We start from the raw sequence: 127,368 nt of genomic DNA on the forward strand, positions 1-127,368 counted from the left end.
GGCCCTGCCGCTCTTCCCTTCTTTCCCCGGGAAGCACCTCCTGCCCCCTTTGTCCATTTTGCCGATATGCTGATGCTGCAGGCCAGCTCAGCCCGTCCCACAGCCGCACCCACTGCAACTTGGCAGGGGGTCCTTGGGAAGCCCCCTTTCCTCGGCAGCTAAGGCTCTCTGGTCTGCACAGCCTCGGTTCAGAAGTCCAGAGACCTTTCTGGGTTTATTTTTGGGGAAGTCCTTGCTCTGTTTTCTGCCAGGACCTCCCTCAGCCTTGGTTGCCCCTGAAAATTGTACCCGTTCACGGTTTCCCTTTCTCATTTTCAGAGCAGTAAAAGGGCTTTGAACTTTTGGGGAGAGTGGTATGAAAGAAGGCCAGAGCCGTAGCCACATGGGATCCGCGACAGGGTCAGGGCCTGTCTCCTGATCCCCAGTGGCCCAGGGCGGCTGGGATCTGGACGTCACTGCGGCTCGCTCCTGTCCCTGGACGGCCCCCTCTGCCGCCGCCACCGAAGGGGGCGCAGGGGTGAGCCCGTGGCTGCAGCCCTGGCCGGTGCCCCCCTGCGGCTCTGTTCTTCCCAGAGCTCGGAGCTGGCCTCCCCCTTCCCTCGGAGCTTTGCATTTGTGGACCTGGGCCCCCACAGAAAGTGGCACTCGCTGTCTAGGAGCTGAACAGGGAGCCCTTCCAGAGACAGACGCTGATGTGAATTCAAACCAGAGCTCTCCCAGGAGGACCACCGACGTGGCCGAGAGGCCCTGGGAGCCGCCGGTAGGTCTTATGGCCTCTCTGTGCTGTGGGCTTGCTCTTCAGAGCTTGGTGGACTCTGTCTTCTGCTCTTTCATCCCTGCAAAGTCTGGTCCCGCGTGGAGAAGCAGTGGCTCGGGTGGGAATGAGGGAGCTTGGATGACCTTTCGCAGTCAGGAACCAGGTCGGGTACAGAAAACGGAATTTTCCCATAAAGGGAAGCCTGACTTCTGGGCAAGGACAAGAAGTGCCATTGGGCAGTTGGCTGGGGCTTTTTCACCGTGGGCTGTTGAAATCAGGTTTTTACTTGTTTAATGTAGCAAGCACTAATTGAGTGGCCTCACCCTGGCTGCTGGTGTGAGTTAAATCTGGTCTTTCCCAGCAGGAAGACCCATAGTGCCGGAACAGGAGGTGTGGGAAGTGGGGTGTGTGCGGGGTGGGGGGGGCTGCCTCTGCGTTCAGAGCCCGGGAGCGCCCCCGACAAGCCCCGGCAGCTCCCCTCAGGTGGGGTGGGCCTGTTCGCAGCAGGTGGAGGTGAACCGGCAGCGGAGGACCTCGAGAGCAGAGGACCCCGAGAGCGGGGACTGTTGGGGCCCGGCTGGGCTGGTCTGCAGGGAAATCGCAGGGTGACCTAAACCCCTTAGCGGTCTGCGGTCTGCAGCGGCGGAGATGAGGAGGTAGGGAGTACAAGGCTGGTGGGGGGCCTCCAGGAGGGTCTCAGGGTCCAGGCAGGAAGAAGGCGGGGGCGGAGGCAAGGGCCTCTGTCCTGGCGAAAGATGCTCTCAGGAGCGGGGGCCGCTGTGCTGCTGGGGGAGCTGCGACTCGTGGTCTTAAATGCAAGGAGACTGGAAGAAGGAGCTTTACAAATAGGCGCCCGGTTGCCGATCGTGGGGCCTGTTGGCCAGGCCGGGGAGAGTGCGCGGGCCGGCGCCGAGGGGCCGCTGGGAAGCCCCACGGGACGACTGTCAGCCGGGGCTCCCGGCGACTTCCAAACTGTTTTCCTCCCTTTCTCTTTAAATTCTGGTGCTCCCTCCCGGCCCGTCTGGCCGTAGCTGCTGCCTCTCCGTGTGCCGCCTCTTTCCCTGACGCCCTCCACTTCGGCCTCCCTGTGGCTCTCGCCCGTGGCCGCTCACATTCAGTGTTCCTGTGGATGGCCCGCCCTTGCCTTGTAGACCACTGTCCCCTTCACCACGCTGCCTTCCCCGGGGCCAGCCTCCCGTCCCCCGGCTGTGTCTCAGCCCCCGTCGCTGGCGGGGATGCCCCCCACCCTCACCCCCACCCCGCGCTCGGCAGTCCTCTCCCTCTCAGACTGGAACAGCGTCAGAAGAGCTGGTCAGGAGCTTGTTAGCTTGGGTGCTGTCGTTGTAACCGCCTTAGTTCAAACGCCCTTAACTCCTTTATCTCACTAGGGCCTGTCTTGCAAAAGCCAGGCCTCTGCCTCGTCCGAAGCTGCCCTCTGAGCTCCTGAAGACATTCACACGGCCTTGCCACGTGGTCTTGGCCTGTGCCTGGCCATGGCTTGCCCGCTCGTCCACACTGAACTGGCTTGGGCTTCTAGGCTCTCAGGGGAGGATCTCGGGGTGCTTACCAAGGTCTCCGCACTCTGGCTGGGTTGGAACTGCATTGTGTCCCCAGCACAACAGCGGCCCTCCCCTGCAGGACCTCTCAGGACGTGCCCTGGACAGGGACCGTTCGGGGTTCGGCCAAGGACCTGAGGTGAGCCCCTAGACTTCTGGGACTTTCTGTGGCTCCTTCCTGTCTGGTACCGTCCCACAGATTCCTGGCATCCAAGCCCTTATGTCTGTCTCTTCTGCCCAGAGAGACGGCCACTAGCTGCTCACTCTGCTTCCCTTTTCTGTGGTTTGGAAAAGTGCCCCCAGGCAACAGGCCAGCCTGAATGAGGTGCTCCCCTAGCGCATTTCCCTTTCCTCGACACGTTGCCCTCTCTGCGCGCTGTGGTCAGCCTGTGCCAGAGATGGATACTTCCTACATCGTGTCCAGGTTTGGAGTGGGAGAGTAGGTTCTAACATGCTGGAGTCGGGCACCAGGCACCAGGGTCGTGGGGCTGGCCTGGCTCCCGTGGGGGACGGACGTGATTTCCCAGGACCACTCCAGATGCCTTGACGTGAGAAGTTAAGTAATCGCAAGATGAACACAAATCACCATACATTTGGAAAAACACATCCCTAAGTCAACAACACATGGGTCAAAGAAGAAATCACGACAGAAATGTAAAACTGAGAACTGAGCAACAAGGAGAATCCTTGCCTTCTGGGGTTGTGGGTCAGGGTCTGAGCAGGACTGCCAGGGACGTGCCCGGCACTGAATGCTTGGGTGCGCAGAGACAGGCTGAAAGTTCAGAAGCTAAGAGTGGACTAAAGAAGTAGTTAAAAAGCAAAAATAAACCCAGGGCGCCTGAGTGGCTCAGTTGTTAAGCATCTGCCTTTGGCTCAGGTCATGGTCCCGGGGTCCTGGGATCGAGCCCCGCATCGGGCTCCCTGCTCAGCGGGGAGCATGCTTCTCCCTCTCCCACTCCCCCTGCTTGTGTTCCCTCTCGCTGTCGCTCTCACTGTCAAATAAATACATAAAGTCTTAAAAAAAAAAAGTAAAAATAAACTCAAGTAGAGAACAGGCTCAAATCTTAAAAGCAAAGTTTTTCTAAAATTTAAAAATTTCTACATAGAACTGTAGTCATATGCTATTTATACCTCCACAAAGTCGGGGGAGTGGGGGGAAGCATGAGAAACAAAGCTACAATACAAGAGATCAATAAAGCCACAGCTTCATTCTTTAAAGAGATGAATGAAATAGAAAAAACTGTGTGACTAATCAAGAAAAAAAGGACAAAAAAAGAGATCCTAACTGTAGATCCAGCAGGTAAAATGTAATACAACATAGTAAGTTTGAAAACTCAGAAGAAATATACATATTTCTTACAGTGTATTATTTTCAAAACCAATATGAGGGGCACCTGGGTGGCTCAGTCAGTTAAGCCTCTGCCTTCTTGGCTCAGGTCATGATCTCAGGGTCCTGGGATCGAACCTGGCATTGGGGCTCCCTGCTTAGCAGGGCGTCTGCTTCTCCCTCTGCCCCTCACCCTGCTCGTGCTCTCTTGCTCTCTCACTCTCAAATCTTAAAAAAAAAAAAAAAAAAAGGACACTTCTTCCTGAAAAGGAAGATGGGAGGCCTTGCCCTACAAGAAGACGTGGTATTAGCCTAGAATAGACAATTGGACCAATAAAATACAGTAGAGAGCCCAGAAGGGGCTCATACAAATGCAAACTACTTTTTACTCTTGAGGAGTTGTAAGTCTCCGGTGAATGGGGGAATACGTCAGTTATTGAACTGGGACAATTGCATATTCAAGTAGAAAAATAAGAAATTATATCCTACTTTACTTTTGGCACAAACATAAGCTAGATTGACTAGAGACTTAATATGAAAGACAAAACTCTAAAACTTTTAGAAAATGATGTAGAAGAAATCTGTGGCCTCATAGTAGGATGAGATTTGTTAAGGCATAAAGAGTTCATTGAAAAAGAAAAGATGCATGAATTAAAATTAAGAGCTTATCATTTGAAAGATAATATGAAGACAGATAAATTCAAGCCCAAAGCTGGGAGCACACATTCACAATGATATAACCAACAGAAGATGGGGAAGGAGGTCTGCGAACGCTGGCTGGTGGTTCAAGTCGAGCCCACTGCCTGTTCTCATATGGCCAGCAAGCTAAGAAGGCTTTTTTTTCTTTTGGGTAAACTTTTTTTGGGGGGGGCGGGAGATAATTGTAGATTGACATACAGTTATAAGAAACAGTACAGAGAGATCCAGTGTACTCTTTCCCAAGAGTTTCTTCCAGCGGTAACATCTTTTTTTTTTTTTTTTTGAGAGAGAGAGAGAGTGAAAGAGAGAGCACAAGAGGGGGTAGGGTCAGAGGGAGAAGCAGACTCCCCACCGAGCAGGGAGCCTGATGCGGGACTCGATTCCGGGACTCCGGGATCATGACCCGAGCCGAAGGCAGCCGCCCAACAAACTGAGCCACCCAGGCGCCCCTCAGTGGTAACATCTTGAGAAACAGTATCACCACCGGATGCAGTGAAGATGAAGCCTCCTGCTGAGGTTACTCTCTATACACACACCCTCTTCCCTCCGGTCCCCTTCCCCACCCTGACCCCTGGCAACAACTAATCCGTTCTCCATTTGTATAATATTGTGACATCAAGAATGTTATGTCAGTGACATAATACGGTATGTAACCTTTCGGGATTGGCTCTTTTCACTCAGCAGCATTTTTTGGAGAGTCATCCCAGTTGTTGCAAAAGCAACGATTATTCCTGCTGAATGCCGAGTCGCAGTCCCCGGTAGGGGCGGACCGCAGTTTGTGGCCATGCCCCTGCCGAGGGATGTCTGGAGGGTTTCCAGTTTTGGGCTATTAAAAATACAGTTGCTATGAACATTCACGGAGCGTCTGTTTCCGTGCTATCAGTGCCTGGAACTGTAGTTGCTGAGTGGATGGTCGTTGCAGGTGTACTTTTTTAAGAAACAGCCGAACTGTTTTCGGGGTTTTCCATCCCTGCTGGGAACATCTGAGGGCTGCGTCTTCCAGCATTGGTGTTGTCACTGTGTTTTACTGGTGTGTAGTGATATCGTGTTGTGCTTTCATCCGCATTTCCCTGACGCTAATGCTGCTGCACGTCTTTTCCTGTGCTTATTTGCCATCTGTACTGGCTGTCCTCTTCAACAAAGTAGCTCTTTGTTTCTTTCGCCCACCTTCTAATTGGATTGTTTTCTGTTGTTGTTGAGTTTTGAGAGCTCTTTATATATTCTGGATACTAGTTCTTTGTTGGATATGTGGTTTGCAGATATTTTTCTCCCACTCTGTAGCTCATTTTTCGTCCTCTTAACAGGGTTTGTTTCTTTTACAGACAGAAGTTTTTAATTTTAATAAAGTCCAGTTTATCAGTTTTTCCTATTATGAATGGTGCTTTCATTGTCAAGACTAAGATTTTTTTGGCCAGCCCTCGATCCCTAAGATTCTGTTATTTTTTTCTTTTCTTTTTTTTTTTAAAGATTTTATTTATTTATTTGACAGAGAGAGACACAGCGAGAGAGGGAACACAAGCAGGGGGAGTGGGAGAGGGAGAAGCAGGCTCCCCGCAGAGCAGGGAGCCCGATGCGGGGCTCGATCCCAGGACCCTGGGATCATGACCTGAGCTGAAGGCAGTCGCTTAACCAACTGAGCCACCCAGGCGCCCATCTGTTATTTTTTTCTAAAAGCTATATTGTTTTACATTTTTTAAGCCCACAATCCATTTTGAGTTAATTTTTGTATAAGCTGTGAAACCTAGGGTGAGTTCCTTCCTTCCTTCCTTCCTTCCTTCCTTCCTTCCTTCCTTCCTTCCTTCCCCTCTTTCTTTCTTTGGCCTATAGATGTCCAATTGCTCTAGCACCATTTGTTGAAAAGATTGTATTTCCTCCATTAAATTGCTTTCACGGCTTTATCAAGAATCCATTGGGCATATTTGTGTAGATTTGTTTCTGGATTCTCAGTTCGTTGCACTGGTCTATGGATCTGTACCTTCAGCAAAATCACAGAGTCTTGGTTGCTGTGGTTGTTTGATAAATATTGGAATTGGGAAGACTAATTCCTCACACTTTATTTTTCTTTTTCAAAATTGTTTTAGCTGTTCTAGTTCCTTTGCCTATGCTTATAAATTTTTGGAATAACCTGTCCTATGCCTACAAAAATGTGGCTGGGATTTTGAAATGAATTGTTTTAAACCTGTATGTCAGTTTTTCTTTCCTTTTCTTCTTTTTTTTTTTAAGATTTATTTATTTGGGGGGGGCATGAGGGGCAGAGGGAGAAGGAGAGAAGCAGACTCCCCACTGAGCACAGAGCCCAGCATGAGGCTTGACCTCATGACCCTGTGATCACAACTTGAGCGGAAATCAAGAGTTGGACGCTCAACCGACCGTGCCACCCAGGTGCCCCTGTGTGTCAGTTTTTCTATGTTGACAATCACATCATTTGTAAATAGGGCCAGTTTTATGTTTTCCTTTCTGATCTATCTGCCTTCTCTTATTTTTCTTGCCTTACTCCTGGCTCACACATGCAGCTCTATGTTGAATTAGAGCAGTGAGCGTGGGCGTTCTTGCTTTATTCTCTCAGGATGGCGGACACTCTCACAATGAAATATAGCGTCATCCGTAGTTTTTGTTGATGTTCTTTATCAAGTTGCAGAAGTTCTTTTCTGTTTTTGTTTTTCGGAGAGTTTTTTTTCTTTTTTTAAAATCATAAATGGGTGTTTTATTAGTTTCTCAGGACTGCTATTAAGACAAAACAAAATAAAACGAAACACCACAAGGGGCGCCTGGGTGGCTCAGTCGGTTAAGCGTCTGCCTTCACCTCAGGTCATGATCCCGGGGTCCTGGGATGGAGCCCCACGTTGGGCTCCCTGCTCAGTGGGAAGCCTGCTTCTCCCTCTGCCCCCCCCACCCCGCTCATGCTCTCTCTTGCGTGCACTTTCTATCTCTCTCTCACTCAAATAAATAAATATTAAAAAAACAAACAAACCACAAACTGGATGGCTTAGAACAACAGAAATTTATCTCATGGTTCTGGAGGCTATAAGTCCAAAATCAAGGTGTCGGCAAGTCCAAGTTCCCTCTGAAGCCTGTGGGGGAGTCATTCCTCACCTCTCCTTGACTCCCAGCCACCTGTTAGCAGCCTCCAGTGTTCTTTGCTTATGGGGCATCATTCCAGTCGTGTCTTCACATGGAATCCTCTTTGTCTTCAGGTCATCTTCCCTCTGTCTCTCCGTCCAAATTTCCTTTTTTCATAAGGACATAGTTATATTGGATTAGGACCCACCCTAGTGGCTTCATTTTAACTTGATCACCTCTGTCAAGACCCTGTTTCCAAGTAAGGTCACATTTTGATGTGCCTGGGGGTTAAGACTGCAACATAAGACTGCAACTTTTGGGGGGACATAATTCAACCTATAACACATGTTGAATTTTGTCAAATGCTTTTTCTGTATTGGGTGATATGATCATGTGGTTTTTCTTCTTTAGCTGGTTAATATGGTGGATTATAGTGATTGCTTTTTCAAATATTGAACCTGCTTTGTATTCCTGAAATAAACCTCACTTGGTCATGGTGTATAATTATTTTTATATATTGCTAAATTCTATTGGTTAAGGATTTCTAATTTCTAAGACTTTGTTAAGGATTTCTGCATTTTTTTCATGAAGGATATTGGTCTGTAGTTTTTTTGTTCTGTACTGTCTTTGGTTTTAGTATTAACGGTGATAACTACTTACCTAAAATGAATTGGGAAATGTTTCCTCCACTGAGAAGAGACTGTGTAGAACTGGTGTTAATTTTTCTTTGATTGTTTAGTAGAATTCTCTAGTAAAATTATCTGGGCTTGGGTATTTCTTTTTTGGAAGGCTTTTAATTATGAGTTCAATTTCTTTAATAGTTAAGGGGCTGTTCTAATGATCGATTTCAGACTGGGTGAGCTGTGGCCATTGTGAGTCCTTGCAGAGGGGGTATATCTTGCTAAATTGTCTAACTTCACGTCTAACATTGGTGCTTGTAGCTGTGTATAGAGTTGTTCTTAGTAGTCCCTCATTATTCTTCGGGCATCTGCAGTGTCTGCAGTGACATCCATCCTGTGTTGTTCCTGATATTGATAATTTGTGTCCTCTCTTTTTCTTTTCATCCAGTCTTGCTGGATGTTTATTTTGTTTATCCTTACAAAGAGCCATTTCTTTGTTTCATTGATTTTTCTCTATTGTTTTTCTGTTTTCAATTTCATTGATCTCTGCTTTTCTTTTCTTTTTTTTAAAGATTTTATTTATTTATTTGAGAGAGAATGAGAGACAGAGAGCACGAGAGGGAAGAGGGCAGAGGGAGAAGCAGACCCCCTGCTGAGCAGGGAGCCCGATGTGGGACTCGATCCCGGGACTCCAGGATCATGACCTGAGCCGAAGGCAGTCGCTTAACCAACTGAGCCACCCAGGCCCCCGATCTCTGCTTTTCTTAATTACTTACTTTGTTCTGTTTTCTTTGGGTTTCATTTGCTTTTCTTCTTTTGTTTCTCCTTTAGGGTCAAAGCTGAGGTAATTAATTTCTAAGCTTCCTTATTTCCTAATATAGGCTTTTAATGCTATAAATTTCTCTTTAGGTGATGCTTTACCTGTATCCCATACATGTTGATATTATTTTTCATTTTGTGTTGTGTTTTCATTTTCATTCAGTTCAAAATATTTTCTAGTTTTCCTTATGACTTCTTCATTCTGTGGGTTATTTTGAAGTGTGTTACTTAGTTTCCAAATATTTGGAGATTTCCATATAGTTTCTGCTATTGATTTCTGATTTAATTCTATTGTGGCAGACAGCATACTGTATGTGACTGAAATACTTTTACATTTATTGAGACTTATTTCATGGCCCAGGGTTTAGCCTTCTTGGTTTATGTTCTGTGGGCACTTGAAAAGATATGTATTGGGGTGCCTGGGTGGCTCAGTCATTAAGCGTCTGCCTTCGGCTCAGGTCATGGTCCCAGGGTCCTGGGATCGAGCCCCACATCGGGCTCCCTGCTCCGCGGGAAGCCTGCTTCTCCCTCTCCCGCTCCCCCTGCTTGTGTTCCCTCTCTCACTGTGTCTCTGTCAAATAAATAAAATCTTTAAAAATAAATAAATAAGAAAGAAAAGATATGTATTCTGCTGTTGGTCAGTGTCCTATACATGTTGATCGGGTCATGTTGGTTAATAGTATTGTTGAGTTCTGTATCCTTACTGATTTTTTGTCTAGTTGTTCTGTCGGTTGTTGAGAGAGGGCTGTTGAAATCTGCAGTTATAAATCTGGATTTGTGTATTTCTCCTTTCAATTCGATTAGTTTTTGCATCATATGTTTTGAAGCTCTCTTGTTTGGTGTGTACACATTTAGGATTGCTGTGTGTTCTTGGTGGAGTGATCTTTTATAATTATATAGTATCCCTCTCTGTGATTTTTTTAGTGATTTTACTTTGAGGTCTGTTTTATCTGATATTAATATAGCTGTGTTTTCTTTCCTTTGTTTAATGTTTGCATGACATATCTTTTCCTATCATTTTATTTTATTTTCCTATCTTTTTACTTTTTACTTTAAAATATATCATTATATTTGAAGTGAGCTTTTTGTAGACATCATATAGATGGGTCATTTTTTTTTTTTTTTTCCTAGGCAAAGAACTTTATTAACCTTGTTTCAAACTTTATTCCCAGGCTTCTTCAGCTTAATTAGCTGCAAAGAATGAATTGTGTATAAGCAAAAACTGAAGAGAGCTGCAGTGTCCAAGGGGTTTGGGCTTAAAAATATTAGAGATCTAGATTTTATCAGATTCATGAACAAAATTTTAAAAAGCAGTCATAATATAAAATAGCAGCTTCCAGTAACTTCTTCAAGTTTTATCTTCTTCAGAAGTTGACTCAATTCAGTTTGCTTCATTCTTGGAAGCTTCATCAAAATTCTCCACAAGATCTGGAACTTCATCATCATCATCCTCTCCGGTAGCAAGTGGTGCTTTTCCATCCACAGATTGTTTGGGCAGAGCTTCAGCCAGTCTTCTTAAATTAGTCTGGGTCATGTTTTTTATTATTTTTTTTTAATTTTTTAAAAGATTTTATTTATTTCTTTGAGAGAGAAAGAATGAGAGACAGAGAGCATGAGAGGGAGGAGGGTCAGAGGGAGAAGCAGACTCCCCGCCGAGCAGGGAGCCCAATGCCGGACTCGATCCCGGGACTCCAGGATCATGACCTGAGCCGAAGGCAGTCGCTTAACCAACTGAGCCATGCAGGCGCCCTGGGTCATGTTTTTTAATCCACACAGACAATGTGTGTCTTTGAATTGGTATTTTTTTTAGACCATTTACATTTAACGTAATTATTGATATGTTAGAGTTCAAGTCCGCATTTTATTTTCTGTTTCCTGTTTTTTTATTTCTCTATTTTCCTATAGATCATGTGGACATTTTTTTTATAATTCAGTTTTGATTTATCTGTAGTGTTTTTAAATCTTAAAACTGAAAATGTTACATTATTTATACTTATCATAGTCTATATCTGTTGACTTTATTCACTTGAGTGAAGTATAGAAACCATACTTCCCTTTACTCTCCCTGCTTATAATGTAATTGTCTTAAAAATCTCCTCTGTCTTCATTCTGAACCATAACAGAAAGTGTTATAGTTTTTGTTTCAACTGTCAAATATAATTTAGAAAACTCAAGGGAAGGAAAGCTTATTGTATTTACCCATATTTTTTCTTACCATGTTCTTTCTTATTTCCTGATGTTTTAAGGTTCCTTCTTTTATCATTTCCTCTTTGTTTAGAGAACTTCCTTTGGCCTTTTTTTTTAGGGTAGGTCTGCTGGTGACAAATTCTTATTTTTCCTTCATTTGAGAATGTCTTAATTTCCCCTTCATTCCTGAAGGATATTTTTACTATGTATACAGATCTTTTCTTTTAGCACTTGAGAAATAGTATGTCACTTTCTTCCGGCCTCCATGGTTTCTGATGAGAAATCCACTGTCATTCAAATCGTTTTTCTTATATATGGTGTCATTTCACTTTCAAGACTTTTTCTTGGTCCTTGGTTTTCAGAAGTTTAATGATGATGTGTTTTGGCATGGATTTCTTTGAATTTATGCCGCTCTGGGTTCACACAGTTTTCTGAAGGTGTAGTTTTAGAAATCTTTCGGCTCTTCAGATTATATAATTTCAGTGTTCTCTCTTCTAGTCACTGGTTATTTCCTGTCCCCTCAATTCTGTTGTTGAGTTTATCTATTTTAAAAAAATTTCAGTTACTGTATTTTTCAATTCCAATTTTCCCATTTTTTATACCTTTTTTTCCCTGAGACTTTGTTTCTTCCCTGAGGGTTTTGTATTTTCATTTGTTTTAAGAGTATTTGTAATTGTTTGTTGAAGTATTTTATCATGCCTGCTTTAAAATGTTTGTCAGGGGGCACCTGGGTGGCTCAAGTCGGTAAAGCATCCGACTCTTGATTTCAGCTCAGGTCATGATCTCAGGGTCGTGGGATCGAGCCCCACATTGGGCTCCATCCTCAGTACGGAGTCTGCTTAGATTCTCTCCTTCTCCCTCTGGCCCTTCCCCCTCTAATAAATAAATAAATCTTTTTTAAAAAAAGTTTTCTGCCATGTGAGGCTGCCCCTATTTCCAGTCCTTTGGCTGGAGAGAGCAGGCTTTTGTTGGGGCTTTTTTTTTTTTTTTTCGTCTGTGCCTGTTGGTGCTTGTGGGTTCTTCAATTCTAAGTCGGGGATAGAGGAGGCGAGAAGAAAACCCAGGGAATTCATCACCATGGTGTCTCTTGGTCCACCCCAAGGTCATAGTTGTTTTATGTTTGGTTTATATTTAATATCCAGGTTTTTAGCAGAAGGAATAGGAAAAGGTCCATTTACACCATCTTCCCGGAGTAGAAAGTTCTAAGAATGGTTTTTACATTTTTTAATGGTTAGGGGGTAATTTTTCAAAAGAATATTATTTTATGACACGTGAAAATTATATGAAATTCAAATTTCAATGTCTACAAATAAAGTTTTATTGGAAAACAGTCTCACCCATTCACACACTGTCTCCGCTGCTGAGCAGTAGAAGCGCAGAGACTGTAAGCTTGCAAAGCCTCAAGCATTTATTCTCGCCCTTTACCAAAATGTTCTTCGGCTGCTGGATTGAGATCTAGAATGATTTTTAAAAACAAGCAAAAAGAAAAGCAAAATAAAAACTGAAAATCAACGAGAAAAGGAAACAACCTGCCAGAAGGTTGGGTAGGAGCTGGGAATAGGCATTTCCCTGTAGAGCAGGAGGTGTGAGAGCTGCATCGTGTCCTCAGGCGGCTGAGCCCCCCTCCCCTCCGCTGGTCTCCTAGGCACAGGCTGGTTCTGACCACATGGGCTCGTGAGGCTCCTCCACCATCTGCCCCAAAGCTGCTGGTTTTCAGGGCTTTGCCCACCTGCTGCGGCTGTCATCCGAAGGGGCCGGGCGTCGTGCTGTATGCTTCTGGTCAACCTCCAGAACCCTAAGATGGTGGTTTTTGACAATTTTGTCAAGTTTTATTATTGCTTTTTGGGGAGAGGATGTGTCAGTCGAAATATTTTGTAGTAGAATTATTGTAGAGAAGAGAAAAGGTAAAATGAAAGGATCAGCTCCCGTGGGCAGCGTGCGTGTTCAGGAAGAGTGCAGGTTAGCACGGGGGAGGAAATACCGAGCAAGGACACAAGTCTCCTAGAAGGGAAGGATGTGAGTTTTCAGATTGAAAGCAGTCGACAAGTACCTAAGTTAATAAATGGGAAATGAAAACCTATGCCAAGACAAAGTATGGAAATATTTTAGAATATTTGCTACAGCCTCAGAGAGAAAATCCACATTAATGGGTATGGGATTGGGGAGTATCGTTGAATTTTGCATAACATCATGTCCAAACCCACATCTATTCTTAAATTACTCTGGAATAAAGGTAAAATTAGGACTTGTTCAGAAAGGTAGGGTCTCAAAGAATGTGTGACCCACATACTTGTTCTCAAAAAGCGATGGAGGGATGTGCTCCAGTAACACGAACCAGTAAGCCCCCAAATGAGGGCTCGGGCAGCATCAGTCCTGGACGGAGCAGGATGGGTGAGATGCCAGAGGGATGTCTGCATGGAGAAAAGTGAACGGATCAGGGAGGTGCTGCCAGAGACTGCAGGAAACCCAAGTGGGTGGAGGAAGAAAAAAGCAGTCAGTTCCTGGAGAAGGTCACATAAGAATAAAAATAATCATAAGCACAACTTCATAAATACTAAAACTTTTTATTCTCACGACATGTAGTGACTCGGCGGCAGTTGGCTTTTCCATGGTCACGTCGAAATGGGAGCACTGGAAGGTTTGGCAGGGGCACACGACCAGGTCTAACCAATTCGCATAAAAATCAACCCTACCAAAGCACTAAATACATAAGGTACATCAGTACATTAATTGAAGTATTCTTTACGTGGCGTAAACTGAACCCATCGTGACAGGTGGGGACGTGGTCGCCAGCCGCACGTGGAGCGTTTCAGCCGTGCAGAGGCTGTGTGTTCGCGGCCGTCAGGCGGTCCCCCTCCATGGCCCCGGGCGGATTCGGGTTGCCTTCTGCCCTGTGGATGGGCCCCTGTGTACTCGGCACCCATCCACCCGGATGCAAAGCCGCCCTGAAGAACGGAGTCGGGGCCACGCAGAAGCAGGAAGACCGGAGGCCTCTGCACCTGCTGTGTCAGCCCGGAGGCTCTTCCCCCACGTGTGTGGGGTTTGCCTCCTCCCTTCACTCAGGTATGTCTTCTGCTGTCGCCCCTGCCCCCCGGCGCGCCCCCGGCCCCCTCTCCTTGCCTTGTGTTTCTCCATCATCCTGTGGCCCCCCGACATCATAGCTCTTCGTGCTGCGGCGTCTGGGACACACACGTCTGTGGAGCGACTCAGTGTGGGCTCCCTGAGGACAAGCGAGGCCCGTGTCTGTCATCTCGGTCATGCGCGTGCCTTACCTGGCTGACGGAGCGGTTGAGGGTCACTGCTGTAAATACGAAATTTCCACCAGGACGTGCCCTTCGGGTGGCCTCACGTGCAGTCCCCGAGTGCACACGGGCCTCAAGGGGGACCCGCGCCGGGCCTGTGCCTGGCAGTCGGGGGACTCGGGGGCTGCGGGGCGGCCACCGCCGTGCTCGGTGTTGCATGAGGCTGCACCGCTGCCCAGGCCGGCGGGAGGGTTTCTCCCTGGGCTGTGTCGGGACGGGATGGACACCCCTCCGCCCCAGAGCTTTCTGGCCGCTGGCCTCTGTGTCCCGTGTCTTCTCGCGCACGGCTCAGCCTCAGTGGCGTCTCTGGAGCGGGGCGCCTCTCCGCACACCTGACCAGCTGCTGGAGATGCCCCGGACGCAGTAAGGAGCCCGCCGGCGGCGGTCGAGGCCCGGGCGTCAGCAGCCGTGGAGCGGAATCGAAACGGGCCGGGCTGGGGCCGGCGAGGGGCCGTCCGGTCTCGGCCGCCTCGGGTGAGGAGCACAGCCCGAGCCCCGAGTCTTGTCCGGCCTGATGCGCCTGCTATGCTGCTTGGATGATAATCGTGCAGAGTTTCTTCTAAACTTAATTTCACCAACTGTCAAAATGGGATTGTTATATTTATCCCTTAAGTCATTAGGGAATAATAATTAGACCAAAAATGTTTTAAATGTTTCTGTATTGATAATTTTTAGCTTGAAGTCACGGCTGCCTGTTGGCTCCTGGGCTGGTACTTGGAACGGTCTCGGGACGCTTCTGCGCGGGGCTGGAGATGGCGGCTTGGGGCAGGGCAGCGGGCACCGAGGTTGCATCTGGGGCTCGCTGGTGTGCGCGGGGCCTCCTTCTGCGAGCCCTGCTCTGCCTGCCCTGCCTTGTGAATGGGTCTGGTGACCACAGCGGGTGTACTTGGGCGAGTCCCCCGTCCCGCCCGGGTGACGAGCTCAGCCCGAAGGAGCCCGGCAGCTCTGGGCCAGGACTGACTCCAGAACCCGCTTCCACGTGCTAAGCGCCCATGGCACGTCCTGTCCCAAACAGAAGCTAGCGCACTAAACCCGCACATCAACTCAGGTGGGCCTCGCGCTATAGGAGAGGGAACCCGGCTCGGAGGCTGGAGGACTGGCCCCAGGTCACTTCTCATCTCCCTGCTCTCTGTGTCCGAGAGCCCAGCACACATGACAGTGTTCAGGGCCATGGGGCTCCCTCCCTCAGCGATCAAGGTAATTGTCAGAAGACAGACATGACTCGTATTCTCGAGGCGTTTGTGTTCCCGTGGGAAGAGACACACAGTAAACCAGTAAATAAGTAAGAAAACGCCAGACAGCAAGTACCAGACGGAATTAAGATACGGTGATGTGATGGGGGGGGGGGGGGTCGTCACTTCTCCAGACGACTCTTAGGGCAGCGTCTTTGTGGGAAGAGGTTATCTCTGCTGAGGTCTGGATGATAGGTCAGAGTCAACCCTGTGAAGAGCAGGGGAAGAACATTCCAGAACATTGCAGACAGGGAGCACCTACATTTGCCCCTGAGTGGCACAGCCGGGGCAGGGCAGGGCAGGCACAGGGGACGGCTGTGGAGGGAGGGTCAGACCACGGTGGCCTTGGGGAGTCCAAGTGGCGACTTTGGGTTTTATGTGTAAGCACAGTGGGAAGTTGTCGGAAGGTGTTCATCTGGGGAATAACTGGGATCTGAGTTTGGTTTGTACGAGACCGTGTTGTCTGTGGGGTGGCACTGTGGGGCCCGTGGACGTTCTGTGGCAGCAGGGAAGTCTCCAGATGCTGTTGCCGTGGCCCCGGTTGGGGAGGGCACTGTGGGCAGAGAGAAGTACGGGAGTGCCTGGTTTGCAAGGCATTTCTGGCTTGGCTTGCTGGTGGCCTTGCTGGAGGTAGCCGGGTGGGGGGCAGTGTGGCCTGAGCCAGTGGGTAGGTCGTGACGCCGTCTGCTCAGCTGGAGAAAGCTGCTCCGTGGCGGTCACGCTGCGTGTGCGCGTCTTAGCGTCCTGGTGCGGTCCCACAGACGGACGAGGGCTGGACACCTGCGGGCGGGGTCTGAGGGTATTGACTGGGTTCGAGGAGAGAGCAGTGGGTGTGGACTGTCCATCTGGAGAGAAGGAAGGTGTCTACGGGTTTAGGGTGGGATTGCTGTGTCGGCAGCGTCGGTGGGCAGATACGTGGGGATTCTCCGCCCAGGGCAGTGAGGAAGCTGGCAGGGCACCAGGCCTCTCTCTCCACCAGCCTGGCCTCCAGCATAACCGTCGTCCCTCTTCCTCCCTGTGAGAGGGGCCTGCGCACCTGCCAGGCCAAGCAGTCCTGGGCTGATGTGACTGTCAGTCCTGGGGGAGCCCCCCGGCAGCGGCTGCCCTCCTCACCTCCCTGTTTCTGGATGCACTTTCTTGGGTTGGCTCAGGGTCCTGACAAGAAAGGGGCAAGTGGGTGGGAGCCCCGGAGTCTGCTCAGCCCCAGCACCCACGGTGTTGGCCCGCCGTGTAGGGGGGCTCGGTTCCGCTGGGGTGCCTTCTGCATTACAGAGCACCCGCCCGGCAAACCCTCTGCACCAGCCAAGGGTCTGCAGGCTGCGACATGGAAGGAACCGTTCCACCACCCATGTTCTCCTACCTCTGAGGGCAGGCCGCAGCCTGTGGGGGGCAGGGGTGCGGTGGTCCGGTGATGGCCCAGGCACCTCCAGGACTCCGGCATCTGCTTTCCAGCTCGTGCACAGCTCGCTCCTCAAGCTCCCGGCGATCCCCTGAGACCCAGGCATGGAGGGCAGCCTTCTGCATGGTTCCTGTGGAAATGAGGCATGCAGAGCTGTGGTGAGGCCACCGAAGGCCACTGTGGACATGGCTCGGTCCCTGGCAAGCGGGGCACGGATGGTACCGGGGAGGGGGGGACAAAGTGTTCACGAAGTCCTCCATCAGACCCAGGCTGTGAGGCCAATCTGTCCCCCTTTCTGCCCAGTGCCGGCCTGTGACACCCCCACCCACCAGCGGAGCGCCAGGGGAGGTCTGGTCGGTGCTTAAACCCAGAGGGCGGTGACTGGGGCCGAGAGGTGTCCTGGGTCACAGAAGAGTGCACATGTGCATCGTTTAGAGGCCCACAAGTCATGGCGGCCGGCTCAGAGCCCCCAGTAAGGGCTCTGTCCATGCCTCTCCCCCAGGCCCCGCGTGTCTCGTTTCCGCCCACTGAGCCCTGAGCCTCCCCCCGGCCCTGTGCCCCCAGCACCCTGCTTTCTTGCTCCGTGTGGCGATCATCAAGGCACTTGTCGCCGTCTCTGCCAGGGCTGGGGCCTGGCCCTCCTGCCCAGGGTGACTCTTCTGCCACATTCGGTCCCTGCTCGTCCCTGCTCTTCCCCAGAGGCTCCTCCCTCGTGTTGCACCTGAGGGAGTGCTTCCGAGACCTGAGCTGGCCACCATCCTCAGCGTCAGTGGGGAGGCGGGGCTGCTGGTGACCAGCGTCGTCCCTCAGACCCCCTGCTTCTGGGCCACGCACGCCACCAAGCCACGGGCCTCGGGGCCTTCTCACGGGGCCTTCCTGGGGTGAGCCTGGTGACGGGGGCTGGTCGCGGTTGTGGTCTCACCCTCCTGCATGGGCTCGGTCCGTGGGGCAGATCCACAGCGCTAACTCACAGGCCGCATCTTCGGAGACAGAGACGTGGGATGCGGCGCAGACGGTGAGGCCTGTGGCCTGCAGACTCTGCACCGGGTGGGACACGCAGGCGCTGCTCGGCCCTCCCCGCCGGATTCCGCCACAGTGTGCCACCTGGGGGACTACGGGCCGGTCTGGGACGGGTGCACGCCCAGCCATAGACAGAGCCGCTCCTTCTCCCGCCTTCTGACTCTGGATTCTCTGCTGCGTCCCCTCCCAAGATCCCGCTGCTGACATCGCTTCACGCCCCAGGAAGGGACAAGCTGCTGCTCCCAGCCCTGCCCTCCGGCCCTCTTGCTGGGGGCTGCTGTGACCGCCCCGGGGGAACACCGTCCTCTCCTTCCTCCCCCCCCTTGGCCAGGTGCTGGGTGGACAGGATGGATGCCTGTGGTCCTGCTCGTCGACTCTGGCCGGTGGGCTACCCTCCCAGTGCAGTCCCTGTGCAGCCTGGAGTGACCACTTCTGAGCCATCCCCCTCTGACTCAGCCTATCATGCTAGAGAAAGGTGACCGTCCTCCACCCTTCTGAGACTTGATGGACTTCAGTAGGACAGTCGGGGGACGGCGGAGGGGCAGCCTGGGGACAGCAGGGGGCAGCAGAGGGGACAGAAGAGGGCAGCAGGGGGACTGTGGAGGGACACTGAGGGGCAGCAGGGGGACGGCAGAGGGGACACTGGGGCAGCGGGGGGACGGCGAAGGGGAAACTGAGGGGCAGCGGGGGGACGTCGGAGGGGACACTGAGGGCAGCGGGGGGACGGCGGAGGGGACGCTGAGGGCAGCGGGGGGACGGCGGAAGGGACGCTGAGGGGCAGCGGGGGGACGGCAGAGGGGACAGAAGAGGGCAGCGGGGGGACGGCGGAGGGGACGCTGAGGGCAGCGGGGGGACGGCGGAGGGGACAGAAGAGGGCAGCGGGGGGGACGGCGGAGGGGACGCTGAGGGCAGCGGGGGGACGGCGGAAGGGACGCTGAGGGGCAGCGGGGGGGCGGCGGAGGGGACGCTGAGGGGCAGCGGGGGGACGGCAGAGGGGACAGAAGAGGGCAGCGGGGGGGGCGGCGGAGGGGACGCTGAGGGGCAGCGGGGGGGACGGCAGAGGGGACAGAAGAGGGCAGCGGGGGGACGGCGGAAGGGACGCTGAGGGGCAGCGGGGGGGCGGCGGAGGGGACGCTGAGGGGCAGCGGGGGGACGGCAGAGGGGACAGAAGAGGGCAGCGGGGGGGCGGCGGAGGGGACGCTGAGGGGCAGCGGGGGGACGGCAGAGGGGACAGAAGAGGGCAGCGGGGGGGACGGCGGAGGGGACGCTGAGGGCAGCGGGGGGACGGCGGAGGGGACGCTGAGGGCAGCGGGGGGACGGCGGAGGGGACACTGAGGGGCAGCAGGGGGGCGGCGGAGGGACACTGAGGGCAGCAGGGGGACGGCGGAGGGGACACTGAAGGGCAGCGGGGGGACGGCGGAGGGGACAGAAGAGGGCAACGGGGGGACGGCGGAGGGGACGCTGAGGGGCAGCGGGGGGGACGGCAGAGGGGACGCTGAGGGCAGCGGGGGGACGGCGGAGGGGACGCTGAGGGCAGCGGGGGGACGGCGGAGGGGACGCTGAGGGCAGCGGGGGGACGGCGGAGGGGACGCTGAGGGCAGCGGGGGGACGGCGGAGGGGACGCTGAGGGGCAGCGGGGGGACGGCGGAGGGACACTGAGGGGCAGCGGGGGGACGGCGGAGGGGACACTGAGGGGCAGCGGGGGGACGGCAGAGGGGACAGAAGAGGGGCAGCGGGGGGGACGGCGGAGGGGACACTGAGGGCAGCGGGGGAATGGCGGAGGGACACTGAGGGGCAGCGGGGGGACGGCAGAGGACACTGAGGGGCAGCGGGGGGACGGCGGAGGGAACACTGAGGGGCAGCGGGGGGGACGGCGGAGGGGACAGAAGAGGGCAGCGGGGGGACGGCGGAGGGGACACTGAGGGGCAGCAGGGGGACGGCGGAGGGACACTGAGGGCAGCAGGGGGACGGCGGAGGGGACACTGAAGGGCAGCGGGGGGACGGCGGAGGGGACAGAAGAGGGCAACGGGGGGACGGCGGAGGGGACACTGAGGGGCAGCAGGGGGGCGGCGGAGGGGACACTGAGGGCAGCGGGGGGATGGCGGAGGGACACTGAGGGGCAGCCGGGGGGACGGCGGAGGGACACTGAGGGGCAGCGGGGGGACGGCAGAGGACACTGAGGGGCAGCGGGGGGACGGCAGAGGGGACAGAAGAGGCAGCAGGGGGACGGCGGAGGGGACAGAAGAGGCCAGCGGGGGGACGGCGGAGGGGACAGAAGAGGAGCAGGGGGACGGCGGAGGGGACAGAAGAGGGCAGCAGGGGGACGGCGGAGGGGACACTGAGGGGCAGCGGGGGGACGGCGGAGGGGACAGAAGAGGGCAGCGGGGGGAAGGCGGAGGGGACAGAAGAGGCCAGCGGGGGGACGGCGGAGGGGACACTGAAGGGCAGCAGGGGGGCGGCGGAGGGGACACTGAGGGGCAGCGGGGGGGGCGGCGGAGGGGACACTGAGGGGCAGCGGGGGGACGGCGGAGGGGACAGAAGAGGGCAGCGGGGGGAAGGCAGAGGGGACACTGAAGGGCAGCAGGGGGACGGCGGAGGGGACACTGAGGGGCAGCGGGGGGACGGCGGAGGGGACACTGAGGGGCAGCGGGGGGACGGCGGAGGGGACAGAAGAGGGCAGCGGGGGGAAGGCGGAGGGGACACTGAGGGGCAGCGGGGGGGGCGGCGGAAGGACACTGAGGGGCAGCGGGGGGACGGCGGAGGGACACTGAAGGGCAGCGGGGGGACGGCGGAGGGGACGCTGAGGGGCAGCGGGGGGGGCGGCGGAGGGGACGCTGAGGGGCAGCGGGGGGGACGGCGGTGGGGACGCTGAGGGGCAGCGGGGGGACGGCGGTGGGGACGCTGAGGGGCAGCGGGGGGACGGCGGAGGGACACTGAAGGGCAGCGGGGGGACGGCGGAGGGGACGCTGAGGGGCAGCGGGGGGACGGCGGAGGGGACGCTGAGGGGCAGCGGGGGGACGGCGGAGGGACACTGAAGGGCAGCGGGGGGGGCGGCGGAGGGACACTGAGGGGCAGCGGGGGGGGCGGCGGAGGGGACGCTGAGGGGCAGCGGGGGGGGCGGTGGAGGGGACAGAAGAGGGCAGCGGGGGGACGGCGGAGGGGACGCTGAGGGGCAGCGGGGGGGGCGGCGGAGGGGACGCTGAGGGGCAGCGGGGGGGGCGGCGGAGGGGACGCTGAGGGGCAGCGGGGGGGACGGCGGAGGGGACAGAAGAGGGCAGCGGGGGGACGGCGGAGGGACACTGAGGGGCAGTGGGGGGACGGCGGAGGGGACACTGAGGGGCAGCGGGGGGGCGGTGGAGGGGACAGAAGAGGGCAGCGGGGGGACGGAGGAGGGACACTGAGGGGCAGCGGGGGGACGGCGGAGGGACACTGAGGGGCAGTGGGGGGACGGCGGAGGGGACACTGAGGGGCAGCGGGGGGGGCGGTGGAGGGGACAGAAGAGGGCAGCGGGGGGACGGAGGAGGGACACTGAGGGGCAGCGGGGGGACGGCGGAGGGGACGCTGAGGGGCAGCGGGGGGGACGGCAGCGGGGACGCTGAGGGCAGCAGAGGCCTCGGGGCACCTCTCGGTGTCTCTTCCTTGCCCAGTGCTTGGAGCTGCCTCTTGCGTGTTGGTTTCATGCCCGAGAGGGGCCCCCGGTGCTGCCCGAAGGCTGAGTCCTGTGGCACCGAGGGGAGGGCAGACATGTCCCGCTTCCGCCAGAGCTGCTCAGCTTTCATCTGTGTTCTGCACATTGAGTTTTGCTTGATTTCCCCGGGAAAGAGTTCCATGATAGAAGAAAACTAGGATTTGAAAACCCCCGGTGGGGGTTAGCACTGGACGCGGGGCCTTCTGAGGGGCTGTTTTTTAGATCTGGACACCTGTCGGGGCCCGTTTTCACATCGTTGGGAGGGAGAGGCCAAGGTTGGGGTTGGGTGAGATGTGAGTGGGTGAGAAAATGCTCTGTCACCCAAGTGCAGAGGCTAGGGGCATGGGACCCGCGGGCAGGGGCACCCCCAGAGGTCATCTTGGGTCACTGCATGCAGAGGGTCTCTGCTGCCCAGCATGGGGAGTGACCAGCTCCCGGCCAGGGCCCTGGAGCTCCAGGCGGGTGTTGGGGGGGGCGGTGAGCATAGAGGAGCCCCGTGCCCCGAACAGCAGCTCTCAGACAGGCAGAAGGGCCAGAGTGCCCACCCCAGGTCGGGGGTTGCTCAGCGCTTGTGTGGACATTGAGGTGGCCCTGAGAGATCAGGTGGGCTGACATTTTCCCCCTTTATGGAGGGGGACAACAAGGCTCAGAAAGGTGACAGGAACTTCCTCCCATTTCATAAAAACAAAATGGCACAGCTGGGGACGGACCTGAGGTCCGACTCCGTGTGGCCAGTTTCATGCATTCAGGTGGCCCCAGGGTTGGGGACCAGACGGCGGGGCCCAAGTGAGGGAAGGCCTCGGAGAAGGGCGCCGGCCCCCCTCCCAGAATGGAGGAACGGCTTGCTCAGCGGGCAAAGTCCTCTGATTTTCAGCCGCCAGCCCTCCAGCTAATGTGCTCACTGCAGAGTCGAATGAGCAGTTCCGTGTGCCCGGAATTTCCCACTGGACAATGTGCAGTCCCAGATCCCTGCCATAACTTGAGCCACAGGAGTGAGGCCTCCTCTGATCTGCTCTTCCTCTGCCCTCCCACGTCCACAGCACTTCCATCTGGGGTCAGCCTGCCCGGGGAGCCCGCCCCGACCGGTAGAGACTTGTCCGCCCACCGCTGCCCCCCTCTCCTCCTCGGCCTGACCGCGGGCCACCCAGCTTTCCTTGTTGTGCTGTGCTGTGCAGACACTTGGAGTTCATACTGGGTTATCCATCGCATCCTCAAAGGGAAAATCACTGGTGCTTAGACCTTGGAGGCAACTGCCCTGTATCTAACTGTCCTCCCTCCCTCCTGCCCTGGGGGCTCCCGGGCAGGCCGCCTGGGCCCGGATGCTGCACCTTGACCTGGCATTCTGCTGAAGAAACAAGCTGAGGTTATGGGGGGGGGGGCTCCTTCCCACTGAGACTAATTCTCGCTCTTCCAGTCACACATCCTGATGTTTGACGAGTTTAAGTAACGCGGCGACTGTCAGCATGCCCCTTCTCTGTCCCGTTCTGTCCCCCTTGTCCTCAAGCACAGTGCACTCTTGAGGCCTTGGGGGTGAAGAGGCCACCGGCGCCCACGATTGCTTTGACCCTCATTTGGCCTTGCCCCCAGCTCACCTCTCAGAAGAGAGGTCTCCACGTGTCACGGGCTCCCCAACTCTGCCTGTACCACAACCAGGAAGCTTCCACGAGGTCAAAGCCGGAGGCCACCAGTGGGTCCTCCCTGCGTCTCTTCTGTGTACCCCCAGAGTAAGTTGCCCTAAGAGATGCCGGAGAACGGAGGGGCCCACGCTTGGTTTTCCTGGCCTTCCAGAGAAGAATCAGGGAGCACTTAAAAGAGGCATCACCTTGGTGAATAAATAATGGCATGTTTCAGGAGGTGGGGTGTCCATCCTTCTCTGTAGCCCCCCTCCCCAGCCCTGCCTCATCAGACCTGCTGCAGTGGGGTTAGAAGCTGCTGCCCCCCGCGAGCCCCACGTCGAGGTGTAGGGAAGCGACCTGAGGAGCTTTTCATCTCTCCTTGTCTTCCTAGTGGAGAGAAGAGCATCGATTCAGGATGTTAGGGCCTTGAATCTTTTGTTGTGCTTTGTAACGTCCTTTACAACCCTTCATGAAGGTCATTAAGGGGAGTGTTGAGTTGGATGGAAAAGGTGGAGGGTTCTCTTCCACTCGGTGCTCCCAACTCCCAGGAGCTGCGCCTCTCTTCGTGCCGGTGGACACGGACCCCACCGTTCCTTTAGTTGTATTGGGGGGGCACCCGGCTGACTCCGTCAATAGAGGGTGTGACTCTGGATCTCGGGGTCGTGAGTTTGAGCCCCACGTTGGGTGTGGAGATTAGCTAAATATAAATCTTAAAAAAAAATTAATTTTATTAGAGCCAAACTATTTAAATAATTTTATTTGTTTCATCCTTTGGTAGATGAGAAAAATACATTACAAAATACATCATACAGAGGACAGCTCACAGTACACATTACTAAAAACACAATCTACATTCCAGCCAGGGCTGGTGGTAAGTTCAGAAGAAAGCCACAGAGGCCTCGAGACCCAGATTCCAGCTCTGTGGCGTGCCCCCCCGGGGCCCCTCTTTTATCTCAGCCTCCGTGCGTACCAGTACCCGTTATCAGGGGGTTGTGCGCAGAGTCTGAGCCGGCTACCTCTCCCGTGCCAAAGCGACTTAGGATCCCCCAGGGGAGGGGGGGTAGTGTGAACGGCCAGGGTCTCCGACACGGCGTGACAGAGGGCTGGTGTGCTGCAGGTGCGCAGCCCAGGGTCCGAGTCTGGCCGCCCCCACACCAGCCTTGGCCAGCCTCGCCGGGCCCACCACCCAGGCTGCAGGCAGCTGGGGCCCCGGAGCAGGCTCACTGGCCAGGAGGCGGGCAGCACCTGGACCCTGCGGGTCCGCACAGCACCGCACGGCCTTCCCACCCCACTCTCCCCTGACCAGCAGCTCCCAGAGCCGGGGTGAGGCCCTGGTGCCCTGAACAAGCCCCTGGAAGCGAACCTTTCCGGCAGGACCCACCTCAGGCGAGCAGCTTCAAAGAACCCATGATTCTCCAAGCCAGACAACGTGCTTCAGGGCTCTGCCCATCTTCCTGCACAAGCCTGACGAAGCGAGAGGTCCAAGAGGTCACTCGGGGCCAGCAGAGGCCTTTCTGAGCGAGGGGAGCCAGGGAGCACCACATCCCCCACCCCTCCATTCATTTGGAAGCAATTCTCTGAAGTGGCCTCTCCAGCCTCCGTCCTCACTTTCTTTTTCTCAGAAATTTGGAAACATCTGTGACTAGGTAAGAAAAGTCGTCCTAAGCATCAAGGGCATCATTCCAGCCTGCTCCGCTGTGGTTTAGTGGGCCAGGCTCTGCATTCCGAGGGGACAAGTGCCGGTCGCTCCGGGGGGCCTCCGGGAGAAACCTGGGGGGCGAGCCAGGCGAGCTTCAGCAGCAAAGTGCAGCCCCTCCTCTGAGCTGCCGGGCCCTGCCCCTCCCCCACCGCCCAGGCAGCGAGGGGGGGACGAGGGTGGGGCGGGAGGTGGGAAGAAAAAGAAAGATGAGTCAAGACCAGCATCTTCAAATTAACAAACTGTAATTGTTTTCCCAAAGATACATTTTTTTTCATACACATCCATCATACACTGTAACCAAAAAAAGCAGTGTACATGAAATAAGAGAAAATAAATTAAAAATCCATAGCATAGGTAAGGAGGTTCTAGTCTGGAGCACAGCTGAGTTTCCAGCAATATAAGGAGGCTCGAAAGTTCCTTTTGTAAGAATGCCTGCTAGCAGGGGTTCCAGCCAGGTGGTTGGTTGGTCTGTGAGTCAGTCTTGAGTACTTGGAACTGTGTTTTTTCCTTAGCGTTTAGAATAGCCATCATTGTCCTGCAATAGGCAGAGCTATCACGTCCAGGAAAAACGAGGGAGGGAACCACAGAGGCAGCGTGAAATCCGAATACAGCATTCAAAGGTAATTGGTCCAGTGGCGCCGGGGGAGGGGGGGTGGAGGCACGGCTCTCCAGGGTTAGCCATCTTCCTTGGGGGGTGTGTACCAGCCTGCAGAGAAGCCAGGAGACAGTCGCGGGGCGCAGGCCCGAGCCCACCCTCCCAGCCCGGTCCCCAAGGGCACCTCCAGGGTCATGGGTGGGAAGATCCTAGCAAGGCCTTCCCAGTGCGGGGACTGGGGAACTGTCTGCCGTGACAGGACACGGTGACATGAGCTTTCTGGAAGGGCGTTCGGGCAGAGGGCAGCCACCGAGCCCCCCCACCCCCCAAGTATTACGGGCTGGCAGTGCTTTTCTGGGGAGGGAGGGAGTGGACGTCACCACCTCCAGCCCTCCTCTGGAGAACAGGGGCAGGCATGGTGGTAACGGGTAGTAAAGGCTCAGGAACCAAAAGAGCGGCTCTTGCTCTCTGGCAGGAAGTGACGTTCTCGGGCCCTGGCCGTGGCTCACCGTTCTTCTCGTGGATCTGCACCAGGGACTTGTAGGACTGCTGTGCTCTCGTCAGGCTGTACTGGGACTGGGACAGGAGACCACCATCAACACGGCTGGCCGTGCCCCCCCACTCCCCCACCGCTGCCGGCTAGAGACCCCGGCGCCCCGGCGCAGTGCTCTGCTGACCCGCGGGACCCTGTGCCCACAACCCCCCGCTCTCAGGCCCGCTCGGCCAGGCATCAGCCAGAGGCCTCATCCCGGCGGTCCTGAGCGCAAGCAGCCCCGGGACCTGGCTCCTCACTTTGTTGGCTCCAAACTGCACTCGTGCTTTTCCCTTCACCAGCGTGGCGCTGATCTGCATGATCACAGACTCTATGGAGTAGGCGCTGCTCCAGCCCTGGGAACGGGAGCAACGGAGCACACAGGTCAGGAGACTTCCCAGAGGCACCTTGCGCCTGGCCCCAGGGCAGCTGCGTGGGGAGGGGGCCTTGCCCTGCGCTCCTGGAGGAGCCAGCAGCTGTCGGCAGGGGGCAGTGGGTGCAGGCCCTGCCCCACAGAACGAGGGCCACGTGACGCCCTGCCCCCCGCATCAACGCTGACGTCAGCCCCCCCTGCCCAGGCCGGGCCCGGAGCGAGCAGCAGGCTCACCTGCTTGGTGAGAAGTTCCATGCAGATGGCGCCTCCACCCAGAACGTACCTGCAGAAGGAAGGTCAGGGAGGCGGCTGTGCCGGACAAAAGCCGCACGCCCCTTCCCCACCCTCCGCCCTCGCTCAGCCACTCACCCTCCGGAGAGGACTGGAGACACAACCCTGACAAACGGCGGGTCAAAGGGGAAGTTATCCTGCGAGGGAGACAGAGACGACATCAGAGGGGGCCCGCGCCCCCCAGGACTGCCCTCCACAAGGCAAGGAAGGCTCCTGGCTGCAGAGGGAAGTCTTACTTTGAAGGAAAAGTTAAGTAGGATGAAGTCAGCTCCTTCTTTCTCTTTGAGGATCTGGAGATCGTTGTGCAAAGCGCTGTCCTGGTCGACTCTTTGAAATAAGAAGTGTGGGCTCAGACCCCTGGTCCCAGCCCAGGGGCCCCGAGACTGCGCCAGCTCCCCCGGGCCGCTCCCCACCCGCTGCCCCGTCCGCACTCACTTGAGGAGTTTGACGTTCCAATCATACAGACTGTCATTCACGAGTTCGACTGCATAGTTTCCTGCGAAGAGGGAAGATGACACGTGTCGTCAGGAAAGTCGGAGGGGCGAGGAGCCCGATGCACCCCCTCTCCCAGGCTGACAGAACAGAGATCAAAGGCTCCAGGCCCACCCCACACGGACACGCACCCAGTCTAAGCCACTGGCTCGAGGCGCCGGGTTCGTGGCCTGAAAGGTTCACGAACTCTCACATACCCCAGAACTTCTCGAGGGCCCTCCGTGACACACACTCACCGCCTTTGAAACTCTGTGACCGGTATATATCCCTGAGCTCCTTCATCAGCCGGTCAGTGGCCTGCACCGAGCCAGACACTGCGCCCTGCCCGGAAGAGGACACACGCGCTCTGGAGACACACGCCCGGGCAGCGGGCAGGTGCACTGGACCAGGCCGGGCTCAGACACACCACAGCCCACCCGAAGGCAGCGTCTGCCCCCCAGACGGACGTGCCAGGGCCCACCCCCACCTCCCAGGCAGCACCCACCAGCCCCCGCCCACTTCTCCCGGAGAAGACACGTACATTTAAGTAATCTTGCCTCTGGTTCTTCTTAATCTTCTCTAGTATGGCCAAGTTTTCCTTTCCGATGCCGTCATCTTCAGATTTCTTGCCCTCAGCTGGCTCCTCCTCTTTCATTTCATAGTGATCTAGGTCTTCCGTGTCCTAGGTAAGGCGCGGGGCAGGGTGGGAGAGAGGAAAGAACCAGCACGGGTTGTGCAGACGGCCCGCCGCTCTCCCCATCCCGAGCCGCAGGCGAGGGAACCGCCGTGTGTCCGGCAGGCTGGTGAACACAGTGCCCCTCCGTTTCTGGAGCAAGTCCCAGCCCCGCCCTCTCCACGATCTGAAGGTCTCAGGCGGCAGAACCACACAAGGACCCGGGGAAGGCAAGCAGGGACTCAGCCGTCTTGTTCCCTAGAATGACCCTGCTCCAGCCGTCCCTAAAACTCTCCCTGGGCAGCGAGAGTTTTTCAGTAATTCCTGGAAGGACTCTGGCCTGATGAAGTCTCCCCGGGTCACTAGGGTTCCCGGGAGTTCTGAGGACTCCAGGTCTAGAGGGTACCCGGGTCAGAAGAAGTCTCCCGCCCGCCCTGTCGGTGCAGGGCCTGGATCAGGCACGCGGAGGCACCTGCTCCCGACATGGGAACGAGGGAGGTGGGAGAGGGCAAGAACAGAACGAGCCCCTCGCTCCCCCTGCTCCAGGTGGGCAGTTAGCTCACTGTGCGTGGGGCGGTGCGCCGGCTGCCCACCTCCCACAGAAGCAGCGACCCCAAGGCCATGGAGCGGGCTGCTCACTCCGGCAGAACGTGGTGGCTACCAGCCCCGCGGTCACCCTGGCTGCCGACACCCCCAGAATGCCCGTCACGTGCTAGGTGCTGTACCAGGCCCTGCACGCTGCCCTTCTGTCGTCAGCCCTGCTCCCCAGACGGGGAGGCAGAGGTCGGCCAGGTTTACCATCACGCCCACCACCCTCGGCGCAGCACGACCTCACTCCTGTTCCAGTGGCCCTGAAGCTCAAGTTCTTGACCGCTGCGTGACATTCCGCGAGCGCGTCTCCGTTTTCAGAGACCAGATCTAGAGGATTTCGCGCTTATCACCCGCCACGGGGCGCAGTCCACGCACGGCACCTGGCTGCCCGTTCACAGCAACCCCACGTAGTCGTTATGATCCATCTTACGAGTGCGAAAACTGCAGCTTCGGGAGATCAGCTCAAGTTCCCCAGTCAGACACCGGACGCGCATGTGGGTCCGACTGCAAGGCCCCTGACGCTACCCGTGACCGTGTGGCCTAAAGACACCCGTGGGGGGGGGGGCGCCCCGTCTCCTACGACTCTGGCTGCTCCCCAGTCTCGGCCGCAGCGCCGTAAGCAGCGGGTGCTCAATGCTGCTGACTGCAAGACCTGCCCGCAGTGCCGCCCCGGGGGCAGCCCTACCTCAGGCATCTCCTCGTCTTCGTCTTCGGAAGACACGTCCTCCTGCGTGCACTGCGGCGGGAGGGGAAGGCAGAGATCAGAGCCCCAGTGGCCTCCAACCTCTGCCCGAGCCCCGGGTCTGGGGACGGGGCGCCTGCCCTCACGCCCCAGCCTCTCCACCAGCCAGGTCCGAATGGAAGCCACAGCCCAGGGAGCGACTTCACTGGCAGCCTGTCCTCCTCCCGCCACGAGCTAAAGATCAGGAGACGCCCAGTGGCTGTGTGTGTCACCCACGTACACGGCCCGGTGCAATTCTCCCAAGAACCCCTCCCTATCGCCTCTAGACTGACGCCATGCTGGCGGGTCTCAGCGAGGAGCCCGGGCCCCCGATGGCCGCCCACTGCTACCGCTGATAGTAAAAAGGTCCCTACCCCTCACCCCGGGAGACACGCCCGTGGGTGAATGTGATAGGTGAGACCAGTAGCGCCCCGTCTGGAGACGGAAAGCCGAGAGCCACGCACGCATACGTGTCTGCAGTGGCCGGAAGGGGAGAGACACTCCTGCGGGTGTGTCTCAATGGACAGGGGTCACTGAGTGCCACAGGGCCCCCGGAGCCCCCCCGCCGCTCACCTGCTCTGCGGGCAGGGGCTGGTCCAGCATCTCCACGTCTGGGTGCTGAGGGAGGTTGTAGAGTTTACACAGGTCGGAGATGATCCTCTTCAGATGCTGCAACAGCTGGGGTAGGGGACACAGTGCTGGAGTCAAATGCTCCGGCCCCATTCACTCCGGACAGGCGTGTGTGGATGAGCTCCTAAAACCCCACGTGGTACCTAGTTCTCTAAATCTTGGGGACCGTGTGGCTATGGGGGGAGTTTACTGGACCAACGCTGGGTTTGGCTCAAAGCTCTCCCTCCGGCTTCAGAAAACACCTCTTCTGAGGAGTCTGCCCCAAGATGTGCCCTTTCCAAGTATGTCTCCCTTTCACAGGGTGTCTCCGTGACATGGGCCTCACAGCAAGAAAGGGTGCCCCCCACCCCAGCACCCTGGCCCCTCACCAGAGTATTCCCTTTCTTTATGTCCACCAGCCTCTCCAAGACAGCAGCCAAGTTCGGGTCATCGGACTCCACTGACCAGATGGGGGGCACAGCAGGGTAGGACTCCTGAGGGGAAAGAGCAGGAACAGTGGTCAAGACGGGAGACCCTGGGAAGGGCTACATTTTGCCTACCTCCTCTCCCCCCAACATTTCTAGTCCCTTTGCCCCCTCTGCCCCCAACAAAAGCCCAGCTCGGCAGGTTATCTAACCGAACAGCCTCCCAACAAACCCCAGGCCAGGAGAAGAAGTCCCCGAGAGGGCCCTTTCTAAAAAGCCTGAAGGCTTCTTTCTCTTCTCAAGAGCAAGCATCAAAGTGCAGCCACACTGTGCACGGGGGTAGGGGGTGGGGTGGGGGGGGTGGGGTCTCCTCTCCACCACGCTGCTGGTACTGGTTCTCCCACTCCCAGCACAGAGCCCGCCAGCCCTGCTGCTCTTCCAATCCCACGGTCCGTTCAGGAAGGGGTCCCCTCATCACAATCACACTGATGTGAAAAAAAGCAAAGGTTGCAGATCACTTTCACTTTAGCTGAGGAAGGAGAGGCAAAAACTATATTCTGTCTCCAGAACCTAAAAGAAGGAAGCAGGAAGACTCTCCCCACCAGGTCACTCCCAGCAGACGCCCTGGAAGGCCAGTTCTCCCCATCGCTCCCTTGGGAGCCTGCCACCCTCTCTGCCCAGCGTAGGCTGCAGGGCTCCACATGGCAGGCTGGGAGGAAGAAGCCTACGCTGCTAGCATTCCCAGCATTCCTGAGCCACGGTGCCAAATGCAGCCTGACCAGACTCCCCCTCTGCCCAAACCTAGGGGCCCAGTTCAGGCCAAGTCTCCTTTGCAGGGGCCACAGGGAGTGTGACTGAGAACCTCCTAAACTAACTTCCTTCTGGGCACAAAGACAGTGGATGGACTCTGGCCGCTAGAAGGGGGCAAACCTACCCTCCAGGAGCTGGAAGTTCAATACAGGAACAGAATCAGCTCCCGGGGTTTCCACCCACATCAGGGAAACCTACCCACTTCTACTGGGGGTCTTAGCTCTGTCACAGTGCTAGCCCCTCAGTGCTGGAAAAAACGATCGCAAAAAAGATGCTCAAGTCTTCACCTCACTAAACCACACCCAGTCCTTCAATCTCAACTTTTTAGTGCAAAAAAAGTGGAGGAAGGAGGAAATGGGACATGCGTTTTGGTGGGGCACCATCCAACCCAGGCTGAGGCTTGCCATACGCCTTGACCTGGTTTGATGGAGGAAAAGGGATAGAAAACAAGGACCACGTAAACTGCAATCAGGCCCCCAAGTACCCCACACCTGGCAAGTCCGTCTCTCCCCAGACTACTGGCATTTGCAGTCAGCCTGCCTGTCCCCTGGCTCCCTAACGCCCCTGGCAGGGAGAACGCTATCACAGCAGGTAGGATCAGCCAGAATCAGTGCTCTGCCGTGCAGTATTAAGCCTGCTCAGGTTATACGGCGCTGACCCTCTTGCAGAGGTGTCTGAAGATGCACAGACAGGGGACACGTAGGGTGTCTCCTAGTTCAGCATGCCTAGCACGGGATGATGTTCGCTGGGGAGAAAGGGGCCGTTACTCCTCAGAACCAAGGGGATGGCCCTCCCACATCACCAGGAAAGGCAACCACCCAGGGCAACTGGAGATACCCCAGGGCACAGGAGGGGAGTGGCAGATCTGCTACCAGCTGGGGCAAAAGGAGGGGAATTAGAGGTTACACCGGAATGCAAGGGGAACCAAAGGAGGAGAACAAAAAGAAGAGTCCACCACCTGCGAACCCCCACTTGGTAATATTCAGGGAGCAAAGGGGGGCTTCGGGAGAGGTGCCGGCGCAGAGATCCCACAGGTGGCACCGTCCTAAGTCGAAGGTAGGAGCGACCAGGGGCCATCACTGAATGGTGCAGGGCTCCAGGCCAGGGAGGTCCTTGCTACTGTGCTCAGGGCAGAGGCCCGGAGCCCTGCGATGACAGCAGGGGAAGAAAGGGGCCTTCGCAGGCGGGAAGGCAAAGTCGCAGGGGGCCAGATCACGACCCTCGGGATGCGGGTTAGCGGCAGGGGCCGGTCGAGGCGCCATATGTCGGGGCGCCCCTTGCCACCAAGGGTCCGTGGCACGCTCCGGGCGCACGGCACAAGCTCCAGCGGCAGAAGCAAGGGGAACCCGCCGGGAAGGAGCCGAGCCCGAGCCGGGGGGACTGGGCCTCCCAGGTCCTCGGAGAGCAAGCGGCCGTGCGGGGCGGCCCCGAGTGCCTGACAAGGGGCCCCGGAGGGGCGCGCCGAGGGGTCCTCACCGTGATGTTGCAGTGGATGCGGACGGGGTCCCCGGGCAGCGGCCCCCGCGGGGGCAGATGCGGTCCGGGCGCGGCCCCCGCCCCGGCCCCTCCAGCCCCGGCCAGCAGGAACTCGCAGCTCAGCTCGTCCAGACAGGCGCTGGCAATGCGGAAGCGCTCGTGGCCGCGGTGGAAGATGGACTCGAGCAGCTTCAGCTCCCGCCTCAGGCAGGGCCCCGGCCCCGGGCCCCCCCCCGGGCCGCCCCCGGCCCCCGGCGCCGCCCCCTGGCCCCCCAGCTGCTGCCCCGGCCCCGGCTGCTGCTGCCCCTGCGGCTGCGGCTGCTGCATCCTCCGCTCCGCTCCGCTCCGGGGCCGGCGGGCCGGGAGCCTCCGGCCTCCGCTCGGGCTCCGCCGCCGCCGCCGCCGCCGCCGCCGCCGCGGTCCGCACTTCCTGATCCCCCCTTCGCCAAGATGGCGCCGCCGCCGCCTCCGGGACGGGGCCCCCCCGCTCGCCGGCCCCCAGCCGCCGGAAGCCGCGCGCCCCTCCCCCTCCGCTTCGGCGGCCCGCCCCGCCCCTCACGTGACCGCGCGGCGCCGGCCCTCCTCACGTGACCTCTCCCTCTCGCCCGCCCCCTGGTGCGCGCCTGCCGCCCTCCACACGTGACCCAGGGGCTTTGGGCCCGGCGCTGTCGGCGCCTCCGCGCGTGCTTACGCACGTTGTGCGCGCGCGCGTCAGCCCCGCCGGCGTTCCCGGTCACGTGTCCGGGCGCCGCGTGCTCCCAGGGGCCCCCGCGCGGGACCCGCTTTCTCCGCGCGGCGTGTCCGCCCCGGACCGAGCCGCGGCGGGCCTGCGGCGTGCGGAGAGGGGGCCCCGGGCCTCTGCGCCGCGGGGCCTTCACGGCGACCGGCTGGGCGAGAGCGCGCGAGCGGCGACTGGGGCTCGCAGGCTAGTCCCCGCCCCGCCGCCAGCCGGGCGTGTGACCTTGGGGAATCCCCGCCCCCCCGAGCCTCGGTGTCTCCGTCTGTGCGGTGGCTCTGGGCCGGGCAGCGCGCACAGTGCCTGCTCCAAACGGCTGCCGGGCGCGCAGGGAGACAGCCGTGCAGGGTCCGGTCCCGGCCGTCCGGGGCGTGGCCGGCCGCTGACCCCCGCCTCGTCAGCCCCCGCGGGCGGGACGAGGCTGCGGGCTGCGTGGGCCTCGCTCGTCCCGGCGCGACCCGCCGGCCTGAGCGGCCACGGCCCGACCTGGGCGGCGGCTGCTGCCTGTGGCGGTGCCGCTGGCCCTCGCTAGGTGGCACTGCCGCCGGGGACCGAGCGGCGGACCGTCCGGAGGCTTGGAGGCCCGCGGCCGGCCTCCTCCTGCCCCGGGCCCCGGCGCAGCGTGCGGTGGGGCCCGGGGAATTCTGCTGGCCAGGTTGCCCGGGCTAAAACGCCTGGGCTTTGCGGGGAGCGGGCTGCAGACCCTGGTGCGCGGGGCTGGGCCACTCGTGTATCTGGTCAGGGCGGCTGAGCAAGGCCTCCTTCGGCCGACTTGGGCTCTGGGCACTTAGAGGCGGCTGAGGCGTGCTCTGCTCGCTGGGGCCCTTGTCTCCTTGGGGGAGCCCGAACGGTTGGCTCCAGGTCCCCTTCGTGTCCGTGGGTGCAAGACGGTAGCATAGAAGAGGCTGTGGCAGCCGTGCCCACTTCCTGAGTCAGGGTGTCTTGCAAGTATGTCTAGTCCCCAGCAACTGCGCAAGGTAGGCATTTCTTATCCCTGTTTTACGAGTGGGGGGCAAGCGGTGGCCACGCGAGGACACCCAGCTGGCAAGCAGCGTGCTGGGCTTCCCTCCAGTCCCTGCCGCTCTGCCCCACTCTGCCTCCCTCGGATGCTTTCTCAGGAGGGTTTCACATAGCTTGACTCCAGTCAAAAAAACCCCACAGATGCGGCCATTTGGAAAAGCCTGAATTCCACATTTTAATTAATGAATGAACTTATTTATTTGTGGTTTTTAAAAATTTTACTTTTTTTTTAGAGTGAGCAAGGCGAGAGGGGCAGAGGGAGAGGAGAGAAAATCCGAATAAGCAAGCTCGGTGCTCAGCCCGGTGCAGAGCTGGACGCGGGGCTCGATCGCATGACTGAGATTATGACCCGACCCAAAACCAAGAGTCAGATGCTTAACCGACTGGGGGACCCAGGCGCCCCTGAATTCCATATTTTGTAAAGGGTTTTAACAGAAGGAAACAAACTGACGAGACACTCCCACGGCGTTTCACGGACTCCAGAAAGTCAAAAGTCGTGGGCACTGAGGGGAGAGGGGTGTCTTCCTCTCTGCTGATCTGTTTGGTGCCTCAGCTCTCGGGCTGGGAGAGCCCTCTGGTAGAAGCCTAGCGTGGAGTCCTATCTGCTGAAATGTGGAGGGCAGGGGCATTAGACATGAAGGGAAGTGATGGTTACAGTCACTTGACGAATCCTCGGGTGCTAGGGAAGCAGGAGTGAGTAAAACAAAACTCCCCGCTCTTGTGCAGCCTGCGTTCCATTGGGGGAAGCTGATACGGCAAAGCCAGCTGACTCACGAGACCCAGGATGCCACCTGCCGCACGTGAGGTAGCGCTGAGTGCGTCCGACCCTGTCCTCACCCTTCCCTGCGTTCAGCCCGGTGGGAGGTCAGACATACGCAGGCCCTTCACTGCAGCTATGGGACGTGCCTCAGAGGACAAGACTGGAGCTCGGTGAAGGCATCCCGCAAGAGGCGGCACGCTAAATCCTGAAGGATAAGTAGCATTCCTCAGGGGGAAAGGGCTGGGCGCTGTCCCTGGCAGGAAGGATGGCGTGTGGGAAGGTTCTGAGGTAGGACCAGAGCAAGCCGGAGGAAGGGCCGGAAGGCTGTGTCTGGAGAGGGACACAGATGAGGCAGGCAGAGGTCAAGTCTTGGTAGATATTCAAAACCATGTTTAGGAACTTGGGCTTGACTTTAAGATCAAGGAGGACCTTATCCAGGCAAGTTACTCAGCCTTTCTGTGCTTTGGGTTCTGTTCCTGTAACAGGGAGATAGTCCTCGCACCTACCTCATACGGTTGTTGGGAGATTGGGCAACATAACATGAGGAAAGTGCTTAGAGTGGCGCACCTGGTAAAGAACTTTCAAGGTTTTTGGAAAGTGGAGGATCAGCATACCTTGAGTCTCAGGAGAGGAGAGAGGGTAGGAAATGAGGCCAGTGGCGAAAGCGGGGGTTGAGTTGCGGAGACCACGGTAGGTTGTGCGGGTTTTATTCAGAGTGCAGAGGGAAACCAAGGCAGGTTTTAAGCTAGGAATGGCATGATCTGATTTAAAATGTTAAAAGGTCATTCTGGCTGCTCTATTAAAAATGAACTGTAGAGTGAGTTTGTTTTTTTTTTCTCCGAAAGGGCATGTGTTATCAGAGTGAGCAGATGCACCTGTTTGGGACACAGTGAGCGGCTTTCTCCTTTGACAAGCTCCCAGAAGCACAGTATTCTGTCACAGACTCAACACATATGTGCCAGGCACTGGCTCTTTGTGGGGAACCGTAGGGGCACTGGGGAGGCAGCAACTCCTGGCACAGAGAGGAGGCTCCTTCCACGACAGCTGCTACTCACTTGATCCTGAGCACACAGTAGTGGATAAACTGGAGGCGGATGTCATCAACTGTAATACAGAGTGATGAACAGAGGGATCAAGAGCGATAAGGGCCTTGAAGGGTGATATTAGTCAGGAATAACTCCCAAGAAGGAATGTAAAGAAGTTACTTAGATGGAAATGGGGGGACATTCTGAAAGAACTGGGCCTGAAAGTAGAAGGAGATCGGGAAGAAAGGTAAGGGAGAAGAGGGGACAAGGAGAGGGCTCAGCAGAGGCAAGAGGGGTAGAGGTGTTCGCCTTTGGAGCTTGAGCCTGAGGCCCCAGGGCAACTCCGATAGTACCAAGCCAGAGGAGGTCAATTTACCAATACAGCAGTAATTTAAAAATTTAAAAATCTTTGATCCATCAACGTCACTTGGAAATTATTAAAGAAATGTGCAGAAATTTTCCTGCAGTGGAATACACTGCAGCTATTAAAAATAGTTACCAAAGAACACTCACTGACAGAGGTATTTGAGAAACAGTAAGTGGAAGTTACAAGTCTAGATTTACAGAGTGCTCCTTTATTTTTTAATTTTTTAAAAATTTTTTAAATTTTAATTTTTAAAAATTTTTAAAAATTTTTTAAAAAATTAGAGCAGGTGAGAGAGCACAAGCAGGGGGAGCTGCAGAGGGAGAGGGAGAAGCAGACTCCCCGCTGAGCAGGGAGCCCGACGTGGGGCTCGATCCCAGGACCCCGGGATCATGACCTGAGCCCAAGGCAGACGCTTAACCGACTGAGCCACCCAGGCGCCCCAGGGTGCTCCTTTAAACAAAATAAGTAAAAATGTATGTGATTTAGTTATGAACCCAACAAATGCATATTTTTGTACACTAAAAACATGAGGGGTGCCTGGGTGACTCAGTTGGTTAAGCGACTACCTTCAGCTTGGGTCATGATCCCGGAGTCCCGGGATCAAGTCCCGCATCGGGCTCCCTGCTCGGTGGGGAGTTTGCTTCTCCCTCTGCCCCTCCCCTCTCGCATGCTCTCTTTCATTCTCTCTCTCAAATAAATAAAATCTTTAAGATTATTTATTTATCTATTTATTTATTTGACAGAGAGAGACACAGTGAGAGAGGGAACACAAGCAGGGGGAGTCGGAGAGGGAGAAGCAGGCTTCCCGCAGAGCAGGGAGCCCAATGTGGGGCTCGATCCCAGGACCCTGGGATCATGACCTGAGCCGAAGGCAGACGCTTAACAACTGAGCCACCCAGGCGCCCCAATAAATAAAATCTTTAAAAAAAATGAACAAGTACGTTCATGGCAGTATATTATTTTTAATAATTCAAAACAGGAAACACCACAAATCCCACAGTGGTGGCGTGGATGAACGAGGGCGTGTCCGAACAGGGAGTGTGCTCAGCAGTGCCCACAAGTCTCACTAACATAATGTCTAAAAAACCACACAAAGATTATGATTCTCTTTATATAAATTTAGCAAGCAAAGTCAATGTGTGCTGTTAGAAGTCAGAATAGTGGTTACTTTTTTCAGTCATTTTTTTTAAGTTGTGGGAAAATACATGTAATGTAGGATTTACTATTGTAAGCATTTTAAAGTGTCCGACCCCGTGGCATTCAGTACATTCAATGTTGTGTATCCATGGCTTCTGTCGAGCGCTTGAACTTTAAGCAGCATCCCCCCCTCCGCCCTCCATGATGTTCCTTTTGGAGAGGAGGGAATGATGACTGGGAGGGAACATAATGGGGACTTCTGGGTGGTGGTAATGTTCTATTTTTTTATCGGGGTGGGACTATATGGATGTGTTCATGTTGTCAAAATTTAGCTGTTCACTTGTAATTTATATATGTTTTGTATGTGTATCATATCTAAGTACACATTAATTTGGAGATATGTAATATCTACCTATTTGTATAGATAGCTATTATATAGATTTTTTTGTTTAAGAAATAAAATTATTTTATTTAATAAAATATTTTTATTAATGTATAAATATATTAGATATTTATATGTAAAGTGTTAACAGTCTTTTTTTCTAGGAGGTAGGATCATGAATCTTTTCTACTTTGTTTTGCTAATTTGTGTTTTCCAATTGGTTTTCATGAATATGTATTACTCTGGTAATAGTTTTTAACAGTGAAGTAGTTTTAAATTTAAAATAACTTGGGAGGCGTTTGGGTGGCTCAGTCATTAAGCGTCTGCCTTCGGCTCTGGTCGTGATCTCAGGGTCCTGGGATCAAGACCCACATCAGGCTCCTTGCTCAACGGGGAGCCTGCTTCTCCCTCTCCCACTCCCCCTGCTTGTGTTCCCTTTCTCTCTGTCTCTCTGTCAAATAAATAAAATCTTAAAAATAAGTAAATAAAATAACTTGGGATGCCTGGGTGGCTCAGTCGGTTAGACGTCTGCCTTCGGCTCAGGTCATGATCTCAGGATCCTGGGATCGAGCCCCGCATCGGGCTCCCTGCTCAGCATGGAGCCTGCTTCTCCCTCTGCCTGCTCCCCCTGCTTGTGCTCTCTCTCTCTCTCTGTCAAATAAATAAAATCTTGAAAAAATAAAGGAAAATAGCATTAATTGCAGTGCCTCACAAGAGAAAATGTTCCTTACCATCAGAGTCAATGGGAGTGTCCCCGCAGAACTTTGCCTGGTTACCATTTTGCCCCAAGGCTGACCCTTCTAGATGTGTCCATCACTCTGCATGGTTCTGGCTGGGACATTCTCTCTCCCTGACCGCCTTCTGGTGGGTGTGGGAGGAGGGTGTGAGGGAGACATGTGGGAGGGAGGTCCAGCTCTCCTTGGCCACCGGGTGGTTGTACTCAGAGGACTCTGTCGAGCTGGAATTAAACTTGAAGTAGAGCTCACTTCTCAGCACATAGGCTGAAATTGGAATGATACACAGAAGATTAGCATGGCCCCTGTGCAAGGCTGACATGCAAATTCATGAAGCATTTCATATTTTATTTAAAAATAAAAAATAGGGGTGACTGGGTAGCTCAGTTGGTTAAGCGTCTGCCTTCGGCTCAGGTCATGACCCTAGGGGTCCTGGGATAGAGTCCCGCGTCGGGCTCCCTGCTCAGCAGAGAGTCTGCTTCCCCCTCTGCTCGTGCTCGTTCTCTCTTCTCTCTCTCAAATAAATAAGATATTTTAAAAAATTAAAAATTAAAAAATAATAAACTTGAAGCAAAAGCTGGGGAATCTGAGAAGACGGAGGCCAAGGTGAGCAGGCTACATGGACTGGCCCGAAAGGAGCGTCAGGAGCAGCCAAAGGCTTCAAGCAAGCCCATGACCCTCCAGTCCATCATTCCAGAAACAAGCAACCATTCCAGAGAACACTCAGCCTTCCTCAGCCACCTTGCATCCACCAAAAGAGAAAAATCTTAAGTACTAAGTACATCTGCATGTACAGCTCCCTGGCATTCTTGTTCAGGACTTTTTTTTTTTTTTTTTTTTTAAGATTTTATTTATTTATTTGACAGAGAGAGACACAGTGAGAGAGGGAACACAAGCAGGGGGAGTGGGGGAGGGAGAAGCAAGCTTCCTGCTGAGCAGGGAGACCGAGGGAACACAAGCAGGGGGAGTGGGGGAGGGAGAAGCAAGCTTCCCACTGAGCAGGGAGCCCGAGGCGGGGCTCGATCCCGGGACCCTGGGATCATGACCTGAGCGGAAGGCAGGCGCTTAACGACTGAGCCACCCAGGCGCCCCTCTTGTTCAGGACTTTGAAATGCCTCTAAGTCACCCTGTTTTGCTGGCTTCCTCCTCTTTGAAATCTCAGTTTCCTGCAGATGCTCAGGAACTATTACCTTCGCCTCCTCGTACCACCTTGTTCATATCTCTACCCGAGCGGTCACCACACTATGTAGTAAGTCTTTGCCACCAAACTGTGACCTCCTTAATAGCTAGGTGCTTTGATCACTGTATCCTCAACACCTATACAATCATTGAAAACAGTAGATCCCCAACAAATGTTGATCTGAAATGTTGAAGGTGGGTCTTTTTCCCACCTCGGATCCTCTCACCAAATGGAGTGATTGCACAGTTTTCTTCTCTTTTCCTTAAGGCTTTTAGTCTCCACTCCTTTCCTCGCTTCCAAGATTTCTTTCGTTCTTAGGAGATCATTACATGTATGCATCTGTCCTGCAGCTTGTGCAGGTCTGTGCCCACTGCCACGCATCACAGGGCCTGTGGCCACTCACTTCTTTTCCGGTACTTGTCTTGTTTTTGCCCTTCAATTTCAGGAACTGAGGACATGTTAAATAAGTTGCTTTTAGCTGAGCTTTTATTTATTTTTTTAAATATCAGTTTCTTGGATTTATTTATTTTTGATTATGTATTTAATTTTTTTACAATAAACATACAGCATATTTGTAATGAAAAGAAATAAACACATAATCAAAAATTTATAAAAGACACCCACTGTAAAGCCAATGTGTAAGCCATCACTGAGAGTAACAGGCAATAACTGATTAAAGCATGAAGTATTCACTGATAAGAGAAAACTTTAGAAAGGACTTAGGGCCATTATGGACAAAACAGCTAATATCTGGTACAGAGAAAGTAGTCACTGATTGTCTCAAGGCAATGGGCTGGTGGAGGGAGCTTTTTCATGGAAACCATGCCCTCAGTATCATTTTACTTTAAAGTAAAATAAATATCCTGATTTTCTTAAATCCAGCTTTGACCACAGTCTAATTCATGTCCAAATGAGTGTGATGATACTGGGTATAGAGGAAGGTTTAGCTGAGCTTTTTTTTTTTTTTTTTTTAAGATTTTATTTATTTATTTGAGACAGAGAGAATGAGAGAGACAGAGAGCACATGAGAGGGGGGAGGGTCAGAGGGAGAAGCAGGCTCCCTGCCGAGCAGGGAGCCCGATGCGGGGACTCGATCCCAGGACTCCAGGATCATGACCTGAGCTGAAGGCAGTCGCTTAACCAACTGAGCCACCCAGGCGCCCTAGCTGAGCTTTTAAGAAGGAATTTTCCCCTACACACTAGAAGATGTCTGTCCTATACTAGCCTCTTTTCTTATTTGTTGAGTCCTCATGACAAGCCTGGCACTGTGCAGGTTCATGATCTGTCAGCAGAGGCAACCACTGCCTTAGGGTGGTTTTCATCGACTGGACATCCTTTGCGAACATATAGCGGGGCATTTGTCTTAGTCCTTGGTCAGATAGAGCTTCCTTGAGGAAGTGACATTTCTGTCAAACGTTCAAAGTTGACTAGAAGGTGGTTGAGGGGAAACAGGTGATAAAAGAGCCAAGGGAACAACGACAGGTTAAAAGGCCCTGGAGTGTGGAGGATGGGGCAGGGGCCGGGGTGGATAATGTCCATGATTTGAAGACCTCACCAGTAGCTGGAGTGTGGAGCTGGGTGGAGTGGTCCAGATGAGGCTGAAGAAGTAGGCAGAGAGGGACTCAGACAGAGCCTGGATGTATGATAAGGCTGCTTTAGTCAATAATCTTAGTTGTAAGTGACAAAAATCCACCTAAGAGAAAAGGGAAGACTTAATTGCTTTCATGGTCAAAGACGTCATTGAGTTGTGAATCCTCTGGCTCTGTTTGCTCTCCTTTGCATTAGCTTAATCTTGGGCTGGCCTCTGAGAAATGGTCCTCTGATCCCCTTTGTTACACAGAAGCCAAAGACTGGGGTGGAAAGGAATGGGAGTGAGAAAGCCTCTTTTCAGGCCCCCTGGGGGAGGGCAGGAAGGTCGGCCTCTGAGGGAGTTCATGGAGGTAGAGAAGGGGACGGTTGAGGGATGCTGTTTCCAGACTCCAAAGCTGTTTGCTTTTGAAAAATAGCAAACCCACAGCCCCCTATCTCTGGAAAGGCCTAAAATGCATTCTCTCAGCTGCATCCTGAGCCTTCCAAGGAAACAGGATCATTTGGATTGGTAAGAGCAAACAAGGAGGGCGGGGACCCCAGAAACTCCTCCCGACTCCCGCCCCTCATTCTGGCCCCTGTGCTAAGCGGGTCCTGACCTATTGGTCTTGCTCGCGCTGCTTCTTCCCGCCCTTCTCAGAGTCCTTCAGGTCCCTCCCGCCCCAACTTCGGGGCTCCAGAACTCCCCGGTCCGGCGAGCTAGCTGAGCCGCAGAACGTCCCACCCTGGGACCCCCTTTTATTCTGGGCTCCGGCGCTTCCGCCTCCGGGGCGGAGACTCCTCCCCCTCACTGTCCCAGTTGTGTTCCCTGGAAGAGCAGCTGGGAAAGCGTCCGCCTGCTCCGGCCGGGGCGAGCGAGAAGCCGGCCCCCTCCCGCAGCCCCGCCGCCCCGCCGCCCCGCGGCCGCCCGCGCGCAGGGCCCCTCCGGCGGCGCGGGCGCTCCTTCAGCACCGCGGACAGCGCCCCGCCCGCGGCATGGCCCTGCGCTCCGGCCCCGCGGCGCTGCTGCTGGGCTTCGGCCTCCTCGGGCTGCGCGCCGGTAAGGCCGGGCTCCAAGCTGCAAGGGGGACCCCCAGAGATGGAGGAGCCTGCGGGGGGACGCCTGGGCGGCCGAGCTGGGAGGAGGACATCCCCCAAGGAGTAGGCGATGCAAGGAAGCGAGAGAGATCCGGGCAATGGTGGTGGGGAGAGCGTGGGCACGGGAGGGAGTCTCCCCAGGCCTTCTGGGGTGGCAGGAGGTCACACTCTGCGGCTGAGATGCCATCTGACTTCCCGTGAAACATTATCTCCAGAACTCTACCTGGAAGGGCACCCTCCCTTAGCTCTCCATCATTTTCTGTGCCCCACATTGGGCTCCTGATTCCAGCCACTCCACCCGGGCAAGACAGGAAGGGGAGAGAAGTGACTTCTCAACTCTCTTGTATGGTGGGATGGAAGACTTGGAAGGGAAGGCGCTCTGCCAGGCTGAGGGGTGGGGGTACATTGTGCAGGGCTGCAGGAGAGAGAGTCTGTGGAGGGGCGGGTACAAAGGGATTGTGCAGCTAAATGAGCTTCCCACACCTGCATGCCATCTCATGGGAGGTGGGCTCCCGTATGTGTGGAACTGGGGACTGAATACACGTCTGACACACAGCGCAGGCAGCCCAGCTATCCTCGCCAACCCAGTGCCTTTGAAGGTGGGGGTGGGGTGGGGTCAGGGCCCAAGTCACGTGTGGAGGCGCATAATGTTACTTGTATGCACAGATGGTCCCTGACTGAGGAGAAAGGTGGTGTGGTGGGAAATAAAGAGCTGTTCCCTTTCACCACCATCCAAAACCCTCCTGAACTGCAGGGATCTTTTGGGAGAAGCTGTGAAAACAAGAAATCTCAAGTCTTTTGAAACCATAGTCTGAGACCTTGCAGGAAGAGCGGGTCTCCACTAATCCTTGCAGAATGGGTTTTTAGTCTGGAGACATCTGTGTGAGGCTGTCTGGTTTCCTGGTTGGTGATCTCAGAGAAGGGTTTCTCTATGAGGGGCCCCCGTGGGATAACCGAAGCATTTTGCTGTGTCCTTAGGGATGGAGAGGTGGGAGCTCCTGCTTTGGCCTGGTTGCCCCACTGCCTAGGGAGAGTGGGATGCTAGGTGGGCCCTCCTTGCCTACTTCCTTCCTTCCTGCCTCCCGCCCAGGAGTCTCAGGTACTGACACGGAGGAGCGGCTGGTAGAGCATCTCCTGGATCCTTCCCGGTACAACAAGCTCATTCGTCCAGCCACCAATGGCTCAGAGCTGGTGACAGTACAGCTCATGGTGTCCCTGGCCCAGCTCATTAGTGTGGTGAGTGGGGGCCCAAACTCTCTGCCCAGCTACTCAAGTCAAACAGCCAGAATTACTCCCCTGGATCTCCCCAGGCTTGGGGAGGTATGGGAAGGACCATGGGTGGTTGTAGCGAGCCTGCAGGCTGAGGGGCCTTCTCGGCAGCTTCTCTTCTTCCCTGCAGCACGAGCGGGAGCAGATCATGACCACCAATGTCTGGCTGACCCAGGTTAGTGCTGGATCTGAAACTTGGTGCTTCCACTCACCAGCTCTGTGACTTTGAACATGTTAAACTCTACAAAATTCATTTTCTTATTTGTAAAATGTAGATTCTAATAGCTTAGATGTGCAAATTAAATGAGAAACTATCTTATGAGCCACATTTGCTGGGCAGGGAAGTCACTGTGGGGAGGGGATGCCTTTTCAAAGCCTCCTCAAGCCAGATTGCCTCCCCCCTCCTCCCCCACCTCCCATCCTGTCCTTGACCTTGAGCCTCAGCAAGGGCATGGGCTGGTAAGGTTCCCTCTCTCCCTCTCTCCCTTTCCCAGGAATGGGAGGACTATCGGCTCACCTGGAAGCCCGAGGAGTTTGACAACATGAAGAAAGTTCGGCTCCCTTCCAAACACATCTGGCTCCCAGATGTGGTTCTGTACAACAAGTAGGTGGCCTTGGAGCAACGGGAAGGCTGGAGGAGACCACAGGGTGCTCTGAGAGGGAAGGGCTCTTAGGGAAAGTAAATTAGCTCGCACAGCGGGACAGAAGGGACTTCTTGTTGGCACAGACACCAGCACTATGCAGCAGACAGACCCAGACGACCCCAAGGTGATTTGGGCCATGGCCAGTCCCCTCTCCGCCAAATCGGAGTCCCATTGTTGGGAGCCACAGTGGGATAGAGACAAGGATTGACAGCCCCAGCGCCTATATGGATTCAAGAATAGCCTTTCCTGGAGGATTGTTCAGGATCAAAGAACCTGGAGGCCCCAGGGTCTCCTCTGGGTTCCGTCCCCTTTCCTGCAATAATCCCACTTACCTCCAAGATCCTAAATCACTAGTGGGTGCATCTCCTGCTCCCACCTGCCCCTGTCCCCCTCATTGCTTGGGGCTCCTTACTCTGGCCTCCCTGGCTCCCCCAGCCTCTCCAGCGTCTCCTCTGCATGGGGAGCAACCAGCTTGCACGACAAGTAGCAGGCAGCCCCCGTCATCCACCCTCTTCTGCCTCCAAAAGGCCTCACAGGCCTCCTGACCACCAACTCACCCAGGTCCCCTTCTTGCTCCATTCCTGCCCCACCTCTGCCGACTCCTGGGTGGTTACCCTCAGACCTGGCTCTCCCCTCCTCCCGCTCAGGGCCGAGTTGATGGGGGGTGTGTGTGTGTGCAGGAACGCGTGAGCCGGGGCTGACCGCGCTCCTCCCTCGGCAGTGCTGACGGCATGTACGAGGTGTCCTTCTATTCCAACGCCGTGGTCTCCTACGACGGCAGCATCTTCTGGCTGCCGCCCGCCATCTACAAGAGCGCGTGCAAGATCGAAGTGAAGCACTTCCCGTTCGACCAGCAGAACTGCACCATGAAGTTCCGCTCGTGGACCTACGACCGCACGGAGATCGACCTGGTGCTCAAGAGTGACGTGGCCAGCCTGGACGACTTCACCCCCAGCGGCGAGTGGGACATCGTGGCGCTGCCCGGCCGGCGCAACGAGAACCCGGACGACTCCACGTACGTGGACATCACGTACGACTTCATCATCCGCCGCAAGCCGCTCTTCTACACCATCAACCTCATCATCCCCTGCGTGCTCATCACCTCGCTGGCCATCCTCGTCTTCTACCTGCCGTCCGACTGCGGCGAGAAGATGACCCTCTGCATCTCCGTGCTACTGGCGCTCACCGTCTTTCTGCTGCTCATCTCCAAGATCGTGCCGCCCACCTCCCTGGACGTGCCGCTCGTCGGCAAGTACCTCATGTTCACCATGGTGCTCGTCACCTTCTCCATCGTCACCAGCGTGTGCGTGCTCAACGTGCACCACCGCTCGCCCAGCACGCACACCATGGCGCCCTGGGTCAAGGTCGTCTTCCTGGAGTGGCTGCCCGCGCTGCTCTTCATGCAGCAGCCGCGGCCCCGCTGCGCTCGCCAGGGCCTGCGCCTGCGGCGGCGGCAGCGCGAGCGCGAGGCGGGCGCCCTCCTCTTCCGGGAAGCCCGCGGGGAGGCGCGCTCGGGGCCGGCGCGAGGCGGAGCGGGGGCGGGCGGCTGCGGCCTCCGCGCGGCGGTGGACGGCGTGCGCTTCATCGCGGACCACGTGCGCAGCGAGGACGACGACCAGAGCGTGAGTGGCGCGGCCACGCGAGGCCCACGCGAGTGCGGGGCGCGGCCGCCGTGGCCTCCTGGGGCTCTCCTCGGTGGGCTTCCGGGAGGCGGCGCCGCGGAGGCTGGAGTCGGTGCGCGCGGCGGGGACGCGGGGGGCCTTGGTGGCTTTGCGGCCGGCCGGTGGCCGCGACCCGAGGCCCAGCCCCCGCCGGCCCCCCGAGTCCGAGCTGGTGACTGGTGATCGCAGCTCTCGGCACGAGGGGCTCCGGGTCCCTCGCCCGTCCCGCGGGGGGCGGAATTGGGGGCGGTCGAAGATGGGTGGGGGCAGAGGCCCAAGTCACACCCCTTTTCTGCGCCTTTGGGACGCCTGGGGGAATCGCTTTGGAGGAGGGGCAGGCGGAGGCGGGGGCTTCCCAGAGCAGCGCCCCCGCTGTGCGCGCACCGGCTCTTTCCACCGCGGGCCCCGCCGCGGAGGGGGACCCCGGGAGCCCCGAGCCCGCGCAGGGGCAGAGTGCTACGGGCGGCGGCGGCCAGCGGTCAGCCTGCGGGTACCGGCAGTGGTTGCCATGGTGACCGGCCAGGTTTCCGCTGGGATGCAGCCGTTCCGGTTTGGGGGTGAAGGAGGGCGGCTCCAGCGCCACCGCTCGGGGTGGGGGTGGGCGCTTGAGAGCCTGGCCTTTCCATTCCCCAGGAGGGCAGGACCGCGGGCTGGAGGGGGCTTGGCCAGGGAGCAGGGTACGTGCCTGCTGGGCGGAGGCGGGAGCAGGCCCGGGGAGACGCGGCCCGGCCGCGCCCCGCCCGCGCCGCCCCTGCCGCAGTCCGCTCGGTGCTCGGTGCCGTGGCCTACTTGGACGCCGCGCCGGCATCTCAGACCTCACACGTCCAAGCCCCAGTGCTCCATCTGAGCCCCACCACCGGCTTGCTTCTCCTGCAGTCTCCCCATCTGACAGTAAACGGCATCACCGTGCACCCAGAGGTTCAGACCCAAAACCTGGAGTGATTCTTGACTCTTCTCTCTCTCACCTCCCCCACCATCCAAGTCAGCGGAAGTCCTGCCCTGTGAGCACAATCTCCAAAGTCCTCTCAGCTATCTCTTTCCTCCTCACCTCTCCAGGGTCCTCCCGGGACGGTAGGCCTCCCCTAGCCCTTCCCGGACCGGGGCAGGGTCTCCTGGGAGTCTCCCCGAGTCAGCTCTGTTCTCCTTCCTCCAACATGCGATGTCTCCTTCTCACCTTGTGCCTTCTCCTCCCTGGCTCAGGTCACTGGCCCACTAGTCTAAGCAAGCAAAGCTCTGTCTTACCTCAGGATGTTTGCACCCATTGGTCTCTCTGCCTGGAATGCCCTTCTTTTTTTTCCTTTAAAAAAGTATTACTGGGGCTCCTGGGTGGCTCAGTCCGTTAAGCATCCGACTCTTGATTTCGGCTCAGGTCATGATCTCAGGGTTGTGGGATTGAGCCCCCAACCCGGCTCTGCCCTCAGTGGGGAGTCTGCTTGGGATTCTTTCCCTCCCCGACTTCCCCCACCGCCCACACACTCTCTCTCTCTCAAATAAATTTTTTTAAAAAGTATTATTACTATTAATGTTCGCTCTCCTGTTTGAGAGTAGGTTGCAGTCATTGTGACCCTTTATCGCGAATACTTTAGTGTGTCTTGTCCTGAGAATAGAGATGTTGTCTTGCATAACCAGGATCAGTGACCAAATTCAGGAAATTCAACATCCATATAATATCTTTAACTGATATAAAATCCATATTAAAAGTTTTCCGGGGGTGCCTGTGTGGCTCAGATGGTTAAGCTTCTCCTGGTCCTGGGATTGAGCCCCATGTTGGTCTCCTGCCTTGGTGGGGAGCCTGCTTCTCCCTCTCCCTCTGCCTCTCCTCCCTGCTCATGCTCTCCCTTTCTCTCTCAGATGAGTAAATAAAGCCTTAAAAGAAAAGTTTTCCAACTTTTGGGGCACCTGGGTGGTGCAGTCCGTTAAGCATCCGACTCCTGGTTTTGGCTCAGGTCATGATCCTCAAGGTCATGAGATGGAGCCCTGCATCTGGCTCTGTATCAGCTTGGAGTCGAATTGAGATTCTCTCTCTCTCCCTCTGCCCCCCACCACTGCCATGTGCACCTGCTTGCTCTCTCTCAAACAAATAAATAAAGCTTAAAAAAAAAAAAGTTTTCCAGCTTTCTCAGTAATGCCCTTTGCAGCGCTCCCCACCCTGATCCAGGATCTCAGATTGCACTCAGTTGTCCTACCTTTTTCTTTTCCTTTGATCTGGAACAGTTTCTCAGCTCTGTTTTTCATAGCGTCAACATTTTGACGGGTGTGGGCTGGCCCTCGGTTCGGGTTTGTCTGATTGCTTCTTCACGTTGTTCCAGCCACAGCTGGCTCCTTCTTACATTCCAACGTGACCTTCAGTGTCCCTTCCTCGGAGAGGCCATCCCAGACCACACCCTCCAGTGTGTCTTCCCCTCCGTAGCTCTCTCTCAGTTCTCTGTTTCCTTATCAGCACCCACCAGCGTGTAATTACTTTAGTCTTGCTTATTTGTGCCCCTTTCCCTCCGTGGACAGTGAGCCACAGCCAGCATTTGTCTGGCTCTTGGCCACACCCCCGTGCCTGGCACGGAGCCAGGCCCATAGCCGGTGCGAGCAAGCTGTTGCTCAGCAGCCGACCAAATGAAGGCGCACAGCGGTCTCCTTCCTGGGCCCCCAAATGAATGTGTGCAAAGGCCCTGACTCAGGCTCAAGGGGGGCCGGCCCCGTGACAGCTGTCAGACCCAGACGGTATCCTCTTTCCGATGGATTGGTTGCGTCTGGGACCAGTGCTCACCCTCTGGGGCCTGCATGCTGGAGCTGCTGCTGTTGGATGGGCTGCCCCAGACAGTCACGGCTGGACGGGGGCCTGTGGAGCCAGCCATTCACTCGATAACGGCACTCTTTTGCACAGGCTGGGACTGCAAAACGAATCAGCCAGGGTCCCTGTCATTTAGGAACTCGTAGCTGGCCGGGGGCGGGGTAGGATGGCAGACACGCAAATTGAAATGGCAATACAGTGCAGTAAAAACACTGTGATCAAGATGTGTCCACCTGCTGAGGGAGTCCGGAGAGGACAGTGGTTCATTCTGATCAGGAGTATCAGAAAAGATCACTTCAGAGAAGAGGTAACATTTGGTTTGGGCTTTAGAGGATGTGTAGGAGTTCACCAGGCAGAGAAAGGGAAGACCAGAATTCTAGACAGAAAGGAAACTCAAAGGCACAGAGACTTGAGAGCGCTCATGGGGCTTTGGTAAGTCTGGGTCAGAGGGAGGAAGAGGATGGTAAGTAGGTAGGTGCGTATTTGTCACGGGTGGGTCTTCAATCCAAACTTGGGAGTTTGGATGGGCCCTGAAGGTGGTGGGGCCGCTGGAGGCTTTTAAGCAGGCAAGTTGGGAGCCACACTTTGGAAAAGTCACTGTGGGGTCGTGGAGGGAGAGGAGGGGGGTGCGTGTGTACAGGCGTGTGTGTGTGTGTGTGTGTGTGTGTGTGTGTGTGTGGTGAGACCGGCCTGTTCCCATTTCACTCCTGTCCTGCATCATGTGACTGATACCCCGGCCTCCTTTGTCTCCTCTGTCCAGGTGAGTGAGGACTGGAAGTACGTTGCCATGGTGATCGACCGCCTGTTCCTCTGGATCTTTGTCTTCGTTTGTGTTTTCGGCACCATTGGCATGTTCCTGCAGCCTCTCTTCCAGAACTACTCCACTGCTCCCTTTCTGCACGCAGACCACTCAGCACCCAGCTCCAAGTGAGGCCCTCCCGGCTCCGCGCCGCTCCACCCCTTGCCCTCTGTACACAGTCATTTTGGGGGGAGGAGGGACAAGTGAGCTACGGGGCGGGGGGGGGGGGGGGGGGAGGCGCTGCCACAGACCCAGCCTCTCCTCTCCGCCCCCCCCAGCCCCTCCCAGTCCCGCTGGTGAATGACAGCGCGCCCTGGAGGCTGGAGGCTGGACCCGCTGCCGTCCTGTCTTCTCACCGCAGCCGGGCGGGAGTGCTGCTGGTCGGGCATGAAGGCTGAGAGATAGGGCATGGAGATTGGGCCTTCCCCTCTGAGGGAAGTGTGATGGGGAAGGGGCCAGGTCGGGGCAGAGTCCCAGGGCCCCTGCCTAGGTACCCGGCTTCTGGGCTGGCAGGTCTGCCCAGGGGCTTACCTGGCGCTGTGGTCAGACCCCTGGGGGCCCTCCAGCCCAGCCCCGCAGCCCCTTGCTTCTAGGGGCTCCAGGGCCCAGCCCCAGGTCCCTGCACCCCTGGACTTCCCCCCACTTTCCTTCTTGCTCGGGCCGGGTGGGGCGGGCCAGGCTGGGCATCGAACCCCTGCGTTGGGAGCCTTCCTTGGCTGCTTGGAACCACGTCCTCCAACTGTGCACAAAATGCAAGCTCTTCAGCGGTCTCCCCACTTGAACTGACCGGTGTTTGGAGTCAGGAAAGTGAAGCTGTTAGCTCTGAGCAGACCCAGCCTTTCTGCACGCAGCAGAGGGGGCTGGGCAGGAGAGAGTCAGCACTGGCCTGGCCGCACCCCACAAGCAGACCTGAGCGGGGCGGAGGCAGAACCTCATTGCCGTCATCAGCTCCTCAGAAAGCACGGCCTTTGCCTCTGTCCTGTGGGCCTTGTGGAGGCTGTATCCTGACCCTGCTCCCAGGGACCAGCTGGGGGCCACCTGGCCTCTTAGCCCAGGAAACAGACCTCTGATGGACCTCCTGCCCCAACCCCTGCCATGTGACTGGCTCTGATTTGTGGTCCTGGCCTGTCCTCAGTGCCAATGGGGGCCGGTCACAGACCGGTCAGGCTGCCCAGCGCGGCCGAAAGGCCGGCTGACACAGACCATGCCGTCCTCGGGGGCCCAGCTGGACCCCTGCTTCTGCAGTGCTCACGGGTTGGGGGAGACGCACCGCGTTGGCCACGGGACCAGACGGTCTCAGTCTGGATTCCGGTCCTGGCTCATACCTGCTCGCTCAGCCACAGGGAGCAAGTCCCTTTGCCTTTCTGGGCCTCAGTGACCTCATCTCTCGAATGGGGACGGTAGCGAGGAGGAAGCAGCCCAGTCTGTACTTGGCGAAGACTTGGTGTGTGTGCAGGCCAGGAGCTGGGCAGAGCTGGGGGCGGTGGGCTCACCTGACTGTCCTGACAGCCTTCCTCGCACACCCCTCCTCTCCCTCTCTCTTCCTTGAGCAAACAGAGTCCCCTGAAGCAGGGTGGGAGTCTGGGGAGCCGGGGACTGGAGGAGTGCAGTCGAGGGGAACTTTCCAGGGGCCGCTCGGTGGGTCTGATGGCTGTTGCTCTCTGGAGTGCCCTCAGCAAAGCATCGTTCCGTTCCTGGGCTGAGCTCCTTCCGACGCAGGTGTGTGCTCAGGGCCTCTGGGTGGACCTCGTCCTGTCCTGGCTGTGGACACCCAGGTGGCCACTGGGCAAGATGTGCCTTGGCGTGTTTCCCGGCCTGCCGGAGCGGGCCCGTGACCTCCCTTCTGAGTGGGTGGCTTGGCCCTGCGGAGACGCCCTGTCCTAGAGCAGCAAATTAAGAGTTGCCTGTATCATGCCTGGACCTGCTGCGGATCCCTAGCCCTGGGGAAGCCTCCAGGAGCCCGAAGAGCAACTGGAAAGGAGCCCTCCCTCTGCAGGGTGGGGTGCCAGCCCGCGGCCCTCGCTTCTGGCTCTCCCGGGCTCCTCACTGTGGCCTGGGCCACATGGCTGGGCCTGCCCTTGCTTGGAGTACTCCTTCCAAGGGGCTGTTGTCCAAGTAAGTCACCAAAAATGCTAGAGGGCTTTTAGGCCTGGAGATTGCTGCCTGAATGGGGACAGGCATCGTCCCTTCTTTTACCTTGGTGTTGTCAGGGGAGCTCCCTGCCCCTTCCATGGGGGGCGTCTCTGGAGAGCGTCAGGTGCCCCGTTCAGTGCCCCCAGTCTGGAGAGGGCGGTGCAGACACTGGGCCGACGCCTGAGCAAGGTGGGCTTGGGAGGGGCTGCTGAGGAAGCAGGCGGGATTGTCTCCATCTGCAGGGCACCCTGCCCGACGAGCGGGCCTGCCCACTCTGCTTTTGACGGTTGGCGCTGCAGGAGGAAAGCCCTTCTTGGTGGCGCGGCGTCTGATACTGCAACAGCTGGACTGAGTCACCAAAAACTTGAAAGCAAACAAGACAAGGCAGCCTCCCAGCTGGCCTTCCCTGCAGAGGAAGGCTGTGCGTGCAGGAAGGGTGAGGGGCGGGGAGTGCTCTGGGCAGGATCTGGGGGCACGACTCCTACTCCTCCCAGCCCCAGGCCTTTGTTCTGCAGGGAAGGGGCCATCCACTCGCTTGACTCAGCTGAGCCGTCGCACGGCTGGGCCTCGAGGCGGCCTCGGGGAAAGCAAGGGGCCTCTCTGATTCGCTCCCTGGCCAGAGTGCACTCGGCGCCAGCTCTCAGCCTCTTCGTCCGGTCCCTCAGCCCAGCAGGTGCCGGCTGTCAGCCATCCAGGCCGGAGTGAGAATTGGCAGCGTGTTTCCATGTTTGTCCCAACAGGCCCGTGGGCCCAGCCTGAGTGTCACATGGCTCCTGAGGGACTGTAGGTCTAGGAGTTGTAGCTAAGATGCCTCACCCACCCACCCTCAGAGCACCGCCCCCCCCTCGGCCTTGGCCTCCCTTGTCTGTGCTTCTGGAATATTTGCACTGGTCTAGCCCGCTCCAGGCCAGACTCCTTAGGAACTCAAGATTCTTGTAAAGAAAGTTGTTTCCAAACATGTCTTGTCTCTGTGCTCTATTTGGGGGCCAGGGTCGGCAAATTTGGGAAACTGGGGGTGATGCTGGAGAAATTGGACCCATGAGCCATGAAAGACAGTACAAGACTCTGAAGGTGAGCACTAACTTTAATTTCTGTAATCGATGCCTGACAAGGGCACTCGTCAGATGGAAAAGAAATGGATAGCTCCTGGGGGGCGCTCGTAGAGAAGGGCCCTGGAGGCAGGGTCGGCGGGAGTCTCTGCACAGCTGGCGTGCGCGGGGAGGTCAAGGCTGTGGTCTGTGCGAAGGCCACACCTGTCCCCAGAACCCTGGTTTGCTTCGGGCCCAAACCTGGCAGGTGCTCCGTTGTGGCCCCTGAACGGGACCAGACATAAGGAGCTGACGAACACTCCATGCTCCCAAGGGCAGCCCTGCGACCCAGCCCCTCGGAGTGGGCGGTGCGGACGGGCTCGTTCCCTCCGCACATGGGTCTGGCGCTCATTCGGTGTGAAGGAAGGAAACTGTCTGCGTCCTTAAGACTTGGATACGTTTCTCTCCAGCGACGGAGGCGTGGGGGAGGGATCTGTCCCCTCCCCCCCCCGTCCGCCACCCCCCCCCATCCGTCCCCGCAGGGGCGACATCTCCTTCCCCATCTTCAGAAGCCTTGGATCTCGGCGGACCACGAATGACACCCACACACGGCTGTGGTCCTTAATGTGCCCCCAAACTCATCACTGGCCCTCCTGGCCTCAGCTGTCCATTGGTCGCAGACGGGGAAGGAGGCTTCGCGGTGACTCTGTCCTTAAGCCGGGGACGGATGTGGTAGAGACTCTGGCCTGAATCGCAACGCGGGAAGAGGCGCATTCTGTGAGTCACGCGAAATACTGCAGTGCGTCCCGAGACCGCAGCCCAGCCAGGCCCGCCGGGAGCCGGGAGCACTTCCTAGCAGGCGGAGCACCTGGGCCGAGGGCGCGGCTGGGGGCGGGGGGCGGGGGCTGCGCGAGGGGCGCCTGCGCGTTGGGCCGAGGTCTCCGAGGACAAGGTGGACAAGGTGCGAGGACAAGGCGCGGAACCGTGGGCTCTGCTGGGGCGCCAGGGGTGCGCAGCCCGCGGCAGGTGAGAAACCGCAGGGCCGCGGCCCCCTCTGCGCCCACGCTCCCTCCCCCGGAAGCCAAGACTGGAGACTCTCCAACAATTCAGATTCTCTTTATTTATGAGGAATGTATATTGTTAGTCACGGTTATCGAGGGACACATCAAAGCGGAATCGTAGGCTGGAGTGCAGCCGCGGTGGCGCCAGGTCTGTGTTTGGGTTCTCCCCATCCGCTCTCGGGGTCGCACCAGGACCCAAACCAACAGTCGCTCAACGTGAGTAAAGGAAATAGCTTCGAGCAGCGACAATTTTCATAAGTGATTATTCAGAGGATGCACAATAGCCACAGTTCAGACAAATCAACTACAAAGATCATTTAAAAAAAGGAAGAAGGGCGTCCTGGTTACTAAAAACAAAGATTGGACAAGAAAGTAGAGCACTGTGGGAGGGAGCTCTGACCCTCCATTCCTGGGGGGCACAGCCGGGCCCCTTCCTATAGCAGGAGCCGGTGCGTCTCATCTGACCTTGGGGCGAGCGTGGATCTGCTGCTTTGAGGGCCCCTGGGCTCCCGGTCGCGGCTCTGCTGGAGATTCTAACGCCCAAGATGGAGCAGAGGGTCTGAACGCTCCATGGGGTCAGCAGGTGAGACCTTCTGGCTGCCTCCCGGGAGGCTGGCCCCACACGCCTCTGGCAGGTGCGCTCGATGGGGCCGGGCCCCTTCACCCCAGAAGACAGGCACTGTGTCCCGACCGGCTCCGTGGGACAACCGGCTATTCCACAAAGACGTCTTGAGTATACTTAAAAAAACTTGTTTTTTTTTTTAAATTTTGGTCAATTTTTGGTCAAAAGCACAGAGGAACAGTAGCCACCAGAACCAAAGTGTGAGTGTGAGTGTATCTACTGCAGAAGAGGGGTCCAGACAGGGCTGCCTCGGCAGTACGGCGGGGGGCACGAGGGAAAGGGGACAAGCATCTGAGGGCCTGGCCTGGAGCGCCGGCGGGCAGAGACAGAGGCGTCACCTGGGGCGGGCTCAGGTCTGGCTGGTGCAGGCGCAGAGCCGGGCTCCAGAGAGGCTAGCCTGAGGTGTAGACAGGGGACCCACCTCACTCGATTCCAACTGTTGTCGGGCATCCGGCCTGCCAAGACTCCCTGACAGGCCTGAGGCCTGCCCTTCTGAAACTCCCCGGCAGACAAAAGCACTTGGATAAATGAAAAATTAGGTCTGATTTTAAAATCTTTGTAAGTACAGGTGCTCTGTAGCAGTTAAGAATCAACATTATGACATTTTTAAAAACTCCTAAGGTACCATGACTTGGTCAGCTTTCCCTGGTGTCATGGTCATGAGAAAGATACCGCGCGGTGCCGTGATCTGACCCAACATGATTGTTCTGCCCTTCCTCTCAGTCCTGATTATCTGAACAGAGAGGACTTGTGGTGCAGGACCTCTCCCACCCGGGCCTTGGGGTCTGTGGCCCTCTGCGCCCCGCGGGCAGGACAAATCCCCAGGAATGCTTCCAGAGGACAGCGGGTGTGCAGTACTGCGAGGCTGGTCTGCACGTGGGGGCGGTCGGTGTCACCCCCCCCGGGGTTTCACTCCTGTGGGCGTGAGCCCTAGGCCAGCCCTCTCCGCCGCCCAGCTGCCCGCCCTCCCCCCCTTGCTGGCTAAAGTGCAAGACCCGAAGGTCACCGAGCGCCACCTGCGGATGCCCACGGTTCAGTGATGAACTGACCGCACTTGTAAACTCCTGTCTTCATACCTGTTTCACCGAATTCTCGAAGTTCACCTCTTACCCTCTTGGAGGAAAAGGAGAAACTTAACGATCATAAGGAGGGAATCGCCAACGGGCAGAGGGAGACAGAGGGGCCTGCAGACTCTGCCAACGAAACCTCCAGCCCTGACAGGACTCAGCGCGGATCGGCCCGACCCAGACGGCGAGAGGCTGGTGTGGCAAACACGAGGAGAGCACGTGGAAACCAAAGTGGGGCTGAGTGGGAGGGGCCTGCATGGTGGGCAGGAGGGGCCGACGTGGCCCCCTCCCGGTGCAGAGGGCAGGGGTGGGCGGGCGGGCCTGGCCCCTGGCAGACGCAGGGCACACAGGAACCCACTGCTCTCAGTGTCACCAACGCGCTTCCACCAAATAAAGAAAAGGGAAAGGAAAGGAACACCCGCAGACTGACGTGACGAGGAAAGCCGCGGCCCCGTGTCGCCCCCCAGGCCCTGGCCCCTCACACGGGGCAGAGGTAGAAGTTCTTCTCCTCCTGAGGCTTGCTGATCCAGTTCCCATAACCCATGTCCCTCAGGCTTTTCTTGAAGTAGTTCTTGGCTATCTCGTACTCTCGGGCAGCTTTCTTGGCCTCACCGTACGAGAGTCGAAGCAGATCCCTGCGGTACCGGAAGGAGCAGAGCTTCTTAAACAGGAGAAAAATGTTCTTTTTGGAGACCCGGGACAATTCGTTCCGCGGCCTGGAGGAACAAAGGCGCTTGTCACTCCCCAGGAACAGAGAAGGAGGGGAGCCCGGGCGGGGGTGCGTGGGGCGGGGTGGGGGTCGCCAGGGAGCGGCTCCTCGGCAGGGCTGGGGGTGCAGTGGGGGTTGCTGGGGAGCCTGAGCAGGGGGCACGCGGGGTGAGGTGGGGGTCGCCGGGGAGCCCGGGTGGGGCTGGGGGTGCAGTGGGGGTCGCCGGGGAGCCTGGGCGGGGGGCATGTGGGGTGGGGGTCACCAGGGAGCCCGCGCGGGGTGCAGGGGGCGTCGCAGGTGAGCCGGCGCCTCACCCATCCACAGCGCCCCTGGTCCCGTCCAGGATCTCCAGGTCATAGCCGTCCGCCAGGCACCAGTTGACGCTTGTCTCCTTTGTCTTCCCCGACTGCCTCTTGGAGTCGTACACGCTGACTCGGCCCACCTAGAGGTCCCGGGAGTGACAGGGGAAAGATGGAGACCTTCCGGAAGGCCCTGGGACCCCCGGGGGAGAGGGGGCAGCTCACGATCTTTGCCCGCAGCTAGAATTCTGTGGGGCGAGGACTCCGGTCATACTAACCCCAGCTCGATTCAAACGGGGCCCAGACTAAGAAGAAAGCCCTTGGCGTCCGCAAGGACAAAAGGACCAGGTCCCGGGACACCGCAGAGGCCCCTCCCCTGCCCACAGCCGGCGACGGAACGACCGTCAGGGGAAAGTGGAGGGGGCCACAGCACCTTGGGGTGGTTGACGATGAAGGGGGGCCGCAGTCCATCCTCGAAGGCACTCCCATCTCTTGTCACACGGCAGCAGATGGCACGAGTCAGATGCCCTTGGCTGAAGAGGTAACCTGTGCAGGAAATGGAGGTGTGCATCTGTGTCTGTCTTCGGTGCTGCCGCGAGGCGGAGGCGTCTGGGGGGGACGTGGAGGTGCGGGGGGTGGGACCGAGGCAGCAGCCCCGCGGATGGTGGGTGTGCAGGGCACATGGCCCCAGAGCCACAGGCACATCACTTCGGGCTTGGGGGTGGGGGAGGGGTGCTGCCTGACCAGGAAGCCCAGACCCCGCCGCTGGAAGCCATGGTCTTCCTGGGACCTGTGGTGAGAAGACGTGCCTCCCGCCCAGCAGGTGGGCAGCGAGGCGTGTGGGGGTGGAGGGGCCCTTACCCAGCGTCACAGACTTGAGGTACACAGGCTGCAGGAAGTGTGTCAACAGTGCGCCCTGCAAGCCGAGCACGTTCCAGCGCAGGATCTTGTCGCTGCAGGACATGGTGCGGAGTCTCTCCCCGAGCCGAATGCCGTCCCACGTGGGCACAATGTCACTGGACTCCACTGGGATTGTGCCTTCCCCTGCGGAGGGACTTGGGTCAGAGCCACAGGGCCCCCAGACCAGGCCACTCCCGGCGTGGTCTTCGCACTCCTCACACTGGGCCAAGGCTGCGCACAGTTCTTCTTCACAGGTCGCACAGCACCTACTATGTGTGGGCCCTCTACTCGGTGCTGGAACAACGGCAAGCAAACCGGAAGATCCCTGTGCTCCTGGAACGTCCGTGGGCGTGAGGGGGCAGCAAGGGACAGACCGCCAGTGAGCAAGCAAAGGCATACGGACACAAGAACTCCGAATGGCAACGGGGCTCGAAGCCGGGGGGACGGATGGCGGCAGATGGCGGGGGGCCTCCAGGGACGGAACTGCCAGGGTAGCAAAGACACCAAGGAGAAGCAACAGCTGAGTAAGAGAGTTTCAGGCACGGAGAACACGAGCGAGGGCCCTGCGCCACGTGCGCGTGTGAAGTGCGGTGGGAAACTGCCACAGGGCCCTGTTCCGTTGTTTTCAGTAACAGCTTTAGTGAGATATAATTCACCCATTTAAAGCGCACAGTTCAGTGCTTTTTAGTATATTCGTAGGATGAGCAACCCTCCCCACAGTCAAGTTTAGAACCTTTCATCGCCCTCAAAAGAAGCGTCCCCGCGTCTGCCAGCCCTCCCAGCCTAGGCCCCCGGCAGCCACGAACCCACTCTCTGTCTCTACAGGGCTGCCAGCATCACATTCCCGACGTTTCGTATAAACGGAGCCACGGAACGCAGGACCTTTAGGGACTGGCTGCTTTCTCGGGGCTCATCTACACCCCTTTTATGGCTGAGTCCGACTGCACCATGTGGACAGACCCCATCTGGTTCACTCGCCAGTGGGCACACCCTGGGGGGGTCCCCACTTCTCCGCTGTTACGAACAAGCGTGCGCTAGTCTCTGTTCTCTTGGGGACGTGCCCCGGAGCGAGCTGCTGGGTCCTGGGCAGCTCTGTGGGTTTTAAGCAGGGAGGTGACTTGGCCTGAGGGCAGGGGGGTGGGTGTGAGGAGACCCCCCCCCAAAAGGGCCCTGGACGAGGAGGAGCCAGCAGATGGGAGGGAGCCGTGCACTTGGTGCCCATGTCTGTCACTCCTTGCGACTTGGTCCCACATCCCTTCTGCTCCCCACAACCCCAAGTGGTCCCACCCGCCCCCTGGCCACAAAGATCAATGATGGGAAACTGGCTTCCACACTTCTGTTTCTAGCCAGGCTCTCTGCCCTGAGCTCTGGGCAGGTACCTCTGCCTCCTAGCTGACTTGCAGATCTCCCCGACTACCAGGTGCCAAGGGGAATCTTGGTCTTCCTACACCCCATCCCTGTCCCCGGGTCACCCCTCCCAGCAGCGAACAGCAGAAACCTGATGGGCCCGGGGCTCTGCAGAGCCTTCCCATGGGCAAGACGGATGGCGCGTGTCACTCACCATTCTCCACCTTGGTGCGCAGCTTGCCTTGTTTGGGGTTCTCAAAGACGGGGTAGTGGCGGGAATCTGAGCTCTCCACGGCACGGTCACTGCAGGACTTGTCAAAGAGGGCGCCATCCCCACACGGGGCCGTGCTGCAGAGTGGGGCAACGTGAAAGCTCTCACCCATGCACGGGGCCCCCCCTTCCCTGGGCTCGAGAACAGCCAGACGAGCTGGAGGCAAGGGGCTCTCCCTGCAGCCTCCCGCGGGCTGCTGAGCTGGGTGTGGCCCACGGAACGGCTCTGACCGGTGGGCCCGACAGCCCTCGGATACCCAACCCTGGAGCCTGGCAGCAGAGACTAGACAGACCTGATGTACAGATGGAACGACACGGTCTTCTTGATTTGGAGCTTCTCTCCTCCCTTCGCAGGCTCAAATATGCTCTCCTTCGCGGTCTGGGGGTTGTATTTCATGAGCTCGCTGTAGAGGAACCTACAAGGGCAACTCTGGCTAGTGCCACGGCGGCTTCTGTGACCCGGCCCCAAGGAGGGAAAAGCCCTAGACACGCAGGCTTCCGCGGTTTCTTATGCGGAAGAGGTGGGGGACCCTCCACCGGAGGCCTCGACACCTCGGGAAGCCAGCCAGCCTCTCAGATCAGTTTCGTTTCTACCCCCTGACCTGATGAAGACCAGTGAGCTGGAGGGCAGAGCGGGGGCCAGCAGGGGGCTTCCTCGGTCCTCAGATGCACATGAAAGGGTTCTGCTCCCCTACAACCCTGAGGACCAAGAGGTCCTGGCGTGTTTTTGAGAAAGTTGGAGGGAAGAGGGCCGACTGCGGACAGCAGGCTCTGCGGCCTGAGTCCCGGAGGGGTCAGGCGTGTGACAGGCTCACGGGGCCCCCACGCTCCCCCACCTGATGAAGCCTCTCCGTGAGATGATCTCTGCGTGGCAGTCGTTGACCGTCTCCCCCTTCAGGCTGAGGGAGTCCCCCTTCACACAGCGGTTCCCTGGAAGGTGTTGAAAACAAATGTGATCTTTCCCAGGGAAGTGATGACGAACAGGATAGAGGCTGTTTGGCTTTTTCTTTTTTTTTTTTTGAGAGAAAGGGAGTGTGAGTAGGGGAGGGGCAGGGGGAGGGACCAGCAGACTCCCCGCTGAGCGCGGAGCCCGATCCCAGGATCCCAGATCTCAGGGGCTGGATCCCACCACCCAGAGATCGGGACCCTGAGATCACGACCTGAGCCCAGGCGCCCCACAGAGGTGGGTCGTGAGGGGCCAAGGACGGGGCTAGCCTCAAGCACCGCCCCTGCCTCCCGCGCCCCTTCCCCGTCCACGCACGCGGATGGCGGCCACGCGAGCCGCAGAAGAGCCTGGGCTCCGGCCTCAGACGCGCCCATGCAGCCCGCAGGAGGGCCTCACTGACCTGTCCCCAGGCTGACCACCACCCCCAGGTCGTCGGAGGCCTTCTTCATGACGACGGCGGCCAGGATCTTGCGGCCGAGCAGGGAGGGCTGGAAGCTGTTGGTGAGCGCGTTGAAGCAACGGTGGCTCAGCATGGCGATCTGGTCGTGGAAGGTGCTGCCGGTGAGGGGGAGCTGTGGGCACAAGGCTGCGTCAGGGCCGCCGTGCGGGGCCAGCCGGGCCGAGCGCCCTCGGCTGAGCCGCCTTTCCCTCTCGCACGCGCTGGCCTGGCTCTGCGCGTCACTGAGGGACCAGCGAAAGCCCGGGACTGCGTCACAGGACAGCAAGTTAAGAGCCAGCTCCACCCAAAGAGGAGTCAGCAGGACCCCACAAAGAGATAGCACCAAAAGTAGACGTCTTAACTGTCTTTGGCTGTGCTTCTGGGGACCTTGAGAGGAGGAGCATAGTTCTTCTGAGACCGGCCCCTGTCACTGGGGTTACCTCTGTGAAACCCATGCGCTCTGCCTTCTCGTTCTCCCCAATCAAGACGCGGAGGGCCGCATCTGCCGCTTCCTGCTTGCCTTGCTTCTTGCTGTGTGCGCAGACGGCTGGGAACCAGCGACCCCCGACTTTTGCCTGGTAAACGAACCTTTGGGATGAGAAGTAGGGGATAAAGACAAGCGCCCGACTGGACACAGCTGTTTCTCAGGCAGCATTTCCCAGACTCGGGCACCAGGGACTCGCCCCAAGACTTCTGCTAGACAGATACCCCTTGTCTGCTGCCTCCTGCACACTCTTCTCTAACCTGACTCTGCTCAAATGTAAACACACTTAGAGGGACACCTCGTGTGAACACTAGGAGTCCCTTGCCATAAATCGAAGGGGGGCCCAGAACCGAGTGACACCACAGTGTCATTGAATGCCGACGAGGCACCACGGTCTGCAGAGGCTCCAGGCCTGCATCGTGAAGGAAGTTCAGCAAGGACTGGATGGGGTTTAGAGAAATAGCCAAATGCAGACTTTTCTTCGTAACTCAAGCAGAACTGAGAGGGACATGCTCTCCCAACTCGAATCGCTACCGTTTAACGCTCTAAGGCTAAAGTGCTGGATTCTGTTTGCTCATTCACTTCCCGAGTGGCCCAGACACACTCTGGAGTGGTCTGCTGTAGACAAGGGACCTAAGCTTTCATGAGCAGTTATTTTTGATTCCTGGAAGCCTTGGGATGGCCATGGTGGGGGGAGGGGAGTGCATCTTGGGCACATGAGCTGCGCAGGGAGTGGGAGGGAGGGCAGCCCAGGACACAGAGGGGAGAACGTGATGGGGCATCCACCAGCCAAGGTTTCAAGAATCCTAGCTTCCAATCACATACATCCTAAACTGCTGGTGGGGGAAGCCAGCTCTGGATAATCCACCTGCAGATAAGGCTTCGTTACCGAGATTCATCGGCTCAGGCAGTAAAAGGAATCAATCTGTATGTTCAACCACACGGAGCTTCCCACGACTCCTTGCTTATCCTCAGCAGCGGCATGCCTACGTGCCTCCCTGTGCCAGCAGGTGTGTGGGCGGGTGGGCTAACGGAAGGTCCGTGAAGGAGGGGGATGTGGCGTGAAAGATGCTGGAAAGCAGTGGGGGCCAAACCGGGCCGGACCTTTGCCTGAGACTTAGGACAATCTCATGCCTGTTCCATGTGTTTGAAAAGAATATGAATTCTATACAAAGATACACACACACACAAATACACATGCAGGCTCACCTCAGAGACGTGGTGGGCTCAGTCCCAGACCACCGCAATAAAGCCAATATTGCAATAAAGCGGGATAAAATAAATTTTCTGGTTTTCCAGTGCACACGAAAGTTAGGTTTACACTGTACTGAGTCTCTCAGGTGCACAACAGCATTAGGGCTAAAAACAACATACACACCTTAATTAAAAAGTACTTTATTGCTAAAAAAAATGCTAACCATCATTTGAGCTTTCAGCGAGTTGTCATCACAGATCCCTAAACGTAATAACGGAAAATTTTAGATGTTGCGAGAATCACTGAAATGAGACCCAGAGACACAGAGTGAGCAAATGCTGTTGGGCAAGTGGCCCGACGCAGGTTTGCCTGTAAAAGGCCACAACAAGCAAAGCACGGTGGGAGGAGGCGTGGCCGCGAGCGTGGCCGTATCTGGTGCACGCTGTGGGTATCTGGTGCACGCTGTGGGTCGTGTGCTGGGACCCCCGAGGCTGCACTGGGCTCTAGGGCACCCGCCAGCCGCGCTCCCTTGCTCGGTAACCGTAGGAGGCCCGCGGTCGCCTTTCCCTGGACTGCTGGGGACAGTGCGTTAGGGAAGCAAAGACACTGAAGATGAGGAGGAGGTGAGGTGGCGAGGGGCGCAGGGCGGCGAGGGGGCGCCTGCAGGGTGCTCCACACTGCTGTGGAGCCTGCTGACTGGCTGCCGCTTGCAGGGGTGAAGGAGGGAGGTGGTGCGTGGAAGGGGGTCAAGGGCACGGGGCGGGGGGGCACAGCAAAGCAGATGCAGACCCGCGGGTTTGGCAACGGACGATAAGGCATCTGTCATATCGTTGTTGCTTTTCTCAATTAAGCGCGATGGAAGATCATGGGCTTCGAGTAAGGAAGGGGGTTTTGGTGGGAGTCTACATAAAGAGGGCAGGGTCTAAAACGGCTTAGAGTGGGAAAGAGAATTTAGTACAAAAACATAGTGAACATGCTGGGGAGGAGGGCCACGGGCGGCGGGAGCAAGAGAGAGGCCCTGGCAGGGCTTTCACTGGCTCTGCTCCCTCCCACCGCAGGCCTTCCCCAGAACCGCCGCTTTCTCTTGACCTTCCCCAGGCCGCCGCGCCTTACAAAGTCTTACAAAGTCAGGCCACGCCAAGCAGATTCTCAACCCACCATGCACCTCGAGCTCTTTATAACATGCACGAGATAGGAGACCTTACGTCTCCCCATGTGATTAGTGGTTCAAATCTGGCTCCTGTCCAAACAAACGGAATGGAGTCCAGAAACCGTCTCTCAATGAATCAACAAAGGAGGGCGAGCGGTTTAGAGGAGAGAAGAGGCTCGGCTGCCAGAGGCAGGAGGGGAGGGGCTGGAGAGCTGCGTCTAAGACACAGAGCCGAGGCCGGTCTACCTGAAGGAGGTGACGGGGTGGACGGTGAGGTCACCTCCGGACATGGGAAGGACCGGGGAAAAGAGCGTAAGGGGCGGAACCCAAGAGCTCTCCTTGGGGCAGGTCAGACTCGGCAGGCCCAGTCGAGCGGCAGCAGCTGTGTCCCCGAGACACTGACAGTGGTGCCATCAGGCAAGGTTGCCCAGAGGGGCCGAGAGAAGGGCCGGCAGAGGGAAGCCGTGTTCCCCTGCCTGCACCCCTGGGGCCCCCTCCCTGAGGTGCACAGGAGTCTTCACGCCCTCCCCCCGGATCACGGTAAGTTCTTAAATCCTGCACAAGTCACGGGAAGTCCGAGGGAGGGTTTCATGCAAGCAAAAGAGGAGGATGGACAAAAGGCGGGTGTGAAGAGCAAGGGGGACGACACGGGGAGGGCCGCTGGGTGCAAAAGGCAGGCCCCGCGGGGCCAGGAGGGCCCTTCCCGGCGCCCTGGGCTAGGGTTCTCGATTCCCTCCTCATCGCGGCCATGCTCTCCGGTGAGTTAAGTCAAAGCCAAAGGAAGGACGGACAAGGACACGGATGGGTAGTTCACATACACGGAAACACAGATAACAGACGAATGTGAAGACGTGAGTAACATCACTTACTATGGAGACAAGTTTAAAACAAGACACTATTTTGTGAGCTCTTCTCCTTTAACCACCTTCTAAAATTGAGCAGTCGGACACGACACAAGTAAATGTTCAAATCGTTAAGTATACGAGGGGAGTAAGTGTCCCTCATTCCCAGAAGCAAACACCGGGACCAGACTTCCGTCCCCGCAGAGCCGCCCCTGCCTGGGCCCCACACCGGGGGTCAGCCCTGCTGGCGCGGGCTCTGTGCCACTCCGCGAGTCAGCAGTCTGTAGGCGGCAGGGACGCAGAGCACCTCAGGCTGTCCGTGACAGACAACACGGGGCGTCCCCCGCGGGGAGGGTGCCGCTCCCCACCCGGGCCTAAGGCTCGGGATGAGACGTCATGGATGCTGCAAGCACACCTCTCACTGGAAAAGAACCCTTACTTTTAAGGAAATTGGCCCTCAGTGTTTTAGCCTCAGGTGGTTCTTCTAAGACACACGGGTTCTCCTGACGGCCACACCTCCGTCTTTTTCCTTTATGATCTTATGTCTTGATTGGAAAGGCTTTGCCCCTCCAAAATTCTCAAGCAAAAATCCCTTTTATCTAGAGATTTTATGATTTTACGTATATATATATATATATTTAAAGATTTTATTTATTTATTTGAGAGAGAGAGAATGAGAGAGAGCACATGAGAAGGGGGAGGGTCAGAGGGAGAAGCAGACTCCCTGCCGAGCAGGGAGCCCGATGCGGGACTCGATCCAGGGACTCCAGGATCACGACCTGAGCCGAAGGCAGTCGCTCAACCAACTGAGCCACCCAGGCGCCCTTTTTTTTTTTTATTAAAGATTTTAGATTTTATGTATATATTTTTAAGATTTTATTTTTAAGCAATCTCTACACCCACCATGGGGCTTGAACCCACAACACCGAGATCGAGTCGCACGCTCCTCTGACTGAGCCAGCCGGGCACCCCTAGTTTATATTTAAGTCCCTGACAATGAGATCAGACGTGAGCAAGGAGACAGACACCCAGCGGTGTCTTACTGAGATGCAGGGGGCCAGCCTCCCCCGACCTGAAGCCTCGTCTGCCTCTGCGTCTGCTGTGAGGGGCTCTGGGGGCCACACCCTCTGCCGTCCCTCCCCCTGGCCAACGCACCACGGCCGGCAGCTCATCCCTCTTTCAGAACTTTCTGGCTATTCTCCCACATGCATTTTTCTTTTTTTTTCTAGATTTTATTTATTTATTTGACAGAGACAGAGAGAGAGCACATAAGCAGGGGGAGTGGGAGAGGGAGAAGCAGGCTTCCCGCCGAGCAGGGAGCCCGATGCGGGACTCGATCCTGGGACCCTGGGACCATGACCTGAGTGAAGGCAGACGCTTAAAGACTGAGCCACCTAGGCATCCCCCACATGGGATTTTTCATATGAACCTGGGTCTCAGGTCTTCCAGGTCTAAAATAAAGAAGTCAATTCTACCAGTGTCTTTAGTAGAATTGTGTGAAACATAAGCACTAATCTGGGGACAGCTGCAGTCATTGAATTGGGTTTGCTATCTGATCACAGTTATCAGAGCCTGCATGTCTCCTGCTCGGAATGTGCGCAAGTCTTTTATCTGTTTAGCTGCTGCAGCAAACGGGCTACTTCTCCTACTACATCTTCGAATTGCTTACTGCCACACATGGAAAAGTTGCCGGCGCTTGCAGGCTAGTTCACAATTCCCTGCTCTCCTGACTTCCCCCTGTCTCTGGTATTTCTTCCCACCTCTTATGCATTCCTCGGGTACACGATCACATCATTCATCCGTACGTAACAGAAGCTTCCTCTCCCTGCCCTCCCTGTCTTAACAGATGGCCTGAGCTACTGGTGCCTCGAAATAACGAGGACCTGGGCATCCACGTGTCCCCACCTTGCTGTGAACAGCTCCCAGTTCAACATGGAATAAGCGCCTGGCTTTTGGCTTCAGACATACGTTTTTATCATGCTATTAAGGAGGTATTCAATAATTTCTACTTTATTAGCAGTTTGGCTTTTTAATCTGAATGGATGTTAAATTTTACAAAAAGCCTTTTTGGAATCTCTGGAGGGGATTCTGAGTTTTGTCCTTATTATTATTTGGTAAATAATAATAACAAACATCTTAACACAGACTAATCTTTGCACAGCACGAAGACATCATTTCTCCCATTTTAGAATGGCAAAGATAAAAATTTTGATTCAGATATCCCCCGTTTCCAAAGTTCATGTTACGCCACTCCCCCTTTACTAAAGACCTATGTAAGTACCTGTTTCCACCAATCAAAAGAAATCTGAAGAGGCTTTTTGCTTTTTTTATGAGAAAAGCAAGAAGTGAAAACAGCGTTCAGCGCTGGTTGGGCAGAAAATTTAAAAGGAACTCTGTCCTTGTGGATCGTGGGGGAGACCTGTGATTCCGTACTGGTTACGGTGAAGGGGGAGAGCCGTTCTTTACTGCTGAAGGACGCATCAAGCGCTGTAATCTCCCTGCAGGAAGATTCAGCAATGTTTACCAAAATTTTAGACGCACAGAAAGAGCTCATTCACAGCAGCACTGTAATAGCAGAGTGTGGAAATGACCCACGTGTTGGTCACTAGGGGCTGGTGGGCAGCCCAGGTCAGTGCCCTGGGGAGCTTTGGAGCACCTTCCAACAAAGAGCAGGACCGGATATGGAAGACTTGCCGAGATGCTCCTGTTACGTCTGAACGGCAAGCCAGGTTTCAGTGCACACATCCACGTCCATGTAACAAACGGAGAAACACACCAGCTCGGCCCATGTTTATATGAAGATGCTCTGGAAGGAGGCACGGGGCTGTGAAGTTACCACGTGTCGGCGTGTTGGGGCGTGAGGAAGGGAGAGCTGGGCCACAAACCCTTAAAAACTGTACGTAACCTATCGCCCAGAAATCCCCCTCCTGAAAATGTCTGCCCTGGACACTCCTACCCCTGAGAGCAGACAGGGCACGAGGACTGCTTCTGGGAGCACAACCGCATCCGACCCAGACGTCGCGGCAAATTGATTGGATCAGTAATGCAAAGTGGGGGCTACAACATCAAGAGCAACGTTCTCTTTCCCAAACTAGGTGGTGGGTACAGGGGTTGTCTGTTTCAGGAAAGACCTTTATATCTCTTGCTCGATAAAACTCTAAAATTGTAAGCATCTATTCAATGGAATATGCAGCTGTGGGTGGCGCCCGGCCAGCTCAGTCCATGGAGCGTGGGGCTCTTGGTCTCGGGCTCATGACAAGTCCCACCCTGGGTGCAGAGCTTATGTTAAAAAAGAAAAAAAAAAGATTCAGACAACGTATAGAAATACGTAGCTACAGAATGGAGTGTGACCGGTGCGTGCATCTGAGACGTGTGACGACCTCTAAGACGTACTGGTAAGGAGACAGGTGGAGGACAGAAGACAGGATTTATACTTATTTTTGTTTAAAAAGCAAAACAGGGGCGCCTGGGTGGCTCAGTTGGTTAAGCGACTGCCTTCGGCTCAGGTCATGATCCTGGAGTCCCGGGATTGAGTCCCGCATCGGGCTCCCTGCTCGGCAGGGAGTCTGCTTCTCCCTCTGACCCTCCCCCCTCTCATGCTCTCTCTGTCTCAAATAAATAAATAAAATCTTTAAAAAAAATAAAAAGCAAAACAGAAAGAAAATGTACTAATATATGCATGGAAATTTCTAGAAGTACTCAAGAAGCTAGTAATAGTGTATAAGTCTGGGGAAGGAAACTATCAGCCTGAGGTAGAAAGGAGACTTTTCCCTGCATACTTTTTAAACTGGCCTGAATGATTTTCTATGCACATACGTATTCCTTTAAAAATGAAGTTAATCAAAAACAATTAAAAAGGAGCATACTTGCTGTAGGAGTGACTGTACTCTCTAGACGGCCACTGTGGGTCTTCCAGGGCTGGATCTGTTTCTGCGGGGCCACTCCTCCCGTCCCCGTGGCCCCGCGGCCCCGTCACCATCCCCGCGGCCCCGCGGCCCGGCAGCCCTTCCTCTCCCTGCCCTGGGGCGTGTGGCCATGGCGGGGCTGGGACACTCACTTGGGCTCGTGCGGAGGGCCGGACTGGTCGACCAACTTGAACTCGGCCGCGAAGCCATGGGAGCGGGCATACTCCAGCAGGCCGCCCACAGGGTTGGTGTTCAGGTATCTGACGAGCTCGCCAATCCTCCTGACCTTGTTGGGCATCCCAGACTCCAGGTTATCGAAGGATTCGGTGTTCGTGCCCCCAGGCTGAAGGAGAATTGGCCACACAAAGAGGAACCGTAAGCACCTACGGAAACTCTGAGGGACGCAGGGGCAATGCTGAGCTGCGCGGTCGCTAAGATGGCCCACCTGGGCATCAGAAGGCACCGAGCTGGTGGCCTCTCCGTGCAGAGCCTTCATGGCCTCCTCTGCAGCCATCTGCTTTGCCACCTTCTTGCTGGGGGCGCTTGCAGTGGGGAAAGTGTGGGCTCCCATGGCAACGCAGTATTGGAACCTGGCAGGAGAGGGGAGGAGCCGGGTTGAAGTGGCCCTGACAGCAGAGACCCCTCCGCCGGGCCGTCCCCTCCAGCCAGCGGGTCCTCGCACACATTGCCTCCGGGCCTTGGCCCACACAGCCCCTCCGCCTCGACGAGTCGGTGCCCTGGGCCCACCTCCTGCCTCCGGCCTCTCTCAGCCTGGCTGACCCTAAGCGGCATGTGAGCACCCGGCTGGCCGTGCCTCCTCCGAGAGCCCCCCTCCGGAACGTGGAGGTGTGCGGAGCCTCGGGTACGCCCAGATCCACACCTTTCAGACCCGCCACCGGCAACCACCGGGCCAAGCGTCTCCCCAGCGCTCGGTCCCCACTTCGCGCTTGCAATTCCCAATCCCAGACTGTCTGCCGCACAGCAGTGAGCATGCCTCGCGGCTCCCCACTCTCCGTACTGAAAGCAGGCGGACTGCTCAGTGGGGTAATGGGCCGCCTCTCGGGAGGCGGGCAGGAGAATGTCTCTCTCTCCAGGGAAAACCTCAGCAGAGATACATGACACAAGAGATGTACTTGGGGTCATGGGCAGGGCCTTCTCTGGACAGGAGGCGGAATTCACAGGAGCTCCCCAGCTTGTGCACGCACTCAAGCAAGGTCGTGACGGGGTTCTTCCCAGAAAACAAGGATGCTGCGGAAGGGGTGCTGGGCTGGGACTCTGCCATCTGGAGAAAATGAGAGACGAGAGAAAGGGCTGAGCGACCACAGGCTGCCGCGTCCCGGCGGAGCGGCGACAGCTCAGCCACACGCGAGGGGCTGACGTTCCAAAAGGAGAGGGTTGAGGGAGTTTCTGGGCATGTTACTGAGGCGGTTTGGGTCTCGTTTCTCATCTGCCAACAATGGCGCTTGGACTCGACCAGCTTTGGGGTCGCTTTCCGGCCTGGAGGTCTGTGACTCCAGCTGGGCTGGGAGGCGGGCAAGCAGGGGCGCTGGGTGTGAGGGGAGGGGAGCGTGGCCAAGGGGGGCAGCGGCGGGAGGGGGACGCGGCCTCTGAGCCACGGACTTGGCCGTTGGCGCTCAGACCGCCTGCAGGGATTGGTCAGGTGCTGCTACAGCGACCTGAGCAGAGCACGGGGCCCCCAGAGGGCAGGATGCCTACCTTCTCCGACCCCTTCTCTGTGGGATCGTACGGTTCTTCCGGTCTTCCGCTGTCCTTGGCTTTCGCTTCCTCCAGCAGGATGGTCATGGCTTTGAGCGCCGCGTCCTGCTTGGCCACCTTCTTGCTGCCGGCCTCAGCTGGGGGGAACTCTCGGCCACCAATGACGACTTGGAATCTGAATCTTGATGGAAGGCGAGTAGATGCTGAGTGCGGGCCGGCCGTCCCTGCCCCCCCCGCCCAGGGCCCTGCACCCGGGAGCCTCCTGCTACACAGAGGGGCTCCTGTCCCTTAGGAGCCTCGGTCCCTACCTTCCGGAAACAAAGCAGCCAGCGACTCTCCCCAGAGCTCATCAGAGCAAACACAGCTCAGGGGAGACCCGCTCTCTCTTCACAATCAGTTAAGAGAGAGCCTGTACAAAACATGATGACCTAAAATCACCACTGCGGCCACCAACGGCCTTCATTCTAAAGCAGCTGCGGCCGACTGGCCACCTCTAGGCGGGTCCTCAAGACGGCGAAGCCTCCTTCCCGCACAGCCTCACACTCCCACCGGCCTACAGGGATCGGGGACCTGCCGCTTCCTGGGGCCTGCTCCTGTCCCCAGCCTCCCTCAGAGATCCAGCGCGCTACGGCTGGGTCTGGGTCACTCTACGGCTCCACGTGTCCGGAGCCCGAGATGAAAGGCGTCTCCCTGGTAATGCAGAAAACCAAAAGCCTTTGTTCCAGGCCTCCGGACTTAGCTTGGACCTCCTGCACTCAAGTTTTCAAATCTGTTCGGCTCTTTGCTCAATCTGGGATTTCAATTTAGAAAGGTAGGTCAAATTTCTTATTTCCTGGGTCTTCGTTTCTTACAGCTGGAGTCCAAAGAAAGGTTAACTGCAAAACCCACTGCTCTCCCCCAGTTGGGGGGGGGGCGGGGAGGGAAAAGAGGGCACGACGGCCACTCAGCCTCTGTCCCAGACACGGACCAGTCCTGGCCCTGCGGGCTTTGGGACACACACACCCGTCTCAACAGCTCTCTGGCAACGCCCTCCCTGTCACGAAGACAGTCGACATGAGGAGTGAGGGTCGCAGCTGGGACCATGGCCTTGGGAACCAGCTCGCGGGGCTAAGGTAAAGGGCAGTGGAACGCGCCCCGCCCCCGCCCCGGGCCTGCTCTGTGGGGCACTGCGAGGTCTCTGCCCCCGGCAGCAGCCCCATCTGGGCCCACCCGTCTGGAACTTTCTGATTCACAGCTCCGGGACCACAGCAAGTACAGAGGAGGTGTGCGACCCTAGAAGCGGGCCACCAATCCCGACACTACCCAGTCCCTGCGCCTGCTCCCGTGCCTCCCTGGGGAGCTCCGCCCACGGAAGGGGGGAGGGGAGTCTAGGCTTCAGGACCTCCGGCCTTTGGAGGCAGGCAGGACACTGAGGCACGAAGGCCCGTCCAAAGAAGCTGCCTTCCAGCCAGAGGGTCAGGCTCCCCCTTGCTCAGCGGGGACTCTGGCTGGTGCGAGGCCTGCATTTCCTGCTCCAGCCTGGGAGGAAGGGCCGACGGGCGATTTAGCCAGAAGCCAGAGAGGCAAAGGGAAGAGGTGGGGCCGCCACGAGGGGCAGGGCTGCTCTGGAGGAGGGACAGGTCCGGCTCCCCAGCGGTCTCTTACCGGGGCTCATGGGGCGGTCCGCTCTGCTCCAGCAGGTTGAACTCACAGGTCTGACTGGCGAACTGGGCATACTCGAGCAGCCCGCTGATGGGGTTCTTGAGCTGACACTCGGTCAGCTTCTTGTAGGGCGAGCACCGCGGCCAGCCGTGACTGTAGAAGGAGGGCATCTCCATGATGGCGCGAAACTCACCTGGTGCCGCGTGGATGCTATTCAAGTCATCTGGGATGTCGTCGGTGGCCCACTGGCCGTTTTCAAAGTCAACATACCCTGTTCTCGAGGGGCCGTTGTCGTGGGCAGGTGGCTTCAGTTTTACCGGCTCTGGCGCGGGCCCCTGCTGGCTCTCCAGCTTGAGGACTGGTTCCTGCCCATTCCGCACTTCTGCAGCCGCCACGCTGTCCGAGGCGACCGGCGTGGCCGGGTGACGGGAGGGGAGCACCGCGTCTCCTCCGGTCTCAGGGACGGCAGCCGGCGCGGCCTCGGGGCCCAGGTCTGCGTGTCTCTTCTTTTGGACCCGCTCCCGCTTCTTGTCGGTCAGATACCACATGGGGGGAGCGGTGCCCTGCCAGTACACGTCACCCTGCCTCTCCAGCTCCATCAGCACGGCGTTCACGTCGCGGGCCCTGGTGAGGCCGATATTCTTAGCCACAGTCAGGGCAGAGGCGCCACACACGCTGAACAGGTAGTCGCAGACTTTCTCCTTGATCTCAGCCATGTCAAAAGGCCCGGTAGGAGCTTCCAAGCCAGACTCGGAGCGTCTGTCTTCAATTTCCAGACTGGGCCGTGAGGCAGGCGCTTCCTGGCCACGGCTGGGGACGCTGGCTACTTGGCCGTGCTGGTTCCCGGCCTGCACGGCGACTCTCCACAGAGGGGGCGTTCCCGCCTCCCGATGCAGCTGGCCCTTCCTCTCCAGAGAATATAAAACTCGATTGACTTCCTTCTTCGGGACTCTGAGCCTCCCGACCAGATCATGTGCCGTGGCAGCCTTCCCTTCCCCGAGCTCCTGCAGGAAGAGCTCTAAGACCCTCTCTTCCTGGCCCTGGCTGCTGATAGCTAGTTCCTGGAAATGGGAGGAGAGCCTGTCGACCCCTCTCCACGGCAGAGTCCTGCCGCGTGGGGCAGGACGTGGGGACCCTCTCTGGAGCACCTGACTTCTGGGAGGCACGCCTCTGGGGCCACCCCAAGTCCCCAGTTCCCTGCTCCTGGCAGGTGGTCCTGGAAACCTCGGCCCAAGTCCAGAGACGAATGGTGGCAGTGATGGCGTCTGCTTCCCAGTTAGGGGTGCTTCAGGGAGCAGCCCCTTGAGAAACTGTATCTGCTGGAGCTGGAAACGATTCGGATAAGATCCTGGCCCTGGCTGTTGGTGTCTGAGCCTGCTGTGCTCATAGCCTTGAAATGGATGGGGGTGGTATCTGCTGAGCGAACACCCCTGCAGAAGAAGACAGAGAAGAAAGTGAATGAGGACCTCGGCAGCGAGCCTGGGGGGGCCACACCTGCCTCCCGATGGGTGGAGAGGCGAGCGAGAGACGGGCATGTGACCCAGCAAGGCCTGCCCCCCACCCAGTACGGCCCGGGGGCTGCCGCAGGGAAGAGCGAGGGAGCGGAAGACGCCAGGAGCACACGGGGCGCTGACGCCTCAGCAGGGCCTCTCCTGCCACCCTAGCGCATTCTCTCCCCTTTGTCAGGACTTTAGGGGATTGAGAATGAGTCCTCCCACTTTCTAAAGGAAGTACCCTTCCAAGATAAAGACAAAGAAATAATTGTTATTTTGTTTCCAAAACAAACACAGAATAACCTCAAAATGCCAGTGGAGTCCAGGGATCAAGAAGTGGCCTGTGCAGGACCCCAGTCTCTCAGATCTACCGTTTGGATGGCGAGAACAAAACGCACGTGGGCTGGATGACCTGGAGCCCCAGACCTCCAAGGCGGCAACGGGGGCACCTTCCCACCTGGGGACCTCACAGCTTCATCTGCTCGCCACTGCCACCCCGGGAGGCCCAGAATTTGGTTTTGGGGGGGCCGGATGGTTTCTTTAGGAAAGGAAGGACACACTGTCCTCACACTTCAGCGTGGTGCTCAGGTTTGGAAGAGACACTGGGCACTTCTGCCCGCACCACCCAGGCTCCCCCGGACGTGTGGCGCTGGCGGGGCCCAATCCTGGACACCTCAGTCCCACCCCCCCAAGTCCCTGCGCTGCCTCCCCACAGCTGCTTCTGCCTCCTGTCCTTCAGAATTCCGTCCCCCAGGACACAGGCTGCCCCGAATTGTCACACCTCCCAGAACACTGCACACCTGTGTCCCCTACCCACAAAGGCCAGCTCATCCTCTGTCCCAGATGCTGTCCACCGGATGGGAGAGGGGGCAGGAGGTATTTAAGGGATCTGCGGGGCGACATCTAGCAACGATGTTTCCTCCCGCTCGTCCCTCCCCTGCCTGAGCGCCCTGAGAGCCCCAGTGACCTGTGGGCAGCTATGCCCTGCCTTCAATAACTAGCACCAGGGGATTTTCAGCACGTGGCTCGTCATGCTCACAGCGCCCTCACTCTGGGGTGCCTTAATGGCCGCCACCTGAGTGGCCTGTCCACTCCTCACTCAATCTCCCTGTCACTCTAGCTGGGGCCACCCCCGCTCCTCAAACCCGGAAACGCTCTCCCAGGAAAGGACCAGCTGGGCCTCTAAGGCAGCCGCAGACGACATGGGCAACCCTGGGTCTGGGGGCCGAGTCTGCCGGGTCCCGCTCTTTTCCCGTGGCGACTTCCCTGTGTGTCCACAGCCTCCTCCCCGGGCCCCCAAGGGGCCGGTGCACAGGTGGCCGCCGTGGCTGTGGGTCAGCGGCTCCCAAGGCGTCCTCATTCTGGCCCCACACACGTCCTCAATCAGCCTGGGGCTCACGGCCAGTTCCCCCCTCTCCCCAAGGGCCCTGCCCTCTTCCCACACCGAGGCCTCCACAGGTGCGGGGGGAGGGCACCGGCAGCATAACCTCCTCCTCCTGACCGTGGATTCGGTGTCCCGTTTCACAAACACGCACTGGCTCCCTGTGGATGGAGACTCTTCTTTACCAACGCCCCTCCCACGGTCTCCTGCCCCGTCTCTTCCTCTGTCTCTCTGGGTCCCTTTCTTCTACCCTTAGGTATAATCAGTCCCCAAGATTTTGTCTAAGGGCCTCTTCTTCCTCCCCCAGGTTGATTTCACCCCCCCAACCTAAATGAGCCCTCTTAAGAAACAGTGTTCCAATCTATTACCCCCAGCCACCACCTTGTAAAGCTAAAACGTGAATTTCCAAATGCCTAGACAGTCTGTCCACCCTGCCCTACCTCAAACACCACATATTCTGAACCAGATTAACCTTTTCCTCAACCCAGCCCCTTCTGCTATTCCTATGACTGTTGACAGCATTGTTCTCCTCGCAGTTATTAGGGGTAGAAACCTGAGCCAGCTTTGAGGCCTGCCTTCCTCGCTTCCCACATCTACTAGGGTAGTTGCTAAGTGCTATCTTGTCTACCCCCACCCCATAGTTTCTCATAAATGTGTCTTTTTCCAGCTCTAGCCCCTAATTACTTCTCATGAGGCTGCCACAAAGCCTTGATCTTTGTAACCCTACATTCCAATCCAGTGGGCCTGATGATCTCTCTACTGGCCCCATTACAACTCTCACCCTTTCCTTCGAGTTCTCCTTAAATGCCACCTTCTTCTGGAGACTTCTGACTCACAGTCCATGGAAGTTTCCTCTCCTTGAGCCCCTCCCTCTCGACTGCTATTATACCACTTACTTTACTTTTGGTCATACTACTGCTTTTTTTTTTTTTTACTGGCGCATATAAATTGTGGTGTATCTGCAAGGTGATTACCAATATTAAGTGCTCCAGAAATGATACTCAAGGCTCCACTCCCGATACTCTCCATCAAGTATTGATGGGGTGGGGGCACAGTCTACTTCACAGTGAGCTCCCAGGGGGGCGAGGACCAGGTCTCAGTTATCTCTGCACTCCTAGCACTGAAGATAGCAGCTGGCGTCAAGTTGATCCCGAACCAACATTTGTTGAATTAGTGATTGCAGCAACAAGCCGTCCCTAGAGGGTCAATCCCATCTCTTTGTTGTTCCTCCTGCTGCACACTGCCCTGCCCCCCCACCATACTGCTAGGGACCAAAGTGTTATGTGGGCACAGAGAGTGAGTGCCCAGCTCACAGCTGAATTATGGGGACTTCGGGGATTTTCCCATCAGCTGTTGGAGTGACCTTGGTAAAACAATTATTTTGCAAAGCGGTTAAAGTCAATCTAGCTAAATGCTAAACTTAAACTGCTGCTACTTGGCTAAAATCTGCAAAATATTTGAATGTCTGTCTATAGAAAAGGCGCCTGTAAATTATGACACGTTCATGCTATGGAACAGTACTTTTTTTTTTTTTTTTTTAAGCAATGTGTTACGATCTATTCATATCCACCTGGAGAAAATCTAGGAATGATACAATGTTGAATTAAATAACAACAAAAAAGCAAGTTGAAGTGCAGGTAGGCTCTATGCCCATTTTGGAAACAGAAGGCAAAGTCTCACCATTATGCGCATGTGTGTTCACACTAGTGAACACAGACAAGAAGGAAGGAAAATATACATGTATTTGTTCACAAGAGTTATTTTAAGGAGATTTACAGGGACATTATTAATTTTGTCTTTATGCCCCCTTAAGCCTTCTAAAAGCTAAGCCAAAGCATGGCTTGAGAACAGCCATGTGGAAAGCCACTGAATGGTGAGAGCGAGCTTGTGGGAACCAGCCCGTGGGGATCCTTCCTAAGTCCCTCAACATCCCCAAGCCCCTTCACAGCCATACCCCATCCAGTTCACTTTCATCTAATCTTCTGCGTTTAGGATCCAGAGCTGAGCCCCCACCTGAACCACATGGGCTCCAGAGGGTCATATATTGGTATGTGTGAAGAAATGCTTTTCCTTCAGGTCAGGTGTCCCTAATCCTTTGGAAGAAGGGAATGAAGAAAATATACATAACTTTTAAAAACGGAAGTATAATTTACATACATAAAATTTATCCTTTTCCGTGTGTTATTCTGTGAGTTTTGACTGTATGGAGTCAAAGCACATACAGCCCTGTAACAACAGCACGTCAGGACACAGAGCACTTCCATGTCCCCAGGAAGTTCTCAGGCACTCGGCAGTCAGCTCCTTCCCCCGCACCCAGGCCGGGGCCACCACCAGGCAGCCAGCATCCGCTTCCTGCCCCCCAGCTTTGTTCTTCCCACAATGTCAAGTGAAGGGACCCAGAAGCGCGTAGTCTTCTGGGCCCAGCCTCCTCTGCGTAGGGTAGTGACTGCGAGGTTCCACTTGTGGAATCAGGAGCTCCTCGGCGTTTCTGGCCTAGCCACGTACGCTGTATGGAGCCATCCCAGTTTGCTGATCCGATCATCTGCTGAAGGGCATTTGGGCTTTGCCCAAATTGTTTTTAGCAATAACGACACAGCTGCGATGGATATAAATTTTCTCCCACAGGTAAGAAGGGCTGTTTTTCACTCCCCAAAAGCCTTAAGGAAGTGGAAAGGGTGCAGAGAGGGGCCGGGGAAAACAAGCATGCTTCCCGGGAGGCGCCAACGCTGGGCCCTCGCCCAGGGGGAGGGGGCCGCTTGGCTCCGCGCCCCGGCGCGTCCTCCCCCGAAGCTCCCCTTCCCCCCCACCCCGCTCGGCTCCGCAGAATTCACAGGCAGGCTGCAAATTCCTGGAACACGCGCGCGCACAGCACGGGTGCACGCAGGGGAGAGAGGGGCGCGGGCCCAGCCAGGTCTGGCTGCCGGCCTCGACTCACCTGCCTGGGGTCCATGGCGCCCCCGATGCATGTCCTGGGCGGGGCTGGCGGGCCGCCCCCTCCCCGCGCCGCCCCCCCGCGCGGCCGCCAGGTGCCCCCGGGTCAGCAGCGCAGCGCAGCGCAGCCTGGGCGCGCGCCGGCGGGAAGTGGCCCAATTTCGCTTTCGTTTCTTCTGAAGGCCTTCCCCTTCGGGAAGTTTCGCGGGAGGAGGGGTTGAGCCGAGCCGGCGACTCGAGCCACTCCTGTCCTTGCGGGACCGCGGGCGGGACAGCCCTTCTCCAGGCCAGCGGCCATCAACGCACGACGCGCTGTCGTGCTCAGGAGCGCAAGGGGCAGAGCGGGAGGAAGCCGAGCCTCCGGCCTCTGCCTCGGGTCCGGCGCTAGTGGGCGGCGGCGGCCAAGGGGGCGGGGGCAGGTCTCCGAAGCGCCTGGGCCCCACTGTGGACCATTTATTCACGCTCCCGGCACGTTACAGGCGGACTTAAACCGACAACAGCTTGGGCACAGCTTAGGGTCGCCACGGTTCCTCCTCCAGGCAGGGGTTAAGTCCCTCCCAGGCAGAACCTCCTTCATGGTACCACTCTGCAAGGTACGCATGATTCTCACACGACAGACGTGGAAACTGAGGCTGGAAGGGCTGATAAATCCACGCCTCGCTCTGCATCACCCCCTGGGCTCCCTCGAGTTACGCCTTGACCTCCCAAGAGAGAACTTTTTTTTTTAAAGATTTTTTATTTATTCATTCGAGACACAGAGATACAGAGAGAGAGAGAGAGAGCACGAGCGGGGGAGTGGGAGAGGGAGAAGCAGGCTCCCCACCGAGCCAGGAGCCAGACGCAGGGCTCGATCCCAGGACCCTGGGATCACGGCCAGAGCCGAAGGCAGACGCTTAACCATCTGAGCCACCCAGGTGCCCCCCCAAGAGAGAACTTATCTAGAGGGGGAAAGGCAACTGCTTTCATGATAGGCTTATACAGTTGCTCTGTTTTGTCCAAGAGATCAATTCTAGTGATAGGCAGTCCCCATCCCTCCCCAATGAGAACTTTATCTTGTGTTTCATCTGCACTTCATCCCCATTGCCTGTGAGATTCACAAGGCGGCCCCTCCCAGCATGAGGTCCAGCTGGTGTCCTTTCTCTACCATCCCCTCCGAGCATCCAGGGGTGCATCATCCCAATTTCACATTTCCAGTGCCGTGAGCTTTCTCCGTTCTGTGCCTTTGCACATTTATTCCTTGGCCTAGAATGTACTTCTTCCTGATGAAACAGTCTTGATCAAGATATTACCTCCCACGGAAGCCTCACCCCACTCTGGGCTGGGGAGTGGGTGCGGTTTGTAATTCCTTATTTTGTGCTTCTCCATGACTCAGCACGTACACTACTAGAGCACTTGCACCACCCTCAGAAAACGCCTCAGTCATTGAACAGAACTTCCCTAAGTGGGTGCCACGCAAGGTGTTAATAAGCACTGAGGATATGCATCCTCCGCTAACAGCCTGGTAGGGAAGAACGGCCCTCAACAAAGATCACAATGCGGTGAATTACTTGGTTATGTATCTGCCTTGAGTCTTCTCCTCCAGGCAGGAAACAGGTGTTATACATCCTCACATCCTCCACATAGTGACCTTCAGAGGGTTGGTTAGCTAACAGACCACTGGATAGAAAGACCAGGAATGTCCAAAGAAGAAATGGAAAAGATGGACAAACCTACAAAACAGTACTCAATACTTAACTTCACCGCATGGGGGAAATGCTCAGGAAGGCCACGGAGACTTACAGCCCTTCCTCCAGACAGGCACCTTAACCGTCGGATCAGACCAGGCGGGAGCAGCTCCTGATCTCTACAGGAAACAAGTTTCCCATCACATAGGAAGGTGTGAATATACACACCCTACAATTCAGCAATTCCACTTCCAGACCTGGATACATGTACACGGAGTTCACAGTTACCTTATTCACAACAGCTCCCAGCCTGGAAGCATCCCAGATGTCCATGAAAAGTAAAATGGGTGAAGGGTGGCATATGCCAATGATGGAATATTCTATAGCAGCAGACGTGAAAGAACTGTAACCACATGCAATAAAGTGGGTAATTATCGTAACATGATAGCGAGTGAAAGAAGTCATATAGGTCCTACCTGGTTCCACATACACGAAGTCCCAAACCAGGCAAAACTGTAGTAGGCACTGCATAAAAGCCAGGAGGGGATTACCTCTAGGGAGGAAGGAGGTGGCTACGGATATTGGCTGCTTCCCCACGGTTCATTTAAGTCACACACTTGCACTTTATGCACATTTCTGCACGGACGTGCTACACTTCACAATTTGAAAAGGTTAAAAACAACCACAAACTCTCCCTATTGTCCTTCCAGCCTGTCTCGCTATGTTCTATTTTCCACGTAAGTAAAATGTGTTAGGTCTTACCGCTGTTTTCCTACCTTCCGGCCAAACAATCCCACAGCCTTTGACCCCTCTATAAGAACTGTCTACAAAAGCCTGCACGCAGGGGAAGCTCCCTCTTAACCTGACACAGGACGCAGTGCTGACGCAGAGGGGGACACACGCTCCTGAGCGGGTCGGCGCCAGCCGTGAAACTGTCCTCCGCCCCTGCAGCTCCAGCACCCGAAGACAGTCTCAACTTCAGAAAATGCACCCAAACTGGCCCCAGTCCTCTGCTGTTAATTCACCGGTGCCTGCCCTTCCCGTGCTTCCTCTGTACGTAAAGCACTCTGAGCACACAGGTGCTCCCCTCCGGGGCCCGTGAGTGTCTGCTTGTGAAGTAACCCCAATGCCACATTCAAGTCCTCCTGTGTCCGTACACCTAGGTCTCCTTGCTAGCAGGCGCCTACATGAGAGTCACCATCTAAAATAAGGCATGCGTCCAACAGCCCCTGGCTCAGTGCTCTCAGTGCTGCCAAGATCTGGCTCCCGGTGTGCGGCTGGGAACCTGTGCTCCCCCCGATGATGGGGAAGGTTGTGTTATCATCCGGGCTTCCCGGGGTGGTTTTAGTCTCCAATCTCAGTTATCTTTGCTTTTTAACTATAAATGTTAGTCTGGCTTTGAAATGATTAATTTGAGTTGTTATGTATAACCTGACTGTGAGCAGGGATGCATATTTACAACAGTCCTTTTACTCCGTCATTTCCTATAGCCAGACCTTATGCACATATGGGCTACATCCAACTGAATCATCTATGTCCCTTCTGGAAAGCAGACGTCTGCAAACTCCTTCAATACTTGCTCAGAGAGCCACGCTGCAACAGAAACGTCCTGCCTGTGAGTGTTTGCTACTTAACTTGCAATATGTTATATAAAAAAAGTAATAAATTACTAAGTTACTTTTAACTACTAGGGCATCATTCTAGAACAGGATATGCACATAAATAAACTTTTTTTTTTTTAAGGTTTTATTTATTTCTTTGACAGAGACAGAGCACAAGCAGGGGAAGGGCAGAGGCAGAGGGAGAAGCCGACTCCCCACTGAGCAGGGAGCCCGATGTGGGGCTCGATCCCGGGACCCTGAGATCATGACCTGAGCCGAAGGCAGACGCTTAACCGCCTGAGCCACCCAGGCGGCCCAATAAACTCCTGTTCTTATCTTAACTCCTAGGAAATCCATAATAAGCAATTCATAGAGCTGCTAGGCACGCATGTATTGCCTGCCTTTTTGGTTGTCGTTTCTCTTCGATTCTTTATCACTGGGTTTTGATTTCACTGAAACAGCTACTGCTACATCAACATAATCTCAACATTCTCAGGCTCTTCCCACAATAACGCCACTTGCTTTGATAACCTGTATGGCTTTCTGCACACAGACCGGTGACTGCCCAGCGGCTGTATTTATGCTGATGTCTGGTGTTAATGACCAGACTGGCCTTTGAAGTTACAATAAGGTAAGAGATGCTGCAAGTACTCCAGAGACAGAGGTGTCTAACCGCGCCCCTACTAGCAGAAACTGCCGTACCCAATCAAAATTACCCAGTAAATGCAAGAAAAGTGGATTTACCAACTATCTACAGGCACCAGGTACTGTGATAGCAAGTGTCATCATACGTGGAAGATACAATATTGGTAACAATGTCAAAACCGTACGAGAATAATGGCTAACAGGCCCGTGCTAAATATTTCACGTGGAAGTTTAAACCATCAACACATATTTAGTCTGCTAAAACCCCACAGGATGACCTTCTTGTGACTTTATGCATCAAGCCCTGACGCTCTTAATCTGCCTCTCCTGTGCCAGACTGGCCTGGCACATGGCATATGACTGACTTCTCATCTGGCTGCTGGCCCACATTTGGGCTCCTCTGAGTCAGGGTCCAAGGGGGGGACCTCCCATTCACTCTTGCCCTCTCTTCATCCCTAGGGCCCAGCCTGCAAGTGGATGGGCTCAGTCCCAGCTTCCTCCAAGGTCGTGTCCCCATCTCCACGGTCTGCAGGAGGCAGAGGGACAGGTGCAGCTCTGCACTAGGCAGGCTTAGCCTCTGACCCTCAGCTCCGCATTGTCTCCTGGGTAAGCAGCCTGATGTCACCAACAGCCAACTGCTGAACAGCCGTTTGCCAAACAGCCAATTCCTTGAATGACCAATTTACAAAATAAACGATATGCTGACTTCACTTTTTTAAGCTGTCTAGTCTTAACTGAGCAGTTTTTAATTCTGTCTTCATAATAGTCTTAGAAGAAATGTAGTCTGCCCGTCTCGCCGTTGCTGTAGAGCTGAGCCCGAGGAGGAGACTGGGGACAGCAGAGGGGCAGAGGTTGAGGGGCTCCTGCAGAACTCTCAGTGGACTGACTTTGTGGACACTGAACTAGAGCCACTTGGAGATGCCCACAGTGCTATTCCCAAAGGGAATGAAAAAGGCTGTGCTATTCCTAACACATGTCTTTAAAAGCCTTTCCTTCAGCACTGACAAGTTCACAAACATTCCCAACTACACGCGCTGAGGAGGAGGCAAGCGGAGAGAGACTTGAAGAGGCTGACCTTGAAGACCGGAGACGCAGCCCCAAGGTAAGCAGTGCTGGCAGCCCCGGGAGCTGCAAGGGGTTCTCACTGAGAGCCCCTGCCGGGAGCCCAGCCCACAGTGCAGATTTCAGCTCTCTGGCCTCCAGGACTCTGCTGTTTGGAGCTGCCGAATTTGCAGTAGTTTGTACTGCGGTTCTGGGAAATGAACACAGCATCCCTGACGGTCAGGGCAAACCAGGGAGCTGAGTGCACAGGGGCAGAGGCCTTACTCTGTAGCCAGGGATCTGTGCATCAGAGGGGACATGTGCACAGCCCCGTCTCCACTTGTTAGTTAGACCAAACAGTACACCTTTCGCATTACTGTCCAGCAGAATTAGTCTTCTGTTTTCATTTGAAAAAATATAACAATAAACCAACAGCCAATATCATATTTAAAATGGGTTAGGCATTCCCACTGAATGAGAAAATAAGGAGGGCCACCATTACTACTCTGATCTTATTTCTTCAATTCTGAGACGCACCCCTAACATTTCTGATACTGTAATGTGAATTACAGTGTGTGGTAGCCCCCCAAAGCTATTTTTGAATCAGTAGCATGTTCTACGCTCAACAGTCTTAGAATGAAAGAAATACGGTATTAAAATTGTTTTGGAAATGCTAGCATCTAATGGAAAACAGAAATATTAGGTAAACTTAAAAGTGAAGAGAAAACAGATATGTGCAGATAATACCAAAACTCTTAATTGATTGCAGGATGAAAAACTCTTAGAAACCAATGGCAGTCAAGGAATATGGCTGGATGTAAGAAAAATACACAAAACACAACTTCTTCCTTATATGTAGGATAAAAATACTACATTCTTTTTTTTTTTTTTAAAGATTTTATTTATTTTATTTGAGACACAGAGAATGAGAGACAGAGAGCATGAGAGGGGGGAGGGTCAGAAGGAGAAGCAGACTCCCCACCGAGCAGGGAGCCCGATGCGGGACTCGATCCAGGGACTCCAGGATCATGACCTGAGCCGAAGGCAGTCGCTTAACCAACTGAGCCACCCAGGCGCCCAAAAATACTACATTCTTAATAGCAAATAAAACATTTAAAAAAAAGGAGAGAGAAACATCTAGGAATAATCTCAAGGAACATGCCCAGCCTACATGTGGAAAAGTATAAAACTCTGCTGAAGAACGTATGTCTTAAATAGAAGGATCACCAACCCCAAATGTGACGGCGGAACAGTTTATGAATGCCAACAAGAGCCAAATTCAGTAACGGTTTACTGCAAATTCTAATGAGGTGAGAGCAGTAAGGAGTGGATATCTGACAAAATGATTAGAAAGAAGACAGTTATGCTAATTAATTCAGGGCTGAGGTGGTATCCTGCAAGAACGGAGTACAGACTGGCAGAGCAGAACCACATTCCCTAAATAGACCTCAGTGTGTGTACGGGTCCAGTGCACGATGGGAAGCCGAGAGCAGCAGTGAGGGGAAGAAGGTATGTCAAAACATGGAGCTCAGCCAATTCGTTGGCTTTTTTGGGGAAAAAGTCTATTTAGAGCCTTGCCTTATATTAATAAGCCAGAATAAATTACAAATGGATTAAAGGATTATCTGTATTTCAAATAAAAACACTAAAAAACAAAGTCAGTATGTATGACTTATTTCACAGCAATGGAAGATATCAGAAAGGAGAAGGACATCTGTTCGCTGCAGATAAGTTTTGTACTTCAAAGAATATGGCATTGTTTGAAAACAAGTTTGAAAATGTCTTGTAACACCACGCAAACAGAGAGGGAGCACTTTCCACACATGCCGACCAGAGGTCCCAGGCATCTGCGTATGCCAGGTATTCAGACAACACAGCACACACAGGGCTCAGCGGGCCAGCCCTGCGCTTTACCCCATAGCCCCACGATCACCTGGGAGACGGGGGCGCTACTGCTGTCCCCAGGCTGCAGAGGAGGAAACTGAGGCTGAGCCCAGCTATTCAGGTTGTTCAAGGTAACACAGCCAGCAGGATCCAGACACAGGCATTCCGCTCCCAAGCCGGTGCTCCCGGCCTCTACGCTAAGCTACCCCCACTAAAACGCAGTCAACAGAAAGGCAATCACACACACGCAGACACACACAGGTACAAACGCCTGTCAAACACTTGGGAAAATACTCAATCATACTAATAACTAACGACATGAAAATGTAGTATGCTCTACGTCTTCATTCATAAAACTGGTAATAAAAAATGAGATTACTCAGTGCTAGTTGGGGACTCCATGCTTACCTTCACAATCTAATCTTGGACTCTAGGAATCCACTCTGGCCCTATCCAAAATGTTCTCAAATATGATTAGGTCACGGCCATCTCCCTTCTTTAAACCCCTTATGGCTACCCACTGGTTTTTGGATAAAGGCCCAATGTCCTAACAAGGCCTGCAGTATGCCCCCACTTCCTGGCTAAACCTCCCCTAACCAGACCTCACAAAAGTCACCTTCCATTCTGTTTGTCCAACAGTCACAGAGCACTCCTGCAGCCTTGAAAAAGCCAAGTCACGCACTGTTTTCTCCCTCAGTCCTGTCCCTACACCAGAGGGCAGAAGGCACATAAAATTCACAGTACCCATAACTGTAGGAAAGGTTTCTTCATGGTCTTCATCACCAGTTGTAGCTACATATTTGCAAGACCATTTGATTACTCATAATGTCTGTCTGTCCTGAGCAGTGCGAGTCTTAGGCCCCCGTGACCCAGCCTAGTGCTTTGGCAATAGAAGGTGCTCAACAGATATCTGTAGAGTAAGTATACGTCAATGACTGGATCAAAGAAAGGGGCGGGGAGAGGAAACCAGGAGAGGAGGAGAAATAGGCACTTTATATACTGGCAGTTAAGACCAAGGATGGCTTCCACTGTTTTATAAGGTAACTGGATGTTGTGTGTCAAATGTCTTGAATGTCTGTAACCTCAGTTAATAGTCAATAACCATTATTATTAATAACATAGTCCTAGGGGCATCTGGGTGGCTCAGTCATTTGCGGGTCTGAGTCTTGTTCTCAGCTCAGGTTCTGATCTCAGGGTCATGAGTTTAAGCCCTGTGTTGGGCTCCCCACTGGGCATGGAGCCTACTTAAAAAAAATGTAATCCTATTACTAGTTATTAATAAACATAATAAAATCATAAAAATCTATGTTGGGAAAGAGAATTGGAAATCTAGTATAAAAAGTTACATTTGCTACAGCATGGTTTGCAACAGGAAAAAACCTGAAAAGAGCTTTAATGCCTCCAGCTGGAGATATGGTCATGTAGATTCTGGAATGACCATGAATTATACAACACGTTAACAGTGGTATTTACAGAGTTAATGCCATGGAACATGTTTAAATCATAATAAGTGAGCAGAGAACAGAACATGAAATTGAAAATAGAGAGTAATTTTAGCTTTGGGAAACAATATGCCTAAGTGCCAGGTACTGCTGACCCGCTGCCCTACAACTAAGCCTTTCTTTTTTAAGATTTTATTTATTTATCGAGAGAGAGAGAGAATGAGAGGGGGAGGGTCAGAGGGAGAGGCAGACTCCCCGCCAAGCAGGGAGCCCGATGTGGGGCTCGATCCTGGGACCCTGGGATCATGACCTGAGCCGAAGGCAGACGCTTAACGACTGAGCCACCCAGGCACCCCCTTTTTTTTTAAAAAAAGATTTTATTTATTTGAGAGAGAGAGAATGAGAGAGAGCACATGAGAGGGGTTAGGGTCAGAGGGAGAAGCAGACTCCCCGCCGAGCAGGGAGCCCGATGCGGGACTCGATCCCGGGACTCCAGGATCATGACCTGAGCCGAAGGCAGTCGCTTAACCAACTGAGCCACCCAGTCACCCGGGAGGCAGTTACTTTTCTTTTCTTTTTTTTTTTTAAAGATTTATTTATTTATTTATTTATTTGAGAGAGCGAGAATGAGAGAGAGAGAGAGAGAGTACATGAGAGGGGGGAGGGTCAGAGGGAGAAGCAGGCTCCTCACTGAGCAAGGAGCCCGATGCGGGACTCGATCCCGGGACTCCAGGATCATGACCCGAGCCGAAGGCAGTCGCTTAACCGACTGAGCCACCCAGGCGCCCACTAAGCCTTCCTTTCTGAGACAGCCCTGATTCTGTCCACTTTCCTGAGGCCAGGCTCCCTCCCCAGACCCAGGGGGAGGACTGTCATTAGTCTAATAACCTCCTCTGGGCGATCCATTTTTCTTGCCAGTGATACATGTGACAGCTCTGACCAAGAACACACAGCAAGCTGTCCAGGTTTCCCGTGATGAAGGTCCCTGCTGCGGACAGGTGATGCCCTAAGACGGCGGAGTGGAGGGCTGGCTGAACCAACCAAGGCCACAGCCAGCAAGTCTGTGGTGTCAGCAACACAGCGCTGCGTGAAACACACCAACGTGTGCGGATGCATAGGATTACCAGTGATTTTACTCATTTCAGAGTTTCCTACAATTGTCAAGTTTTCTATGAGAAAGCATCTATCACCCCAAAAATGGGGGGGGTCAGTAAGAATAAAAAGATAAGTACAGATGGCATGAAACTTGCCCTCAAGAAGCTCCGAGTCTAGTCATGGAAGCAGCCATGTAAGTAAATGATTAAAATGCCACGTGGTAACACTGTGAGACACCACAGCACTCCCCAGCTATGGGCACGGCCAAAATAAAACCCTCACGGTATCTGAACTGGGTGAGGGTTGGGAGCAACCGGAACTCTCGGACGCCGCGGGCGGCAACCTGAAATGGAGCCGCTGTTTGGGACGCTGCTCGGCAGTTCCGTCCAAGGCCAAGCATACAACTACCCTCATCCCAGCAACTACACCCCCGGGTACGTACCAAGGAAAATACAAAGACATGGCCACAAAGAGACTGACGTAAGACTGTTCAGAGCCGGGAGTAAGACGCGGAAAGGGGGAGCTGTTGCCTAATGGGTAGGGTCTCAGGTTTACAAGAGAAAAAGTTCCAGGTGGTTCACAATGCAAATGTAGGTAACTGCTGCACTGTATGCCTGCAAACGGTAAGACAGTAAATCTCAGGCTATGTGCTTTGTACCTCAATAAAAAAGAAGAAGAAAAAATTCATAGACTTATTCTTAAAAGCCCTAAGCTGGAAACAAACCAAACGTCCGTCACGAGGCGGGTGCATCAACTGATGTATATTCACACAGAGGGCAACGTTTGAGCCCAAATGAAAGAAGCCACGCACAGAAGGAGGTGTTGCAGAATCCCATTTATGTGAGATTTTAGAGCAGCAGAACTAGTCTATGGGGATGACAGACTACTCAGAGCAGTGGTGGCCTCTGGGGACAGGGATGACTAGGAAGGGGCGTGAGGGAACTTTCTGGGGTGATGGAAGGGTTTTATTTTCCTGATTTGGATGGTGACTGAATGGGTATATATTTGTCGTATTTGTCCATATTCGCCGAAATATTTGCTGTCTATTGTATGTAATTGTATCGTAATAAAAAAGAGTCTCAGGGAAACAGTGGGCTGAGGGAACTGGAAGGGGCTAAACTCATCCTCTTGGCTACACGCCAAAGAGCTGCCAGTGGGACGAGACAGATCAGCAGCCACAGATAAACACTGTCCCTGCGGCGGTTCATGGATACGCCAAGAACATAACATTGTGAGAACTTTACATACATTTTAACCTCAGTTCCACAGCACAAGCTTTGATATTCTAATAAATTACTTTAAAAAGGAAAAATATACGATATATACACTAATGTAATGTAAAATAAAACATAGGCCTTCATCTAATTCAAACTGGTTTTATTTAAAACATTACACAATATTTTCATCAAATATTTCGTTAAAATTGGAAATAAAACGGATGATTAGCTTTATAAGGTAATAAAAAAGCAAAACATAAAATACTATAATACAGAATGAAGAAGAAAAGCTTACAAGCAAAGGAAGAAATCAGAAAGTACAAAATTTGTCTACAGAATAATGAAAAATAGGTTTTGTATGTTTAATGAAAAAGCCAAAATTTTTTAGGATTTTTTAGATGGCAAACAACAAATTAGAAAAATATTCACAGCAAATAAAGTTTTTTGTTTGTTTTTATCATGAGCACATACTCAGGTTTTTTTAGGGAATTTGAATAATTTATAAAAAAAATAAATGCAATTAAGTGACTAGACAAATACTGAGAATTTAAAAAATAGAAATAAAAATGATAAGCATATGCAAAAAGAATTCAAACTTAATCATAACAAAAGATGCAAATTAAAGCCAGACAATGTAGCAAAGCTTTTCCTTTTTTAGTTAAAATACCCAGTCTGGGGTAGGCAGGCTGGGGCAGGCACAGGGAGCGCTGGGTGTGGACACGGGGACTCACTTTTCTGGAAGCGTCTCAGGACTACGCCTGCTCCGTGCACCGCAGCAGGTGGAGGTAAGTGTGGGCTGAAACACTAGCCCCTGCCTCCCCAAGTCTCCAATGCTACCAGAACTTGTTAAAAGAAGAAACAAAAGGGAGTGGGCACGGGTCGGGTTCCTGGAAGGGAAGGCACAGTAACCTGGGAAGACGGACGTGCTCTGCGGGGTGCTGGGCACAGATGTGGGCCTTCCCTGGGAGAGGCCGGAAGACTAACACCTGAGCAACCCTGTCCTGCCAGCAGCCCCCCAACCCCCCCCAACCCCCAACCCGGGCAGGGCAGCTCTGTGTCCCTGGGATCGGTGGCGGGTGCAGCAGAAGCACCCTGGCCACAGGAGGGGAAAGGAGGAATGGACAGGCATGCAGAGCATGGCTGCATCTGGGTGACAACCAAACGACCACACACACAGGGAGGTCTATATATCCACACTGTGTACATGCACATAGGTACGTAGATACACTTTCATTTCTTTAATGACCACAACTAAAACCCTCCTCAGGAAGGAGGTATGTAACACAGGCAGTAGGTCCACCTCTGGAGGGTGAGATGAGCTGCATGGACGGGTCTCATTCCTTGCAGAATTTTCTAATTGGGATTTTTTCCCCAAAGATTTTAAGTAATCTCCACACCCAACGTGGGGCTAGAACTCTGCTCTCCCCCAAGAGTTGACCGCTCCTCTGAGCCAGGCAGGCGTCCCTCTAATTGGGATTTTTTAGTGTTTCTTGAGTGTTTTGGTATTTAAAAAGAAAAAAAAGTTTTAAAGTTCACAACCCTTGTTCCCAAAACTCCAGTCGAAGAATGAATTATTTATAAAAGGCTTAGGACAGTGCCTGGCACCTTGTAAGTGCTCAAATAAATGTTTTAAAAATAAATACCCTAAGGAAAAGGACTCAAACTATGGAAAAAGCCTCCCTATACAACCTATCACAGTTCGGAAAGGGTTGAGTATGGAGGGAAACATTTCACAGGGTGGAATTCCATGTGGCTTCTCCTTGGGGCCTGACCCTTGGCCTCTGCAGGGACCTGGGGAGAGGTTCTGCCTTTCCAGGGTGGGCTTGCAGTACTGGAGTTTACAGAATTTACAGTGAGAACTGTATCTATCGTGCAGACTGGAATCCTCATCAACACGATGTCAGCGTTTTCTCCCTGTGGGCAGATTTTCATTCATTCATTTAATAAACATTTATTAAGCACAAAGCACGTGCAGGCACTGTCCTAGGTCCTAGAGACACAGCAGTAAATGAAACAAAACCTCTTTTCCTCGTTATTTTCATGAAGTTGATGTTCTAACAAGGAGAGACAGGCAATAAACAAATCAATATACATCAACTGCTTGTAAGTGCTAAGAAGAGAAATAATGCCAACTAAGGATGGGAGTGATCAAATCAGGTGTTTACCCATGAACAGGAGAGAAGGGGGCCTCACTCACTGATGGAGGTCCAGGACGGCTTCTGGGAGAAGCATGACCTGAGTCCAGAAGGCAGTCAGTGGGACGAAGCTGCGGGAAGGGTCAGGAGGCTCAGGGTCAGCGCCACCACACAGCAAAACTCGAGGGACACACGACACCGGGGGGATTCGTTCCAGCCGGAAGGCTGTGGAAGGGCCCCAAAGAGGTGGGATATGAGCACGTGCACACACGCATACAGTGGGCATCCCACGTGGTTATGGACCAGTTTACTCCTTCATCCCAGGAGTGGGCCTGTGACAGACCTGACCAAGCATGGCATCCCTGTCTCCTTGGCCACTGAGATTAGTTTACAATGCAGGAGAACTGTAAAGTCACCGGCTTGGGGCTGCCAGTGTTCAGCTTTTTCAGCATGTCTAGAGAAGGCAGCAGGAGAAAATGAGGCCAATAAACAAAAAGGAGCAGAGAAAGGCAGGGCCAAGAGAGTCTTCATGACATTCTTTGAGCCTTATGATCCAGCCATACCTGAAGCTCATCTTTGGACTTCCTAGTTAAATGATCACAAGGGGTTGGGGGGACTCTTTTTTGCTTAAGTTAGTTTACACTGGGTTTCTGCCATTCGCAACTGGATTAATATACCCTTTTTTGGGGGAAAGAGCTTCACTGTGTATGTGGTGGTGATGGGGTACAAGGGTAATGGAGGATAGATTATGTGAGAGTTTCTCCCATTAAGTTTGATAAAGACAGTGAAAGAGGTGGCTTTGAGGCACCTGGGAGGATTTAGAAGCAGCAATGACAGGTCCTTGGGTGTGCGTGTAAGTTACAGTCTATATGGATGAGTAATATAAACCTGTGAGTTTATATAATCCACTGTATGGCCCTAAGTCATCTTCAGAGAACTAACACAGAACAGCTGATCAAAGACACCAAGAATTATCTATTTAAAACCAGTTTACTATTCCCACATTAATGCACATCAGTCACAGGTCTTTCCCAAATATTTAATGTTGCCACAAACTTAATATTTTGAACTCTTTACCCTATACCAAACAATCATCCAGTGTTCTCCAGAAAACTTAATTCAGGCGGCTAGACCCATTACGGTCCAATTCTAACAGATGTTTAAGCAAAATAAACTGCTGTATCTCAAGAGATCACTACAGATGCCCAAAGCTCAGATCCTCTTGTTCACATATTTGAAAACTCTAATGAGTTGGTCACAGATAATAATACCAACCTCAGACTAAAATACAGCTTCAAATCTTTAAATCCATGAACAAGAAAGATGTTCCTATTACACCATTACCATATAAGAACAGCTAGCTAAGGAAGCCTTTGTGTATTAAGCAATGGGTCTCATTCCGGCAGAAATAACAATACCTCAAGATTTTTTCTTCTTTCCACAGGTATTTACCAAATACCTACTGTGTGCCCACGATCCCAGCACTGTGTGCCCATGAGCCTTTCCTTTTTCTCTGGGTGAAAAGGCCAAATCTCGGTTCACATCTGGACAATGCTGGGTAAAATGTAAAATAAAAGATAATTTATCACTGAACAATTTGAAATATTATTCTTTCAGCAAATCCTGGCCCTCTGAACTCTGCTTATGCTTCCCTTGCCCCACTACCCCAGGTTCACGATGTTAGGACCGCAGTCACTGAGAAATAAGCCCGAGAAGCCTGGGTTCCAGTTCCAGTTCTGCCATTAATCAGTGTCGGGATTTTGGCCGAGACTAATCTGGATCTAAACAATGGGGATATGCTTACTTATTGCACTGGGCTGCAGGAGGTATTAAATCAGAGGATGTGGGCGCCTGGGTGGCTCAGTTGGTTAAGCGTCTGCCTTCGGCTCAGGTCATGATCCCAGGGTCCTGGGATCGAGTCCCACATCGGGCTCCCGGCTCAGCGGGGAGCCTGCTTCTCCCTCTGACCCTTGCCCCTCTCATGCTGTTTCTCTCTCGCTCTCTAAAAAATAAATAAAATCTTTAAAAATAAATAAATAAATAAATCAGCGGGTGTGAAGTGTTCTCTACAGTGTGAGGCACACAGCAAGTGCTCAATAAAGAGAAGCTGTAACTAAATGAGGCCTTAACCTCTTTCCAGTTCTAAAATTTTATGAGGTCTTTAGTAGAGAAATGATGGATTTTGAGATTCCTCCTTCTACACCCCCCCCCCCCCGTCCGCTTCATCACATCTGGCAGAACAGCAAACACCCAAAATAGCAAAAGGTCCCCCCTTCCCAATCAGCTGTACCCACGGGAAGCCTTCAGCAAGGGAGCAAGTTCAAGCGCCTGGGTGCCGTTCCCTTACTAATATAGCTGGACACTCCAAAGTCTGACAATAGCCCCGCGAGGTGGATGTGATTACCCTCATTTGGTCGGTAAGCGCAAGCAGGGGAAGTTCAGTAACTCACTGGGCGTTACACAGACGGCAAACGGCAGACCTGACTGCAAAGTTCATGCCCATGTCCACTCTGACTCCTCCGCTTCCCATACAGCAAGCACGCAACTGTTTGTTTGAATAACGAAAAAGGTATTTCGGGGGCTCTGAGACGACGGGACGAGCCTTCTTGGGTGAAGGAAGAAGCCGGCCCATCACCCTCGCCTGCTCGACCATCTGAGGCTCCCGCGTCCCGCGCTCCCCGCGACCTACCGCCTCCCCGCCGGCGGCAGCACAGGCCTGCGGTGCGGGCGTGCTGCCTGAGCGGCTCGGCCTCCGCCGGGGCTGCCCCGCGCCGCACTCCAGACCCAGCGGCAGGCATCGCTTTCCCCAAGGCAAGGCTCCCAAACTCGGGCGTCACACGCAACCCCTGCGGCGGGCTTACCCTCCGGCGGGCCCGAGAAGCACGCCGAGCGACGGCGGGCGGAGGACAGGCGCTGACGCAACGAGGCCTCCTGCAGCGGCGCCAGGCCGAGGCACCGCGCGGCGGCCGCGGCCCGCAGCCGGCGGTCCGCGGCGGACGCCCACGCCTTCCCCGCGGGGGGCGCGCAGGGGCCGCGCGGGCTGCCCGGGGCCGCGGTGCGGGCGCAGGCGGCCCCGGCCGGGAGGCGCAGGGCGGCGCGGCCGCGGACGAGCCCCGGGAGCCCCCCGTCCGGCCGCTGTCCGCGCCGAGGGCAGCGGCGCCGCTGGTACCCAGCCGCCGGCTCCGATGGCACGCGCGCCAGAGCATCCGCGCGCGCACCGGGCGCGCCCGGGCGCGCGCGCGCACACACGCGGGAGCACGCGCCCGGCGCACGCGCGCGCACACCCCGGGGCCCCCTCCCCCGGCGGCCCCCTCTCTGAGCGGCGCGGGTCGGGAAGGGGGTGCGGAGAGGGAAGCAGCCTCCTTACCGGGTGCGGTGAGCCTCCGGGCCACGGCCCGACCCCAGGGGCTGCCACGGCCGCGGACCCTCCCCGCCCGCCCGCCCCCACCACGTAGCCGCGCCGCCGCCGCCGCCGCCGCCGGGAGTCGACGGCCCGGTCGCCGAGTGGTGACGTCACGGCGCGCCGGGCGCGGGCGGCCGCGCCACGTGACCGCCGCCTCTTTTGTCTGCGTCGTGGCGGCCGGGTTCCGCCGCCGGGCCGTGTTGGCGGCCTGGGGGCCGGCTGCGGGGTGGGGGGGCGGCAGGTGGGCCCGGGCCGTTCCTGACGGGCTCAGGCCGAGGCCTGCGCGGTACGAGGGTGCCGTGGGTCTTTCAGAGCGCCGCAGGTACGCGGGATCAGTTACTGAGACGTGGTCCTGGGATGGCGTTTAAGCGACCTCGCACGGTGAGGGCGCCTGGGGGCTCGGCAGCTTAAGCCCCGGACTCGGCCGCGGCGCGGGTCTCGGTCTCTGGCCCCGCCCTGGGCTCCGGCCGAGGTCCTGGGGTGAACGTCCCCTTAAGCGGCCGCCTCACCGTCAGGCCCGAGAACTGAAGTCCCGCGACTTCCGTGAAGGGTACGGGGTCGTTCTCTGCCCCCCCCGAAGTTATTTCCGCCCTGATTTGTGTCTACACCGCTCTTACATGGCTTGAACTTTTCACACTTACGTCATTAGGCAGTACGGTAGTTGCTGTTTTTTAAGCTCTGTCTAGCATTCTGGGCTCACTTTCGCGAACATGCTCGTTCGGGCTTTGACAAACCAGCACCGATTCAGAAAGGACAGAAATTTATTTCTCACAGTTTGTTTTTTAAAGATCTGTTTATTTCAGGGCACGAGTAGGGGGAGGGGCAGAGGGGGCGAATCTTGAAGCCAACTCCGACCTGAGCTCAGAGTCCCTAGTGGGGCTCATCCCAAGGTCCTGAGATCAGGACCGGAGCCGAAACCAAGGGTCCGGTGCTCAACCGATGAGCCACCGGCGCCCCTCTTCCTCACAGTTCTGGAGGCTGGAAGCACGGAGCCGGCCTCTCCTCTCCCCGGTAGTAGACTTCTGGTGTGGCGGAGGCCTGGGGATCTGCGTGGGGGCTCCGTCTTCGGCGCCCAGTCCCACCATGAGTGCCAGCGCTTGCTAATACTAGCTCACTGGGCGCTAGGGTTTCAACCTACGGACCTGGGGGACATACGCGTTCAGACCTAAGATCCATCCTTGCATTCCTTTCACGGTCGTGGCTACATAATAGCCCATTACGTGACTGTATTGTTGTTTGTCCACTCCAGCTGCTGAACATCTATGCAATTTCCAGGTTTTTGCTGTTTCCAACAGTGCTGTTATGAGCATTGCCTTTTGGTGCTTCTGTACAAACATTTCTCTCGGGCGTGTTTATCTTGGAGTAGAATTGATGGGTCTTGGGTGCGTCAGCGTTTACCTTTTTATGATAGTATCCTATCTTTTTTTTTTTTTTTAAAGATTTATTTATTTGAGAGACAGAATGAGAGAGCACATGAGAGGGCGGAGGGTCAGAGGGAGAAGCAGACTCCCCCTGAGCAGGGAGCCCGACGCGGGACTCGACCCCGGGACTCCGGGATCATGACCTGAGCCGAAGGCAGTCGCCCAAACGACTGAGCCACCCAGGCGCCCGATAGTATCCTATCTTTATTCAAAGAGGTTACGCCAGCTTACACTTCTACCAGCATCCATATCTTCCCTAATGCTTCAGACTTCTTGATTTGGGGCAATGAAATGGGAGCTAAATGGTGTCTCATCCCAACCTTATTGGCCTATCCCTGAGGTTCGGCGACTCGTGTATTTATTGGCCACGTGTATAGTTCCTTTACTGTGAAATGTCAGTGTCGGGCTGGAGGGATTTCAGGGCAGATGAAGGAAAAAGATACGACCACGAGGTGGCAGTAACACACACACAGGTTTTCTCCGGCCTGGCTTTGACAGATTTGTGTGTGGGAAGTCCCTCACCTAAGTGGACAATCCAGAGACTCTGGGACATGTAGAAGGAGTGGAGGGCAAGGAAATTCCCAGATGGTTACGTGACCTTGCTCTGCAGCCCAGCAGGAAGTCTCTGGGTCAGAAAGCTCCAAAGGGCAGCAGCAGTTTGTGGTCTTTATAACCACGTGGTTTATCTTATCTATGACTAGCAGGTGTTGGACACAGTTTCATGAAGTATGCAAAACAGGCAGGGCGCTCTTAAATGGCTAAAAGTCTGCTTATTGGGGCTGTGTTTAAAACAACTGGATGTGTAAAAATTTGAGTTTGGTACTTACTGGCAGGTGTTGAGCTTATATAGGTCCCAATCTGCTGCATAGAAATAAACAACCTAGGGTCCAATATACAGGGGCCATCCTTGGCTCACCTTTATAATAGCCAGTTCATGTCTTTTGCTCATTTTTTTTTTTTAGAGGATTTAGTTATGTGTTGCAAGTTTCTTCTCTCATATGTGGCTTGTCTTTTCACTTCCTATTTTTTTTTTAAGATTTTATTTATTTATTTGACAGAGAGAGAGGGGGGGAACACAAGCAGGGGGAACAGCAAAGGGAGAGGGAGAAGCAGGCCTCCCGCAGAGCAAGGAGCCCGATGCGGGGCTCGATCCTAGGACCCCGGGATCATGACCTGAGCCGAAGGCAGACGCTTAACCGACTGAGCCACCCAGGCGCCCCATTCACTTCCTATTTTAATAAATACATGTTCTTAACTTCAAATTTATAAATATTCTGTTTTTTTCCCCATCCTAATATATATTAACTTACTCTTCTAAAAAATTTAGTTTTGCTTTTGACATTTGAATTCTTATGCTCTCTGGAATTTAGTTTATGGTTTTACTTTTTACATACAAATGACTCCCCCCTCACCCAGGTTTGTTTTTTTGACTAGCCCCGCTTTTCCCAACTGATTGTCCTGCCAACTTGGTCATATATTAACATTCCATTTATGTATGGCTGTATTTCTAAACTGCCTATTCTGTTCTACTGGACAGTTTGTGTATCTTAGTGTCCACACCACAGTTTAATTACCATAGTTATATAAAAAGTCTTGATTATTTAGTAGAGGAAAATCTTCCTTATTTTTCTTCTTCATCTTCTATCTGGGTTATTCTTGGTCCTTTGTTTTTCCATACATATTTTAGAACAAGCTTCTCAAGTTGCACAGACACACGGCACTAAAGCTGTTGGGATTTTAATTGGCATTGCATTGAATATACAGATCAGTTTGGATAGAATTCACATCTTTCTGAGTCTTCCAGTTTATAAACAAGGGATAGCTATCTGCTTATTAGGTCTTCACTAGTGTCTTTCCAGTAAAGGTTTACTGTTTTCTGTATCCAGATCTTGCACATTTTGTGTTGGGTTTATTCCTAGATACTTTGTAGTTTGTGTTGCTATTGTGATATCCTTTAAATTTACACTTTGTAATAGTTGGTTGCTAGAGTAGAAATAGTTTTGTAAATTGATATTTTATCCAGCTGCCTTACTGGATACAATTTGTCATTGATTTTAATAATTTTTCTATTCCTTCTAAACATTTGTTTATTGATTCTTTTGGGTTTTCTATATAAACAATCACTGTATGAAAATAATGTCAGTTCCAGTCATTTTGCTTTTTATTTTTCTTAAAGTATAATACTGGTTTGGACCTCTAGTATAATGTCAATAGAAATGGTGATATCTTCTTGACATTCTTGACTTGGGCACTTTACTTGATCCTGATTTTTGAAAAGGAAATTTAGAATTATTTTGCAGGTTTTTTGGTAAATAAATTTAGAATGTTTTTTTTTTTTTAAAGATTTTATTTATTTATTTGACAGAGAGAGACACAGCGAGAGAGGGAACACAAGCAGGGGGAGTGGGAGAGGGAGAAGCAGGCTTCCCGCGGAGCAGGGAGCCCAACTTGGGGCTTGATCCCAGGACCCTGGGATCATGACCAGAGCTGAAGGCAGACACTTAACAACTGAGCCACCCAGGCACCCGTATTTATTGTAATTCTTGATAAATTTAGTCTTCGATTCTATTTTACTTTTTGATTTCTATTTGTTCCATGTATTTTGTTTCTGGCTTTTTTTTCTTTCTTGCATTCTTATTTTTGGATTAACTCAATTCTTCTTCCTCTTCTTCTTCTTTTAAGATTTACTTATTTATTTTAGAGAGAGAGAGAGAGCATGGGGGTGAGCAGAGGGAGAGAGAGACTCTCAAGCAGGTTCCACGTTGAGCATGGAGCCTGATGTGGGACTCGATCTCATGACCCTGAGATCATGACCTGAGCTGAATCAAGAGTCTGATGCTTAACTGACTGAGCCATCCAGACACACTTAACTGAGTTCTTTTGGAACCTTTTTTCCTACTCCATGTTTTTCTTTCTTAAGATTTGGAATTATGCTTCCTCTTTTCTTAGTGGCTATTCTTGAAAGTTATCATGTATTTTAATTTAACAAGGTCTAAAGTTTAAACACAAAGTTGACACTTTCTTCTGGATGGTACAAGAGCTCTAGAATACTTAGCTCTTTGCTTACCCCTTTGACTAATACAAAACTGTTGTCTAATTTTTTGTTTCTGTCTTTTCTTTTTAACTGCACAAATCAGTCGTTATCATATGTTTGTTTGGTTTCATATACAGAGAAAGAAGTAGAGCCAATATGAGGATGCGTTTGCAAACTAACTGCCACTTAGAGTAACTGGGATAGCTCAGTCTAACGGGACCATCCTCCAAGAAGCCATGTAAAGTGTGTCTCAGGAAAGTCTGCCTGGGGGAATATTTTAAAGATATCTTCAATCACTCAATAAACTCTTGGGTAAGGAAGAGAGGAACTTTCCTACAGACTCCTGTTTTCCTTCTGTCATGAGGGTTAACTCCCCCACCCTTCTGTGTTGTGCATGTGTGTCCTTTGGCATCTGACAATTCAGCATCATTGGGGTGGCCCCAGGACAGAAGGAAAGGGGTATCGTAGTGTTGGCAGGGAGGAGGAGGTCAGTGTGTCCCTGCATGAACGTGGTTGGAGTTATGCAGAGGTGGTCCCAGCAGGTGGCTGGAGCTGAGATTAAGGGTTCTGGAGAAAGGTGAGGCCAAGAGACTGAAGTAGAGCACATGATGAAAACTAAAGAGAATGTTCTCAAAAGGAGGAACAGCATTTCAGAGGCACAGTTACGGGGGAAAGCACTAATCCTTTAAGAGATGCAGAAATAACAATTTCTCTCCAAATGAGGATTCCCTTTATGTGAACTCTTGTAGATGTGTTTTTACTTTTGTGAGCCTTTTCTGTCATCTGAGGTTGGATATACATGAGTTTGAACCCCTAGCGTTGGGAGTAAGTAGAAATGTAGGAAGGAGGCTGCTGGGTGTGTGTGTGTGGGCACAGACAGTCTTGCTGTGGTAGTTTGGGAGAGACAAAACAAAGGCAAAGAAAAGCCTTTGAAATGGCCTGTCTCAGCAGCCCTCCAGGAATGTTACTAAATATGTTAGGACATCTAAGAGAGCTGGATCAGAGCGTTCCCCTATTTTCTGATGGGTTCTCAAAGTTATTATTGGCAGAATTTTTCATTTGAGAGAAAGTTTGAGAAATACCTCTGGGTACTCTTAAGGGCTTCCTTTTTCAGACTCACTGAAGTAGGTAAGAGTAAATAAAAATCATGCAAACATTTTTCAAACCAGATTGTATCGGGTCAAGCAGAATTAGAAAGGCTGGGTAAAGTATTTCTAGAACGTCTGTCTGAAAGCATGGAAAACTACCAAGACAGCAAAGCACGTGTGGGCCAAGACACTGCAGGAAAGGGAGTCCCATGGAGGGAGACCAACACTTGGCCCCACTTGAGCTCTCTCCCAATTCTAGAGTTGAAGCTAAAAGGATGAGAAGAGCCTCTGGAAGTTTCTCAGGGGAGATGATACCCAGAGTTCAGGGCTCATCAGTGAGAAGGGGTCCTGGTAAACATTCCAGGCTTCCCGTTGGACCCCAGGAGTAACAATGAACCAAAATAGCCTCCTCTCACAAAGATTGAAATCCAGCTTAAGTCAACTCAATCAGGTCTTTTGTCCCTGCCCTAATTCCTCCTATAAACAAGAGTAAATCCTCTCTGGGTGAACAGAGTCCAGTACTTCAAATGATCTCTATCCTTTTTGTCCATTAGGTTTAGCACTTAATGAAAAATAGACATATAAAACAGGTGAGACTTTACCAAAACCTTGGAGACAAGTTGCATAAATAAAGAGCCCTCCAGGGGATGTAGATAGTAGAGTTATCACACCCAGACTTTAAGATAACTAATTCGTGTGTTCCGGAAATTAAATTATAAGATGGACAATTTCAGGAGAGAACTGGAGACTATAAAAAAAAGAACCAAATGGAAACTCTAGAACTGAACAATGTCATGACAGACACTAATAATAGATGGGTTTAACTGTTGATTAGCATGTACAAAATAAAAGAAAGCAAATATAGTAACACTAATATTACATAAAGGAGATTTTAGTGTCAAGAGCAAGATAGAAGGAAATGAAGAGGAATGTTTCTTTTTTTTTAAGATTTTATTTATTTACTTGAGAGAGAGCACAAGCAGGGGGAGCTGCAGAGGCAGAGGGAGAAGCCGACTCCCAGCTGAGCAGGGAGCCCGACGTGGGGCTTGATCCTGGGACCCCAAGATCATGACCTGAGCTGAAGGCAGACGCTTAACGACTGAGCCACCCAGGAGCCCCTGAAGAGGAATATTTAATAATGATAATGAGGTCAGTTCACTAAGAAGATATAACAGTATAAAATTAGTAAATACCTTAGAAGAAAACATCAGAATATAGACAATAGAAACAGTGGGATAGCTAAAGTGAGAAAGAGAGAAGTTGTCCATTGTAGTGGGAGACTCCAGGACACCTCTCTCATTCGCCGGAAGACTGAAGACAAGACACAGCAGGTAAGTGTTGTTCTGCAGCAATTGCAGGACGCACATGCTTTTCCAGTGCTAGAACATTCTAGAACATTCGCCAAAGTTAGCTACATGTTAGACCATAAAGCAACTCAGCAATTGTTGAATGACTGAGATCAAATCAAGAATATCCTCTGGCCACAGAAGAATTAGTTTAGAAATCAGTAACAAACAAGAGAACTAAAATACCCCAAATGTTTAGCAATCAAGTGACACATTTCTGAATACCTGATGGGGTGATCCAGTCACAATGGAGATGAACACATATTTTGAACTAACTATATTGAAAATATCTAAGCTTATAGGATGCAGAAAAAGCTGTGCTTGCTTAGAGGGAAAATTTATAGCCTTAAAATTGATCATTTATCGATGAAAATATAGAATATATACCATGTATTGTATATACATCACAATTTAAAAAGCACAAAAAAAGAAAGGCTGAAAATTAGTGATGTCAGTATCCATCTTAGGAAGTTAGAAACGGAGCACCAAACTAACACAGAGAAAGTAGAAGGAAGGAGATGATACAGAGTACAATGAAACAGAACACAAGTTCACAACAGACTCAGTAAAGGTACAAGTTGGTTCTTTGAAATCACTGATAAAATAGAAAAAAGCCTTTGTCAGATGTCAAGCCCAGAGGAGCAGCGGCATAAATAGCCAGAGAAGGGGACAAAGCTGTGAATTTTCAAAAGGTCCCTAGAGATCTAACGTGCATCTGAGGCTAAGAACCTCAGTTAGGGGTGATCTGGAGGACCCCCAGTGTTGGTATCTTTAGATTTTTTTTCTTCTCTTAAGCCTCTTCAGATTCCCCCAGTGAAGAATCTTCCAGTTTCCTGCCTGGAGGCATAAACCTGGTTGATAGCTTTCTGGGAATTGAGCAGGGAGAGAGGGCTGAGGGCTGAGGCGTCTTACTATTCAAAAAATAAGCTCTCCCTTTATCCTTCTGTTCTCCTAACAGAAGCTCTCAGCCTCTGCTGGATCTGGTGACCCCAAACCAGATGCCAAAGCCCAAGTCCCCCGCTAGGGAGCGAGAGAGGCAGCCCAGGAGGAAGGGGGGCACTGACGGTCTCACTGTTTCTTTCTTTCTTTTTTTTTTTAAGATTTTATTTATTTATTTGACAGAGAGAGAAACACAGCGAGAGAAGGAACACAAGCAGGGGCAGAGGGAGAGGGAGAAGCAGGCTTCCTGAGGAGCGGGGAGCCCGATGCGGGGCTCGACGCGGGGCTCGATCCCAGGACCCTGGGATCATGACCTGAGCCAAAGGCAGATGCTTAATGACTGAGCCACCCAGGCACCCCGGTCTCGCTGTTTCTTAAACAGACTTTCCGTCAGGGTTTTATCTTAGCCCCACTCTTACCCTCTCCGCCAGTGGTCCCTGGTGCCGGGAGCTGCCGTGGTGGGGGGTTCATGCAGCGCATATCTGCCTCCTCACATGTAAACGTTTCTCCAAGTCTGTCTCTTACCTTTCAACTTTGCCTGTGGTGTCATTCATTGTTTAGAAGTTTTTAATTATAATGAGGTCAAATCTGTCCAAATCTGCCCCTTTCCCTTTGGCTGTGTTCCATCCCAGTTCGCTGGGGGAGTGCTCTGTCCTCCCTTTCCCCGCTGATTGGAACTGTCACACTCACATGTTGTTAACAACCGCAGACTAAGTATCGCAGATACAGAGTTCTCTTTTCGGACTCCATGAAGTCCCGCCGACCAGAAGATTCCTGTCCCAATTCCACCTCTTTCATCACTGTCCCTTCAGTCTGCTCCTGCTGTCCTCCAGGCTAGATGGTACCAACCGTTTCGCACCGCGTCCTTCCGAAGTGCTGGGATCATGCTCTAGATATCCTGTAGCACTCACCTTTTCCTCACTTAACAGTCCATGTTTCCATGTAGCTCTATAGCTCTTTATTGTTTTTTTTTTAAGATTTTATTCATTTGAGAGAGAGAGAGGGAGAGCACAAGCAGGGTGAGCGGCAGGGAGAGGGAGAAGCAGGCTCCCTGCTGAGCAGGGAGCTCAGGACCCCAGGATGATGACCTGAGCTGAAGGCAGATGCCCAACCATCTGAGCCACCCAGGCATCCCTCTATACCACTTTAGAAGTAGAAATTATATTCATTGCTTTTTGTTGTTTGTGAAAGTAACACATGGTCTTACCTGAAAATTTGACATGTATAGAAAAACAAAAACTTAATTTACTTCTACTCCTATCACCCAGAGAGAGGCTTTGGAAGCAGGGAGTCTTCATGTCCCGTGTGCCTTGGGGCCTCTTCTTGCGGCAGACCCCCCTTTCTGGGAGGCATCCATCTGAGGTCAGCCTGGGCCACCGCCCTCTCCAGGGTGGGCCTGGCTCCCCCAGCAGCCCCTGGAGTCTTCCCCACCTTGTGAGGGGCTCGGGGAGAGGCCTTCCAGAGGCCGGCTAGTTGCCAGGGGAGTGAGCCAAGGAGGGAGAGATGAGGATGAACCCTGACCCATTGAGGCCCTTGGGCCTTCTCCCAGCGGGGGTGGGGGAGAAGCGGCCTGGAACCAGCTGCCTTGGGACCCGCAATCTGACCTTGAGATAAAGCTTTCTTTGAAACAGTTTCTGAAAGGTCCTTTAAAGTTAAACAAAACACATAGTGAAAACATTTCGAGGTTGAGAGAAGTGTGCTCTGTAGTTTAACGTGAGGCGTCTCAGTGAACAGAAGGTTATGGTTCCAGAACAATGTAGTCAATTATCTCAAAAACTGAAAGCCACCTCTGATGTCTAACCAGTCAACCAACCAAACATATCCCCTCACATTTTTTTAAAAGCAGAACAAATGTCTTTTAAAACGTAAGCCCTAGGCCTGCATTTAGGGTCACTCTAAGTTACTAGGGGAGAAATTCGTAAGGAGAGGAGACTGATCTATAAGTAGAATATTCTTTTATGTAAAAAAAAAAATCCACTTTCAGAAAAAATAAAAATGTGAAACAGGAGAAGTAATGCTGGCTATTGGCTGTGAGAGTCGAAGTGAACTCACTCAATCCGAATGGTCCCTATCTGTCATTCGGAGGGTTCCCTCCCACTCTCCTGTCTTCAGCCAGTGGAGATTAAAGCCAGTTCTTATTGTGTTCTTTGTATCCAATTTCTTTTAATGTCCCAATGGTTAAAAACCACAATTCTTCTTAGAGAGTCTTTAGAGTTTTTGGATGAAGATTTAAGCTAATTCAGCTGCTGGCTCCAACATTCTGCAGTGCACTTTGTTCCAGGAAGACCCATTTTGTCTGTATTCTGTTGGAAGCGATGTAGTTGTCATGGGGAAGAGCCCATCTTATGTCTAACGGCATATTTGATGACAGTAAAACATACTTTATATAACTGTCTTCCCAGCCCAAGAATGTAGGATGCTACCCAGCGGAAGTGTGACCTCTTTACAGTTCCATCCGCTTAGAAAGGATCACCCCCAAACTCGGCAGTTGTATGTGGCTTTGGGGGGCAGCTGGAGGTCCCTGCTCAGGGAACGCTATCAACCAACGGTGCCAGGTGAGGAAATACTCACTCATGCTCATGTCTCTTGGGCCAGGTTAGCGATCCTGAGTACCCCTTTTATCATAAGCTTGCCTATGACTCTATAATGAATGGGGGTAAAACACTTCATTGGGTTAGCATAAATTGTAGTTATATCTGTCTTTGGTTTATTTCATGTTTTCCACCCCAGCAAATTTTCATGTTCACTTTTCAAGCTGCCAAGTCACCTTGGTTAGCTGGGAAGAGATTTCTATATGACCGGCAAAGGTAAAGGATACTGTGTCCAGGGTCTGGTGGCCTCCAATCAGGTTCTCCTGGGTGCCACTCTGGGACCTGCCCTGGCCATGTCCTGAAATCACCAAGGTCTCAGTGTCCACACCTCTATAACTAGGATAATACTATCGTTTTTGCTCACTTCATAGGGTTGTTGGGAGGATCACATGAAATAACAGATAGGAAAGGATGTTGGGAGTGAAAAAGGGCTAGATAAAATGTCGCTGGTTACCCACATAGCATCTGAGCTGTTTCTGAAATAGTCCTTCATTCATTATAAGTTGTGCACCTAATTACCAAAATTCCGCTTGTCTAAGACTTAACCACTTCCTGCAAATTCAGTAGTGACTTCCTTACTTGGTTCCTGGGTAAACCGCCCCCCCCCCCAACAACAAAACACAAAATCCAGTTAGTGGGATGTGAAAACATGCAGTGTCAGGCATCCAAGGGTAATGGGTTTCCTGTACGGATCTGGACCTCGGGGTGCCAGAGCCTCCCTCCTTGCCCACTGCTACTGGTAAGCTGCATTTCGACAAGCAGCACTGCTTCCTGGAGAGAAATCTTTCAGGGGCCAGCTCCTTCCGGGGTGCTGCAGTCTTCCTCACCCACCTTGCAGGCCTGATCAGGCTCCCCTGCAGCTGAGGACACTCTGGCATCGGGGTGTGGTCCTGCTGTCTCCGAGGAAAGAAGCCAGGTGAACCACTGTTTCCTATTTGGCCACTTGGCTGACACCTGGATAGCGTGGTTCTCTCTTTAAACGCTGGCGTCCCAAAGTGCTGGGTGTTTGGCCCAGTGATAAAACAGCCCATTGTGTTAATAGCCACCTTCAGCCCATCAGCTTGGGAAAGGGAGTTGAGGCTTTGAGATACTATGTATAATAGCAAAGCAATATGTTACATATAGGAATAGACAAAAGAAATGTAAGCTATGAAGAAAACTGTATAATGTTATCGAATGATAATTCTTTTGAAAAAAGGATGAACCATGTTCTTGGATAGGGCAACCCTATCACGTCAGTTGCAATTCCAACAAGATCCCGTTCTTCCTCTCCGTGCCCCCCCGCCCACAACTCCACAGGGGGAGTCCCCTCGCTCTGCCAACTTCTCTTCCATCCACCACTCTCACTGATTTGGACTTATTTCAGGCTCCCATTTCCCTCCCGAATGACTGAAACACCTCTTCACTGTTGCTTCTTGGCAATCCGTCTTCCCACAGTACAGCTGTTTGACTTCCCAAGTCCTTGTGTAGACACGCACCCACTTACTACTCTCCAGGGGTTCGCATCATTCTTGGTATAGAGCCCAGACTGCAGAGTGAGGCACCCAGGCGCCTCCCCCTCCTGCTCCACTCACCCCTGCAGAGGTAGCTCCCCAGGAGGCCCTGGCTCCTTATGCTGGGTTCACTTCTTCCCGTCCGCCCCACCCCATCTCTTCCTCCTTCCCTTTGTCACCTGATGAGCTCCTGCTGACTATTTGACTGACCTTGACTCTGATCTCCTCTGGGAAGCTTTCCTCCATCTGCCAGGTGGGGATAATGACCCCTTTGCCATACGGCTTTGGTACCTGTCTGGTGGTGGTTAGAGTTACCACATATCCTGGTTTACGCCTGTTGTCCCTAGGTCTGGTTGGTGGCCAAGAAAAATGGAGACCAGCTATGGCCCCACATAGTTTAATAGGATTGAGAACCAAGACTGCATTAACGTGACTTGAACTCCAAGAAAGTCATGCCCGGGAAGATGAAGTGGCAAATAGCTTTGTTGTTTCAGGAACTTCTAGAGAATCCATTTATCTGAATCTGGACTACTCAGAGGGTCCTCATCAGGGTCAGAGCCCCTTCTGACAGGAGCTGATTACTCATCTGGCTTATCAGACGCCTGTTTACTTCTTGAGGCCCCTTCAAAACCCTAACCTCCCTCTGTTCACCACCTCTGAAATGTTACGTCACGATTGTGGTCAATCCCAATCATTTTCCTGGAAACCAGTCCTCCAAACCTTCTGAATAGGCATCCGCGACTGCCTTCCTCCGAGACGCCCCTAAGGAAGTGGTTTGTCGACACGTGGCTCCCCCTTCCCACATTAATCAACAAACTGAACTTTGCTCAAAACAGGTCATTCTGATGATCTCTTTGGGGAGTCAGCAGCCAACACCCCTTTTACTCTGAAAGGAATCCCAGTTTGGATGATAAATTAAATGATTCCTATCATAAATTTTGTTACCCTGTTATATATAACATTTATTGTTCTCATGTAATCCTTATAATAACCTCACAACGTGGGTATTACTGTTCTACTCTTGGACAGATACAGAAATGAAGACCAGAGTTTTGTCAGCGATCCAAGATCCCATAACTACTGTAAGGGACTAAGCTACAACCCCAGGAATCGACTCCAGAACTGGTATTCTTTTTTTTTAAAAAGTAGTTTTCCTTTTAATTTTAAAATCATAAACTTACAGAAACGTTACTAGTACAACCTCCCCCCTTCCCAAACCACCGGAGAATCGGGATGTTGATGCCGAGACAGATGCCCAGTCACTGTCAGATCTCGCTCTGCTGGAGCCGGTCACGCCTATCGTGATGTGCAGAGCAGAAGAGTCAGAGCGACATCTTGCCTTCAGGTCTCCTGTCTCTTGACTTCCCTTCGGGCTCCCCTTGCCCGCGGCGACCTTGCCATGTGTGCCTGTGAGTTCGCTGCCGCCCCCTCCTGCTTAGGTTCGGGCTAGGCTCGGCAGAAGCGGGGTCACACGGGACAAGGCTCTGATTCACCCCGTTATGATGACGTATGCTCCCCTCACTTGATTCGGGTGCTGTCTGCCAGGCCCTTTCACTCTAGAGTCATTCTTTTCCACTTTGTAATATTTTGTGGGGGGCGGCATTTCATTTTATTTTGGATTACTGTTGTTGTTCTAACTTTCTTCCTACCCCACCCCCAGCTTTATTGAGGTATAACTGACAAATAAAAACTGTATATTTCAGCTGCACGATGTGATACAATTTGATACAGGAATACAGTGTGAAATGCTTGCCACACTCCATCCTCTTCCGCGGTGACCATTCTCTTCACCTCCGAACGGTCGAATCGCTGTATTGTGCACCTGAAACTAATATAACACTGTGTTAACTACACTGGAATTAAAAAAAATAAAAGAAAAAAACCAGAGCTACTCTCAGATTTCGAGTATATAATACAGTATTATTAACTATGGTCACTGAGCTTTACTTTCTCTCTCCAGAAGTTACTCATCCTGTAGAACGGAGACTTCGTGGCCTCTGACCAGCATCTCACCTCCCCACGCCCATCCCTGGCGACCACCTGTCTACTCTCTGCGTCCGCGAGTTCTGTTTTAGGTCCCGCAGACAGGGAGAGCTCGTAGCAGGTGGCCCTTCTCTGTCTGGCTTCCTGTGCTTAGCATCATGTCCTCCAGGAGCCCCAAGGCGTCTCCAATGATTAAGGCTGAATGGTATGTCCACACCACATTCTCTTTACCTGTTCATCCATCCTTAGGTCGTTCACGTGTCTTGGCTGTTCTAAATAATGCTGCGGTGGCCACGGGAGAGCACGCATCTCTTCGGGATCCTGATGTTTCCTTTGAACATATACTCAGGAGTGGGATCGCTGGGTCATAGGGTAGGTCTGTGTTTCATTGTCTGAGGAACCTCCATTCTGTTAACAGTACCAATTTGCATTAAAAAAATTATTTATTTTTTTGTTTGTTTGTTTACTTATTTATTTATTTACATCAGTTTAGATTCATGTTTCCTATTTTATTCAGTGGGTTGTAACTTGCTACCTCATTATTTATTTTGATGCGCTGATTTTTCTAGATTTGGCCTCGGGGGTACTCAAGATGCCTCCAAATACTCTTGACACTCCATCATTCTTTCAAGCAATTTGTTGTTTTGGTGGGTAGATAAGTATCTTTTACTTCTCTGAAGGACTGAATTAGGTATGTATGGAATTTAAGTTAATTGCATTTGCTCAGAGGATGGTGTTTCGTGTCATAATGAAATACCCCTACAGAATTTGAGCAAATACCAGTGAGAGTACCAGCTTATCAGCGGGAGCGCTCACAGAGCGTCTGCTACATTGGTTCCGTGTTTTTCTCCATTGAGAGACTGTAATTAGAAACTGAAGTTTTGAATAACGTTTTTTTGTCACTCTTATTTTTTAGTTTATTTTTTAAAATCTGTATATTTGTTGTTCTGCGAAACTTTATTAGTAGTTCTGCAAATTCTCTGCCACCCTTAGGGAACAGATCGTGTATGTAAGTTGTTTCTTCAGGCGCTCGGCAGTGAGCACCTGCCCCTTCTGGGCTCCCACGCGGGGCCCGTATGCGATTGGCTGGCAGGCTCATCTCACCCACCGGCCTTTTGCAGGCTCCTCAGGGCAGAGGCTTCCACATCTGTTCCCCGTCTGGGGCCTGGCGTGTCCAGAGGCCCAGCAGCGCCGGTTGGATGGCCAGGTGGTCGTGGCTCTGTCTCTCTTCTGCCCACAGGATGGCAGCATCTACTCTAGGCTTCAGCCCCACCAGGGGCCTGGCTGTCTGGGAATCTGAAAATACCTGGGTTCTCCCTGAAATGAAGAGAGTACTGGAGTACTCCTCCATGAAATAACACGTTGTCATCTGTCCACACTCTCTTCCAGGTGCTCCCGGGAAGATGACCTCTGTCGGGTGAACTACGGGATGGTTTTGGGCTGCGGCACCCACCCCGGAGTGACTAGCTGGGCTAGAGTTTGTAGGAGCTAAAACTGAGCAAGCAGGCTGGAATCACTCGCTCATTTCGTGCCCAAGTCATTAGGTGCAAAGAATTGCTATTTAGGGCGCCTGGGTGGCTCAGTTGGTTAAGTGACTGCCTTCAGCTCAGGTCATGATCCCAGGGTCCTGGGATCGAGTCCCGCATCGGGCTCCCTGCTCTGCGGGGAGCCTGCTTCTCCCTCTCCCACTCCCCCTGCTTGTGTTCCCTCTCTCGCTGTGTCTCTCTCTGTCAAATAAATAAATAAAATCTTAAAAAAAAAAAAAAGAATTGCTATTTAAAGAGAAAGGGGGAAACCAACTATTTGAGCACTTGCTGTATGCTGTGTGGTTTAAACCAGGGGCTGTCACATGTGAGTGGGCATCCCAGGCACCTGGAGGACTGGTTCAAGCTCACGCTGCTGGCCCATCCCCAGGGCTTCCAACTCAGTAGGTCTGGGATGGGGCCTGAGAATTTGAGTACCAATGAGTTCCCAGGTGCCCGGGAATGCTGCTTTCAGCAGTCACGTTTAGTTACTGTCTCTGTTTTGCAGACGAGCAAACTGAGGCACGGAGGCTTAACTACTCGCCTAACGACACACCCAGTAAGAGGGGGCTGGCATGCACACCCTGCTCAGCCCGACTCCAAGCCCCCGCTCCGTCCACCGCACCGTTCTCTAGGAGAAAGGGAATGAATCTGTACTTGGGGGGTTTTCTGAATCATACGGCTCCGAAAATATGACACAATGCCCAACTCCGGTGTGATGCTTTTAATTTGCAAGAGTTTAGCCATCACAGTCAATCTTTGCCATTCTTCTGGCGCTCGAGCAAGGAAGGAGGCTGCCGAGGCCAACAGGCTGGTGCGCTAGTGTGTGAAGAGACATGATGCACTACTCAGTTCAAATTAAAATGTCTTTGGAAACAAAATATCGATGTTGTAAGTATTTTAATCACCAAACTCCAACTTTGAAACTAGAATAGGACATGAAAATAAGGCACAAGTAAGTAATTATAAAACCCATTAGCTTGCCGTAGAGAGAGAAGACAGTCTATCCATGGAAATAAATGAGGAAATAAAAGCTGGTAGGCTTTCTCTAGGAGTGAATCAGCAAATTAAGGACTCGGCTCCAGGCCGCAGACGTTGAGTCCCTGGTATGCCAGCCCCTGGTGTACGGGAACCTGTTCTAGATTTATTACTCAGGCACAACTTGACTCCACACCCCCACTTCCCGATTTTATACAAAAAATCAAACCTGATCTCTCAGAGGCAGGGATGGATTTTATTCTGAATATTTATGGGAAGGGCTGGGACATGGAGGAAGAGGATGGAGAGAGGCCACCTTGGCTGAGGTGGTCCGTCTGGCTGGAGAAACTGGCCTCTTCCCTTTGGCCAGGCTCCTGCTTGGCTCCTGTCTCGCCTCGGCAGTCAGGTCTCACCTGTCTGGTCCAAATCCAACAGGCTCACCTGGGCTTTCAAATGCAGCCTTATTAATAGTTCATGGAGGGCAGAGGTGGGCCAACTGGGGACTTCTACATTTAGAGAGGATGCTGCCATGCTGCCCAGCCTCAGGTGAGTCTCACCTGCTACCTGGGATAGCTGTCTCTAAAGAGAAACTCGGTTACTAGCACCTGTTTGTTCTGAACTACCAGAGCCTGCCCCAGATCTGAGGGTTTCTGAATGTTTCCTCCTACCCTCTTCCTTGAAAAGAGTTACAACTAAGCACTTGGAAATGAGTGCTTCTGTCTAGGCACAGCGTGGTCCCCTGAGCAGAAGGGTCCCCTGGCAGAGCACTGGGAACAGGGCGTGTGGGGGAGCATCACCTATCCCCCCCCACCTGCCCTGGTGGCCCAGCTCACCAGGAGGGCCGCAGGCCAAGCGCTGGGCTTCCCAGGGACTGTGAGCTCACAGGGAAACATGGTGGCTTTGGAGGAAGAGAATGCCATAAAGGAAGACTGTAAACTGAGAAGCTTTACTAGACAAAGCAAAAATAACACGTGAAAATGTTCCTTGGTCTGGAGGTTGGGAGCCCTAGCTTTCATCGGCTGCATCAGCCGGGGGTGGTCTTGACTCTTGGTTTTCATTTCCTATCAACTGAGCCCTCCCCTGGTCTGCCGGTCGGCCACAGTCCGAGCTCTGCAACTCTGCTGGGGGAGGCCAGGGCTCCCGGGCGGTTTCCAGGTCCAGGTGGAGGCAATAAATTCATGAGTTGTGGGATCCAGCCCCGCATTGGACTCTGCACTCAGCAAGGAGTTTGCTTGAGATTCCCTCCCTCTGCCCCTCCCCCTCTCTAAAATAAATAAATAAACCTTAAAAAACAAAACAAAACAGGGGCGCCTGGGTGGCTCAGTGGGTGAAGCATCTGCCTTTGGCTCGGGTCATGATCCCGGTCCTGGGACCCAGCCCTGGGTGGGGCTCCCTGCCCAGTGGGGAGTCTGCTTCTCCCTCTGCCTCTGTCCTACTCGTGCTCTCTCTCAAACAAATAAACAAAACCTTTAAAAATAACAACAACAACCCGAACAACCATATCCTCCAAGCCTTTCCAGAGAAACACCCCGTGGTGGATCCATCACAAACATCTGCATTTCTATTAATTAGAAAATCTCAGCAAATAAGAATTTCAGATTTCTACCCCTTTTCTCAAGGAACTCAATTTGTGTAAAAACTAGTAGCAAAACCTTGTTAGTTGATTTATATGGTGTGTTCATAGATGATCTGGGAGGCTTACCACATTAAAGTGCACACAGAAAAAACCACCAGGACCTATCACCTCACACCTGTCCGAATGGCTGTTGCCAAAAAGATAATAGCGAGTGTTGGTGGGAATGTGGAGAGAAGGGAGCCCATGTGCCCTGTTGGTGGGAATGCAAACTGGTGCAGCCACTGTGGAGAAGAGCATAGAGGTTCCTCTCAACCCCAAACATGGAATTACCATATGATCCAGGGGCGCTGGGCTGGCTCAGTTGGTTGAGTGTCTGACTCTTGATTTTGGCTCAGGTCATAATCTCGGGGTTGTGAGATCGAGCCCCAAGTCGGGCTCCGCACTGGGTGTGGAGCCTGCTGGAGATTTTCTCGCTCTCCCTCTGCCCCTCCCCCTGAGCTCTCTCTCTCTTTCTCTCTCTCTAAAATAAATAAGCAAATCTTTAGGAAAAAAAAAAAAAAGAATTACCATATGATCCAGTAATTCCACTTCTGGGTATTTACCCAAAGGAAACAAAAATATTACCTGGAAAAGATATCTGCCCCCCAGAGCTCACTGCAGCACTATTTATAACAGCCAAGACACAGAAACAACCTAAGTGTCCACTGATGGACGACTGGATAAAGACAATCCTAGGGACACAATGGAATCTTGTTCAGACATAAAAAAGAAGCAAGTTTGTGACCATTTGTGACCACATGGACAGATCCTGAGGGCACCATGCGAAGTGAAGCAAGTCAGAGAAAGACAAATACCATATGATCTCACTTACCCATGGAATTGAATCAAAACCAAACCCCAAACTCACAAGCTCAGAGATATGGAGGACAGATTGGTGATGCCAGAGGTGGGGCTTGGCGGTGGGCAAGATGGGTAAAGAGAGTCAAAGGAAACAAACTCTCAGTTAGAAAATAAAGCAGCCCTGGGGACGGATGTGATGCCCAGCACAGTGGCCGATAGAGCCTTGCATTCGTGGGAGCTGCTCAGAGAGCCCATCTGTTCTCATTTCAAGAAACAAAAGTTCTCATTTCAAGAAACAAAATTGTAACTATGTCTGGTAACAGGTGTTAAGTAGACTTGGGTTTATTTCACATTGTATACAAATATGGAATTACTATGCTGAACACCTCAAACTAATATGTTGTATGTCAATGATAACTTAACAAAAATTAGTTAAAGGTACACATAGAATATATAAAATGCAGGTAAGAAGTCAGGTGAATCAGGAGCCATATCTATCCTCCGCCTCCATTTTCTTATCTTTAAAATCAGGATCCTACGGCCCTTGTCACAGCAGTCGGGTGGGTGGAGGAGGTCCCACTGTGGTCCTGCTCTCCAGGGGCGGCTCGAAGCAGGACCCCAGCCCCGGGAGCGGCTCAAGGACTCTGACCACCCCTGCCCGGCGGCCCCTCTCTCACCCTGCTTTCCGCCTTTTCTTGACTAATTCATATTTCAGCCAATATTTGTCCAGGGCCGACCAGATGGCGTTCATTGTGCTAGATGAGGGGGATACAGGGATGCCCAAAACGTGGACCCTGCTTGCTGACACTTGGCACCCAGAGTCAGGAGGCCCGCCCAGAGGGAAGTCTGCCTCAACGTGACCCGCCCGCCCCAAAAATAGAGCGGGGTGTGGTTTACCAGAGCAGACATGGACTCTGAGGTCGGGCAGACCTGGGCGTGGACCCCGGTTGGCTTTATCTGTTGTGAACTGTGATTAGTAATAACCATCTTTCCGGGTTCTGGTGAAATCCTTGAAATGTGTGCCAGACAAACAACAGCTGTTAACACTGAGCGCTTACCTTGTGTGCCAGGCGCGCTTCCTGTACTCACTTCAAACTCAGCCCTACTACCGCCGTCACGCCCAATGCTGGAGGCCCAGAGACGCCGAGCCAACTCCCCGAGGCCAGCCAGCCATACAGCCGGGCTCCGACTCCCGGGTATTTGGGTCCCTGCCCATGGTCTCCCTCGCGGCCCCACGTGGCTTCTCAGCTGCGGCCACGCATCGGGATCATCTGCGGGGCTTTGGAAACCATGAGCGCTTTGTGCTCACCCTGGGAGATTCTGACTCGGGAGGGCTGGGACGAGATCCAGGGATCTGTAGTTCGGGAGAGCTCTCTGGGAGATCCTGACGTTCAGGCCGAGAAGCAGCGCGTGTTTAAATCAAATGTAGTCACCATCATCAGAGTGAGGGACATGGAGACCAAAAGTGGGTCTTGAAGGATATGGCGGGGTTTTCTTGGCAAAAGGTAGGTAAGGACGCTCCAGGTAGAAGGAGCGTGCGAGCCCGTGGGAGCTTAGGTTGGCGAAACTTGGGCTAATGGGCCCCAGGTGTGTGTGTGTGTAAGTGTGAGCCAGGGAACTATGTGGGGGCGAGGGGCTGGGGAGAGGGTCCTGGTCCCCCGGTGACAGAATTAGAAATCACGGTGAAGCATGTGGACTTTATCCCACAGATGGGGACAGCACCTGAGGAACTGTCTTGTGGGATGTAACATGATTTGATCTGTGGATGGTCTTTATTTAGAAGCTTGTCTTTTTGATTCCAAGAATTTTGGCAATATTGAAGGAAATGAGCATAGCAGGAAAAGGAAGATAGCGATTTATAATTAATTTAGCCAGAAGCATCATAGCGCTTTTGGTGAGAGAAGAGTAGATTGTTGAAAATTGGATGCACTGTGAAGTGTTATTTCGCTGACTTTATTTTGGAAGAGAAAAGAGGAAGAAAGGGTATTTTCACAGCACAGGGAACGGAGGCATGATGGGGCGGGAGGGGGGACACCGGTCTCTGTGCCCAGCCTTTACCGCATGGAGGGCGGCAAGGAGGGCCCAAATCACAGGTTGGGGACGAGCCTGGAGCTGCAGGGGGGCTGCTGGCCTGGGGATGAGGGGGACGCATCCCTGGGCATCCTCCTCTGCAGGAACGAGAAAGGCTCCCGCCTGAGAAATGCAGACCTCTGTAAAATTAGATTAGGAGGAGGTATTTGTCAGCTCTCACAATTTCTTGGTGATGGGAGGATTGTCAAGATTGCGCTTTTGAGACAGTAAAGCCTCTTTTTAATCACAGTGCAGGATGTGCTTTATAGACTCCCGGCTATAATGAGAGCTGTGTGAACCACACTCTTGATTTGGGGCCTCTGGGACACAGTGTTGGGATTCCCAGCTCTCTTTATTTTGTGCTGATCGAGTCAGCTGAGTCGAGGCGCGGCAGAGACTGGAAGGCACCATCATTCAGAAGAAAGGAAGTGATGGTGGAATGAGTCCGCTCCCTCTGGGTGAAGCGGGGAAGCCTGGAGGCCAGAAACTCCACTCCAGCGGGGGAAACACAGCGAGCCCTGGGCCTGGAGCGGGGCGGTGGCCACAGCCATCAGGCACCTGTCTTCACAGCCGGCCTCCCACCACAGCACTCTTGCTGTCCCCATTTTATAGATGGGGACACGGAGGCGCAGAGTTCCTGGAGGAGAAGGGGCACCTACCCGCGGCAGCTACACAGAGTGTGTATACGCTCACCTTTGTATGGGTCGAGGAAGAACAAGGAAATGAACGCCTGGGTCTTACCTACCCGGACCGAAATCTAGAAAATGTTCAGGAGCTTAGAATTCCCGGGCATCCCTCCCCAAGTCCGTCGCCCTCCGTCCCCACGCCACACCGACGTCAGTTCTGCCCGACTCTGCCCATCCTGCCGTGGGGACGCACGGTGCGTGTTCTCCCTGGGCTGGCTTCTGCCCTCCGTGTTCCGGCTGACGTCGTTCTCCCTGCTGGGCGGCACTCCGTCTACTTCTGTTCTCCTTCTGGGTCAGCTCTAGTGCTGTTTTGTGTTTCACAGATAATGCTAGGTCATTGGATATGCACATACTCAACTTTTCTAAATAATGCCAAATTGTTTCCCAAGTAGCTGCACCTGTCCCATGCCTGGGGGCCGTGGGCAAGAGCTCCAGTGACCTCACGTACTCCCAGCACTCGGCATTCCCTGATTTTCAGACTTTTTCTGTCCCTCTATGGGGTGTGAAATAGTAAGCTCTGATTTCCATTTGCGTGTCCTTGATCACTGGTGAAGTGGACCATCTTTTCACATGATTCCTTTTCTGTGAAATTCCTGTTTCTTTCTTGTGCCTGTTTTCCCCCCAGTCGGCATCCTGGATTTTGTAAGTTAGATGAGTTGTAAACATCTCCCAATTTGTGGCTCATCGTCTCACTTAAAAAAAATATGGAATAGAAGGTTTTAATCTTCCTACGTTCAAACTTGTCAGTCATCCCCCCAGTGGTCTGGGTTTTGGAGTTTTGTTTAAGAAATGATATCCATTGTCTTCTGAGTGTCACAGTTTTTCTTTACATTTATGTTTTTAACCCAACCAGAATCAACTTTTGTGTATGAATGTAGATAATCATTGTTTCAATGCTGTTGATTGAAGAGTCCATTTTTCCCCAGCTGATTTACAAAGCCAGCCCTCTAATAAATCAAATTTCATAAACGGTTGAGGCTGTTTGTCAGCTCTGTTGTGTTCCATTGTTCAAAGACCACATCACCTTAATTATCAGAGCTTTGTGACGAGCGGTCTTTTTTTCTTTTTTTTTATGAGTGTTCTTGATACACAGGGAGTCCTCCCACCTTGTTTGCAGTCAGAAATGTCAAGGCCCCCCTTTTTTGGTATCAGTTTTATAATCAGCTTGTGGTTCACACACAAAAAAACCTCTATTTGGATTTTGACTGCCATTACATTAAATTTATAGTTAATTTGGGAGAAAATAAGCATATGTAAAAATCTGAACATGGATATTTTCCTGTTTATTTATGCTTTCTCTATTGTCCTTTAATAGTGTCCTTTAATAATTTTCCCGTAAAACTCCAGTACACCTTTTGTTAGTTTATTGCTACATTTTTAATATTTTTGGTTTCTTTTTTAAAATTTCACATTCCAGTTTCTTATTAACAGGGTATAGAAATGTAATTAATTTTTTTTATCTATTGAATTTGTGTCCAGTAACTATGCTAACTCTGTTTACAGAGAGTTATTGTTCTAATAATTTTTCTTTAGATGCTTTTGGGTAGACAAACAGGTGATCATGTCAGCTGTGAATAATGACATTTTCTTCCTTTCTGATCCTTTTTCCTCTTAATGTTTCTGCCCATATTGCAACTCCAGGACCTCCACTGCAGAGGTGGTAAGAGTCCGTGTCTTGATGTCACATTAAGTATGATGTGTGTTTTAGCAAGACATGCTCTTGTAGATACCCTTCACTGGGTTAAGGAAGCTGTCTTTTGTGTTGATTTTCTGTTGCGGCATAACAATACCAGACATGCGGTGGTGCACGGCGACGGCGTGCCTCTGGTCCCCCAGTTTCCGTGGGTCAGCTTCGCTGGGCGGTGTGCTCAGAGCCCCACCTGGGCCGGCCAGGCTGCCATCCCACCGGGAGGCTCGAGGAGGGTGGCTCTTTTCTCCAAGCTCATTGAGATTGTTGACAGAATTCACCTCCTTGCCGCAAGACCGAGGGCCCCGGCTTCTTATGGGCTGTTGGCTGCCCCGTGGCTCCCAGCCACAGGCCCCTCTCCGTGGGCAGCTCGCAGCTTGTCTGCTCGCTTCTTCCCAGTCAGCAGGAGATGACGTCTTCTGTAACCAAACCCAATCACAGGAACAACTTCCCATCACCTTTGCCACATTCTGTTGGCTAGAAGCAAGTCACGGGTCCTGCCCACACTGAACAGGAGAGGTTATTCAAAAGTGTGGGTCACGGGGTGGTCTTACCACACGGTGTGCATCTAGTTTGCTCAGTGTTTTTTAAATTAACCAATATTGAATTTAATTATTCCTTAAAAATCTATTATTATTAAATGATTTTTCTCTTTTGATCTGTCAATATGATAAACTTTATTACTTTTCTAATATTAATCGTATTTTGGGGGATAAGCCTAACTTAATTAGGTTGTATTTTCTCCCCCCTCCATTTCTAGATGTGGTGTGATAATGGTATGTTTGCACCCACAGTCATAAGTAAAACTGGTCTGTAGTTTTCCTCTCTTGTAGTGTCCTTACCAGGTTCTGATAGCAATGCTATACTAGGCTTGTACAATGAGTTGGGGAAAGACCCTTTTTTCTTCTTGGGCTTTGGAAAAAAAAATGTGTAAGATTGGAATTATTTTCCTCCTTGAAAATTTGGTAGAATTTGCTGGTAAAATCATCCAGGCCAGGAGTTCTCTTTGTGGGAAAATGCTGAACCATTAGTTGATTGATTTGATGACTTCCATTTCTCTATTTCCTCTTGAGTCAGTTTTGGTAAGTAATCGCTTCCTAGGAATCTGTCTTTTTCATTTATTTCCAAATGTCCTATTATCTTTATAGTGTTTGTGGTATCATTCCTCATATTATTTTATGTTTTCCCTTTCTCTCCCTCTACCCTCTCCCTTCCTCTGTCTCTTTTTGTTCAGTCTTGCTAGACATTTATCAATTTTATTATAGTTTTTTCAGAGGACCAACATTTGGCTTTCAAAAAATCTTATCTAGTATATGTTTATTTCCTATTTAATTAATTTCTGCTCTTGTCTCTATTTGTCCATTCTGCTTTTCTTTCTTTCTTTTTTTAATTAAGATTTTATTTATTTATTTGACAGAGAGAGACACAGCGAGAGAGGGAACACAAGCAGGGGGAGAGGGAGAGGGAGAAGCAGGCCTCCTGGGGAGCAGGGAGCCCGAGGCGGGGCTCAATCCCAGGACCCTGGGATCATGACCTGAGCCGAAGGCAGACGCTTAACCAACTGAGCCATCCAGGCGCCCCTGTGAAATGTATTTTCATTAAAGTTCTGTTTTACATATTTTAAAATTTCCATTATGATTTATTCTTTGATCTGTGAATTATTTGTGTTTCTTAATTTCCTTAGCTCATCCTCATGCTCCACCCATGGCTCCCTGTCAGCCCCGCCTCCCCCCTCGTGACACAAATGGTCCAATCAGTTCCTGGGAGCTCCTGCCCAAGCCCTGGCTCTGGGTCCATTTGCCCAGGTTGACTGGTTTTGAGCCACGTGCCCTTCCCTCAGTGAGGGTGATGAGGTACACTAATTGGCTTGAGCCTGGCGAAGCCCACCATGGGTCTGGAAATAGGATTAATCCCACCCAATGCATAATGGAGGTGGGGATAGGTGAACTCACCAAATTAAAGCCTGCGACTATTGGCTGGAGCCTGGGGGCGTGGGTGCTCGGGAAGCAAGGAATGAATGGCTTCTGTGGTTTTCCTTCCTGGTGTCCCTGATCGAGACCTGAGGGTGTCAACTCCTGCTGATGTTCAGACAAGGCCAGAGCATGCTTCCTCATTCAAACCAAAACCAGGCAGGGTCCGTGTTCCCAAACGTGTGAGTCAGGTAACATTGCATTGCGATTCTTAGAAAAGATTCTCTAAGAAATCCCAAGTATAGACACAATAGGATTTCTAAATTCTGAAGTTGAGGCAGAATTATGTATCTACCTCTCCTCCCAAGAGGTAGAAGGCGAGGAGGGTGTTTGAAGAAAGAGCAGTCGAACCCCGGCTTGCAGGCACCGATGGAAGGCCTGGTAGTTCCCCTGCTGTATATATTCTTCCTCAAGAAATACTTTTTTTTTTTTAAAGATTTTATTTATTTGACAGAGAGAGACACAGCGAGAGAGGGAACACGAGCAGGGGGAGTGGGAGAGGGGGAAGCAGGCTTCCCGCGGAGCAGGGAGCCCGATGCGGGGCCTGATTCCAGGACCCCGGGATCATGACCTGAGCTGAAGGCAGATGCTTAACGACAGCCAGCCAGGCGCCCCCCTCAAGAAATACTTGATTGCTTCTAAGAGATACACCAAGGTTGGGGAGTAGGAGGCCAAATAGGTTTGGAAAGAAGCTTTATGTAAGAGGACATTGCCCGTGGGCAGTGGTAACGTATTACATTCATGTTTCCAACCTTCGGTTTTCCAGGGGACAGGATTGCATGGGGCACCTGGGTGGCTCAGTCAGTTAAGCACTGGACTCTTGATCTCAGCTCAGGTCTTGATCTCAGGGTCGTGAGTTCAAGCCATGCATTGGGCTTCATGCTGGGCATGGAGCCTACTTAAAAAAGACAGAGAGAGGCTTTAGGTGTGACTTGTCCCTGGAAAAAATAAAGTGTAAATTGCAAATTCACGCTGCAAAAAAAAGAAAAAAGATTAAGCTGATTCTGGCTGATCTTCATGTACTATTTGCAGTACTGACTGAAATAAAGATTAATGACCTGGACCACCATCAGCATAATCCACCGTAATGCTGGATATAGAATTGCATCCTTTTAATAATCTCATTTAATGTTTCCTAACCAGTGGGGGTTCTTGTAGATTTGCAAGTATTACCTCTAAATTCTTTAAACTAAAGGCAGATAAATTTGAAAATGATCAATGCTTCTGGAGTATAAAATACGTGATGAATTAACTTAGCAGGTAGCAATGTGCATTTCCTTGTTTTTAGGAGCTGGACGGTGTGGGCGTGTGTCTTCTGTGTGGTGTGAACATGTGCTGGGGGGAAGCAGGGGCCTTTTATTTTTATCTGACATTTGCAAAATCAATACCGACTCTGAGGTGAAGCCAAGACGGGCAGCGGGGGGCGCCGCGCAGGCCTCGGCTGGGCAAGCGCCCGGAAGCATCCTCGCCGGGGCGTGCCAACGTGCCGGGGCGGGTTCTGCCCCAATTCTCTGATTTTGGCCAAACCACTTCTCTCCGCTTCGTCTGTGGAAGGTAAGGGGCTCGACAGGCGGGAAGGAGCCGTTTCCCGGCCGAGCCCGGGTCTCCGTGGCCCCCGGGTCTCCGTGGCCCCCGGGTGCTGCGCTTCGGCCCGACCAGCAGGGAGCAGTCTTACTCAGGGGTCCCGGATTTCACAGCCTCGTCCGGCTTGGGGAGCTGGCCCACCTCCGAGTTCCCAGCTTTCGCAGCTCCGCATAATGTAATAATGCGCCAGGTTTTCGTTCAGACAGAAGACAACGTTTTATTTAATGGTTGAGTGTGGTTAGGAAGAGACCGACGAGTGTAACGTGGCGGGTTGCCCTCTTTTTGTGTTTGGTCTGGGGAGACACCAGCTAGCAGGGATGTGTTTCTTTTCATCTTAACCTTTTGCCTAATGAAAATGTCGGGGTGGCCCTGCCCCGATCTTTGCCCAGGGCGGAGGCCCAGGAAGGACACTGTGCTCGGACTGTGTGCCAGGCGAAGCGGGAGGCCGGACGGCCCGGCCCACAGACCCCTGGCGGCCTTGGAGAGCCTGGACGCCAAACCAGCAGCAGCTCACGGGCCCAGAACGGAAGAGACGTGCAGGAAGCTGGGAAGGGACAGAGCTGCAGGCAAACCCCAGTCTGTATGCAAATCTCACCCCAGAGCTCCTGCCACCTCGGGGGTCGACCCCAGGGAGCGCCGGCCCGGCGACTGTTGGGCTCTCTCCTCCGCAGGCCTGGACCAGTGCTCAACTCTGGGTGCCTCTTGGCAATGCCCAGGCAGCACCCCGACTCTGCCTTCTGAGGCGCCAGGCGCTGGGGGCACCGACCTTGGTGTTTCCAAAAGCTTCTGGGAGGGGGTGGATGCCAGCGTGAAGCAAAGGTTGAGCACCCCAGCTCACCTCCGTGGAATGAGGGGGCATGGACCTGCCGGGTCCCCTGTGTGACTCAGGTCCGTCCCGCGGGCCGGACGGTGGCGGAGCTGGGGCTGTCTGCCTGCCACTGGGGCGCCGCTCTCCTGAGTCAGACGCTTCCATCAACGCCAGGGCAGTCCCGGCCTTGAAGAAGCGGCCTTTTCCAGGGGGCTCGGTTTCCGATCTAAATTAAGATTTCCTCCTTCAAAAATTCCTGTTTTCACAACTGTAGTCCCGGGGCAGGAAGAAAATACAATCAGAGGAACTTGGCAGCAGCATGTTTGGTGCTGGGTTGAGTCTGCTGCCTTGTGTTTAGTTTAATGCCGTCCCTCGTCCCAGGGTTCGCTGGGACATTCCCAGGGCCCCGTTCCTTGGCCTCAGCGTGAGGGGAAGTGGCAGGGGCCACAGACTCAGCCCCGCCTGGATGGGGCGCTCCCACAGGGACCTCTGAACCTGCGACCCAGCCCGCCACTCCCTCTCGGAACGCCGCGGGCCTGCTGTCCGCGTCGGGCCCACAGGTGGCCCAGGCTCCCCGCGGTGTACTGGGACGGATGTTTGTCGTCCACTCCCGGTGGCAACTACTGGGGGGCACCCGTGGGGTGGGGGCAGCTGTGGGGGCATCTGTGAGGGCAGCTGTGGGGACAGCTGTGGGGACAGGTGTGGGGACAGGTGTGGGGACAGTTGTGGGGACAGGTGTGGGGGCAGCTGTGAGGACAGCTGTGGGGACAGGTGTGGGGACAGCTGTGGGGACAGCTGTGGGGACAGTTGTGGGGACAGGTGTGGGGGCAGCTGTGGGGACAGCTGTGGGGACAGGTGTGGGGACAGCTGTGGGGACAGGTGTGGGGACAGGTGTGGGGACAGCTGTGGGGACAGGTGTGGGGGCAGCTGTGAGGACAGCTGTGGGGGCAGCTGTGAGGACAGCTGTGGGGACAGTTGGGACAGCTGTGGGGACAGCTGCAGAGAACCTTCGTCTTTCTGGCGCCCTCTGCCATTGTGATGTCTCTTCTGATTGATACTGTGAGTGGGGCATCACCTGTCCGGATGGCCCTGGCTGTCATGAGACTGTCACCACCTGGGCAGGGAGCTGGAGAGGTTTCGTTGGCTTAAAGAAGTGAAATGCCTCCTCGAGCCCGTGGCAACCTGGAGACTGTGCCCGGATCCCTGGGGGCTTGTAACCAGGGAGGTCGGTCCCTTCCAACTGTCACAGTGGACAGGCAAGACCTTTGGCTAAGGCAGAGAAGCCGGTTGGTCCAGATGGTTGGTTTATTGCAGAAAGACAGGAAGCAGGAGCCTAGAACGTTCCCTAGGGCCCCTCTGCCCGCCTCTAGGACAGGTTCCCACCTGACTGAGGACGGAACTTCCCACGTGTCCTTCTGCGCAGGCATCGAAAGCACACATTATTTAGAACTGATCGGAACCCTGCCCCTTCAATTCAGCGGGCCTAATGCCCCCGCTGTGCACAGCGCGTAAAGCCCACGCCCTCCCGACACGGATGTGGGACGAAGAGTGGGCACTGGCCTGAGCAAGTGTGGCTTGCTTTATGGAGACCACAAAGAGAATCACAACAAAATTGCCCAATCACTGTAACCGTGGGTATTTATCAACTCCCACCGAGGGAAAACAAAAGTCACTGCAACAGAAAAGTATTTTCCAAAGGAAAGATCAGTTTCCTCTTTGGTGACCTGAGAAAATTTACCACAATTCCATTCAAAACCTTCAGGCACTTGACTTTTTTTTTTTTTAATATCCTTTACCTTTTTAATAAAAAGTAAAAAAACAAACAAAAAATACATCAATGTTCTGAATAGAACCTCTCTATGTAAAGGTGTTGCTAAACAAATAACATAGGACCAGACAAAATAAATGAACCTGCAAATAGCAATAGGAGACGTTACGGAGCGTTTGTGTATGTGTATGTATATTGTATATGAGTGTGCAGGTACATGTGTGCACCTATGTGTACAAATAGGTGAATATTTGCCTGCATATGTCACACACACACACACACACACATTTATACTGACCTCTTTAGATCGAAGTCCAAGGCACTTTTTACAATGAACAGGTTAAAGCCATTAATTTAGAACATAAGTGTTTCTGGGTACATATCAATTTGTGGTGCGAATATCACAGTCCACATTTTTCCTTGCTCACCTTGGAGTGTCTCTGGTTGGGGTCATGATTAAGAGAACTGGTTTGAAAAGAGATTAGGAATGTCTCTAGATGGTCAAACGAACTTCTCTTGCGAGGTTTCCTCTGGGGAGGAGAGTCCTCATTGGGGGGGCTGCTGAATTTCTCAAGGAAGGAGCCTAGATGCAGCTACTCCTCTACGGTGCCGAGCAGGGACTGGGTACCCTTCGGGGCACCCGCCCTGGGGGCCGCCTGATAGCCCCATGGCCTGTCAGCATAGGCTGAAACCGGAAACCAAAAAAGGGACTTCGAAGTGGTTCAAGGCTACAAAGCTTTTCAAAAAACAGACCAGAAATTAGCTGGCCCCTTTTGTACACCAGCCACGTTATATGACCTCGAATGAATTGTAAGATGTTTGTTTTTATCCTTATGATCATACAGGACTTCATCAAGTGATTCTGTAAATGAGGGTCAAAGAACAAATGGTTTAATTTTCCAGCTACTAACAGTGTTGGTTACCAGTGTGGTGTGGTGAGGCCAGAGCTTTTCAGCATTTAGTGTGTGTACAGATCACTTGGGGATCTTGTTAAAATGCCAAATTGGATTAAGCAGGTCTGGCATGGGGCCCAAGGGTCTGCATTTCTAAGTTCCCAGGTGATGCTGACTCTGCTGGTCTGTAGACCACACTTTGAATAGCAAGGGTTCGTGTGTGGCCATATATCTGAAATACCGTCGAGATGTCTGCTTTCCGCCAATCAGGAACTTGCATTGGTTTTCTTGATCTAGACTGAATAATAACTTCGAGGGGGGAAATCAGAATATATTTGCTCTCTATAAATGAAAAAGTCTTAGTCTGAGAAGTGCTAGAAGAAAAGCCCAAAAAAGACACTTCTATTTGGTAGCAGAAAAGTATTAGGAGACAAATCAATTACCACCAGTACATTCATCAGTTAATTATAAAATTGAGAATAAACTAATTTCCATTACCCAGCGAGTGAGTAACCTGCTAGAAACAGGTGCCCTGGAGTTCTGATGGCTTTAATGGAACCAGCCTCACATGTAATTGGGGAGCAGCAGACGCTGGAGCACTTTGTTCAATAAAAATAAACTGTGTGTGCAGGCGAGCTCTCAGCTACACATGCAGACTGGAGCTGGGTGTTCGCGTGTTTCTCGTTCGGAGTAACCAGTGCCACAGTTTGACAAGATCCCAGGCTTCCCCAGGAGAAAACCTGTTGTCTCGCTCTCTCGGTCTAGCTCTCCGAGTTTTCAGTTTGAGAAGGAAAAAGACAGAAGCTCAGGTGCCCTGATGCCCCTCGGTTTCCCCTCATGCAATATCAGCCCAGAGTGATGCTGACACACCAGGGGGCCCAGTGATTCTAGAAAACCTTTGTTCTGTAACTAAACACTTCCTGTTTTCATCTAGAGATAGTCATTCAGAGGAGGAAAGTGAGAAATTCTGCACGTGTCTCAACTGCAATTCATACGAGGAGGGAATGGAGTTCATGAGTTGCTCAAGTAGAGCGTTTCCCCCAATTCTGCCAATGAAGGCAACACCGTGGTTGGAGCTCCTTTCCTGGCAGCTAATGGCTAGAGTAGCAGACAGGGAAGCCCAGCACTTTGCTGGGCCTTGCTGTGGGTGTCCTGCTTCCTCCCTCACTCCCCCGGGAGCTATGCTCCCCAGTCGTAGATAAATGGGGGCGGGGGGTGGGGGGGGACGCCTGCTTCCTCTAGGGTCCGGCCAGCTGAGAAGAGCTCGTCTGCACATTGGGGTCTCACTGGGCCTGAGTAAATGAAGCTCTAATTCTGGTTTGACTCTGGCAGAGGTAAGCGCACAGTGCTTAGAATTCTGAGTCTTTTGTATCACAATTCTTGTGCCCAATTCTGACACTCCCAAAGGAAAACCTGGGTGGCTCAGTTTGAGGCTCCTGTCACTTGCGTAACGGGACCTTGGCATTTACACGGGAAGAACCTGCACATCGATTAAACCGGCTCGGCACAGCCACTGTGGGAGTCATGGCTTTTAAAGTTTCCTCTGAGATGGCTTGGTGGAATTCGGGTACAACTATTCTCCTCAGTTTGGAACAAGGTTCTTTTGTCTCTAATGGGCATGTCAGAGGGAATTGGAATATGGCAGTTCCAGAGGCTGAGCCCCCGGGTCTGGGCATCCGGCAGCCGCTCACAGTGATATGTACTCAGAAACAGTGGTTGGGAGAGCAGGGACACTGGGCCTGCTGAAGACTAGTGGGATACAAAATGTTACTTGAAAGTTACAATATATGTTATAATATAGCAATATATTTCATATTTAAAATAAACTGTTATGCTTTCTCCTATCATTAAAAAATAGCAATCAGTACAGAGGCAAGATGCAAATTCAGATCGAAGCTCACATGATTCTGAACACAAACACTTGTTTCCGAGTTCACCATGGAAATGTGCTCTCTCCTGTTGTTCGCTCCTGCTCGGCGCAGAAAGCGGAGTCCGGGACCAAAGAGAGTTATCACGCCATTAAAATGTCTGATGAGGGTGGATTGGTCCTGGTTGAGACCATGTGACACAGCTAGAGAATGTCATTTACTCCCTGTCCTTCCTCTGAGGACCTGGATGTTGGCTCTTCCAGTCAGATTTGTCACTGATTTCTTTCTTTCTTTCTTTCTTTTGGCTATAAATTCAACATTTCTTTGGGATCCTAACTACAGGTTCGTGTTGAATTTTGTGCTTTTCCTCCACCAGCTTGGTTGGTCACAACACTTCTTTTGTTTCGACACGGGGCCCAGGCCCAAGATACGGCTTCCAGAATGCGCTTCTCAGGCGTGTGAACTTGGCACCTAGATTTGGAGGCTGCGCGTTGAAGCTTTGATAACGGTTTTGTTCAGAAGGAACTCCAGTTTGCGTTGGGGTGTCTGCAGTGCTGGCCTAAGAACAACAGGCCACAGCCACAGGCGTTCTCCCCCTGGGTACCTTTTCACCCCCTGCTCCGTGAACCGCGTCCACCTATCTCGGTACAAAATCTACGCGTGACTTGTCGGCCGGGAGTTTCACGGTAACTTCTACCCGCACAGCCTGGCACGAGCTTTCAGGATGACGGGCACTCACCCACATTCCACCTGCATTCCCTGGTGGCATCGGTGGCCCCGTTCCCACTCCACGCTTACTTCGGCAGCCGCAGAGAAGAAGGGACAACGCCCGGGGCGTGGCCACACTGGCCGGCCCTGGTGGGGGGCTGCCCCACGCCGACCCGGAGGCCCGCAGACCGCTGTCTAAGGTGCCGAAGCCCAGCGCCGCCGCCGCATCCACGGGGCCGGCGTGGCGGACGCTAGCGGATCCTTACTCTGCTTTCCGGGGAAGTAGCCCGACTGTGTAGACTGGGGACGTATCTGAGGACTTGAAAGCAGCGACTTACAGCGCAGGAACCTCTGGTAGCGCAGCGACCTCCTAGTCCCTCGCTTGTGCGAGTAACACCGTCTTCTCTGGGACGAAGCATGACTCCTAATTTGGGGCGCACTGTTGGTGGAGGGACACCCTACGGGGGAGAGGGCCTGTGCACCAGCCCTGCGTTGCTCACGCTGCGCTCACCCCCCAGCTGACACAACCAATGATTTCTGGTAACTGCTGAGGACATTCGGGGCACCGCGGGCGGGGCCGGGGCGGGAACGCGGTCTGGCTGCTCTTGACGCCCCGTCAGGTCTGCCAAGTACATCGCGCTCCGGGACAGTAACTCTCGTCTTCGCGGCCGCACAGAGAAACCGAGGTGTGAGGAGGCTACATTAATCGGCCGAAGACGTGGACCCAGCCTGAGTGCTTATTTCCTCTGATTCTGTATCTCTAACTTTCTTCCTTTTTCCTTCCTTCACTCACACTGAAAATCTAAGCTGGGGGGGAGTCCTCAAACATATTAGAATCACGATTTCTTCAGGGCTGTTCCTTCTCGGCCTTTAATAAATAACAAGAGCTGCAGGCGCTCGCTTGGAGTTTGCTGGTGCCTGCGCTCTCCGTGCCTCTGGCCTATGGGCTTGCTGCTCGGTCCGTCACCTGCCAGAAGTCAGTGGCGACCCAGGGCCTCACCCCTCTTGCTCCCCTGCACTGCATGAAGCATTTTTAGAGATATGATGTCATGAAGCTGCATGTTAGGAGCAGGGCAAGAACAGTTCAGACACTTTATGACAATTTATTGATGATGAT

The 127,368-nt window shown here is 53.5% G+C and overlaps 3 protein-coding genes, 4 long non-coding RNA genes and 1 other non-coding gene across 24 annotated transcripts; 5 read left to right on the plus strand and 3 right to left on the minus strand.

Annotated features, from left to right (window-relative positions):
* Positions 1-11,431: 11,431 nt before the first annotated feature.
* On the minus strand, positions 11,432-14,436 carry LOC135364685 (uncharacterized). 2 transcript variants are annotated; one of them, XR_010412115.1, is made up of 5 exons: positions 14,298-14,436; positions 13,316-13,436; positions 12,755-12,820; positions 12,363-12,480; positions 11,432-11,567 (listed from the first exon to the last, which is right to left on the minus strand). It is a non-coding gene; the product is annotated as an uncharacterized LOC135364685 (long non-coding RNA). The 2 variants fall into 2 exon arrangements; XR_010412114.1 differs by lacking the exons at positions 11,432-11,567; positions 12,363-12,480; positions 12,755-12,820 and adding an exon at positions 12,887-13,026.
* Positions 14,437-25,206: 10,770 nt separating this feature from the next.
* UBE2Q1 (ubiquitin conjugating enzyme E2 Q1) lies at positions 25,207-33,019 on the minus strand. 2 transcript variants are annotated; one of them, XM_045876495.2, is made up of 13 exons: positions 32,549-33,019; positions 30,227-30,331; positions 29,802-29,906; positions 29,193-29,243; positions 27,785-27,925; positions 27,501-27,585; positions 27,208-27,268; positions 27,009-27,099; positions 26,851-26,909; positions 26,716-26,764; positions 26,369-26,464; positions 26,086-26,152; positions 25,207-25,687 (listed from the first exon to the last, which is right to left on the minus strand). In XM_045876495.2, the coding sequence occupies exons 1-13, from the start codon at positions 32,873-32,875 to the stop codon at positions 25,656-25,658; spliced, it is 1,269 nt and encodes a 422-aa protein (XP_045732451.1). In that variant the 5' UTR covers positions 32,876-33,019; the 3' UTR covers positions 25,207-25,655. The 2 variants fall into 2 exon arrangements, 1 of the variants encoding a protein (XP_045732451.1); XR_010412113.1 differs by lacking the exons at positions 25,207-25,687; positions 26,716-26,764 and having other exon boundaries at positions 26,080-26,152.
* Positions 33,020-33,183: 164 nt separating this feature from the next.
* On the plus strand, positions 33,184-37,166 carry LOC129045862 (uncharacterized). Its single transcript, XR_008506200.2, has 2 exons — positions 33,184-34,261; positions 34,538-37,166. It is a non-coding gene; the product is annotated as an uncharacterized LOC129045862 (long non-coding RNA).
* A 1,787-nt stretch (positions 37,167-38,953) lies between these two features.
* LOC123847193 (U6 spliceosomal RNA) lies at positions 38,954-39,059 on the plus strand. The gene has a single exon (XR_006791447.1). It is a non-coding gene; the product is annotated as a U6 spliceosomal RNA (small nuclear RNA).
* Positions 39,060-42,451: 3,392 nt separating this feature from the next.
* CHRNB2 (cholinergic receptor nicotinic beta 2 subunit) lies at positions 42,452-53,327 on the plus strand. Its single transcript, XM_045876032.2, has 6 exons — positions 42,452-42,515; positions 43,644-43,789; positions 43,953-43,997; positions 44,317-44,426; positions 45,188-46,088; positions 49,673-53,327. The coding sequence occupies exons 1-6, from the start codon at positions 42,452-42,454 to the stop codon at positions 49,841-49,843; spliced, it is 1,437 nt and encodes a 478-aa protein (XP_045731988.1). The 3' UTR covers positions 49,844-53,327.
* A 645-nt stretch (positions 53,328-53,972) lies between these two features.
* Positions 53,973-93,520, minus strand: ADAR (adenosine deaminase RNA specific). Of its 10 annotated transcripts, XM_064593637.1 has the most exons (17): positions 92,856-93,038; positions 71,736-72,895; positions 71,469-71,618; positions 69,825-70,005; positions 69,242-69,390; positions 68,554-68,698; positions 68,261-68,451; positions 60,895-61,120; positions 60,494-60,665; positions 59,984-60,077; positions 59,441-59,563; positions 59,092-59,225; positions 57,801-58,013; positions 57,492-57,674; positions 57,064-57,176; positions 56,646-56,773; positions 53,973-56,338 (listed from the first exon to the last, which is right to left on the minus strand). In XM_064593637.1, exons 2-17 carry the CDS (start codon positions 72,179-72,181, stop codon positions 56,101-56,103), a joined length of 2,886 nt encoding a protein of 961 aa, XP_064449707.1. In that variant the 5' UTR covers positions 72,182-72,895; positions 92,856-93,038; the 3' UTR covers positions 53,973-56,100. The 10 variants fall into 10 exon arrangements, with proteins under 10 accessions (XP_064449707.1, XP_064449709.1, XP_064449705.1 ...); XM_064593639.1 differs by lacking the exon at positions 92,856-93,038 and adding an exon at positions 93,362-93,520 and having other exon boundaries at positions 71,469-72,895; XM_064593635.1 differs by having other exon boundaries at positions 69,314-69,390; positions 71,469-72,895; positions 92,856-93,039.
* Positions 76,643-88,007, plus strand: LOC123845745 (uncharacterized). 5 transcript variants are annotated; one of them, XR_010412116.1, is made up of 4 exons: positions 76,643-76,964; positions 80,425-81,786; positions 81,947-82,282; positions 86,466-88,007. It is a non-coding gene; the product is annotated as an uncharacterized LOC123845745 (long non-coding RNA). The 5 variants fall into 5 exon arrangements; XR_010412118.1 differs by having other exon boundaries at positions 80,425-81,166; positions 81,640-82,282; XR_010412117.1 differs by having other exon boundaries at positions 80,425-80,549; positions 80,700-82,282.
* LOC123845746 (uncharacterized) lies at positions 93,508-109,030 on the plus strand. 2 transcript variants are annotated; one of them, XR_010412119.1, is made up of 5 exons: positions 93,508-100,089; positions 103,628-103,780; positions 106,339-106,434; positions 107,542-107,664; positions 108,682-109,030. It is a non-coding gene; the product is annotated as an uncharacterized LOC123845746 (long non-coding RNA). The 2 variants fall into 2 exon arrangements; XR_010412120.1 differs by lacking the exon at positions 106,339-106,434.
* Positions 109,031-127,368: the final 18,338 nt, after the last annotated feature.

The sequence above is a fragment of the Mirounga angustirostris genome, unplaced genomic scaffold (genome assembly GCF_029215605.1).
Source record: "Mirounga angustirostris isolate CCGP_5_RB_7025 unplaced genomic scaffold, mMirAng1.0.hap1 SCAF_6, whole genome shotgun sequence".
Taxonomy (NCBI): domain Eukaryota; kingdom Metazoa; phylum Chordata; class Mammalia; order Carnivora; family Phocidae; genus Mirounga; species Mirounga angustirostris.

What these genes read in the sequence shown, in the direction of transcription:
- UBE2Q1 (XM_045876495.2), bottom strand. Translation starts at nt 32,875, where the DNA reads ATGCAGCAGCCGCAGCCGCAGGGGCAGCAGCAGCCGGGGCCGGGGCAG. An exon ending in TAAAGAAAGGGAATACTCTG is followed by an intron (nt 29,907 to 30,226) that starts GTGAGGGGCCAG and finishes CCCCTACCCCAG; the next exon opens with CTGTTGCAGCATCTGAAGAG. An exon ending in AGCCCCTGCCCGCAGAGCAG is followed by an intron (nt 29,244 to 29,801) that starts GTGAGCGGCGGG and finishes CTCCCGCCGCAG; the next exon opens with TGCACGCAGGAGGACGTGTC.
- CHRNB2 (XM_045876032.2), top strand. Translation starts at nt 42,452, where the DNA reads ATGGCCCTGCGCTCCGGCCCCGCGGCGCTGCTGCTGGGCTTCGGCCTC. An exon ending in CCTCCTCGGGCTGCGCGCCG is followed by an intron (nt 42,516 to 43,643) that starts GTAAGGCCGGGC and finishes CCTCCCGCCCAG; the next exon opens with GAGTCTCAGGTACTGACACG. An exon ending in GATGTGGTTCTGTACAACAA is followed by an intron (nt 44,427 to 45,187) that starts GTAGGTGGCCTT and finishes CTCCCTCGGCAG; the next exon opens with TGCTGACGGCATGTACGAGG.
- ADAR (XM_064593638.1), bottom strand. An exon ending in CGGTGCCTTCTGATGCCCAG is followed by an intron (nt 68,452 to 68,553) that starts GTGGGCCATCTT and finishes ATTCTCCTTCAG; the next exon opens with CCTGGGGGCACGAACACCGA. An exon ending in GGCCCTCCGCACGAGCCCAA is followed by an intron (nt 61,121 to 68,260) that starts GTGAGTGTCCCA and finishes CTCATCCCAAAG; the next exon opens with GTTCGTTTACCAGGCAAAAG.